We start from the raw sequence: 142,169 nt of genomic DNA, 5'->3' as shown, positions 1-142,169 counted from the left end.
TAAATCAGAGGAGTAAATCTGATGGGCTACAGAAAAGAGGAATAAATCAGAGGAGTAAATCAGAGGTGATACAGGGAAGAGGAGTAAATCAGAGGGGATACAGGGAGGGGAGTAAATCAGAGGGTATACAGGAAAGAGGAGTAAATCAGAGGGAATACAGGTTAGAGGAGTAAATCAGAGGGGATACAGGGGGAGGGGTACATCAGAGAGGATACATGAAAGAGGGGTAAATCAGAGGGTATACAGGAAGGGAGGAAATTAGAGGAGTAATTTAGAGGGGATACAGGGAGGAGGAGTAAATCCGAGAAGTAAATCAGAGGGGATACAGGATGGAAGAGTAAATCAGAGGAGTAAATCTGATGGGATACTGTCACAACCGTCGTCAAGAATGGACCAAGGCGCAGCAGGTATGTGGATACTCATGTTTTTTTATTTAAAAAAAAGGAGTAAAGTATCCACTGGACAAAAACAATAAAGACGACAGCAACAGTCTTGCAGGCACATACAACGCAGTGCAAGGACAACTACCCACAATCCCAAAGAAAAACACACCCTTCTATATAGGACTCCCAATCACAGGCAACTCAACACACCTGCCTTCAATTGGGAGTCCAATCCCCAACACAAACCCTTAACATACAAAAAACCTGCCACATCCTGACCAAAACTGATACAATACCTCCCTGTGCTGGTCAGGACGTGACAGATACAGAAAAGAGTAAATCAGAGGAGTAAATCAGTGGTGATACAGGGAATAGGAGTAAATCAGGGGGGGTACAGGGAAGAGGAGTAAATCAGAGGGGATACAGGGGGAGGGGTACATCAGAGAGGATACATGAACGAGGGGTAAATCAGGGTATACAGGAAGGGAGGAAATTAGAGGAGTAATTTAGAGGGGATACAGGGAAGAGGAGTAAATCAGAGGAGTAAATCATAGGGAATACAGGGAGGAAGAGTAAATCAGAGGAGTAAATCTGATGGGCTACAGAAAAGAGGAGTAAATCAGAGGAGTAAATCCGAGGTTATACAGGGAAGAGGAGTAAATCAGAGGGGAAAGAGGGCGGAGGAATAAATCAGAGGGGATACAGGAAAGAGGAGTTAATCGGAGGGGATACTGGGAGAGGAAGAAATCAGAGGAGTAAAGCAGAGGGTATACAGGGAAGAGGAGTAAATCAGAAGGGATACAGGGAGGAGTAAATCAGAGGAGTAAATCAGAGCGGATATACAGTGCTGATTTTGTACGTTTACCCACTGACAAAGAAATGATCAGTCTATAATTTTAATGGTAGGTTTATTTGAACAGAGAGACAGAATAACAACAAAAAATCCAGAAAAATGCATGTGAAAAATGTTATAAAATGATTTGCATTTTAATGAGGGAAATAAGTATTTGACCCCTCTGAAAAACATGACTTAGTACTTGGTGGCAAAACCCTTGTTGGCAATCACAGAGGTTAGACCTTTCTTGTAGTTGGCCACCAGGTTTGCACACATCTCAGGAGGGATTTTGTCCCACTCCTCTTTGCAGATCTTCTCCAAGTCATTAAAGTTTCGAGGCTGACATTTGGCAACTCGAACCTTCAGCTCCCTCCACAGATTTTCTATGGGATTAAGGTCTGGAGACTGGCTAGGCCACTCCAGGACCTTAATGTTCTTCTTCTTGAGCCACTCCTTTGTTGCCTTGGCCATGTGTTTTGGGTCATTGTCATGCTGGAATACCCATCCACGACCCATTTTCAATGCCCTGGCTGAGGGAAGGAGGTTCTCACCCAAGATTTGACGGTACATGGCCCATTAAAAAAAAACAATTCTTACATGGGTGGACAACATGTCAGTTCATGCTTTGAGCGCTCTGATAGGTTGGAGGATGTCCTTCGGAAGTTGTCATGATTAGTGTGTAAGTCTATGGAAGGGGGTGATAACACAAGCCTCCTAGGTTTGTATTGAAGTCAATGTAGCCACAAGAGGACAGAAACTAGCTGTCCTCCGGCTACACCATTGTGCTACCCTACAGAGTGCTGTTGAGGCTACTGAAGAACTTCATTGCAAAACAGTATGTTCTAATCAATTATTTGGTGACGTGAATATATTTAGTATAGTTCAACAGTTTTCTGAAAAGGGACACAGTTTTTATTTAGTGATATTCCCTGAGGAGGATTGTCCTCTCCTTCCTCCTCTGAGGAGCCTCCACTGTACTCTGTCTTAACGTGTCTGGTCCACAGCCATCTGGATGTGATTTGTTATTGCTGCAATTGAGCTGGCTGCTATTTCTCAAAAGGCAGGCCTGTACAATCTTCCCCTACACACACACACACACACACACACACACACACACACACACACACACACACACACACACACACACACACACACACACACACACACACACACCTTTGTTTTATTACTCAATGTTCTTTCATTAGGACATGTCTTCCAAAACAGGAAGTCTTCTGAAGTACTGCGTCCCAAATGGCACCCTATTCACTATATAGTACACTACTTCTAACCAGGGCCCATAGGGACTATATCGGAAATATGGTACTATTTGGGACTGAGGCTAAATCTCTTTTCCTTCATTACCCAGAGGCTCCGTGTGAGGTTAAACGTCAATATATCATTATTACCCCTAATAGCTCGCTTCACAACATTTACTAAGCACTTCGTTCCAGTGGCTATGTTTCATATTTCTAATTTCATAATGACATCACAGCTTTCATGACAAACAAATCAGTGGGGTCTAAACATGTTTGGGCCGACTGATGGGAGCAGCAGAAGACTAAGAGGACCAGATTTGAGTTGTGATGTGTCACATATAGTGCTATAGCTTTTGGGGGATTTAAGCGAATTTAATCAAAAGCTGAATAGTATTTGAGCTCCAAGCCTCCAGTCTACGAGATAGACTTCGCTGAACAATCTCCCAGTTAAATTCAATACATACGCAACACCCACGACGGCACAGTCCCTCCATATGCTGCTAGCTCTTTCCATAACGGCTCTCTAGCCTAACATTGTCCTGTTGTATTGTAAACCAGTTTTGGCTATTCCAGCATTCCAAAAATGTCAGATATTTGATACCAGGGTTTGCGTTCTAAATTACACCCTAATCTCTATCTGGTGCACTATCTTTGACCAGGGCCCACAAAGAGTAGTGCACTATAAACATTAGGAAATATGGTTCCATTTAGAACACAGACCTAGAGTTATTTATTAGCTTGTCTAGAGCTCATAGGTACATCAACATGCCTCTCTGATCTCTATGGAGGTAGAGGTTATCTTGTGACCCACAGGTACATCACCATGCCTCTCTGATCTCTATGGAGGTAGAGGTTATCTTGTGACCCACAGGTACAACACCACGCCTCTCTGATCTCTATGGAGGTAGAGGTTATCTTGTGACCCACAGGTACATCACCATGCCTCTCTCTGATCTCTATGGAGGTAGAGGTTATCTTGTGACCCACAGGTACAACACCACGCCTCTCTGATCTCTATGGAGGTAGAGGTTATCTTGTGACCCACAGGTACAACACCACGCCTCTCTGATCTCTATGGAGGTAGAGGTTATCTTGTGACCCACAGGTACAACACCGTGCCTCTCTCTGATCTCTATGGAGGTAGAGAGGTATCTTGTGACTCACAGGTACATCACCATGCCTCTCTCTGATCTCTATGGAATGTAGAGAGGTATCTTGTGACTCACAGATACATCACCATGCCTCTCTCTGAACTCTATGGAGGTAGAGGTTATCTTGTGACCCACAGGTACATCACCATGCCTCTATGATCTCTTTGGAGGTAGAGGTTATCTTGTGACTCACAGGTACAACACCACGCCTCTCTGATCTCTATGGAGGTAGAGGTTATCTTGTGACTCACAGGTACATCACCACGCCTCTCTGATCTCTATGGAGGTAGAGGTTATCTTGTGACCCACAGGTACATCACCACGCCTCTCTGATCTCTATGGAGGTAGAGGTTATCTTGTGACTCACAGGTACATCACCATGCCTCTCTCTGATCTCTATGGAGGTAGAGGTTATCTTGTGACATTGGATAGCTGTCTGAATTGAAGAGGTAACACTGTGAAGGAGAATAGTTTAGATAGATCTTATCTCGATCTCTTCTTCTTCAACTCTTAGCGAGGCATTAATGTTGTTAATTTCTATTTAGCAGAGAAGCTCCATACCTCATACATTCATTCCTCTGAGTCATCGGATCCTGTGGGTTGTGTTCCTTAGGCACCAAACAGAATAAAACGGACAGAAACATGGAAGGAATTTCTGGACATGTCATTTAAACAGCTTCTTCCCCTGCGCTGTGGCCCTTACCAACAGGCCAGTTGGTCTGCGATGATCTCCTCATCCAGGGACTATGTATAATATTCATCCAGGACTATGTTTAATATTCATTCAGGACTATGTATAATATTCATCCAGGGACTATGTATAATATTCATCCAGGGACTATGTATAATATTCATCCAGGGACTATGTATAATATTCATCCAGGGACTATGTATAATATTCATCCAGGGACTATGTATAATATTCATCCAGGGACTATGTTTAATATTCATCCAGGGACTATGTTTAATATTCATCCAGGGACTATGTATAATATTCATCCAGGACTATGTATAATATTCATCCAGGGACTATGTATAATATTCATCCAGGACTATGTATAATATTCATCCAGGGACTATGTATAATATTCATCCAGGGACTATGTATAATATTCATCCAGGGACTATGTATAATATTCATCCAGGACTATGTTTAATATTCATCCAGGGACTATGTATAATATTCATCCAGGGACTATGTATAATATTCATCCAGGGACTATGTATAATATTCATCCAGGGGCTATGTATAATATTCATCCAGGACTATGTATAATATTCATCCAGGACTATGTATAATATTCATCCAGGACCATGTTTAATATTCATCCAGGACTATGTATAATATTCATCCAGGGACCATGTTTAATATCATCCAGGACTATGTATAATATTCATCCAGGGACTATGTATAATATTCGTCCAGGGACTATGCATAATATTCATCCAGGGACTATGTATAATATTCATCCAGGGACTATGTATAATATTCATCCAGGACTATGTATAATATTCATCCAGGACTATGTATAATATTCATCCAGGGACTATGTATAATATTCATCCAGGGACTATGTATAATATTCATCCAGGGACTATGTATAATATTCATCCAGGGACTATGTATAATATTCATCCAGGGACTATGTATAATATTCATCCAGGACTATGTATAATATTCATCCAGGGACTATGTTTAATATTCATCCAGGGACTATGTTTAATTATAATATTCATCCAGGACTATGTTTAATATTCATCCAGGACTATGTATAATATTCATCCAGGGACTATGTATAATATTCATCCAGGGACTATGTTTAATATTCATCCAGGGACTATGTATAATATTCATTCAGGACTATGTTTAATATTCATCCAGGACTATGTATAATATTCATCCAGGGACTATGTATAATATTCATCCAGGACTATGTATAATATTCATCCAGGGACTATGTATAATATTCATCCAGGGACTATGTATAATATTCATCCAGGGACTATGTATAATATTCATCCAGGGACTATGTATAATATTCATCCAGGACTATGTATAATATTCATCCAGGGACTATGTATAATATTCATCCAGGGACTATGTATAATATTCATCCAGGGACTATGTATAATATTCATCCAGGGGCTATGTATAATATTCATCCAGGACTATGTATAATATTCATCCAGGACTATGTATAATATTCATCCAGGACTATGTATAATATTCATCCAGGGACCATGTTTAATATTTATCCAGGACTATGTATAATATTCATCCAGGGACTATGTATAATATTCATCCAGGACTATGTTTAATATGCACCCTGCACTTTCATAGAACTGCTCATTGCCCACTTGCACTCTCTGCATATCCTACACCTGCCTTTTGCTCTCTGCCACAGACTGACCCTTACATACAGTGCATTCAGACAGTATTCAGACCTCTTGACTTTTTCCACGTTTTGTTACGTTACAGCCTTATTCTAAAATGTATTAAATCGTTTTTTTCCTCTTCAATCAACACACAATACCCCATAATGACAAAGCAAAAAAAATATGGAAATATTATATTTAAATAAGTATTCAGACCCTTTTCTCTGTACTTTGTTGAAGCACCTTTGGCAGTGATTTAAACCTTCTTGGGTATGACGTTATAAGCTTGACACACCTGCATTTGGGGAGTTTCTCACATTCTTCACTGCAGATCCTCTCAAGCTCTGTCAGGTTGGATGAGGAGCGTTGCTGCACAGTTATTTTCAGGTCTCTCCAGAGATGTTTGATCGGGTTCAAGTCCGGGCTCTGGCTGGGCCACTCAAGGACTTGCTTTGTCTTGGCTGTCTGTTTAGGGTTGTTGTCCTGTTGGAAGGTGAACCTTTGCCCCAGTCTGAGGTCCTGAGCACTCTGGAGCAGGTTTTCATCAAGGTTCTGTCTGTACTTTGCCCTGTTCATCTTTCTCTCGATCCTGACTTTCTCTCCCAGTCCCTGCTGCTGAAAAACATCCCCACAGCATGATGCTGCCACCACCATACTTCACCGTAGGGATGGTGCCAGGTTTCCTCCAGATGTGACGCTTGGTATACTGGCTAATGAGTTCGATCTTGGTTTCATCAGACCAAAGAATCTTGTTGTGAGCCTTTCCAAATCATGTCCAATCAATTGAATTTACCACAAGTGAACTCCAATCAAGTTGTAGAAACATCTCAAAGATGATCAATGGAAACAGGGTGCACCTGAGCTCAATTTCGAGTCTCATAGCAAAGGGTCTGAATACTTATATAAACCATTTCTGTTTTTTATTTTTAATACGTTTGCAAAAATTTCTAAAAACATGTTTTCACTTTGTGATTATGGGGTATTGTGTGTTGATTGATGAGGGAAAAAAGGTATTTAATCCATTTTAGAATAAGGCTGTAATGTAACAAAATGTGGAAAGTCAAAGGGTCTGAATACTTTCCGAATGCACTGTATATATTTCCCCTATTGTAAATTGCTTTATTTATACATGCAGAATTCATAATGTAGCTTATCATGCTTATAATGTAGTCTGCAGTTTTTAGCTTGGTGTTTATAGTGTACATACTGTATGTGGGTTGTGTCAATTCGGTGTTTAAATATCTTAAATATCTTGTTTATGTATTGTCTGTTTGTGTATTCTGTTTATTGTGGCAACACCATTTCACCAAGTGAAATTCCTCTACATGCAAATGTATTTGGCGAATAAAGGTGATTCTAATTGTCCAATAAGAAATACCAATTTTCATTTTCCTTCATACATTCTTTTAAAGACATTTTCTTTTGCGTCCCTAATGAACACAACCCTGGTGTGTTGCAGGTGATGTTATCATGTGAAACTGTCATTGATTCCTGATTCCACTAACCAATGTTCAATTAACACCTCTCCACATTTTCAGGAGGTAAAACATAACATTGTATGAATAACTGTTTATTGTGCGGTGCCCTTGGTCTAGTGGCTCTGTCCTTGGTCCAGAGTGGCTCTGTCCTTGGTCTAGTGTCTCTGTCCTTGGTCTAGTGGCTCTGTCCTTGGTCTAGTGGCTCTGTCCTTGGTCTAGTGGCTCTGTCCTTGGTCCAGTGGCTCTGTCCTTGGTCCAGTGTGGCTCTGTCCTTGGTCCAGTGTGGCTCTGTCCTTGGTCCAGTGGCTCTGTCCTTGGTCCAGTGGCTCTGTCCTTGGTCCAGTGTGGCTCTGTCCTTGGTCCAGTGGCTCTGTCCTTGGTCCAGAGGGGCTCTGTCCTTGGTCCAGAGTGGCTCTGTCCTTGGTCCAGAATGGCTCTGTCCTTGGTCCAGTGGCTCTGTCCTTGGTCCAGTGTGGCTCTGTCCTTGGTCCAGTGGCTCTGTCCTTGGTCCAGTGTGGCTCTGTCCTTGGTCCAGTGTGGCTCTGTCCTTGGTCCAGTGTGGCTCTGTCCTTGGTCCAGTGGTTCTTTCCTTGGTCCAGTGGCTCTATCCTTGGTCCAGTGTGGCTCTGTCCTTGGTCCAGTGTGGCTCTGTCCTTGGTCCAGTGGTTCTGTCCTTGGTCCAGTGGCTCTGTCCTTGGTCCAGTGGCTCTGTCCTTTGTCCAGTGGTTCTGTCCATGGTCCAGTGTGGCTCTGTCCTTGGTCCAGTGGTTCTGTCCTTGGTCCAGTGTGGCTCTGTCCTTGGTCCAGTGTGGCTCTGTCCTTGGTCTAGTGGCTCTGTCCTTGGTCCAGTGGCTCTGTCCTTGGTCCAGTGGCTCTGTCCTTGGTCCAGTGGTTCTGTCCTTGGTCTAGTGTGGCTCCTTTCTTGGTCCAGTGGTTCTGTCCTTGGTCCAGTGTGGCTCTGTCCTTGGTCCAGTGTGGCTCTGTCCTTGGTCCAGTGTGGCTCTGTCCTTGGTCCAGTGGTTCTGTCCTTGGTCTAGTGTGGCTCTGTCCTTGGTCCAGTGTGGCTCTGTCCTTGGTCCAGTGGCTCTGTCCTTGGTCCAGTGTGGCTCTGTCCTTGGTCCAGTGTGGCTCTGTCCTTGGTCTAGTGGCTCTGTCCTTGGTCCAGTGGCTCTGTCCTTGGTCCAGTGTGGCTCTGTCCTTGGTCCAGTGTGGCTCTGTCCTTGGTCTAGTGGCTCTGTCCTTGGTCCAGTGTGGCTCTGTCCTTGGTCCAGTGTGGCTCTGTCCTTAGTCCAGTGTGGCTCTGTCCTTGGTCTAGTGGCTCTGTCCTTGGTCCAGTGGCTCTGTCCTTGGTCCAGTGTGGCTCTGTCCTTGGTCTAGTGGCTCTGTCCTTGGTCCAGTGGTTCTGTCCTTGGTCCAGTGTGGCTCTGTCCTTGGTCCAGTGTGGCTCTGTCCTTGGTCCAGTGTGGCTCTGTCCTTGGTCCAGTGTGGCTCTGTCCTTGGTCCAGTGTGGCTCTGTCCTTGGTCCAGTGGCTCTGTCCTTGGTCTAGTGTGGCTCTGTCCTTGGTCCAGAGTGGCTCTGTCCTTGGTCTAGTGTGGCTTTGTCCTTGGTCCAGTGTGGTTCTGTCCTTGGTCCAGTGGTTCTGTCCTTGGTCCAGTGGTTCTGTCCTTGGTCCAGTGGCTCTGTCCTTGGTCCAGTGTGGCTCTGTCCTTGGTCCAGTGTGGCTCTGTCCTTGGTCCAGTGTGGCTCTGTCCTTGGTCTAGTGGCTCTGTCCTTGGTCTAGTGGCTCTGTCCTTGGTCCAGTGGCTCTGTCCTTGGTCCAGTGTGGCTCTGTCCTTGGTCCAGTGTGGCTCTGTCCTTGGTCCAGTGGCTCTGTCCTTGATCCAGTGGCTCTGTCCTTGGTCCAGTGGCTCTGTCCTTGGTCCAGTGTGGCTCTGTCCTTGGTTCAGTGGCTCTGTCCTTGGTCTAGTGGCTCTGTCCTTGGTCTAGTGTGGCTCTGTCCTTGGTCCAGTGTAGCTCTGTCCTTGGTCTAGTGGCTCTGTCCTTGGTCCAGTGGCTCTGTCCTTGGTCCAGTGTGGCTCTGTCCTTGGTCCAGTGTGGCTCTGTCCTTGGTCCAGTGTGGCTCTGTCCTTGGTCCAGTGTGGCTCTGTCCTTGGTCCAGTGGCTCTGTCCTTGGTCCAGTGGCTCTGTCCTTGGTCCAGTGGCTCTGTCCTTGGTCCAGTGGCTCTGTCCTTGGTCTAGTGGCCCTGTCCTTGGTCTAGTGGCTCTGTCCTTGGTCTAGTGTGGCTCTGTCCTTGGTCCAGTGTGGCTCTGTCCTTGGTCTAGTGGCTCTGTCCTTGGTCCAGTGGCTCTGTCCATCGTCCAGTGGCTCTGTCCTTGGTCCAGTGTGGCTCTGTCCTTGGTCCATTGGCTCTGTCCTTGGTCAAGTGGCTCTGTCCTTGGTCCAGTGGCTCTGTCCTTGGTCCAGTGGCTCTGTCCTTGGTCCAGTGTGGCTCTGTCCTTGGTCCAGTGTGGCTCTGTCCTTGGTCCAGTGGCTCTGTCCTTGGTCTAGTGGCTCTGTCCTTGGTCCAGTGGCTCTGTCCTTGGTCCAGTGGTTCTGTCCTTGGTCCAGTGGTTCTGTCCTTGGTCCAGTGGCTCTGTCCTTGGTCCAGTGTGGCTCTGTCCTTGGTCCTGTGGCTCTGTCCTTGGTCCAGTGTGGCTCTGTCCTTGGTCCAGTGTGGCTCTGTCCTTGGTCCAGTGGCTCTGTCCTTGGTCCAGTGGCTCTGTCCTTGGTCCAGTGTGGCTCTGTCCTTGGTCCAGTGTGGCTCTGTCCTTGGTCCAGTGTGGCTCTGTCCTTGGTCCAGTGTGGCTCTGTCCTTGGTCCAGTGTGGCTCTGGCCTTGGTCTAGTGGCTCTGTCCTTGGTCTAGTGGCTCTGTCCTTGGTCCAGTGGTTCTGTCCTTTGTCCAGTGGCTCTGTCCTTGGTCCAGTGTGGCTCTGTCCTTGGTCTAGTGGCTCTGTCCTTGGTCTAGTGGCTCTGTCCTTGGTCCAGTGGTTCTGTCCTTGGTCCAGTGGCTCTGTCCTTGGTTCAGTGTGGCTCCAGACACTTTTATTCAACCCTACTAGTATATTGCATGTTGTCTGCCCTACTGAATAAGCATGTTTCTGTTTCCATTTCATAAGGGAGATTTAAAACACCTTATAATATGTTTTAACTCTCAAATGAGTGTGAAACCAGACAGATATGACACATTACAGTATATCTGTCATTTAAATTGCTATGAGCTATTGTAATTCTTTAATATGTGGCCAAGTAATTTGCATTACACTTCAGTCAGCAAGTTAATTATGTAATTAATTCAGAGGGGGTTTGACAGTATGTTAATCACAAGATAACTGGTTGGGTAGTTGAAAATATGAAAGAGGTCATAGAAGGTTAAAGGTTTCAAGGTTGGGACATATGGACCGAGACGGAAGAGTAGGAGAGACACCCCACTCCCAATTTTTTTCTGTTTGTATTACAATCAGTCAAAACTAAGCAGACCCAGCTGCTTTTGCATTGGTGTCTATGGGAGAACCACCCCGTTAAGCAGACCATAACTGTATTATTCTTTTTTCAATGATAAACAGCCTGAGTGAACTATCTTAATTGATCCACCATCTTTGATATGGATTGATTGACCCATAGAAATAGAATGAGTAGAAAGGACTTGTTAATTTGACAGGTAATGTCATTGAGACACTCAAAATATCCGCCAGTCCACCCATTATGACATAATTGACCTGAATGGGGAAGTCTGTTCTATACATTCTCCATTGTGGGGAGTTTGTGTTATTTTGTGAAGGTGTGTGTTCAACTGTTGCTTTTGTTATTGTGCAGATTTCCCTGCAACATATGTGACGTGGGAATATGGCTCACGTTTAATAACTACAATTAATTGGAAATGAGCCCAACGGAGAAAAGGTCAGAGTCACTTCTCATAAAGGAAAGTACAGTATTACATACGATAATGTGTGAGTGTATTGTATTACATGTCCCTATAACTCTGTATTACATGCCCCTATAACTCTGTATTACATGTCCCTATAACTCTGTATTACATGTCCCTATAACTCTGTATTACATGCCCCTATAACTCTGTATTACATGTCCCTATAACTCTGTATTACATGTCCCTATAACTCTGTATTGCATGTCCCTATAACTCTGCAGCTCTGGAAGAGATCAACACGTTATGAACTGAATTCAAGCACATCGTAAGAGCTTCTCATATCGTTTTGTATCCCCTTTATGTATGTAATTTCTAGGTTATTGTGATGTGTTGAAGGCATATGCAAATATTTCATATGCTCCAAACGTTTTCCACAGGGTACAGATGTAAGATATAAATCGGATCACCCTGTTGTTGCAGAAAATGTCCTGCACATCAGGAAATTCAAACTTGTTGTGTATTCAAGGAATAAAAAGGCTTCTAAAATGTGTAATTTACACTAACATTTCATTCTAGATTTGCCCTAACAACAAATATATCAACCCCTACAAAAATGTCCATTAGTTATAATCCTCACAATAATTAATATTTCCTTTTGCTGCTTGCTTATTTTCCTGTTGTGAGAAAATTGTCAAATCAAGATCCTACACCTGTAAATGGGGAGAAACGCGTAGAAGGATATGCATAGATAGGACTGTGTAAATCCTCACTAGAAATTGGCAGAGGATGTAAAGGAGTGATATTGATAGTGTGTAATCTTGTGTGGCTGGTAGCTGTATAAAAATAGAGAGTGACAACTCCAGTAGGTGTAAGTAATAAGGTACACACACACACACACACACACACACACACACACACACACACACACACACACACACACACACACACACACACACACACACACACACACACACACACACACACACACACACACACACTGCTCTCTAAATCATCAGGGTACACTGAGTGGGCTGTCAACAGGGTCTGATGTCTCTCCCAAATGATTCACAGCAAGCACGTCGACTGTGACTCCCCTGTCTCCCCTAACCTCAAAATGACTCCCCTGTCTCCCCTAACCTCAAAATGACTCCCCTGTCTCCCCCTAACCTCAAAATGACTCCCCTGTCTCCCCCTAACCTCAAAATGACTCCCCTGTCTCCCCTAACCTCAAAATGACTCCCCTGTCTCCCCTAACCTCAAAATGACTCCCGTCTCCCCTAACCTCAAAATGACTCCCCTGTCTCCCCCTAACCTCAAAATGACTTCCCTGTCTCCCCTAACCTCAAAATGACTCCCGTCTCCCCTAACCTCAAAATGACTCCCCTGTCTCCCCCTAACCTCAAAATGACTCCCCTGTCTCCCCTAACCTCAAAATGACTCCCCTGTCTCCCCTAACCTCAAAATGACTCCCCTGTCTCCCCTAACCTCAAAATGACTCCCTTGTCTCCCCTAACCTTAAAATGACTCCCCTGCCTCCCCCTAACCTCAAAATGACCACCCTGTCTCCCCTAACCTCAAAATGACTCCCACTATTAGGAGTGCTTGGCTACTGAACAAACTACTGAGATGTGAATTTATTAAATGTTTTTCTTTCAGAAGGTAAGACAATATATTAATCCCCAGGAGTGTGACTAACATTTGAGTGTTCATTATGATTGCATGAAGCCATCAGCAAGTTCCACCCCCATATACAGAGGTAGGATCTTAATTTGAGCCAATTTGCTACACCCTTAAAAATAATCCTGCAGCAACAGGAAATGTGGATTATAATTAATGTACATTTTTTGTAGTGGTTGATACATTTTTCGTTAGGGCAAATAAAGTCTGACATTTTAAAATGGAAATTACAAACTTCAGAATCCTTTATAAACCTAGAATGCACTACAAGTTTCCATTTTCTGCTGTGCAGGAACAAAAGAGTTACCAAATGAAGATCCTACATCGGTATGTTAACCCATAAACAAATACAATTTGAGTTGAATTTTAGTCCAGCCAGGTCCAGTCAGGAAACAAGGTGGAAATCTCCTCAATATGCAAAACATTGACTTTATATACATCCAATAACAACTAGGGTCTTGGGTTTTTCCTCATCACGTGACCTGATCAGGAAATAGTCCCAGTCAGGTCATTCAGGCAATACTAAGTTCCCTTAACATGGGACACCAACGCTACTGTAACTGTATGACAACAGAAAATCATGACAGACGGTGTGTGTGTGTGTGTGTGTGTGTTCGTCTATGTGTGTGTGTGTGTGTGCGCGCGTGTTTGTTCGTCTGTGAGTGTGTGTTCGTCCGTTCATCCGTCAGCATGTGAGTGTGTGTTCATCCGTTCGTCCGTCAGCGTGTGTGTGTTCGTCTGTGTGTGTGTCTGTGTGTGGATCAGAATGTCTTGTGTCTCCTCCATGTGTTTCATCCAGGTCAGAGCCCTCCTGTCAGTGGTCCTGTCCTGTGTGCCAGGGACATACGATGGACCTCAGTGTGAAGAGTAGTAGCACACTGTTTGAGGGAGCCCAGAGAACATGAGGCAGGAGGGCAGGGGACTGCTGCCTCCGCCTGTCGGGGGTGGCCTACTACTCAGGCATGAGTGGTTTTCACCCTGTGTAGCTCAGTTGGTATAGCATGGCGCTTGCAATGCCAGGGTTTTAGGGTTCGTTTACCACAGGGAACAGTATGAAAATGAATGCACTCACTACTGTAAGTCGCTCTGGATAAGAGCTATATTACTCAAATATAAAATGTGACCACAAATGTTTTGTGGTAAAAAAGTTGGTAAAGAGAGGGGCAATATAGGATATTAATCTTGTGGAATTCTAATCAAATATACTGAACAAATATATAAACGCAACATGTAAAGAGTTGGTCCCATGTTTCATGAGCTGAAATAAAAGATCCCAGAAATGTTCCATACTCACAAAAAAATATTTTCTAAAATTGTGTTCACAAATTTGTTTACATCCTTGTTAGTGAGCATTTCTCCTTTGCCAAGATAATCCATCCACCTGACAGGTGTGGCATGTCAAGAAGCTGATTAAACAGCATGATCATTACAAAGGTGCACATTATGCTGGGAACAAGAAAAGCCACTAAAATGTGCAGTTTTGTCACAGATGTCTCAAGTTTTGAGGAAGCGTGCAATTAGCATGCTGACTGCAGGAATGTCCACCAGAACTGTTGCCAGATAATTGAATGTTCACTTCTCTACCATAAGTCGCTTCCAACGTCATTTTAGAGAATTTGGCAGTACTTCCAACCGGCCTCACAAACACAAACCTTGTGTAACCACGCCAGCCCAGGACCTCCACATCCGGCTTCTTCACCTGCAGGATCCTTTGACACCAGCCACCCGGGCAGCTGATGAAACTGAGGACTATTTCTGTCTGTAAAAGCCCTTTGTGGGGGAAAACTTATTCTGATTGGCTGGGTCTGGCTCCCCAGTGGGTGGGCCTGGCTCTCAAGTAGATGGGCCTAATTCATTGATTTCAATTGACAGATTTCCTTATATGAATTGTTGTAACTCAGTGAAATTGTTGCATGTTGTGTTTATATTTTTGTTCAGTATATATTGAAATGTATCAATCTTTCTTATGCAGTTGTACGACGTGACCTGCCATTTGTCATCAGCTGTTCTGTTTCCCTCTAATATGATAATTGAAATCCAACATTGTTGAATTACAGTAGCTAAACATGTAGGCCTAATTACAGTTTGACAATATTCCACCTGTTATTTTCAGTGACATTGGTTCTATGTCGCATGGCTGTTAGCCAACAGTTGTTTTATGTTAACATCGATCAGGGAGTCTTAATGTGAGGTGTGTGTGTGTGTGTGTGTGTGTGTGTGTGTGTGTGTGTGTGTGTGTGTGTGTGTGTGTGTGTGTGTGTGTGTGTGTGTGTGTGTGTGTGCGTGTGTGTGTTTTGCATGCAAGTGCTTGTGTGAACCCCCTCCAAACCCTTTCACCACAACAAAATGCTGAATGGATGAATGCATTATTTCACACCATCACAAGTCAGGGCCAATTATGGCAGTTGGTTTCCATGCCGACAGGGAGTCAGTCACTGCTATAAGAAGCTGCCAGTGTATTGCTTTACATAATTCCAGTCACTTTGGATTTTCCAGTCAGATCCTCAGGACCAGGGCCCTGCATTTTTGAAGGCTTCCAACTGGGCAAAAACTGCTTGAATCAACAATGTTTCAACGTTAATTCAACAAAATAAATGTCATGCGATGAAGATGAAATAACTGATTGGATTTGCAAAAAGTCATCGAACTAAGGGCATTGTATCTTTTTTTCACCCAACTTTTAACCTAAGTCCAATGACATGGTGACATTGTTTTTTGATTTCACATTCTAATCACATTAGTTAACAACTCAACCAAACGTTAAAAAAAACTAAAAGTTGCATTTTTTAAATTTTAGATATGAAAATACCCCCAAATACCATATTTGACGTTGGCTACATTGGGTGCCTATGGTGATAAAGGCACCCAACTGGCACCCTACATAGTGCATTACTTTTGACCAGAGCCCTAGGAGTCATTGGGATGTAGCCCAAGTATAGGGCCATTTTGGTAATAATCTTGACACGTCCCTCAAAATGTATTACACACGTGTATACACTAAGTATACAAAACATTAAGAACACCTGCTCTTTCCATTACACAGACCAGGTGAATTCAGGTGAAAGCTATGATCCCTTATTGATGTCACTTATGAAATCCACTACAATCAATGTAAATGAAGGGGAGGGGACAGGTTAAAGAAGGATATTTTTTAAGCCTTGAGACATGGATTGTATATTTGTGTCATTCAGAGGGTGAATGGGCAAGACAAAGGAGCCAGGCACACCGGTTTGTGTCAAGAACTGCAGCGCTGCTGGGTTTTTCAAGCTCAACAGTTTCCCGTGTTTATCAAGAACGGGCCATCACCCAAAGGACATCCAGCCAACTTGACACAACTGTAGGAAGCATTGGAGTCAGCATGGGCCAGCATCCCTGTGGAACGCTTTTGACACCTTGTAGAGTCCATGCTCTGATGAATTGAAGTAGTTTTGAGGGCAAAAGGGGGTGCAACTCAATATTAGGAAGGTGTTCTTAATGTTTGGTATACTCAGCGTATGATTCAAATATCTAGTTGTGGTGTACAGTACTGCACATCATCCCAATACTTAATACACGTTTCTCCTTGTTGTAATTTCATTGATCAGATATGTGCATTTCATCAGCATAGTAAACCGTTGTCATTGACCGGAAAACAAGAAAACAAGTCCTAACTATGTCTGCTCAATGCATATTGAACATACAGGAGCATAATATTTATCCTAGTCAAATGGTAACCGTCTCTCGTGAGCTTCTCTTGGATTCAAGAAAACTGTAGCCAATTTTTTCCCCTCAAGTTTATTTTTACTCAACCTAGTACAGTTCACTTGGACCGGAAACAAGTACTGTAACTCTGTCAATGCATATGAGCATAATATTGATCAAATTCTGTCGTTCCCTCAAATTCCCTCATGGATCGTCAGGTCAAAACATGGCTGTCCAACAGGCTTCTTGTCTACTGGCTAGATAAGAACCATTGTTCTACAGCAGCCCCAGGTTGTGTTATATTGCAGTGTCTATTCATTTACCCTGAATACTTTAATATCCACTGGGCGTTAAACGCAGAGTTACTCAAGCCATCTGTGAAGTGTACAGTAACAAGAATTGTCGGACGAAACGCTTGATGAAAGCCCTCAAGCAGTTAGGCTTCCATTATGAGACGTATTTTATTTCACTTCCAAAACAATCAACGATAGAAGTCTTTGCGTAGCCTCGTTCAGAAAACAGTTACGTTGCTTCTTGCACACGTCGTTTATGTTTCACAACTCAGACAACGCGTTACATATTTATTCATGTATTCCCCTTTACATTTATATTTGTTCTCCTAAAAATGTTATGACTTTGCGAGCAAAACAAGTATACATGGATGTGTTTCTTTATAAAGTGAACTTCAATGCCTTAGCAGACCTTTAATCAGTGTTTAAATAAATAACACAAACTATCATTTCCTTTCCATGCAAAGACTGTCCATCTGCTTCTTAATAATCCGTTTCCCATTAGTGCTGTTTGAAAACCCATCAAGGAGAGTTGTGGGATATGTCCCAATTATCTCTCCTTCCACATAAGTGTACACTTGTTTACACAAGTAAATGACTAGTAGGCCTACAAGAAATATGGTGGAATCTCCCACTAGACCTTGCCTCCACCAATCCAATGCTCTTAGATTTGTGGGAACAGTGTACTTCAGGAGAAAGGATATATTATTTGGACGCAGTCCTGGCGTTTACAAAGGGAGAGAGGGCTTCAAGACGGTCCTCCTTCTCTAGCAGCAGGTGTTTTTCACCACCATAATTACAGATATATACTAATGTAATCACAGCTTGCTCTGTAAAATGGTTGGAAGTTAGAAGCTGTTCTGGATAGTAATAATTTTGTGGTCATTATGTCAATGCTGTTCTATTATAATTGTACAGTAACATCCCAGGTCTTGGTAACTGCCAGGGTATTTTCAGTGGGCTGTATTGACACACAACAACAAGGGTTTCCAAGGCATCAGTCATCCAAGTGGCATGATACAGTGCATATTAAAAGGGATAGATAGACTTGATTTCCTTTTTTTTATATCTTATCACCCACAAAGGTGGAAGCATAAATACATTATTTAGCAGACATACAAAAAAACATTTCTAACAGTTACTGTACAATGAGGTGTTATAGTATTTTCGTTTTTGAGTGGGTGTTTTTTCTCACATTTTGGTGAATACCCATTATTTAATTATTGAATGGAGCCAAATATCCCAAAGCTTCACTCCTGCCACAGATGGCTTTTAATTAACACGCCCCTGGATATACTTTTAACTTCCAGTGGTGAGGGAAATCCCCCGCTTCTTAATGTCATACATTATCTCCACTTCATATTCACATATGTGAAAACGGCAAGTTCTACGCAACAAAAAAGAGATGAAAATGTCCTAAAACAAAAGTACAGGAAATGGAGTAAATAATCTTTCCCATTCTTTCAGGTATTTAGACCATTCTATTGGAAGCAAAACATTATCACGGCATTGCAGTGTTTCAAGCAATGGTGTGAGTATAGGACAGGATGAATAGTCATTTATGACACCCATCATAAATAGTTTTAGAACATCTTATGCCGGAACTATTTCAAACATTTTATGACAGCTTATAGCAAATATTATAATGTGTTATATACACTACAGTTCAAAAGTTTGGGGTCACTTAGAAATGTCCTTGTTTTTTAAAGAAAAGCACATTTGTTGTCCATTAAAATAACATGAAATTGATAAGAAATATAGTGACACATTGTTATTAATGTTGTAAATGACTATTGTAGCTGGAAACAGCTGATATTTTATGGAATATCTACACAGGCTTACAGCGGCCCGTTATCAGCAACCACATCACTCCTGTGTTCCAATGGCACGTTGTGTTAGCTAATCCAAGTTTATCATTTTAAAAGGCTAATTGATCATTAGAAAACCCTTTTGCAATTATGTTAGCATAGCTGTTCTGATTAAAGAAGCAATAAAACTGGCCTTCTTTAGACTAGTTGAGTATCTGGAGCATCAGCATTTGTGGGTTCGATTACAGGCTCAAAATGGCTAGAAACAAAACACTTTCTCCTGAAACTCATCAGTCTTTTCTTGTTCTGAGAAATGAAGGCTATTCAATACGAGAAATTGCGAAGAAACTGAAGATCTCATACAAACGCTGTGTACTACTCCCTTCACAGAACAGCACAAACTGGCTCTAACCAGAATAGAAAGAGGAGTGGGAGGCCCCGGTGCACAACTGAGCAAGAAGACAAGTACATTAGAGTGTCTAGTTTGAGAAACAGACTCCTCACAAGTCCTCAATTGGCAGCTTCATTAAATAGTACCTGCAAAACACCAGTCTCAACGTCAACAGTGAAGAGGCGACTCCGGGATGCTTGCCTTCTCAAATTTTAAATGAACAAAAAATGTGCTTTTCTTTCAAAAACAAGGACATTTCTAAGTGACCCCAAACTTTTGAACAGTAGTGTAGCTGTTATAAAGGTTTTATGAATGCAATCGGACATACAGTAAAGTGTTACCACCATATTCCTGATGAGATCTGTTTTCTTAGATGGCCCTTGCCCTCATTCAATAGTCAGTAATCTTATAAAATGGCAGAATTTTACAGTCCTCCCCATGTTATTCTTCCTTGGCACCTCTCCAAAATTTTACCTCGCAAACTGTGCTAGAGAAGGCTAAGCTGTGTTCATTTGCCCACTATTAGTAATGAGCACAGTGAACTGTCGTGGCACCCTCAATTACAGGGATGTAGGCTGACAAAGAGCATAGCATGTGCTCTGGTAGAACAGGGAAGAGACACACTAAACCATTGACTGATATCAGCCCTCCAACCCTGAAAGATGCATAGAGGTTTAAAGATTAAAGGTGCACAAAGTAACACAGTTCAAAACTAAAAACGTAACTAAGATCTTGAAACAGTAGGACCGTGTCTTAAATTCTGATGTCATTTTCTCTGGCTGTGCTTGTCTGTTAAGAGTAAAAAACAGACGCATACATGCATTCGTGATGTTCTACTCTTATTCTGGTGTGGAATGTGCAGCAATGACATCATAGAAACAATAACAACAGAACAAAAACCCATCTGTAGCTATGTAGACTTGGCAACAACATGGCAACAGCACATAGAATAATATATCTTTGACATATGGAAATACTTCGGTCACACTTTATTTGGATAGTCCCATATAGATGATCTACAGATGGTCATACTGTCAACAAACTGTTGATAAGCAAATGTTTGTTAAGGTTACTGTTAGGGTTAGAAAAAGGCTTAGGATAAGGGTTAAGTTTATGGTTAGTAGATAGTTGAAATGTAATTTACTTGGGACTATCCGAATAGTGTTACCAATACTTTGTTTAATACAACTTTGAATTTGGAAGGATTCCAAGATGGCGTAGCAGTCAGACATCTTTGTCCTCGTCTTGTAGTGTCCCATGTATATATCTTTTTAAAAATATTTTTCTAAACCTCAACTTCAAAATACTCTCCTGCAACCCGCCTCACCCAATGTGGTGTGGATCTGCATTTTTCTAAAGTATTTTTCTTTACTTCTGAACCGGAATCCCCCAACAGAAGCAGCCAGCTAACTAGCTACTAGTTAGTAGTCAGCTAACCACTGCTAGCGGTCATCAGCTAACCTTTAGCTTGGAAAACTCTCGCCAGTATGCACAACGCGATTCAAACCAGAGTATACCGGACCTATTTTCTCTCCATATCCCCGGATTCCTATCGCAAGCTCTGAACCTTTTCACCTGGATCATCGCAGCTAGCTAGCTGCAATCCGAGTGGCTACTCCTGGCTAACATCTCTGTCCCGAAGCCAGCACCAATTAGCCTGGAGCTAGCCCTTGCTAGGCCCATCTCCCGGTTAGCTGAAGAGGTCCATCAGCTACTCCGGGGCTACAATACCTATTTTGCCAATTGGCCCGGACCCCTTTTACTGCCGGTACGGAGCTCCTTCAAGACCAGACTACCGATGTAATCTGTCCATCTGCTTGTTCAACTGGCTCCCCTGAATGCCCATCTGCTAGCCTGCTAACCGCGGCCCGCTAGCTGTCTAGAGCATATCGGACTGTTAGCTGAATAGGTCCATCGGTCAATTTCTTTGGACACTATACATATTTTGCCAATTGGCCGAGACCCCTTTTACTACACGAAGCCCTTCTTATCCATCACGACTGGACTACCGACGTAATCTGCCCGAGGGTTTTTTTCCCCAACAGGCCCCTCCGTCGCGATGTCCCCTGAATGCCCATCTGCTAGCCTGCTAGCCGTGGCCCGCTAGCTGTCTAGAGCATATTGGACTGTTAGCTGAAGAGATCCATCGGCCAATTTCTTGGGCCACTATACCCATTTTGCCAATTGGACTGGACCCCTTTGCTACACGGAACCCTACTAATCCATCACAACTGGTCTATCGATGTAACCGCATGATGAGGCTCCGCACGAGGTGGCTATAACAGACTTCCTCCGTCGCGACGTCCCTCTAAGGCCCTTCTGCTAGCTTGCTAGCCCCAGCCTGCTAGCTGTCTGAATCGCCGTGTCTCCAGCCAGCCTAACTACTCACTGGACCCCAATGATCACTCGGCTACGCATGCCTCTCCCTAATGTCAATATGCCTTGTCAATTGCTGTTCTGGTTAGTGATTATTGTCCTATTTCACTGTAGAGCCTCTAGCCCTGCTCAATATGCCTCAGCCAACCCTTTAGTTCCACCTCCCACACATGCGGTGACATCAGCTGGTTTAAATGTTTCTAGAGACAATATCGCCCTCATCATCACTCAATGCCTAGGTTTACCTCCAATGTATTCACATCTTATCGTACCTTTGTCTGTACATTATGCCTTGAATCTATTCTATCGCGCCCAGAAACCTGCTCCTTTTACTCTCTTTTCCGAACGTACTAGACGACCAGTTCTTATAGCCTTTAGCTGTACCCTTATCCTACTCCTCCTCTGTTCCTCTGGTGATGTAGAGATTAATCCAGGCTCTGCAGTGCCTAGCTCCACTCCTATTCCCCAGATGCTCTCATTTGTTGACTTCCGTAACTGTAAAAGCATTGGTTTCATGCATGTTAACATTAGTAGCCTCCTCCCTAAGTTTGTTTTAGTCATTGCTTTAGCACACTCTGCCAACCCGGATGTACTAGCCGTGTCTGAAACCTGGCTTAGGAAGACCACCAAAAACCCTGAAATTTCCATCCCTAATTATAACATTTTCCGAAAAGATAGAACTGCCAAAGGGGGCGGTGTTGCAATCTACTGCAGAGATAGCCTGCAGAGTTCTGTCTTACTATCCAGGTCTGTACCGAAACAATTCGAGCTTCTACTTTTAAAAATCCATCTTTCCAGAAACAAGTCTCTCACCGTTGCTGCTTGCTATAGACCACCCTCTGCCCCCAGCTGTGCCCTGGACATCATATGTGAATTGATTGCCCCCCCCCCCCCCATGTATCTTCAGAGCTCGTGCTGCTAGGTGGCCTAAACTGGGACATGTTTAACACCCCAGTCATCCTACAATCTAAGCTTGATGCCCTCAATCTCACACAAATGATCAATGAACCTACCAGGTACTACCCCAAATCCGTAAACACGGGCACCCTCAGACATCATCCTAACCAACTTGGCATCCAAATACACGTCTGCTGTTTCAACCAAGATCTCAGCGATCACTGCCTCATTGCCTGCATCCGTAATGGGTCTGCGGTCAAACGACCAACCCTCATCACTGTCAAACTCTCCCTAAAACACTTCAGCGAGCAGGCCTTTCTAATCGACCTGGCCCGGGTATCCTGGAAGGATTTTGACCTCATCCCGTCAGTAGAGGATGCCTGTTTATTCTTTAAAAGTGCCTTCCTCACCATCTTAAATAAGCATGCCCCATTCATTTTTTTTTAACCAGGAACAGATATAGCCCTTGGTTCACTCCAGACCTGACTGCCCTTGACCAGCACAAAAACATCCTGTGGCATATTGCATTAGCATCGAGTAGCCCCCGTGATATGCAACTTTCAGGGAAGTTAGGAACCAATATACACAGGCAGTTAGGAAAGCTTTTTCAAACAGAAATTTGCATCCTGTAGCAAAAACTCCAAAAAGTTCTGGGACACTGTAAAGGCCATGGAGAATAAGAGCTAGGAGGCTAGGAAACACTGTCACCACCGATAAATCCACTATAAGTGAGAATTTCAATAAGCATTTTTCTACGGCTGGCCATGCTTTCCACCTGGTTACCCCTAGCCCGATCAACTGCCCTGCACCACCCACAGCAACTCGCCAAAACCTCCCCCATTTTTCCTTCACCCAAATCCAGATAGCTGATGTTCTGAAAGACCTGCAGAACCTGAACCCCTACAAATCAGCCAGGCTAGACAATCTGGACCCTCTCTTTCTAAAATGATCTGCCAAAATTGTTGCAACCCCTATTACTAGCCTGTTCAACCTCTCTTTCGTATCGTCTGAGATTCCCAAAGATTGGAAAGCTGCCGTGATCATCCCCCTCTTCAAAGGGGAGACATTCTAGACCCAAACTGCTACAGACCTATATCTATCCTACCCTGCCTTTCTAAGGTCTTTGAAAGCCAAGTTAACAAACAGATTACTGACCATTTCGAATCCCACTGTACCTTCTCCGCTATGTGTAAAAGTATAGCTTCCGTCCCTCTCCTCGCCCCTACCTGGGCTCAAACCAGGGACCCTCTGCACACATCGACAACAGCCACCCTCGAAGCATCGTTACCCATCGCGCCACAAAAGCCGCGGCCCTTGCAGAGCAAGGGGAACAACTACTTCAAGGTCTCAGAGCGAGTTACATCACCAATTGAAACGCTATTAGCGCGCACCACTGCTAACTAGCTAGCCTTTTCACATTGGTTACACTCACCCCCCTTTTGACCTCCTCCTTTTCCGCAGCAACCAGTGATCCAGGTCAACAGCATCAATGTAACAGTTTAGCTTCTGTCCCTCTCCTCGCCCCTACCTGGGCTCGAACCAGGGACCCTCTGCACACATCGACAACAGCCACCCTCGAAGCACCGTTACCCATCACTCCACAAAAGCCACGGCCCTTGCAGAGCAAGGGGAACAACTACTTCAAGGTCTCAGAGCGAGTGACATCACCAATTGAAACGCTATTAGCGCGCACCACCGCAAACTAGCTAGCCATTTCACGTCGGTCACATAGGCAATCTGGTTTCAGAGCTGGTCATGGGTGCACCTCAGCCACGCTCAAGGTCCTAAACAATATCATAACCGCCATCGATGAGAGACATTACTGTGCAGCCATCTTCATCGACCTGGCCAAGGCATTCGACTCTGTCAATCACCACATTCTCATCGGCAGACTCAACAGCCTTGGTTTCTCAAATGACTGCCTCGCCTGGTTCACCAACTACTTCTCTGATAGAGTTCAGTGTGTCAAATCAGAGGGCCTGTTGTCCGGACCTCTGGCAGTCTCAGGGTTGCCACAGGGTTCAATTCTCAGGCTGACTCTCTTCTCTTAATACATCAATGATGTCGCTCTTGCTGCTGGTGATTCTCTGATCCACCTCTATGCAGATGATACCATTCTGTATACTTCTGGCCCTTCTTTGGACACTGTGTTAACTAACCTCCAGACAAGCATCAATGCCATACAACTCTCCTTTCGTTGCCTCCAACTGCTCTTAAATGCAAGTAAAACTAAATGCATGCTCTTCAACCGATCGCTGCCCACACCTGCCCGCCCATCCAGCATCACTACTCTGGACGGTTCTGACTTAGGATATGTGGACAACTACAAATACCTAGGTGTCTGGTTAGACTGTAAACTCTCCTTCCAGACTCACATTAAGCATCTCCAATCCAAAATTAAATCTAGAATCGGCTTCCTATTTCGCAACAAAGCATCCTTCACTCATGCTGCCAAACATACCCTCGTAAAACTGACCATCCTACCGATCCTCGACTTCAGCGATGTCATTTACAAAATAGCCTCCAACACTCTACTCAACAAACTGGATGCAGTCTATCACAGTGCCATCCGTTTTGTCACTAAAGTCCCATATACTACCCACCACTGTGATCTGTATGCTCTCGTCGGCTGGCCCTCGCTTCATACTCATCGCCAAACCCACTGGCTCCAGGTCATCTACAAGTCTTTGCTAGGTAAAGCCCCGCCTTATCTCAGCTCACTGGCCACCATAGCAGCACCCACCCGTAGCACGCGCTCCAGCAGGTATATCTCACTGGTCACCCCCAAAGCCAATTCCTCCTTTGGCCGCCTTTCCTTCCAGTTCTCTGCTGCCAATGACTGGAACGAACTGCAAAAATCACTGACGCTGAAGACACATATCTCCCTCACTAGCTTTAATCACCAGCTGTCAGAGCAGCTCACAGATCACTGCACCTGTACATAGCCCATCTGTAAATAGCCCATCCAACCACCTCGTCCCCATACTGTATTTATTTATGTATCTTGCTCCTTTGCACCCCAGTATCTCTACTTGCACATTCATCTTCTGCACATCTATCACTCCAATGTTTAATTGGTATATTGTAATTACTTTGCCACCATGGCCTATTTATTGCCTTACCTCCCTTATCTTACCTCATTTGCACATACTGTATATATACTTTTTCTACTGTATTATTGACTGTATGTTTGTTTATTCCATGTGTACCTCTGTGTTGTTGTATGTGTCAAACTGCTTTGCTTTATCTTGGCCAGGTCGCAGTTGTAAATGAGAACTTGTTCTCAACTATCCTACCTGGTTAAATAAAGGTGAAATATATATATATTTTTTAAAGGATGGATACATGTTAGGCACAGAGAATATACTCTACAACACAGAATGATGTCAGGGGGCGTTGCTTTTGCAGTCTACTCAAGTGAAGGTCAATTGCCAATTGTATTAACTGGGTCTTTAACTGAATTTCCTGTTCGTACAGTGCATTCGGAAAGTATTCAGACCCCTTGACTTTTTCCACATTTTCTTACGTGACAGCATTATTCTAAAATTGATCAACTTGTTTTTTCCCTCATCAATCTACACACAATACCCCATAATGACAAAGCAAAACAGGTTTTTATACATTTTTGCAAATGTATAAAAAACACCCCCCGGAAATATCACATTTACATAAGTATTCAGACCCTTTCCTCAGTATTTTGTTGAAGCACCTTTGGCAGTGATTACAGACTTGAGTCCGCTTGGGTATGATGCTACAAGCTTGGTAGACCTTTATTTGGGGAGTTTCTCCCATTTTTCTCTGCAGACCCTCTCAAGCTTTGTCAGGTTGGATGGGGAGCGTTGCTGCACAGCTATATTCAGGTCTCTCCAGAGATGTTCAATCGGGTTCATGTCCGGACTCTGGCTTGTCCACTCAAAGACATTCAGAGATGTTCCGAAGCCACTCCTGCGTTGTCTTGGCTCTGTGCTTAGGGTCGTTGTCCTGTTGGAAGGTAAACCTTCACACCAGTCTAAAGTCCTGAGCACTCTGGAGCAGGTTTTCATCAAGGATCTGTCTGTACTTTGCTGAAGCTGTTCAGGAGCCTTTTGGTCCCAGACTTGGCACTACAGTACCGCTTGCCGTGTGGTAGCAGAGAGATTTGGGTGGTTGGAGTTTTTCACAATTTTTAGGGCCTTCCTCTGACACCGCCTGTTATAAAGATCCTGGATGGCAGGGAGCTTGGCCCCCGTACTCATTACCCTCTGTAGTGGCTTACGGTAAGATGCCAAGCAGTTGACATACCAGGTGGTGATGCAGTCAGTCAAGATGATCTCAATGATGCAACTATAACTTTTTGAGGATCTGAGGGCCCGTGCCAAATCTTTTCAGCCTCCTGAGTGGGAAGAGGCGTTGTCGAGCCCTCTTCACGACTGTGTTGGTGTGTTTGGACCATGATAGGTCCTTGGTGATGTGGACACCGAGGAATTTGAAGCTCTCAACCGTCTCCACTACAGCCTAGTCAATGTGAATGGGGGAATTTCCTGTGGTCCACGATCAGCTTCTTTGTCTTGCTGACGTTAAGGGAGAGGTTGTTGTCCTGGCACCGCACTACCAGGTCTCTGACCTCCACCCTGTAGGCTGTCTCATCGCAGTTGGTGATCAGGCCTACTCTATCGTGTCATCAGAAAACTTAATGATGGTGTTGGAGTCATGTACAGCCATGCAGTCATGGGTGACCAGGTAATACAGGACGGGGCTAATCACGCACCCCTGAGGGGCTCCCGTGTTGAGGGTCAGTGTGGCGGATGTGTTGTTGCCTACCCTCACTACCTTGGGGCAGCCGTCAAAAAGTCCAGTATCCAATTGGAGGTGTTTAATCCCAGGGTCCTTAGCTTAGTGATTAGCTTGGAGGGCACTATGGTGTTGAGCGCTCAGCTACAGTCAATGACCAGCATTCTCACATTGGTGTTCCTTTTGTCCCGGTGGGGGAGGCAGTGTGGAGCGCAATAGAGATTGCATCATCTGTGGATCTGTTGGGACGGTATGTGAATTGGAGTGGGTCCAGGGTGTCTGGGATGATGGTGTTAATGTGAGACATGACCAGCCTTTCAAAGCATTTCATGGCTACAGATGTGAGTGCTACAGGTCAATAGTCATTTAGACAGGTTATTGGGCACGGGGACTATGGTGGTCTACTTGAAACATGTGGGTATTACAGACTTGGTCAGGGAGAGGTTGATAATGTCAGTGAAGACACTTGCCAGCTGGTCAGTGCATGCTCTGAGTACACATTCTGGTAATCTGACTGGCCCTGCGGCCTTGTGAATGTTGACCTGTTTAAGGGTCTAAAGACTCACGTCGGCTAAGGAGAGCATGATCATACAGTCGTCCGGGAAATTTGGTGCTCTCATGCATGGTCCAGTGTTGCTTGCCTCGATTGTCCGGGTAGCTATTGGTTAACTATTTAATTAACCATTTAGCAGTCTTATGGCTTGGGCGTAGAAGCTATTCAGGGTCCTGTTGGTTCCAGACTTGGTGCATCGGTCCCACATACCTATATATACGAATCTAATGTTGTATGTCAGTTTGTAGTGTATTTCACTGCATTTCAATGAAGCTGTACTCAATAGTTGTCAGGGCTTATGTATGCTTTGGTACATCATTAACCAAGGATTTGGCTTCTGTTGAATTCCAAAGCAAATCTCTCTATTTTCCTATGTATAGTCGGTGTGAATTAATCTGTCACTTGTCTCTTCCTCGAACCATGTGTTTGTCATTGAAGCATGACAAACATGCTCACGTCGTTTACATTTTGCCATAGCAACCATGAGTCTGTCCTCTTGTTGTCCTATAGGTGATGCTGGAGTGTCATGGAGCTGTGACACGCATGCCACCTCATGACTGAACAGAGGATACAACTGAGATACTTCACAATTAGTGTCATGAATTATCCATCTTTTTTCCATCTCCTTATTCACCAGGTATCAATGTCATCTAATGTCAACACACATTACAACCACAAACGAATGATTGAGCATGATAAAGTCAAAACCTCTCCATCACAGTTGTCAACTCCACAGTGTCCTCCTCCCAGAGTGCAAAGAACATGGGCGTGACCCTGGACAACACCCTGTTGTTTTCTGCAAAACATCAAAGCAGTGACTCGCTCCTGCAGGTTCATGCTCTACAACATCCGTAGAGTAGAACCCTACCTCACACAAGAAGCGGCGAAGGTCCTCATCAAGGCACTTACATTTGAAGTCAAAAGTTTACATACACTTACAGTGAGGGAAGAAAGTATTTTATCCCCTGCTGATTTTGTATGTTTGCCCATTGACAAAGAAATGATCAGTCTATAATTTTAATAGTAGGTTTATTTGAACAGTGAGAGACAGAATAACAACAACAAAATCCAGAAAAATGTATGTAAAAAATGTTAGAAATTGATTTGCATTTTAATGAGGGAAATAAGTATTTGACCCCCTCTCAATCAGAAAGATTTCTGGCTCCCAGGTGTCTTTTATTCAGGTAACGAGCTGAGATTAGGAGCACACTCTTAAAGGGAGTGCTCCTAATCTCAGCTTGTTACCTGTATAAAAGACACCTGTCCACAGAAGCAATCAATCAATCAGATTCCAAACTCTCCACCATGGCCAAGACCAAAGAGCTCTCCAAGGATGTCAGGGACAAGATTGTAGACCTACACAAGGCTGGAATGGGCTACAAGACCATCGCCAAGCAGCTTGGTGAGAAGGTGACAACAGTTGGTGCGATTATTCGCAAATGGAAGAAACACAAAAGAACTGTCAATCTCATGCTCGTCTGAAGTTTGCCAATGAACATCTGAATGATTCAGAGGACAACTGGGTGAAAGTGTTATCGTCAGATGAGACCAAAATGGAGCTCTTTGGCATCAACTCAACTCGCCGTGTATGGAGGAGGAGGAATGCTGCCTATGACCCCAAGAACACCATCCCCACCGTCAAACATGGAGGTGGAAACATAATGCTTTGGGGGTGTTTTTCTGCTAAGGGGACAGGACAACTTCACCGCATCAAAGGGACGTTGGACGGGGCCATGTACCGTCAAATCTTGGGTGAGAACCTCCTTCCCTCAGCCAGGGCATTGAAAATGGGTCGTGGATGGGTATTCCAGCATGACAATGACCCAAAACACACGGCCAAGGCAACAAAGGAGTGGCTCAAGAAGAAGCACATTAAGGTCCTGGAGTGGCCTAGCCAGTCTCCAGACCTTAACCCCATAGAAAATCTGTGGAGGGAGCTGAAGGTTCGAGTTGCCAAACGTCAGCCTCGAAACCTTAATGACTTGGAGAAGATCTGCAAAGAGGAGTGGGACAAAATCCCTCCTGAGATGTGTGCAAACCTGGTGGCCAACTACAAGAAACGTCTGACCTCTGTGATTGCCAACAAGGGTTTTGCCACCAAGTACTAAGTCATGTTTTGCAGAGAGGTCAAATACTTATTTCCCTCATTAAAATGCAAATCATTTTATAACATTTTTCACATGCGTTTTTCAGGATTTTTTAGTTGTTATTCTGTCTCTCACTGTTCAAATAAACCTACCATTAAAATTATAGACTGATCATTACTTTGTTAGTGGGCAAACTTGCAAAATCAGCAGGGGATCAAATACTTTTTTCCCTCACTGTACGTTGGCGTCATTAAGGTGTACCTGTGGATGTATTTCAATGCCTACCTTCAAACTCAGTGCCACTTTGCTTGACATCATGGGAATATCCAAAGAAATCAGCCACGACCTCAGAAAAAAAATTGTAGACCTCCACAAGTCTGGTTCATCCTTGCGAGCAATTTCCAAACGCCTGAAGGTACCACGTTCATCTGTACAAACAATAGTACGCAAGTATAAACACCATGGGACCACGCAGCCGTCATTCCGCTCAGGAAGGAGACACGTTCTGTCTCCATGAGATGAACGTACTTTGGTGCGAAAAGTGCAAATCAATCCCAGAACAACAGCAAAGGATCTTGTGAAGATGCTGTAGGAAACAGGTACAAAAGTATCTATATCCACAGTAAAACAAGTCCTATAACGACATAACCTGAAAGGCCGCTCAGCAAGGAAGAAGCCACTGCCCCAAAACCGCCATAAAAAAGCCAGACTACAGTTTGCACATTGTCACGCCCTGACCTGAGAGAGACGGTTTGTTTCTCTATGTGGTTAGGTTAGGGTGTGGGGTGGGCATTCTATGGTGTCTATTTCTTTGTGTTGAGCCGAGTATGGTTCCTAATCAGAGGCAGCTGTCTATCGTTGTCTCTGATTAGGAATCATACTTAGGCAGCCTTTCCCCACCTGTAGTTGTGGGATCTTATTTTTGTACTGCTCGTTGTAGCCTGCAAGACGTGACGGTCGTTTGTCATTGTTTATTCTTTTGTTGAAATGTTCTGAGTTAAAATAAATTCAAGATGAACACGTACCACGTTGCACCTTGGTCTACTCCTTCTGACGATCGTTACACACATGCGGACAAAGATTGTACCTTTTGGAGAAATGTCCTCTGGTCTGATGAAACAGAAATAGAATTGTTTGGCCAAATGGCCATCGTTATGTTTGGAGGAAAAAGGGGGAGGCTTGCAAGCCGAAGAATATCATCCCAACTGTGAAGCAAGGGGGTGGCAGCATCATGTTGTGGGGGTGCTTTGCTGCGGGAGGGACTGGTGCACTTCACAAAATAGATGGCATCATGAGGTAGGAAAATTATGTGGATATATTGAACTAACATCTAAAGACATCAGTCTGGAAGTTAAAGCTTGGTCACAAATGGGTCTTCCAAATGGACAATGACCCCAAGCATACTTCCAAAGTTGTGGCAAAATGGCTTAAGGACAACAAAGTCAAGGTATTGGAGTGGCCATCACAAAGCCCTGACCTCAATCCTATAGAAAATGTGTGGGCAGAACTGAAAAAGCGTGTGCAAGCAAGGAGGCCTACAAACCTGACTCAGTTACACCAGCTCTGTCAGGAGGAATGGGCCAAAATTCACCCAACTTATTGTGGGAAGCTTGTGGAAGGCTACCCGAAACATTTGATCCAATATAAACCATTTAAAGGCAATGCTACCAAATACTAACTGAGTGTTTGTAAACTTCTGAACCACTGGGAATGTGATGAAAGAAATAAAAGCTGAAATAAATCTCTCTACTATTATTGACATTTCACATTCTTAAAATAAAGTGGTGATCCTAACTGACCTAAAACAGGGAATTTTTCCTAGGATTAAATGTCAGGAATTGTGAAAAACTGAGTTTAAATATATTTGGCTAAGGTGTATGCAAACTTCTGACTTCAACTGTATCTTCTGTCTAGACTACTGCAACTCTCTGTAGGCTGGGATCAATGCTTGTGCTATCAATTTATCCAGAATGCTGCTGCCCATCTGGTGTTCAACCTTCTGAAGTTCTCCCATGTCACCCCGCTCCTCTGCACACTCCACTGGCTTCCAGTCGAAGCTCACATCATTTCCAAGACCCTGGTGTTTGCCTACGGAGCAACAAGGGGAACTGCACCTCCTTACCTTCAGGCTATGCTCAAACCCTACATCCCAACCCGAGCACTTTGTTCCACCACCTCTGGTCTCTTGGCCCTTCCACCCCTGCTCCCACTCAGCCAAGTCAAAGCTCTTCTCTGTCCTGGCACCCCAATGGTGGAACAAGCTACCCCCAGCGGAGTCCCTGCCCATCTTTGGAAAATGTCTGAAACGCTACCTCCATCTTAAATAAGTTTTATGGCGCCCCCGACGTAAGTACTTCGTTGAGGGACAATGAACATGCTATAACTGTGATGCGTTGTTGTCTCACCTAGCTATTTTAAGACGAATGCATTAATTAGAAATAGCTGTAAATGTAATTTTTCCTTCAATTACTCTGTCCCTCTGTTGGCTTAGTATTTTTCCACTTGTTTCCACAATCCTCCTACTCATTCAAATTTAGTGTATGCCTAAGGACACACTGCTTTCAGCCTGATGACAATATGGCCAAATGGGAATATATATCCCCTATAATTTGGGATAGGACCTCATGAGAGATGCCAATATCCCTCAGAGCCTCGGGAAGCCTGTGATGTCAGTATTGAGAGACCTATGGGCAAAAACTAATGTATATCTGGGTAGGACTGATAAGAAAATCCAGGAAACCCCATGCAAGCGAAGCCAACCTTAAAATAGCAGGCCATTTAATGAAAATGGGGCCAGACTGGGATTTATTTTCCTAAAAACTAGCAAGGAATCATTTAAACATGGTCCATGTGATGTGATTAAGTGTTCTCATTCCTGTTGGCCATCTTCCCTGACTTATTCCTGTTGGCCATCTTCCCCGTAATTATTTTTATCAGAACCCTAGCCTGCCCATACTTAATCATAGGGTTTATCAGAACCCTAGACTGCGCATACTTAAGCACAGGGTTTATCAGAACCCTAGACTGCCCATACTTAAGCACAGGGTTTATCAGAACCCTAGACTGCCCATACCTAAGCACAGGGTTTATCAGAACCCTAGACTGCCCATACTTAAGCATAAGGTTTATTAGAACCCTAGACTGCCCATACTTAAGCATAAGGTTTATTAGAACCCTAGACATTCCCATACTTAAGCATAGGGTTTATCAGGGTTGCAAAATTCCAGTAACTTTCCCAAAATCCCCAGGTTTTCCAAAAACTCCCCATTGACTTTTAGAATTAAAAATATTTATATATATTAAAATATGTTATTTATTTATTTATTAAGCAAAGCAATACCATAACATTTTTACATGGTCCATATTGGTCAATGGCAGACATGCTTAAAGATGACAGCATCTATGCACTCACCACAAATGCCTTGTTTGCTAAATTCGCCATATTACAGACTGCTCTCTGTCATGGCCATGGGAAGATGTTTTGGGGTGCTGCAATTTTCTGTCGAAATTGCAGCATCTTCAGCACCACTACTTCCCGTGGCTATGCTCTCTGTTACCCTGACCCTAACCATAGCTTCATCTCCACACACTGGCGCAACCCTTAACCTCAACCACAACCCTAACCCTAGCTTCATGTCCACACTCCGGCTCAACCCTAACCCCACAACCACAATCCTAACCCTACTGTACCTTCATGTCCACACTCCGGCTCAACCCTAACCCTAGCCTCAACCACAACCTTAAAACCTGTTTGGGCGCATGAACCGCTAGCGGGACACCTACGACAACATCCGGTGAAATTGCATAGCGCAAAATTCAAAATACAAACATCGTAATATTAAACATTCATGAAAATACAAGCGTCATAGATCATTTAAAAGCTTAACTTCTTATTAATCCAACCGCGTTGTCAGATTTCAAAAAGGCTTTACGGCGAAAGCATACCATGCAATTACCTGAGGACAGTGCCCCACATCAAAATACTTTTTCAACCAGCACAGGCATCACAAAATCACAAATATCGATTAAATAAATCACTTACCTTTGAAGATCTTCCTCTGTTTGCAATCCCAAGGGTCCCAGCTACACAATGAATGGTTGTTTTGTTCGATAAAGTCCTTATTTATATCCAAAAAGGTCAGTTTAGTTGGCGCCAATGATCTCAGTAATCCACTCGTTCAACATGCATACAAACGAATCCAAAAAGTTACCGGTAAAGTTCGTCCAAACAAGTCAAACGATATTTCTAATTAATCCTCAGGTACTCTAATATCTAAATAAACAATAACATTTAAGACGGAGAATAGTATGTTCAATAGGGAAGATAAATAACGAAGAGCGTGCAACTCATTCACGCGCCAACAAGACTACTTTTCTAATGAGAGACACCTTGGAAAAACTACAACTACTAGCTCATTTTTAAAAAAACAAGCCTGTAACCCTTTCTAAAGGCTGTTGACAGCTAGTGGAAGCCATAGGAACTGCAATCTGGGTCCTATCTATTTGTATATCCCATAAGCTAGCATTGAAATGGCCTGTGACCTCAAAAAAAAGAAATTACGGATGGATTGTCCTCGGGTTTTTGCCTGCCATATCAGTTCTGTTACACTCACAGACATTATTTTAAGTTTTAGAAACTTCAGAGGGTTTTCTATCAAATGCTACCAATTATATGCATATCCTTGCTTCTGGGCCTGAGTAACAGGCAGTTTACTTTGGGCACGTCAGTCATCTGAAATTCCGAACAATAACCATTATGCCAAAGAAGTTAACCCTAACCTTACCTCAAACCCCACCTACCTCAAACCCCACCACAACCCTCCCTCTACTTCTAACCCAAGTGATGCTGGAGGTTCTAATCACAGGATGGACCATGCATTACAAAGGACAAAGGACTGTATGATCACCTCAAAACATTCACATCATATGCAATACAACACCGCCTCCTGTTCTAGCCTACAAGTCTTTCAACTCCAGCCTATTTGAGCTCATGAAAATAAGGCACAGCATGTTGTATCCAAGCAACAAGATTGTTGCCAGGTGACAGACACAGAGGTCCTGAGACCAGAGTCATCCTGAGACTAAGACAAGACAGAATTTCTCTCACCTCAAAACTTCCTCAGTATCATCCATATACCAATGTTGATTGGAAATAGCCTATAAAAATAACTCAGGATTGCTATTCTACTACACTCACATATGAATTCAAAAGTACATTTTCAAGTCATTATATTAAGATACAGTATCATTATAGCAAAAGTATGGAAGTGTTCATAGGTGCAGAAAAACAGATCAAATGTATTTTACCTATATTTGTCTAATTGCTGCAGTTATGGAAGCAGAGGCGGCTCATTATAAGAGAAACATCCCACAGCAAATATGGACGCAGCCATTACTGGTGGGAATATCAAACGTTGCTGTCTGACTGAAAGCAGCCACTTTCATGGGTGAGCCATGTACCAAGATAATGATCATTTCCAAGGCGATACAGTGTTGACAAATGCCTTTTATTCTAGTCTGAAGCAGCTGATCTCAACACAAGACTTAAAATACCTTAATTAGATACAATCTTTCAGCAGGGAATGTTACTTTACAAAGAATCATGCTTTCAGTTTTGCTTTAGTAAAACCCTCATTTGAGAGGCAAACGGTACATGAAATGGTGGTTTCACTGTTTGATTTATCTGTATGCAGTGGATAAAATCTCAAAACTGTAACAAGGATCTGTGTTGTCCTGAATTTAATGCCTTGCATATCCTGACTCTGCCAATTTATAGTTAATACATTTTTTTGGTGGTATTTTCATCAACTGATGTCCTTGTTTTGAAATGTAGCCTATTATTGTTATCCAATAAAAAAGAAATTGAGAAAAAGTAGACTAACCTGGGTTATTGCGGATCTGATTGAATCCTAGTCTTATGTCCCCCATGTAGTTCAAGGTAGGCTAAAGTGTGGCCCGCTTTTTCTTGGGTAGGACTAGTCTAATTCAATACTGTTTACAGTTGTTCCTGTTTATTGCTGTAAATCAGAAAATGGGACACATTTGACACACAACTTTGTCCTTTATGTCCATAGTATTACAATTGTCGCATTATTCAATATATCTCCTGTTGGTCAGAAGGGGTTAATATACACACTCAACACAACCTCATGAAGCAATATACACTGCTCAAAAAAATAAAGGGAACACTTAAACAACACAATGTAACTCCAAGTCAATCACACTTCTGTGAAATCAAACTGTCCACTTAGGAAGCAACACTGATTGACAATAAATGTCACATGCTGTTGTGCAAATGGAATAGACAACAGGTGGAAATTATAGGCAATTAGCAAGACACCCCCAATAAAGGAGTGGTTCTGCAGGTGGTGACCACAGACCACTTCTCAGTTCCTATGCTTCCTGGCTGATGTTTTGGTCACTTTTGAATGCTGGCGGTGCTTTCACTCTAGTGGTAGCATGAGACGGAGTCTACAACCCACACAAGTGGCTCAGGTAGTGCAGCTCATCCAGGATGGCACATCAATGCGAGCTGTGGCAAGAAGGTTTGCTGTGTCTGTCAGCGTAGTGTCCAGAGCATGGAGGGGCTACCAGGAGACAGGCCAGTACATCAGGAGATGTGGAGGAGGCCGTAGGAGGGCAACAACCCAGCAGCAGGACCGCTACCTCCGCCTTTGTGCAAGGAGGAGCAGGAGAAGCACTGCCAGAGTCCTGTAAAATGACCTCCAGCAGGCCACAAATGTGCATGTGTCTGCTCAAACGGTCAGAAACAGACTCCATGAGGGTGGTATGAGGGCCCGACGTCCACAGGTGGGGGTTGTGCTTACAGCCCAACACCGTGCAGGACGTTTGGCATTTGCCAGAGAACACCAAGCTTGGCAAATTCGCCACTGGCGCCCTGTGCTCTTCACAGATGAAAGCAGGTTCACACTGAGCACATGTGACAGACGTGACAGAGTCTGGAGACGCCATGGAGAACGTTCTGCTGCCTGCAACATCCTCCAGCATGACCGATTTGGCGGTGGGTCAGTCATGGTGTGGGGTGGCATTTCTTTGGGGGGCCGCACAGCCCTCCATGTGCTCGCCAGAGGTAGCCTGACTGCCATTAGGTACCGAGATGAGATCCTCAGACCCCTTGTGAGACCATATGCTGGTGCGGTTGGCCCTGGGTTCCTCCTAATGCAAGACAATGCTAGACCTCATGTGGCTGGAGTGTGTCAGCAGTTCCTGCAAGAGGAAGGCATTGATGCTATGGACTGGCCCACCCGTTCCCCAGACCTGAATCCAATTGACCACATCTGGGACATCATGTCTCGCTCCATCCACCAACGCCACGTTGCACCACAGACTGTCCAGGAGTTGGCGGATGCTTTAGTCCAGGTCTGGGAGGAGATCCCTCAGGAGACCATCCGCCACCTCATCAGGAGCATGCCCAGGCATTGTAGGGAGGTCATACAGGCACGTGGAGGCCACACACACACTACTGAGCCTCATTTTGACTTGTTTTAAGGACATTACATCAAAGTTGGATCAGCCTGTAGTGTGGTTTTCCACTTTAATTTTGAGTGCGACTCCAAATCCAGACCTCCATGGGTTGATAAATTGGATTTCCATTGATTATTTTTGTGTGATTTTGTTGTCAGCACATTCAACTATGTAAAGAAAAAAGTATTTATTAAGATTATTTCTTTCATTCAGATCTAGGATGTGTTGTTTAAGTGTTCCCTTTATTTTTTTGAGCAGTATATAAGACACAAAAAACTCCATCGTGCTATTACAAATCTGCAAAGGTGCTGGAGTTTGATCAGGCTGCCATCTACTGGACATCAGTAGTAAGTTCAGGATACGCCACAGAAAGGCACTTGGCACGAGCCTGCTCTAAATTCTAGACATAAATGTTTAGAATATGTGCGCTTTTATGCGGGGGTTTGGGTTTCCCAGCTGTTGTATTAGCTTAAAAGTGTGGGCAAATAAACTTTTTTTTTAGGGGTTCATAGCAGCAGGAAACCTAGCAGTTAAGGGTATTGGGCCAATAACCAAAAGGTTGCTGGTTCAAATCCCTGAGCCAACTAGGTGAAAAGTATGTCAATGTGCCCTTGAGCAAGGTACTTAAACCTAGCTGGTCTGAATATATTTATTTTATATATATATATATATTTTTTACCTTTATTTAACTAGGCAATGAGTACAAATTCTTATTTACAATGACAGCCTAGAAACAGTGGGTTAACTGCACCTTGTCAGCTCAGGGATTTGATCCACCAACCTTTTGGTTACTGGCCCAATGCGCTAACCACTAGGCTACCTGCCGCCCTGCACTAGATCCCTGGAGAAGAGCACCTGCTAAATTAGATTTTTTTTTACCTGTGAAGCCTATTGTTATTCTCTAAATTGTGTTATTGTTGACATGGCCAAAAAACTTAAGCATAGATTGGTAACCTTTTTTCTAATTTGGCACACAAAATCTAAAAGCCATTAAGAACCATCCCAAAATATAGACATGATGAGCCATCAATGAACTCGGGTAAAAAGTCTGAGTAAGAATGACTCTCTTAAGGTAGGGGTAAATGTGTGAGTGAGTGTGACTCTCATAAGTAGGGAAGGGATTTTTCTGAGACTTTTTTGAAAAGCTATATAATTCCCTCTTGCTGTACCTCATTGAGTTGAGGCCGCAGGATGGTGCTCTAAGGGTGGGTTATTTAACTAAAACAGAGAAAGCAACACCTCGCGGAACAACTCCTCTCCCCTAATTGACCTAGATAGTTTGTGTTTATGCATTGATATGTAGGCTACATGTGCCTTTTTAAAAACTATATGCAGTTTTGTCCTTGAGCTGTTCTTGTCTATTGATGTTCTCTATTATGTAATTCTGTATTATGTCATGTTTTGCGTGGACCCCAGGAAGAGTAGCTGCTGCTTTTGCAACAGCTAATGGGGATCCTAATAAAATACCAAATACCAAATTGATCAAATCAAATTAAATTGTATTTGTCGAATGTGCCGAATACAACAGCTGTACAGTGAAATGTTTACTTACAAGCCCTTAAGCAACAATGCAGTTTTAAGAAAATACCTAATAAAAGTAATAGATAACAAATAATTAAAGAGCAGCAGTAAATAACAATAGCGGGGCTATATATGGGCGCTACCGGTACAGAGTCAATGTGCGGGGGCACCGGTGTTGAGGTAATTAAGGTTATATGTAGGTAGAGTTATTAAAGTGACTATGCATAGATAATAACAGAGAGTTGCAGCAGTGTAGAAGGGTGGGGGGTGATGCAAATAGTCTGGGTGGCCATTTGATTAGATGTTCAGGAGTCTTATGTTTAGAAGCCTCTTGGACCCAGAATTGACGCTCCGGTACCACTTGCTGTGTGGTAGCAGAGAGAACAGTCTATGACTAGGGTGGCTGGAGTCTGACAATTTTAAGGGCCTTCCTCTGACATCGCTTGGTGTAGAGGGCCTGGATGGCAGGAAGCTTTGCCCCGGTGATGTACTGGGCCGTACTCACTACCCTCTGTAGTGCCTTGCAGTCAGAGGCTGAGCAGTTGCCATACCAGGCAGTGATGCAACCCGTCAGGAAGCTCTCGATGGTGCAGCTGTAAAACCTTTTGAGGATCTGAGGACCCATGCCAAATCTTTTCAGTCTCCTGAGGGGGAATAGGTTTTGTCGTGCCCGCTTCACGACTGTCTTGGTGTGCTTGGACCATGTTAGTTTGTTGGTAATGTGGACACCAAGGAACTTAAAGCTCTCAACCTGCTCCACTACAGCCCTGTCGATGGGAATGGGGGCGTGCTCAGTCCTCCTTTTCCTGTAGTCCACAATCATCTCCTTTGTCTTGATCATGTTGAGGGAGAGGTTGTTGTCCTTTCACCACACGGTCAGGTCTCTGACCTCCTCCCTATAGGCTGTCTCATTGTTGTCGGTGATCAGGCCTACCACTGTTCTGTCATCGGCAAACATAATGATGGTGTTGGAGTCGTGCCTGGCCATGCAGTCATGAGTGAACAGGGAGTACAGGAGGGGACTGAGCACGCACCCCTGAGGGGCCCCCGTGTTGAGGATCAGCGTGGCAGATGTGTTGTTACATACCCTTACCACCTGGGGGGCGGCCAGTCAGGAAGTCCAGGATCCAGTTGCAGAGGGAGATGTTTAGTCCCAGGGTCCTTAGCTTAGTGATGAGCTTTGAGGGCACTATGGTGTTGAACGCTGAGCTGTAGTCAATGAATAGCATTCACACATAGGTGTTCCTATTGTCCATGTGTGAAAGGGCAGTGTGGAGTGCAATAAAGATTGCATCACCTGTGGATCTGTTTGGGCGGTATGCAAATTGGAGTGGGTCTAGGAGTGGGTTTCTGGGATAATGGTGTTGATGTGAGCCATGACTAGCCTTTCAAAGCATTTCATGACTACAGACATGAGCGCTACGGGTCGGTTGTCATTTAGGCAGGTTATCTTAGTGTTCTTGGACACAGGGACTATAGTGGTCTGCTTGAAACATGTTGGTATTACAGACTCAGACAGGGAGAGGTTGAAAATGTCAGTGAAGACACTTGCCAGTTGGTAAGTGCATGCTTGGAGTACACATCCTGGTAATCCGTCTGGCCCTGCGGCCTTGTGAATGTTGATCTGTTTAAAGGTCTTACCCACATCGGCTGTGGAGAGTGTGATCATACAGTCGCCCGGAAAAGCTGGTTCTCTCATGCATGTTTCAGTGTTACTTGCCTCAAAGCAAGCATAGAAGTTATTTAGCTCGTCTGGTAGGCTTGTGTCACTGGGCAGCTCTCAGCTGTGCTTCCCTTTGTAGTCTGTAATAGTTTGCAAGCCCTGCCACATCCAGCGTGCGTCGGAGCCGGTGTAGTACAATTCAGTCTTAGTCCTGTATTGACGCTTTGCCTGTTTGATGGTTTGTTGGAGGGCATAGCGAGATTTCTTATAAGCTTCCGGGTTAGAGTCCCACTCTGTAATCCATGGCTTCTGGTAGGGTATGTATGCACAGTCACTGTGGGGACGACGTCATCGATGCACTTATTGATGAAGCCAGTGACTGATGTGGTGTACTCCTCAATGCCATCGTAAGAATCCTTGAACATATTCCAGTCTGTGCTAGCAAAACAGTCCTGTAGTTTAGCATCTGCTTCATCTGACCACATTTTTTATAGACTGAGTCACTGGTGCTTCATTCTTTAATTTTTAATTGATTGCACATAAAGGAAGATTTCTACATGATAGAGTGCTTGCTTTGTTATCTAACTGATAGTGTGTCCTGACTGTCATCCTGTGAACCCCGTTCATTGCTGCTTGCAGCAATATTATTTGAAATTATTTTTTATGAATCAATTTCAAGCACACAAACTAAATAAACAAAGAGTATATGAAAAATGTTGAACATAACTACCAGTGGAGAGAATAGTAAAACATGATAATAAAGTACATTCAAACCAAAACCTTGGAAAAAGTTACATACATTCACGGTCTTCACAGCTTTTTTATTACTAGAGGAGGAAATGGTTTTCAAGTATTGTACAATTTCATTCTTAAAGATGATTAAAAAAAAATTATATTGATACATTTACAATTATAGCTACATTTGTAAATGTATATTTATGAAAATGACATTTTACTAATCATAATGACATGGCAAATGCTGGTGGGCTGTGTTATATGCTCATTACGGCAGCTCACTAAATAATCGCACTTGCGCAATAGCCACGTCACAAATAATCAACATGGCGACGTCCTTACAGCGCCTTACATCCGCTGGGAGATATATTGTAAAACGGAATTTATTGAAGACTAATGTCTTAACCAGGGTAAGTCTCGATATCAAGAAGGGTGACAATTTTAGCCAGTAAACCTTTGGTAGAATTATCAATAACAGATACTTAGCTAACTATAGAAGCTAAATAAGAGGGATATCCAGGCAGCATTGCCTGTGTTCTGCAGGTCCTGAAGCTTGGATGAAGTAGAATAATTCCTTCTAGTGATTATTGACTCTGCGTGTGAAATGATCATACAACTTACTTCAAACCATTAGCATTACCTAGATATTTTCTTTTCACAGTCTAGACTAGAATAAACTGTAATGCCCAACCAAGTAAAACTTGCAAATGCTATCAACGTTCTCCTGTAGCTAGCTAGTACCGGTAGTCGCTAATAGCACTCACCCTTCTCATTGCAGTCCATAGTTGGATCACACAGACTATTGGCTACACAGGCCGCCAACCAAGTGATGTTAAATGTCCCTGAAACCAAGGTTACCACCTTAGAAAATGGACTACGTGTTGCATCTGAGGATTCCGGTCTTTCGACTTGCACAGTGAGTAACAGAGACCCTCCCACTGTTTAAGTACAATCTGTCTACTAAACAGTAGTGTGCTGAAGTCGGATGTGATCAATTGGTTGGTGCCTTGCAGGTTGGTCTCTGGATAGACGCAGGGAGTCGTTATGAGAATGAGAGGAACAATGGCACTGCTCATTTCTTGGAACACATGGCCTTCAAGGTTCGATGACAAGTGCTACATCTACTGCAAATCGCAACCAATGTTCCATTACCAACTTTGATACCGTTTGACATGTCTGTTCATCTGTGTTGTGCGTCTGGCAGGGTACAAGGAAGCGCTCCCAGCTTGACCTGGAGCTGGAGATTGAAAATATGGGGGCCCATCTGAATGCTTACACCTCGAGGGAGCAGACTGTGTATTACGCCAAAGCATTCACAAAGGACCTTCCCAGAGGTATGACCACTGACTGTATAGAGATTTGCTCCACTGTCTTGTCGCTGAACTGTGTGTGGCCACAGATAGATAGTGGACATTTTTCTATAAGAAATGAAGAATCTTCGGTGTGGCGGAAACTGTTTATAATGCTCCCCCTCCCTTGTCCTCCAGCGGTAGAGATCCTGGCAGACATCATCCAGAACAGCACATTGGGGGGAGCAGAGATCGAGCGAGAGCGAGGGGTCATCCTCCGAGAGATGCAGGAAGTAGAGACCAACCTGCAGGAAGTGGTGTTTGATTACCTCCACGCCACAGCTTATCAAGCCACAGCGCTGGGCAGAACCATCCTGGGCCCTACGGAGAATATCAAGTAGGACTCTGTCTCACCTGCCTCAGCTGGGGCCTGGGTTCATTACGGCACAGAATGGGAAATGTTTTGCAACCAAACACAAAAACATCTACATTCCTTATTGGACCAGGAAGCTTAGTCCCACTCGGATTGTCTGTTTTCTTCCGTTTTGTGCCTAATGAACATAACCCAGCTCACGAGAGAACAATGTTACAGAATGTTAACATAGAAATGTACTGTGCAGGACAGGTATGATTGCCTGTCATACTGAACAGGGCATCTGGTTAACTGTATTCATTACCTTTAAATCTGCAATGTTGTGAATTACTCACTACTGAATAATACACCCCTAGACTTGGTTATTCCTGTCAACTAGTTAACTGTCACCTCAGACCAGTTTGCTTCATAGAAACCACAGGGGATATGCAGTGCCATTTCTGCTGTCTGTGTTTATAGAACAATAAACAGAGGAGACCTTGTTGAATACATCACTACTCACTACAAAGGACCGAGAATAGTGTTGGCTGCTGCTGGAGGTAGGTTCTCTCGTCTTAAAGAGACATTTTAAAAATGTTCCAGCACCATCCCAACATTTGAAAATGGCGTGCTTATGTTTTGTAGTAAAATATAAGTGTTTCCAATGACAACCAATTAGTAGGCAATGCCTACGCAATTGGTCAAAATCACACAATGTACACACTGTCATTGAGAAATAGAATCCATGGAAGATATTTTGTGCTAACATTGTCTTTTGAACAGGGGTTTCACACAATGAATTGATAGATTTGGCCAAGTACCACTTTGGGAATCTTCCTGCCAGATACAAGGGAGAGGCGCCAACTTTCCCACAATGTGACTTTACTGGAAGTGAGGTGAGATTGAAGGCCCTTAATGTTTATCTCCAACAGAGGCAAAGTGCGAACTTGCTCCCCATGGGTAATTCCATGGTAAGTGACTCAGATTTCACTTTAAAATGTATATCAAAGAAACGTTTACAAAAACACATTTACTTGAACAGTGCAGATGCAAAGTTTGGTAACAAAATGACAGCAAATGGCAAACCGTCATTCTCTTACCAAACTTTGCATTTGCACTGTTCAAGTAAGTGTTTTTGTAAAATGTTCAAAGTAGTCCTTGTGCATGAAGTTGTATGGTTTGTTTAACTTTCCAATATTGTTTTTTGTTTGATGTGAAATGAGTCACTTACTGTGGAATTTCCCCTTGTATATTGGCCAATTTGATTACATTGTTAGCATATTGGACAATTGATTTCATTGTTGTTGGTTAGATCCGAGTTCGTGATGACAAGATGCCCCTGGCACACATTGCCATTGCTGTGGAAGCAGTGGGCTGGTCGCACCCCGATACCATTCCCCTTATGGTGGCAAACACACTCATCGGCAACTGGGACCGCTCCTTTGGTGGGGGTGTGGTAAGTTCTCATTCATGTTCCCAGGCACCAGGACTCCTTCCAGGTCGATTCCTCCTCTTACCATCTGTGTATTGACCTTTGCCAGAATCTCTCCAGCAAGCTGGCGCAGATGGCGTGCCAGGGCAACCTGTGCCACAGCTTCCAGTCTTTCAACACCTGTTACACCGACACAGGCCTGTGGGGACTCTACATGGTGTGTGAGCCTGGCACCATCAACGAGATGATGCACTTCGCCCAGCTGGAATGGTGAGCACTGACTGAGCCCAGTTGTCACCTGAGTGGGCAGTCAACCAGGCCAGCTTGGTTTATGCTGGAACAGGGCTGAAAAGGACAATGTGAAAAAAAATCTGGCCCAGCATAGTTTGGGTCAGCACGGTAGTGTGAAAGGGGGTTGCCGCTCAGTTCATGACTTCTGTCCAGTAAATTTGACTGACGTTTACTTTTGTTTACCTCAGGATGTCACTCTGCACTAGTGTTACTGAGAGCCAAGTTGCAAGAGCCAAGAACCTCCTCAAGACAAACATGCTTTTGCATCTTGACGGTAAGGCCACGTGATCAGGGTTTGAATTACCAATGGACTTTTGATATCTGCGGGCACATTGACATTTCAATTCTTATGGAGGTATTTAGCCAGCCCCCCTTTAATTCAAACCCTGCCAATGATCATAATAAATTCCCTTGTGTAAAATCAAATTGACCTTTTTTTCTAGGATCCACCCCCATCTGTGAGGACATCGGCAGACAGATGCTTTGTTACAGCCGTAGGATCCCTCTGCATGAACTGGAGGCCAGAATCGATGTGAGTAAATGAATGTTGATGCCAAATGTAAGCTGTGATTAACATAGCAGAGACACTTGTGGACTGTATTGGGAAATTGCAGTGTCTTTATTTGAAATATTTTATGTCCCTCGAAGGCCATAGATGCAAAGACCATCAAGGACGTGTGTACAAAATACATCTATGACAAATCGCCTGCCATCGCAGCAGTCGGTACGTTGTGATTTCTATTCTTATTGACATCGAGAACAGATTCTAATTCATTCTGTGTACTGCCATTCCCCAGCCCCCTCCAAATTAAGGCCATTAGGGGTCGTCAAACAAAGTTATGCAATTTCAGCTACAAATATACACTTCATTTGTTGCCAAAACAATACATACAATATTGCACTCACTCAAGACCTTACCTAGTCTGCTGTGCTGCTAGGTCAGAAGAGTGGAATTGAACTGTTGAAGGTTGACTACTTACAAAACTGGTGTGGTATAAAGAGCATTCAGTACATTTCCCTCTTGTTTCAGGACCAATTGAGCAGCTCCCAGACTACAACCGAATTCGCAGTGGGATGTACTGGATGAGAACCTGAGAATTGGCGCTCTTTAGATACTTAGGAGAGTTAATAACAGCGAGCAGCCAACTGTACAGTATATAAACATCAACTTTTACAAACAGAGTAAGTTGTGGTTTCTTTTAATTTTATTATAAAATAAAGACCAACACAATAACATTAAGAACATAGGGCTTCTTGTCTTGTCATTTTTTGCTTTTACTGCCAACTTGTTCCTGGGCGGCCTTCTTGGCTTTGACCATCTCCACCAGTTCCTGTAGAGGAGAGAACTAGCTTTAGGCAGGCATTCAATCTGATCAGCGGTAGATCCTTTTTAAAGGTCACTTCCCATTGAGTCGACATGTGCACTATGCAGCGTTTACTGTGAATTCGGGCTCCGCAAACATGGGAACATTGCTTTTAAAAAGGTGGACTAAACGATCAGATTGTATCCCAGCCTTAGAATGCTGCCATCTAAATTGTACATACAAACAGAAGGATCAACGATAAGGCCCAGCTTACCTTATATCTCTTCATACAGTCCTTCTTGGTACGTCCGGGCACAGCTGCAGCGATCTTCTCCCACCTCTCTGGGGTGCTGACGGGGTAAGTCTTCAAGGCCTGCTCTAGCAGCTTCTGCTCCTCAGTGGTCCAGGATGCAGTGTTGGCTTCAGCACCTGAAGCAGTGAGAATTAAAGAGGACAGTGAATGGCTAAGACTAGGAAACATCCAGAAAGAACCCGTAGTCACTACTAAACCCCCCCATATTGCTTAATCAGATCCTCAAGTGTAGAAAGTATGAGGTCAGTGAAAGTACTTTCAGTCATAGGTATAAATCCAATGGGCTTTTGTGCAAGTAAAAATTAACTAAATGACCACTCACCGTCAAATCTCTCAGAGGGCACTGCGTTGTCCACTGTCTGGGGCACGGCTGCATGCTCTTTGTTAAACTTCTCAAAGGCCTTCTTGTTAATCTCATCTTTCTGCCCGGGTTCTGAAAAAGTGGCACTAAAGTCTCAAAGTGTTTTACAGAGAATCACACTGACAAAGACTCCAACAACTGGTGACATGACAGTTGCTCACCAAGCTTTTGTAAGTTCTTGGCTTTGTTGATGACATCTTTGGCTGTCCTTTTGATGCCACTGGTGGAGTGCAAGTTCATGTAGTTGGCAATGACTTCCCATCTACAGGATAGAAACAACAAATGACGAATCACTTAAGTAAAAGCATGAAATCTGCAAGGCCATCTACACCAGCAGTGGAATGTTCAGCTTCATGAACATAAAACAGCCAAGTTCATTAGGCAAAAATTGCAGATAAATGTCATGAATATTGAACTTATACCATTTATAGCCTCACTGTACCATTGTTCAAATGAAAAAGTGTCTGTTTCCCATGAATAGAGTGGATTCCTTTTTCTACATGTGAGAGGAAAGTTTGTTATATGTATTTTTAGCCTTGTTTGTTCTACTTCAACAAAGTGCCCTGTTGAACGCAGCCCTGGGAGGGTACCTGGCGTTGGTTCCAGCAGGGAACAGGTTGACTGCTTTGATGAGCAGCGGGAGCTCTTCCTCATTCCAGCCCTTTCCTCCGCCTCCGCCTCCTCCGCTGGCCTGTACGGCAGTGCGGACAGCTTGCCTTGCCTGCACCTCCGCATCCTTCTCCTTTTGCAGCTGGGCATTCACCTCCTGCACCTGTACATACACACAAAACAATGTCAGTGGTACAGATGGAAGCTGTGTACCATATTTACACCCAGTCATCATGCCAATGTGTTGTGGTCTCTCTACCTGCTTCTCCACCGCTACCTTGCCCTCCTCCTTTGAACCCGATGCCAATCCTTCATTCAGGGATTGCAGACTGGAGATAATACAGTGGGAATCACTTTCTGAGTTCAACTCCAGATTTGAATAAAGTATTACCAATAAGGCAATTTCAATTAATATCCTTTACCTCACAAGCTCCAAACGGTCACAAAGTTTCTCCACATCTTCCATCATTTTCACACTATCAGATTCATTGTCACCAAAGTAATTCCAGTTCTTCAGGGGAAAACAAAAGAGGACAGGAAAATACTAAGATGAGTTGGGTACCTTAAACAGCATTACAATCTTGCCCACTAATCAGCAAATGTTAATTCATTCCCTGGAGAGAGGCCATCCCATTCAAGCAGCACCTTGCAAGTTGTCCTCAGTTTCTGCCTCTCTTTCTTGATGGCCTTCTTTTGGATCTCCTTCTCCTTCTTGGCCTGCTGGGCAACCAGTTTGGCCTCCTCGTCCTCCTTCTCTTTGGCCAGCCGTGCAGCATCCAGCTCTGCCTGCCGAGCCTGATACCAACAGTCAGAAATGCATTGAAGTCTATGCAGAAACAATCTGGACACAAGGGAGGCAAGATTAAAACAAAATGGATGTTCTAATGTGTCGGACTGACCCGCTCCTTCTCCTCCTGCTCTTTCCTCTTGGCGTCTGCTTTGGCCTTCTTCTCATTCTCCTTTCTGGTCTTCTCATCATCTTTGAATTTCTTTATCCTGGGATCAAGGCTGTAGGCCGTGTCTTTCAACAGAAACGCACCCAAACAGTGTCATTCCATGAACCCATCTGCCAGGTATTTCAGTTTGGAGTTAGTCATTTTCTATTGTTCATGTAAGAACACGTATACATGACTAGTGGGCCTTACCAACAAGTGTCCGTAGTCTATTCATCTCTTCCTTCTTCCTGGTGGCTCTGGCTGCACGATTCTGCTTTTCAATCCATCTCCTCTCATCACGACTGAATTCAACAGATGAAAGCACACAAATAAAACACTACTGAGAATGGAAGACACAGACAGCCTAGCGGTTAGAGGTCTGGGCCAGTAACCGAAAGGTCCCTGGTTCAAATCGCTGAGCTGACTATGTGAAAAACATATATATATATATATTTTTTTTAATAGGTTGATGTGCACTTGAGCAAGGCACTTAACCCTAATTTTCTCCAGAGGGGCACCGTACTATGCTAACCCTGTAAAGCAACACATTCTACTGTACCTGGTGACAAAACATCTACAATACATAAATATAAGACAGTGCATTCCACATGGATTGTTTTGATATTACCCACCATGTTCTGATATTACTTACCATTCTGCCTTGTCCTTTTCCTCTTCATCCAAATAAGAAAACTCTCTCCATGAGTCAAAGTTGTACCTTGATTGAGATTATGAATGGGAAACAAATTCACAATTCAAATAAATGAACAAGAAATATGAAATCATTGTGAGAAGTTACTATACACCTCATGTCTAAAATAAGTTCCAAATTCTGAATTTGTTCGACTGAAAGGATGGATGAGAAGGGCAGTAGTTCAAAGTTTAAACTTAAAGGCATTTTCCGCACAATGGCCAATGCTGATGGCCAGTGACGGTCTTACTTACCAAACAGAATAAAAATTATCCACATCCTCAAAAGAGGAATCCATAGTGCCAAGTTTGGGCACGTGTTTTTTGGAAGACCACCGGGCATTTCTCTCAAAAACGGGAGCATACGCCTCAAAGAAGTTATCTTTGCCTTCGCCCTTTGAGGGCACAGCGTTGTCAAAGGTAGGATCTACACTGTCAAATGCTCTTCGCTTCACAGGATCTGACAGAATTTCTATAGCTGGTATGAGATAAAAACAAAATATTATTGTTAATAGGAGCTGAAACAGAATGTTTAGCCTCATATGATAAGAGATAACATCTACTTTATTAGTCCACCAGATAGACATCCGTCTTCTGCTTTTATCCAACACCACCCCTCCCGATATACACACACAAACACACATTTGGTTACAGCAGAGGGCAGCTGCAGTGCCCAATGAGCAGTTTAGGGGGTTAAGTTTGTTGCTCAAAGGAACATTGGTAGTAGGTGGCACCTAAGATATTGATGCCAGCAACCCTCTGGTAAAACAATACTATATTTCATATTATAATCATTGTATTTGTATACAGAGGGCATACTGTGAGGTATAACACCTATATAAGACAATTATCCAAAGGGACTTCCTTTTTTAGGATGTGCATGTGATCCCTGCGAGATTTGAACAAACCATGACCGTGGCATTGCTGACAAAGTTTTTCAATGTCCTTACCTTTAGTTATGCAGGTGAAGTAGTCACCGTCTCCTTCTACAATCTGCTCTCCCGCAGCTTTCCTTTTGTCAGGGTGATGCTTCAACACCATTGCCTTGTCTGTTGAAAAACATTAGACTTAATATACTGCAGTAAAACAAGCTGCTATTCTAATGAACTCTGGAAGAAATGCCAGAGAAACCTTATGGTCAACAAATATGTGGTTCAGAAGACAACAGCACAAATGGAAATACTCACGGGCAGCTTTGATTTGTTTCTGTGTCGCCTTGTACCTCATATGAGCCAGTCCAAGGACAGCATAGTGATCTTGATTCTGAAAAGAGAAATGCCAAGGGGGAAGACATCCTTTACTACGTACTCCCTAAGGTGGAATTCAATACAGTGTTCCTAACGGTTCTGAAGTGAGGTCCCACTGATATAACATCTAACTCAGTGGCAGTCGGTGCCGTTTAAGATGAGGACGATTTCTATTACAGCATATTGGATGAGTGCCATTCATATTCCATTCACCCAGCTCAATATAACGTCAATAGCTTTAGGCCACTAGACGATACAACAATTTCCCCCATACCCATCATGAGGTCGCTACAACAGGTCAAGAGAAAAATTTGAGTAATGCAGAGTGACACATTTAATACCGCCTTGCACACTTCTTGCATGCATCTAACTGATCTAGGCTGTAATCATTAGTCCAACAGTTGCAAACGAGTGTTTCGATTGGACAAATTCAGATATGTTTATCCCTGTTTCGTTTGTCTCCGATTAAGAAATGATTTTCAATAGAATAGGTGGAATGAATACACCTGACTACCTTCCAGTCTTTGGGGTCCAGTGTTCTCAGCAAGGGGAAATCCTCCAGCTGCAGCTCTTCATCCTCAGACTCCTCAGAAAGCTCCTCCTCTTCCTCAAGCTCCTGGAAGGAGGCCGATACATTCCTGTTCCTCCTCTTCAGAAAGGCCTCAAACCACCGACCAACAGGTTCCACCTCGATCTGCACTGAGGCTGAGGGAGAGAGCAGGGCAACCATTATCCCCTCCATTATCCCCCTCTGGCTGCATTCTCTAAACGGAGAATAACATTCTGCAACCTATCAAACAACTTCAATTCCCTTAACAAAACATACATTTTGTATGAGTAAGTGTGAGCTACAACTGTCAAATATCCTTTAATAAGTTCAATGTTGTCCTATTTTTTTTTTTTTTACAAATGATCACTAAATGTCCACAAATTAACAAAAAAAAATGACCATGTTAAGTGTTGTAGCTAGCTATGTGGGGCTACAGTATATTAACAAATCTGTGCAGCAGGTGCCTTTATTCAAAACTAAGATTCAGCAACAGCAAACACATGTACAACATCAATGCTGTCTCGCTCCTTAGTAATTTAGCTAGTTAGCGTAACGATTTTCATAGACAGTAACGTTAGCTAGCTAGTAAGCTACAATGATTATATTAACAATATGAATTAAATAACACTCCATACTAGTATGCGATAACTAGCTAACGTTAGTTGTTATCTGATATACCGGTAGTTAACTAGCATAGTTGCTTGCTAGCTAGCTACATGATAGCGAATTGTGTCAGTATCAGCAGTATTTTCACTCTCACTCAATGCTTACCAGCAATGGCATTACAGTAGACGACCGTAACATCCCCTTCTAATGCTTCTATCAGCATACTGGAAAGGTCTGCTATAACATTCAGCTGTGAAATGTATTCAGTTAAATGTTTTCTAAAGTGCTAGTATGTCGCCCGGTTTTTCAGTGCACCACATGGGCCTGCTTTTACAAGTGCCTTACTGGGTAGACCTGGCTTACACTCTTATAATTCCGATATACACATAAGATACCTTATGTTTAGTTCCTAAATAATAGTTTTACATTTCACAGACGATCTTCTCACAAACGACTGTTATACTAGTTTTAAGTATATCGCTTAAAAATGTAAAGAACATTCATAAATTTGAACAGATATTGGTTGTATAAAATACATTTAAAAAACTTTGGAACATTATGACAATGGGTCGTCAAATAAAGGTCCGACCCCCATTTCCGGTCAATTGTGCATAGCGGAAGTAACAAACCTGCTGTGTAATCCTTGTTGTGCTGAAGCACAAAATCTTCTAGTAAAACTTTATACACAGAATAACATTAGCAATGCCAGATTATTTGGGAGGCGATCAAAGGAAAATCAAAGATGTCAAAGAAGAGGAGGATAAACCTATCAGATGTATGTGATGGTATTTTTGAGAACCACAGTTTATTAGCTAACGTTAGCTAGCTTGGTCAGTACGACAGTTAGCTATGATGGCAAATTTAAGTCATGCAATACATTGTCATGCACTGTGAATAGTTTAACAAAGATAGCTAGTTAATAGCAATATGAGCTCGATAGGTACTTAACAAAAATCAAACAAGGCACGGTGTTACGTGATCTTTACTAGTATTGCTTGATATCATTAGTTAGTTAGCTAGCTAGTTAGCTAGCCAGGGCTAATGTTAGCTAGCCCTGGCTAATGAACACTGCCATTTTTGTTTTGGACATCTATGTCACAGTGGGTTCTTTAAATTATCAATTATGCCTGGATGTAAAGACAAGCTATTACAATAATGATATGTGCCTATTTAATAGCTATGAATTGGTTGTTCGTGAATGTTATGTAAATTGTCATGTGTTTTTGCCCTCCAGCTTTGGATGAAGGAGACATTGCCTTATTGAAAACTTATGTGAGTATGAGCTAGTCTATACCTGTACATTAATTGATTGCTATTTTACATCTTGTAGGCCTAGCTACAATCATAATGACCCCTGTGATGTCTAATGGTATAGGGCAGACCAATTCATTTTCCAGTTATTACCTATTGATTAAAGGTTGATTATCACTGATTGAAATGATCATTATCTGCTACAATAACTACATAGCCTACATTCCTTGAAAAACATGCAATTCTTTGACTGACATCTTTGTATTGCTGGTTGTGTACAGGGCCAGAGCACCTACTCCAGACAGATTAAGCAAGTGGAAGATGACATCCAAAACCTGCTCAAGAAGATCAATGAACTAACCGGTAGGCAGCAATGTGATTATACGTAACATCCATGTGCATTATCACTCATTAAACATGTAGTGTATATTGAATAGGGATTACCTTGAGTATTCTACCCTCCCATGATGCTTGAAAATATTTAATGTGGCTTGCTTTTTCTTAGTGATAGCAGAACATTTGTTATTTGTTGCTTTCAAGTCTGACAGATAGCGTACGTGCACTAACCTCAGCTATCTAACAATGCAGGCATTAAGGAATCGGACACTGGCCTGGCTCCCCCTGCTCTATGGGATCTGGCTGCAGACAAACAGACTCTGCAGAGCGAGCAGCCTCTGCAGGTGGCAAGGTATGGCACTCTTAACAATTTACTGTATCTCACCAGCATCATTTAATAGATTGAACTGTCTTTAAAAACAATGGATATTTTTTATTAGGTTTTGTTTTCTAGTTTGAGCTAAACACCCACATGCTTGTTGTATTTTGTTGTGGCAGATGCACAAAGATCATCAACGCTGACTCTGAAGACCCAAAGTACATCATCAATGTGAAGCAGTTTGCCAAGTTTGTGGTGGACCTGAGTGACCAGGTGGCCCCCACTGACATAGAGGAGGGTATGAGAGTCGGGTAAGGATGAACGGTGATATCTCTTGCTCCAATAAGAATCACGTGTGCCGATGTCCAATATTGCATTGGTACAGTATTATTGTTAGATACTTAAGTCTCCTGTGTTCATCTTTTAGTGTGGATAGAAACAAGTACCAGATCCACATTCCTCTGCCTCCCAAGATTGACCCCACAGTAACTATGATGCAGGTAAGACGTGACACAACCGCTTGATCTCAATTCAAGATCTGTTTCCTCACCTTCATCTGCACCGATTGGGAAAAGTACTTGACGGGTGAAAACAATATGGTGGAAACTCATCCTTAGGTTGGCTTTCACCTGGTCAGCGCTTTCAGATCAGTGAAAAGAAGGCCAACATCCGTTTTGAGAAAGGGGTTTTATTCATTAGGGCAGACAGTAGCAAAACTTTTTGCAACAGAAAAAAAGAAATGTTTCTTGTTCAAGTTCTGGGGTGTAATCATTAGCCCAAAATGTTTTTGCGACTGAAACTGTTTACTGCAAACGGAAAATTTGCAACAGAGTTTCTATTGGACAAATTCAGGTAGTTCCCTCCCCCTTTGGTTCAGTTTGGTTCCTAGTGAATACACCTCAAGTAGTGCCTCCCTGTTTGTCAGTTTTTTCTGCTTGGTGCCTAATGTTTACGACCATGGCCTGAAATAAGGATACTTGTCAACGTAATGTTGACAACCTGAACTAACAGCAACGTCTCCCCCTGTCTCTGTTACTGTCCACTAGGTGGAAGAGAAGCCTGATGTGACCTACAGTGACGTGGGTGGATGTAAAGAGCAGATTGAGAAGCTCAGGGAGGTGGTGGAGACTCCACTGCTCCATGTAAGTGTTCCTATAGTCTCAATTTGTCATTTATAATCACTCTACCGAATATCACAATATGTATAAACTATACATTCGTGGCATTTAAATGAGAAGGTATCAATAAATAAGGCAATAAAAACATGGGTGAGTGCCCTCAGATTTCCTGCATTTGTGGCAGGGTTATTAGACATCTCGTACACTTAAAACATATTGGATCCTTTGTACCTCTGCTGATGTCTCCTCTCGTTGTCCGTTCTGCTTTCAGCCCGAGAGGTTTGTCAACCTGGGTATTGAGCCCCCGAAGGGGGTTCTGCTGTTCGGCCCACCCGGTACAGGTAAAACCCTGTGTGCCAGAGCCGTGGCCAACCGCACCGATGCCTGCTTCATCAGGGTCATCGGCTCAGAGCTGGTCCAGAAATACGTGGGAGAGGTGAGTCACAATGCTGGAGGGTGAAGTTGCCCCCAGACACTGATCTTGGGTCAGTTTAGAATTTCCCCCAGTAATGGTTAATGTTAGGATTGGAGGATGGGAAGCTGATCCTAGATCTGTATATAGGGGAAACTTCAACCCTGAGCGAGTCACAATCAAGTTGTATTGAATTGATTTGAGAACTCAGGATAATGGAGAATTAACTCAAGAATGTGGTCCTGAATCAGTGTGAGCTTACCTTGTTCTCTGTGCTTGTTTCTCTTCCTCAGGGTGCCAGAATGGTGCGGGAGCTTTTCGAGATGGCCAGAACCAAGAAGGCATGCCTCATCTTCTTCGACGAAATTGACGCTATTGGAGGTCAGCACTTTAAAAAAATAAAAAAAACTTGTGTACTGATTTAAATGCAAGACAGCTCTGTAAAAGAACACATTTATGCATTTCACAAGAAGTGGTAGTAAGTAGCCTTATCTGAGCCAGAACAGCCCATAGGGCAGGAGGCAGCTTGACGTGCACAGGGTGCTCGTCTTGTCACCAGAAATAGTAGCCCTGTCTGTTGTGCCTCGACTTACATGTGGGTTGTGTCTTGTCTTGTAGGGGCCCGTTTTGACGACGGAGCCGGTGGGGACAATGAGGTCCAGAGGACCATGCTGGAGCTCATCAACCAGCTGGACGGCTTTGACCCCAGGGGGAACATCAAGGTTCTGATGGCCACCAACCGGCCCGACACCCTGGACCCGGCCCTCATGAGGCCCGGGCGACTGGACCGGAAGATTGAGTTTAGCCTGCCAGACCTGGAGGTGAATACCACGTCTGATTAGAACGGGAGTAACTCTGACCTCTGACTCCAGTCCCTAATGGCACCCTATTCCCTTTGGATCCTGGTCTAAAGTAGTGCACTATATTAGGGAATATTGTGCCATTTGGCTGGTCAAAAGTAGTGCACTATATTAGGGAACAGGGTGCCATTTGGCTGGTCAAAAGTAGTGCACTATATGAGGGAACAGAGTGCCATTTAGAACGTAGCCTCTGACTCCACCCTGACTTGGTGAATATGCAGAGGAATAGATTACATCATTAAAGGTGGTAATAAAAAATGCATGAAGATGAATGAGAAGTGAATGAAGTTAGCTGCCAACAATTATTCCTACTGGATGAATAGTGAAGATGTGATTGGGTTGAGATTTACTCCTCAGTTTGAATGCAGAGTGGCGCTGGCAGTGTGGTAAAGAATGTCTTGTTTCAGGGTCGTACTCACATCTTCAAGATCCATGCCCGCTCCATGAGCGTGGAGAGAGACATTCGCTTCGAGCTGCTGGCTCGTCTCTGTCCCAACAGCACAGGTAAGACGACCCGACACCAAGTTGTCCCGGTGATGCAACACAAGGGGGCTCCACTATTTTTAGTAATTGACATGTAAAAAGGTTGCGTTGGAATTCTCTACCCTGCACTCTCTACTGCAGCCCAATGACGGGCTCCAACCATGTAAAGCCATATTTGGGATGCAAGGTAGTCAAGCTGAAACAATCACACCGTTTGTTTTGTCCTATCAGGTGCCGAGATTCGCAGCGTGTGCACGGAGGCGGGTATGTTTGCCATCCGCGCCCGCCGGAAGATCGCCACTGAGAAGGACTTCCTGGAGGCGGTCAACAAGGTCATCAAGTCCTACGCCAAGTTCAGCGCCACCCCGAGATACATGACCTACAACTAAACATCACCGTCTGCATCTGGGCTTGTTTCCCAAGAGGCTGGGAGTCCATGCTCATTTACTGTCCTTCAACATTACCTACACAATTAAAGTTTATTCCAGTTTGGACGTTTTATAGTTTTCATTCAATCACACATTGACCTGTACTATAAAACTGCATTGTTTATTGATGTAAAAGTCAAGCTGTAAGAGATGTACATTTAAACCATCTATTTGAATGGTATATTGCTATCACAAAAATATTTAACTTCAAATGTACAAATTCATAGCTTTGTACCAACACAACATACAGCACTAGATGAGTGACTTGGATCGGACCAAACGCAGTGTTCAGCTGCTGTAGTGACTGGTTATTCATATAGTAAATTCAACTGCATATCACTGATTGAAAGACACTTGACAAAACAGCAGATTATTTGAAAGAATAGTATTAGTAACAGCTGTGAAGTGGCCATCCTACCTGATTAGTTTGTTGTAGATTTGTACAATGACGAACTGTAAAGATGCATTTCTTAGATATTCAGCAGGAAAGGGGTAACAAGAGGCCAGTCTTTGAGAAAAACATTACAGTAAAAGTAACATGTATTCAACATGCCAGAGCTACAGTGGTGTGCCTATTCAGTGTTGCTCTCCTGGATCTCAAATGGAACCACTAATGGGGATGCTCTGAAAAGACCCTCGGCACTCAACAAAATGTGACCTAAAAACCTGAGTGTTGCTATTTCTCTTCTACACAGAGACCATGCTGTGAAGAACACAAGTGCTTGAAACCATTTCCAAGACAAAGTAAATTCATAAATGGCTTGCTCTTACCATAAAACGCCAAGAGTGCTGCACGCAGCAGCCCGTAGGAATGTTAACAATAAAACCAAACCCATCTTTATTAAAAATATTTATCTCTGCTTAAAACAAAAAGTTGCACTTGGAGATGGGCGTTCGGACTGTCTCCAGCCCCAACTCCCCTGGGTCACCTAAGCCTTCTACACACTGCAGGCCTTAATGCTCAAATCAGTTTTTTTTAAATCCATTTTGGAATACTGACTGTCCAAACATCAAGTTACAAGTCACCAAATCAGATTAGTTTGTTCAGACAGCAGTCATTTGCTGACATGGCTATGCTAGTTGTCATAGTAACAACAGGTGTGTGTGCAGTGGCATAGGCTGATTGGTGGTGTGGTGCTCGTGCTTCCTAGCACTCAGAAGTTATGTAGCAGGCTAAGGTGACGACTCCTGCCATGGACGTTTCCCAGTTGCTTTGAATGTTCAAAATCAAAGTAATTTTAAACAATTAACAAGCTAGTTAGCTACCACGTTCTTGTCAGAGTAGCTAGCAAGCATCAAGAGATGCCAAATAAGTCTAAAAACAACTTCAGGGCAAATAAATCAGATTTCACCGTTCAAACACGTCAGATGGCCAGGAATCAGATTTGTATCTGACTTCAAACCACCTATGAAGATGGTTTGAAATGTGGCTAGAAATATCCTAATCCATTTGCTGTTCAGACTGCAGGAAAAAAAGAACAGATTTGATATATATATATATATATATATTACGAAAATAAAGGATTTGAGTCACTTCAAACTGCCAATGTGAACACAGCTTTAGAGCAGCCTTAGATGCATGTGGCCCTGTGTCCCCTCCCCCTTGATGTCCCCCGTCGGACAATGTCATTGGATGGCAGGGATGGTGGGCGGGGCAGTCCGGCGCCGACAGTGCAATACGGCGTCATGGATGGTGGGGAAGACCATTTCTGGGGTCGCGACCCCGGTGAAAAACTGCAGGGTGCGGAGTTCAGCCAGCAGAGTTCCTGTTAGGAAACAACACACAGCTGGCAGGTAGGTCTGTATCTGACTGACTAGTGTGATGGTTGCTCAGGCTAGTGTCTTAAACAACCTCTAGTTCAGCTACCCTCAGGTTATTTAATAGTAATCTAGACCAGTATGTTATAACTCACTGCTGCAGCCGGCGATGAAGACACACACATCCACAGCTGCATACTCCTTGATCACCTGCAGAGAGAAAAACTCATGAGAACATCACAAAATGAGGAAGTTGGAAACTTAAGAGGCGATCAGCAGTAACACCAGAGTCCTGTTCAGAAGGGCCCAACATTACGATAGAAATGTCATGAACAAAGCTGACATTACACCCAATTCTACATGACAGAAAGGCATATCTGTTCTGTAATGTTACACTTCTGAACAGACCCCAGTGCTCTGCGAGTGGAGATAAGGTCTCTTACCAACTTGATTGCTTTGGCTCCCACAGAATCGATGAAGTTTACGGGGGTCCAGTCCAGAATGAGGGTGTGGACAGGACAGAGGGGCTCTAGGAACCGGGTCTCCTCAGAGTCTGACTCTGTGTGGGTCTCGGCCACCTGCCCGTTCCCCTGCACATCCAAGTGGTTCTGGGAGCCGCCCCCTGCCACCACTTCGTGAGTGACGCCCAGCTCCACATCCTGGCCCAATCACAAGACGACCGAAATTGTATCAGCCAATCATAAAGGAGAATGAAGGAAACCAATATCGTGTCTACCAATCACACAGTAGAATGAACGAGACCAATAGTGTTAGCCAATCACACTGTAGAATGAAGGAGACCAAAATTGTACCAGGCAATCACACCTCTTTTGGCTTCAAACCAACCACAACAACGCTAACAGCAAAAGCCTCTTAGAAAATGACTACATGAAGGCCTTCAATTCTGCCCGTCTGTCTGGCGTTCTGGTTACAGTGTCAATATGTGGCGTGTTTCAACAAGAAGCAGGGGAAGTAAACCAAAGTGATATTGTGAGTGACAGAGTAGAAAAATCCCATATTGAATGGGCTCACCAGCTTGACGACAGCACTCATTTTTTGTGAAGACTTGTGGTTTTGGCTCTCCCTCTCTGCGCTCTCCTTCTTGAGTTGTCTTTTTCGGGCTTTCCGTATAGCCTGGAGATGTACGGGGTCCACTCCTGTCTGTACACATGTTTAAATATGACGAGACAGGATGGGCCAAGCTGCTTTTTTCCAATGCAAGGATCCCTCACTGAACTGTAGTGTAGCTGCAGTCTAGATGGACTAGTTTGCTAGGCCTAAAGTGCTTTACCCGTAACATAGTCGGACAAAAATTACACACAGAAACACACACGGCAGCTGAGATTACCTTCTCTTTGAGGGCGTTCAAATAAAGGTCACTGTTTGCAAAGTAGATTGAAGAGTTTGAGTGGAAAATCTTAATCCCTGTGCATTCAGCTGCCTGGAACAGAGGCAGAATCACAGGTCTCACTCCTCGTCCAACACCATGTACTTTCTCATTCTATCCAAGGGTAGTTACAGGCACTAAATAGTTCATTTATAAAAACCTTGTCCACCATTACAATTTTGTTGTGACAAACTAACGCTAGGCAATTGTTCAATACTTTAAATGAGACCTAACTTTTTAGTGCCTGCAACTAAGACCATATAGAGAGTTGCTCATTATCACAAAATGACATAATATTACTTTTTCATATTCATCCACGTCACAGTACAGGCCTGTGTCCAGGACCTGTCCCAGGATCACACTCTTTGGGCTGTGGAGAAGAAGGGAGCGAGAGATATTGAAACGTTTTATGACCGTTATTTCATACATTTCCATTGAACAGATTAAAACTGAAATGACTCAACCCAAAAATCTAACTTTTTTCCAAATGAAGCTGGTGATATGAAATGGTTACCAGTGATCGTGAAGGGGATATTAAATACTAAACTTGAATATATTTCAGAAGTAGTAGGATGGTTTAGTACCTCTGTGTTCTGTAGATGACACTCAGGATGGCAAATCCTAAGGCCACCAGAAGTCCAAGATCAAGGCCCAACAGCACAGAGGCCACAAAGGCTACCAGCCAGATAGCCTGGAAGACATACAGACCAAAGCAACAATGGTTACAGATCCATAGTATAGGCCTCGTCCCAGATCTCTTGGTGCTGTGTATCCAACTCCTACAGTCACTGTCATGCAATGACCATATGATCCATAGCAAACTGATCTGGGACCAGGCTACCATAGCAAACTGATCTGGGACCAGGCTACCATAGCAAACTGATCTGGGACCAGGCTACCATAGCAAACTGATCTGGGACCAGGCTACCATAGCAAACTGATCTGGGACCAGGCTACCATAGCATGACATGACATGTACTGGAGGAATCTGTCCGATTCTGGTGCGGTCAGATCATTGTTTACATTTTAGTCAATTCAGAAAGTAAACCAAATTCCAAGTTTTCTACATCGAAAAGCATTTAAGATAATTGGAATTTCAGTGTACTTCCTGAAATGACCCTGGGTCAGATGTAATCAGAAGGAGTTGTGTTGCGGTCCAGACTCACCAACTCAATCTTACTGGTCCTCCACAGGGCAGGGATGTCCCTGAATTGTTTAAACATCCCCAGCAGGTTAACCATGATGATGGCAGCCAGCGCAGTCTGAAAGGACAGGGGGGGTAAACCAGGGTTGAGTTGGGGTGAATTACCATTCAAAACAATAAGATTGGACATTTCAATACAAATATTTATTATATAGGCTACTGTAATAGCGATTCAAATTCCAACATCAATGTGACTTTTTAATTGGTTGACATTTTGCAAGGGATATATTAAATAAAGCTAGTGCCTCTGACAGGACTGTTTCCCTTCCTCGTTCTTCCTTAGCCGTCTCATAGAACACCTGCTGTGGGTGGAGTTGGTCGGTAACAGTGACACCCACCTGTGGCAGAGGCTGGAAGACAAAACCAATGGCCACCACCACCAGCAACACCACCATGGACGCCAACAGACCCGCAATCTGCAAAGACACACACAGAGAGATAAGGTACGTTAACACACCTATCATTTAGCCTTCCTTGCGTCTGCACAGAAGCGTCTGGTTGATCTAATCTTTATGGCTTCACAGCGCCAATTTAGCTCCCGTTATGAGGTGACACATGTAATGAAAGGACAACTGTGTCATGTTAATGGCCATACACTCAGTGTGGGCCCAGCAAACAGGATGGGTGTGTGTGTGTGTGTCACTGTATCAAATCTAATTTTATTTGTCACATGTGCCGAATACAGTAGGTGTAGACTTTACAGAGAAATGCTTACTTACAAGCCCTTAAAAGTAACAATTAAAGAGCAGCAGTAAAATAACAATAGCGAGGCTATATACAAGGGGGTAACGGTACAGAGTCAATGTGCGGGGGCACCGGTTAGTCAAGGTAATATGTACATGTAGGTAGAGTTATTAAAGTGACTATGCATCTATGTATGTGTGTGTTACCTGCGTATTGCCCCCAGTGCTCTCCTGCACCAGACTGCGGGACATGGAACAGGTGATGGCAAAGGTGTGGAAGAAGGAGCTGACAAAGTTACACAGACCCAGGGCAATCAGCTCCTACAGGGCAACACAGAGCCAACGGGTTACACTCTGGGGTAAAGTATCCCATAGGTACAGATCTAGGATCAGCTCCTACAGGGCAACACAGAGCCAACGGGTTAGACTCTGGGGTAAAGTATCCCATAGGTACAGATCTAGGATCAGCTCCTACAGGGCAACACAGAGCCAACGGGTTACACTCTGGGGTAAAGTATCCCATAGGTACAGATCTAGGATCAGCTCCTACAGGGCAACACAGAGCCAACGGGTTACACTCTGGGGTAAAGTATCCCATAGGTACAGATCTAGGATCAGCTCCTACAGGGCAACACAGAGCCAACGGGTTACACTCTGGGGTAAAGTATCCCATAGGTACAGATCTAGGATCAGCTCCTACAGGGCAACACAGAGCCAACGGGTTAGACTCTGGGGTAAAGTATCCCATAGGTACAGATCTGGGATCAGCTCCCCCCCCCCCAATCCTAACCATTAGTGGGGGAAATGCTATGACGTTCTTTGACATCTCCACTCTCCAAGGCTATAATGGCTACAGTACTGTGGAGAAACTGACCTGGTTACCATCCACACTGTAGCCGTGTTTCAGAGCAAAGATCTTGGCCAGAGAGATTCCCATGGAGAAGCCCACCACCGCTATGGCGATAGAATCCGTTACCAAGTTGGGCAACAGAGAGAAGTCTGGGATTGCAGGTGGAAGCAGCCTGGAAACAAATAAATATTGTCTGAAAAGTTGACTGAATAATAACTACTGTTTGTACAGTACATGTCTTCTGATGCTGTTACTTGTGCATTTTGACTCACTAAACACTTTTTGGACCATAATATGCCACCGATACCTTTTCCCACTATAGAGCTGACCTGAACCGTACTGGCTTGGATATTGGGTTCTCACAATGTGCTTTTCAGGTTCTAGTAACCATGTAGGATGCATACAGTAACCCGTTTGGTTTGGCTGGGCCGAAGGCCAGTTCAGTACAGCTTGGTTTGGATCGGCCCAGTAGTGTGAAAAGTCCTTCTCTTACCCGGATGGAATTGTCCTGACCACGTCCACTTGGTAGTTCTCTGACAGACTGAGACCATAGGAGATCCCCGTTGAGACCATGACCACAATGATCTCTCCAGGGATGGGCACAGGCAGCTTCTTCTTGAAGCGCTCGTTGAGGTCCTTCACGCAGTAGAGGACCACCATGCAGACCACGCCCACAATCAACGTGGTCACGTTGGTGCTGGTGATGTCACTGAACACGGCTGTAACACTCTGGGAGGAGAGAGGGGGGTGAGAGAGACCTGGGAGTGTGCCCGAGAGCATTGCATAAAACTCACAGTCTATATTTATCAAGAATTAATAATTTGTCGATTTCTAACTAAATCATGCAGGCTTGTAAAGTAGGCCTAATACCCATTTATTACAGCAGAGTACATCCACAGACTCCTATAATGTGGATGACTTTCCTGTCTGCTGCCATTTAAAAGTTAACTACTCCATTCCTCATGCTGGGGCCCCCATCCAGCGGCAGAGGCCCCGTCAGTGACTCACATTAAGAGCGGACAGGGGCCCACTGAAGCGCGGGGTCTGGATGCCCAGCAGGTATTTAAGCTGAGAGATGAAGACGTGGACGGCCGCGGCCGTGGTGAATCCGCGTACCAGGGGCTCCGTGAGGTAGATGGCCACAAAGCCAAACCGCAACAACCCCAGGACCAGCTGGGGGGAAAGGAGGGAAAGAGAGAAAGAGAGAAAAAGAGAGAGAGAGAGAGAGAGCGACAGAGAAAGACAAACAAGGGGAGAGTAGATGATGTCGATTTACTTGCATAATAAATGTCAACATAGATAAAGTATGTTGACATTAGGTCAACTAAGTTGCGTTCCTGTGGATCCCACTATGCCTGAGTAAACAGTGAGCGCTGAGCAACCTGTTGAAACCAAAAACCCCCAAGGTTATGGGATGATCCTTATCTTCAGCATGAAAACTTTGACCTCTTATTGAGAGTGACTAGTGGTGGGGAAGCTAGTGGCAACATGGAATAATCAGTGGTCTCATTCACTTACTGTCCAGCAGAGAGGATGCTGGGTTATTTGAGGGGAGGTGGAAGAGGGGAGTGTAACCCACCTGTATGACTCCCACCAGGGTGGTGAGGACTACGGCTACATGGACCCTCCTGGCATCACGGGCCTCTGTGTCAATGAAGACGGTGGTGTTGGTGGAGGTACCATTCAGGGCCTGGATGGTGAACATGGAGTCAGGGGCCTCCCTCACCACCACTCCTCCAATCATCAGGCTGATCACCGCAAACGTGCCTGCAGAGAGCACAGCCTTAAAATTAGGAGTGTCAAACTCAACTCCTGGAGGGCTGAATGTTAGCTGTTTTTGCTATTTCCTTTCAATTTGAGATAGCAGGCTGCCTAATGGTGAAGAGCGTTATGACACTAACCGAAATGTCGCAGGTACAAAATCACAGAGCCGACTAGGTGAAAAGTCTGTCAATGTGCCCTTGAGCAAGGTACTTAACCCTAATTGCTCCTGTAAGTAGCTCTGGATAAGCGCGTCTGCTAAATGACTCAAATGTAAATGCAAAATGTGCCCAATTAAGACCTAGACAGCCAGGGAGTTCCTTACTAATTAGTGACCTTAACTGACCAATGAAGAACAGGAGAGGAGCGAAAAGCAACCGACACTCGGCCCTCCAGGAATTGACTTCCGACACCCCTGGGGGTTAATGGTTTAGGGGTATGGGCTTTTAAGGGACAGGGTTTAGGAGTTATAGGGTTCAGGGACACAGACAAAGGGCTTAACACCTGGCAGCTTATTATTGATACTGAATATGATGACATCATCACTCTGAAATAAAACAGAATAATAGAAGTATAAATGAATTGAATGAAATGAACTATGATCTACTCTCTCTTCAGCGGGTTGAGTCTGACTGACCATTGCCTCATGCTGTATGGCTCAATTGGTAGAGCATGCACCGCCAAAATTGTGGGTTCGATTCCCGGGGCCACACACACACACACACGACTGTAAGTCGCGTTGGATAAATGGCATATATTATTATTTCATGACATTGACTCATACAACAGTTTGACTTGGTAGCTTTGGCACTCCCCCTAGGTCAAATAATTATCACAGCACTCCCCATTCCCCTCGAGGTTATCAGTCAGTCTCCAAGGTGCCAGGTTCTTTATCAGTAATGGTTTAATAGAGAGGGGAGACATCAGTGCCACACCAGTGCAAACAGCTGTGAACCCAGTCCAGGCGCCTCTGCCGGGGCAAGTCTCTGTGTCTGGTAAAAGAGGTATGAAGCCATGTAAAAACTAATGTTAAAAAGGTGTTCTCATTTCCAGGTCAGGTTTGCTTGTGTTAGCTCGTTACGTTTGCAACTAGAGATGTTGACACGGGCTTTTGCCCAAGACTTGAACGGTGCCAAAATATTCCTTCATCCCTGCCTCAGAGTGAGAGAAGGCAGTCGCAAGTTACTACAGCAACTGCCCTCCTTAAGGCCACAATTTGGGCGGAGGACATTTTGTTACAACTGCTGCCACTAACTATTTCCAAGACGGTTTTAGTTCTTCTTTTCTTGTTGAAGTGTTTTATGTGATTCACTGACTCACCAAGTAGTCAAAAGGAGACAAACGTGACGGCTGAAATTGGAGACAAGGCGAATGAATGCCTTGAATGTTCCCATAAATCTAGCCTGTCTATGTGCAACACATGGAGTCACTATATGCCAAGAGACCTGACCTCACCCAAACTTAACAAGGACACCGATCAATTCCCAAAGTAAACCATTTCAAAACTTGGCTCATTTCCTGAAGTGTCATGAAAAAATAGTTTAGCTATTATTCTGGCCACTTTATCTGTTACTCTTGAACAGATCAATCTCTCAGAGGTAACCCAGACTCTTGACTGACTGGGCTCCCTGGGTGGATGAGAAGGCTGAGTCCCATATAGCACCATATTACCTTCATAGTGCACTACTGTTGACCCGGGCCCCATAGGGCTCTGACCAACAGTAGAGCACTAAATAGGAAATAGGGTGCTATTTGGAATTCACCTGTTGTTGACGTGGTTTGGAATGGTCAGTCTGTACTTGGCACAGCCACTGGAATACAAAACTCTGGCCAAGAAGTGAAAAGGTCACGGCTGTCCAGGGGTAGAGACCTACAGGAAAACTATGTGAATACAACCAGGACTACTTCATTGGAAATCCCAGTAGGAGTAACATCCATCACCACAGGGAAGCTGCAGGGGTAGTGTTCAGTAGGGCACAAAGTAACAAACCGGTTTGCAAGGGAAAACAAAAACCAATGTTCTTATTAGACGTTCGGGTAGTATCTGTACCTCCACGTTTCAAAACATTTACTTAAGCAATAAGGCCCGAGGGGGTGTGGTATATGGTCAATATACCGCGGGTAAAGGGCTGTTCTTAGGCACGACGCAACGCGGAGTATACAGCCTGTATACAGCCCGTAGCCCTGGTATATTGGCCATATATCACAAACCCCCAGAGGTGCCTCATTGCTATTATAAACTGGTTACAAACGTAATTAGAGCAGTAAAAATAAATGTTTCGTCAAACCTGTGGTATACGGTCTGATATACCACGACTGTCAGCCAATCAGCATTCAGGGCTCGAACCACCCAGTTTATAACACTGAACCCGACTCCGCTCCTGGTTAGCCACATTATACAGCTCAAGAGTGTAAATGACTTCCTCTGCACTAGTTGGAGCTCCGTCGTCAGGATTGCTCACCTATCGATATGTGTCTAGAGGTCCCAAAGAAGGTGTAGAGCAGGACGGGGTAGAAGGAGGAGTACAGGCCATACACAGGAGGCACGGCAGCCAGCATGGCATAGGCAAGACCTGGGGAGAGAGGACAGGGGGAAGAGATGGAATCATGTTCTACTACCCAGTGCATACACACATTGATACGTCAGTAGCTAAGATGGGGAGAAGTCTGTCCATAATAAAGCGCTGCTCTACCTTCTTAACAGCAACGCAGGTCCTACAGGTTCTAGTTTTGTCGCACCTGGACTACTGTACAGTCGTGGTCAGATGCCACAAAGAGGGACTTGTTGTGAAATGTTTTTAAATTGTACAACTTCCTTATTTGTGATGGACCCCAGGAAGAGTAGTTGCTGCCTTGGCAGGAACTAATGGGGATCCATAATAACTACAGTACCAGTCAAAAGTTAGGACACACTTATTCATTCCAGGATTTTGCTTTATTTTTACTATTTTCTACATTGTAGAATAGTGAAGACACACTCTTGGCATCCAGGTGAAGCTGGTTGAGAGAATGCCAAGAGTGTGCAACGCTGTCATCAAGGCAAAGGGTGGCTAGTTTGAAGGATCTCAAATATAAAATATATTTGGATTTGTTTAACACTTTTTTGGTTACGACATGATTCTATGTGTTATTTCATAGTTTTGATGTCTTCACTATTATTCTACAATAGTAAAAATAAAGAAAAACCCTAGAATGAGTAGGTGTGTCCAAACTTGACTGGTACTGTATATGCTGAACGAAAATATAAAACGCAACATGCAACAATTTCAAAGATGTTGCTGAGTTACAGTTCATGTATAAAGAAATCAGTCAATTGAAATAAATATATTAGGCCCTAATCTATGGATTTCATTTGACTGGGCAGGGGCGCAGTCCACCCACTGGGGAGCCAGGCCCAGTCAATCAGAATGACTTTTTCCCCACAAAAGGTGTTTGTTCCAGACAGAAATACTCCTCAGAAGAATCCGGATGTGAAGGTCCTGGGCTGGTCTGCGGTTGTGAGGCCGGTTGGACTTATTGCCAAATTCTCTAAAATGACGTTGAAAGTGGGTTATGGTAAAAATAATAACATTAAATGATCTGGCAACAGCTCGTGGACATTCCCGCAGTCAGCATGCCAATTGCACGCTCCCTCAAAACTTGAGGTATCTGTGGCATTGTGTTGTGTGACAAAACTGCACATTTTATAGTGGCCTTTTGTCCCCAGCACAAGGTACATCTGTGTAATGATCATGCTGTTTGATCAGCTTCTTAATATGCCTCACCTGTCAGTTGGATGGATTATCTAGGCAAATGAGAAATGCTCACTAACTGGGATGTAAACAAATTTGTGCATAACATTTAAGAGAAATAAGTTTTTTGTGTGTATGGAAAATTGTTAGGATCTTTTATTTCAGCTCATGGAACCAACACTTTACATGTCGTGTTTATATTTTTGTTTAGTATAAAACAATCTTGTCAGAAAGGCAGCATCTGGCATTACCACTTCAACAGTCGTCCCTTATCTCCAAGCAGAAGATGGTGGCCTAGCAGCCTTGTTGTTGGCTCAGCTCATGGCTGGTCTCACCAGTGGTGTGGAGATTTTCTTTATAGGTTTGTACTGACAGATGTATCATTGAATAAAATCCTTTTAGAATATGAAGAAAATACATCCTCCAAATGCAACATATGTGTATACCTACACGTTGGCTCAAATATATGTATTTTTTTTATTACCCTCAAGCACTAAATTAGACCCTCCTAACGTCAAAATTGTCAATGATGGTGATAGCCTATCGTGAATGACAATTTGTCATGTTTTACAGGTGACATTCCAAGCTGCATCTGCCAAACCAGACATTTGATCTCTGCGTTGTTAATTTCATTTCCATTTCCATTTCATGAGAATATGGAGTCTTCTTGAATAACTACTGTTTCGTGAGTGAATTTTAAAGCACATGTTAACAACAAGTCATACCTGTATTTGATTTCAATCAAAGCACAAACTGGTAGGCTATTTATTGGCACGTGTTGTTGAGCTTTAGTCGCTTTAAAAAGGGAAAAAAACACAAACATTGAGCAAAATCAACGTTGATTCAGCTTCGATATAACTTTATTAAAACGAGCACCATTCTGAGAAGTGCCGCCCCTGACTCTAAACCCATTCTGAGAAGTGCAGCAGTATACCCCTGACTCCAACCCCACTGACCTTGAGGTAGCTGCATGACCCCCGTGCTGAGGCCTGAGACCAGGTCCCCAAACAGGTACTCCTTGACAGGGTAGGACGGCAGCCATGTTAAAATGGGCAGGAAGCTCAGAGCAATGGCTTTGGCCCTTTCTGATGAGCAGCTGGGAAGAGAGAGAGTGAGTGAGTAGGTGTGTTTGTATGTATGTGTGTGTGCTTAATCAGCTTATCTATTAGTGAAGCTTCCTAGCAGCAAGTAAATGGGTGTGTACTTCTATTAGTGTAATACTAGACAAACATTGTCAGATAAATAAATAATAATCATCATAACTTCACATAAGCTTTTAGTCGCAACAAATTTCCTGAAACAAGGTATTGCATAATTCCACATCCCAGTCACACACTCAGCAATGTTCTTCAATCCCGGTCATCAAAACACTGATAGGTATGTCTACTGGGCTGGAACAACACTGTGGGGCCCAATGACCAGGATTGAAGAACACAACACTCCAGTCTGTTCAGATCTGTAACAGGGTCGTGTTCTTTAGGCGCCTAACGGCAGAAAACAGACTGAAACAGGGTGGGACTACCTGGACCTGTCCAATAAGAACCACAAATGTTTTCCATTTTCTGTTGCAAAACGTTTTGCTACAGTGTGTACTATTAAACACAACCCAGGTCTGTGGACACTAACTCGATGTAGATGCTTACTGGAGCTGCTGTGCCAGTCTCTGCCTGATGGTCTTGGGGCTCCTCTCTCTCGGGTGCAGGAGCTGTGTGTGGAGGTAGGCCTCATCGAACACAGGCCGTTCCACACGGTACATCAGCGGTGGGGGCGCATCCTCGCAGGGCGTTACATGTTGTTCCATAACACAGACAGGACACTGGGCATGTCAGAGAAAGGGGGCGGCTCCTAGCTTAAGTAGGCTCTTTCTCTCTCTGTGTGGTTCGCTGTCTCCTTTTCCACACGTCCTGCTTCCTCCCGCTGCTCTGCTGAGGGAGGAAGACAAAACAGTCAGTAACTGTTTAGACCAAATGTTTTTGAAGCAAAGCGTTGTTTTGACCAAACTCCAGCAGGGTTGAGCACCATGCGGCTGGTAGTTTTCATTAATACAGTAGCCCTATTTATGGAGATTACAATGCGTTTCTGATTATTTTTTTTTGGGGGGGGGTAGTGTTTTCAAACATATGGGCTATCTTTTCAAGCAAATATTTTTGAACTGATATCGCAAAATTGTGACCTAATATTAACTTTCTGCTCCATGTGGAAAAAGAAAAACAGGGGTTTATTCACTAGGAACCGAAGGGGAAGAAACAGGAAGTGAACTCCTGAACTTGTCCATTAAGAAACTTGTTTTCGTGGCAAAACGTTCTGTTGCAAATAGTTGTACTACAGTTGGCACTAATGAATACACCCCATGTGTGTTCTACATAAGAAAGTTTCCACTCCAAAATCAATGCAGAGAAAGGTGCCTATTCTTTGGGCTAAACAGTCCAAACTACACTTCAGGCTGACTGTAGTAGCCTGGCCTACACAACATGGCAAACCAGAGGATATTGACCTTTCAGGTTGGAAGCTACTTAGAGGAAAGGTCTCCAGCAGCCTTACTAAAAATAGACATCCATATTCTTATCATATACACTTTATAGACTTCTGCGGCAATGGTAAACATGATCACATTACTCTTAAATCAGAACAATGTCTAAAGCAGGGCTCTCCAACCGTTGTTCCTGGAGAGCTACCCTCCTGTATAGGCATTGACGTAAAGGTATAGGCTATGACTGACTACTTACTGTAAAATCAGAATATTTAAACAAAAATTAAACATGAGATTAAATATGTTAAACTGAACTTCTGGAACCCTGACAACAAAGACGTGAAGTTATCACACCATGTGTATAGGAACTGGTTGTTCCTCTTGATTTTGTTAGCCGCCTAGCGACTTGTGTCATCACTGACAAAACACAACCACATCCTCAAAATAAAAGGTAGCTAACTAACGTTAGCCACATGTTTTAACCTGAATTGCAGGTTACAGAGGAATGTGTTGCGGAAAAGTGATGGCTATCTACAGAATGAAAAGCGCACATGACAGATGCGAATGAAGGACCATTTCTTACCTTCCCGACCTCACACTCTGACGCGATTGACCGAATTCAATTTTAGAAACTGACCGCGCATCTAGGCTCCGGTTACAGCTTAACACCGGGAATGCAGTTTAACAACTGTCTACACTCGACCGGAGGAAGATCACTTGATGGAGTGGGACGCACGTAAACTCTGACGTCACTAAACCAGTGATCATGGGACTTGTATTTTCTTTCCAACAGCAGTTGGATGATGATAGAAATGTATTCCCCTTTCCTTATTATCGTTATTGGTGCTATCTATATACGTATAATAGTTCTTTGGTTGGTGTTTTTCCGAAGTATATGCATCTACATTTCCAAAATACTCACCTAAATTAGAAAGAAAAATAATACATTGGTTTTGTTTCAGTTTATCATACTACATAATTCCGTGAATGTTATCAACACTGACAATTGCCTTGCAGATACATTTACAAAAAGACAGAAGATCGCTCTCATTCTCCCATGTTATGGTAGTCTGGTCGGCCTGGCCCTATTGATGGTCATTACTATCCAGTGTCCTTAGGACGTTCCTACCCTAAACCCTAACAACCCAGTCTAACAACCCAGTCTCACAACCCAGTCTCACAGATTGTGAAATAGACACGAATTGCCTATTGGAAATGTGTGACAGACACACGAACAAGTACATGTTTTCGTGTGCAGTAGACGATTTTGTATACAGTGCATTTCAATCACTGATAAAGACAGTAGGTTACTTAATACAGAAACGAAAGGCAGGGGCGTATAACGCGAAACTCTAGCAAACCAAAGGTTGTGTGTTCGAATCTCTTCATGGATAACTTTTGCATTTTCGCTACTTTGCAACTACTTTGCATGTTAGTTAACCCTTCCCCTAACCTTAACCCAACTCCAAAACCTAACCCTTTAACTACTTAGCTAGCATATTAACCACCACCTTAACCCCTAACCGTGCTAACGTTAGCCACGGCAAATAGGAATTCTTGAAATGTACACGAATGCGTCAAGAAAACAGTGTAATAGACAGGAAATGCGTTGTGATGAAAATCGTGCCTGTCACGAATTTCGAATAAGTCATTTGTGTCTATTTCACAATAAGCTGTGACAGTGTGTTGAACCTTAACCCTTACCTTAACCATTTTAAATGTCAACTTCAACGGGCTACGGACCCCATACAGATACAAAGGCGCTCTCGAGTGGCCTTCTTGTGTAAAATAAATGTATTCATGAAATATTATTAACGTGCTCAAATAATATTCCGACAGATGGGGCCATTGTATGCTTTTTACAAGCTCGTGTCTCGGTTCTGCTTGTTTTTGAGCGGTCACTAATCACTAGATGTCTCAGTTCTGCTTTTTGACATATTGCTGGCATTAAATTATAGATACTTGGTCAAAGGCTTAGGTCACCTATACTGCCTAAGTACTGTACTTTATAAAGTGGCAGGTGGGCCCTGCATTCAAACATATGGTTAGGAAATGGTCATGGATCTAAATGTTGGCTGTGAGTAAACTTGACAACTTCAACCCTTCAAAGTCAATCTTAAATGGCCAATTGGGTGTACCAATTTCACCACCACTACTATATCCACCACTAATTTCATTACTACTACTACTACTTATCAGGCAAAAAATAACAAGTTAGGTTGGCTACATTCATGTATTTTCTCCACTCTACTCTATAGGCTAGGAGCATGGCGTACTGAACAGAGGACCCTTTAATCCATAGCCTCTTTGCAGAAATAAGACGACCAGACCCAACTTGTCTGGTGCTAGCAGGCAGCCAGCTGGCACTAAAGGGCGACCCCAGAGGAGGGCTACCTGGAAGGCAGCCAGTGACTAAGAGAGTCCCAGGCCTCAAAAGCCTCCTGGACAGGGTCTGTGTAGTGTAATATCCTGGCATAACAGCATTCATTACAGGCCATAAGGTTAAATTATTTGGTCCTTTTTATTTTATTTTGTAACATTTTTTTTTTTAAGAATGGTGATCTCAGATGAATGGTAATCTGAATTTCCTCACAATTCAAGGCATAAATACTATTCACTGTTCTCTTTTTGTGCATCTGTTTTACTTTGTAATCATATGAGAACATCAATCTCAAAGGAACTGCCTGTCTCAATTCTGCATGTCCGGACAAAGCCATGACCTAAGCAATACTGTCATGTTGAGTCACTCACACTTTGTCAGATTATTTAAAGGCCCATTGCAGTCAAAGTTCAGTTTTCCTATGTTTTGTAGCACTTGTACAACAGCTGATTAACTAACACTGTAAAAGCGTTGAAAAAATCCTGATAGTTGCTGCTTGAAAATCCAATCTACATAGGACCTTCTAATCAGCAGGTTTGCATGGGCAGGAGTTTCGGCTTGCCAAGTGACGTCCCCAGGCGGTAATTTGGTTAATACACCAATAACAAAGATTTCCAAACATAGAGATCCTATTAAATTACTAGAGGGGGTCTATGTTATAAACCCTCAAAGTTCCAGAATGGAGTGAAAATGGCAGCCAAATTGGTCAGGGACAAATCCAAACTAGTCTATGAATGGCCGTTAAGGCATAATCCAGATTGTATTTATGCAGAAAAATACATGTAAGGCATGTGATATACCCGAAATTGTGCATTAAAATATTGTCAGATAATTATAAATACCGTTTTTTTTTACAGGTTTTATACACATTTTCTGTACAAATAGCCTCTAAAATACATGATCCTAAATGTCTAAATGTTATTTTTTTTGGAAAGCTGTGAGTGCTACATTTTAAATTCTTAAAATGTATTATTTTACACAATATCTGATCGAAATAACTGACCTTTAGACCATCATAAGAAGTGTCAAGTCTAGTCTAGTATTCTAATTCCTAATTCTGCCAATAACAGCTAGTTTTCAGTTTTCACCTCCCAACTCAGACCACTCACAGAAAGTCCTAGCAAAATTCTTGCTTGAGAAATAGTTTTTTGCCATTTTTTATGGAAATCTATTACATTAATGTACTTAGCTAACTGTTACCCATAAATTATTTGATATTGATATAAAAAGTGCTAATTGGGCCTTTAATGCCAAACTGACAAACCCTTTACATTAAAGATATTTGACACTGTGTTAGGCTAAATCATGTAAAATTGAGCAAGTGTGTATTTATTGTGTAGTTTGTGTACCAGTTTGATCTTCTGTAGTCAAATGCACCTATAGCCTCAAACAGAAAATTGGTTTGTTAATCATGTTTTAATTCATTAAAGCAAATTAATAGTTTTTATTTTGTATTGTTTTGTAATAGATTACATTGCAGATACCAAACAAATTCAAAGTTACGCATTCGGCTACATCCGTCAATCATTAATCACAGTAGCAACTAGCAACTTTGAAACAGGTGACCCACTTCGCACAATACTGAGAAAGACGCCCTCTTTACAAACCCACGGTTGCGCTGCGGCTGTAGGCTTTTGCTCGTGTCTCTGTTGTGTATGTAGCCTATTTTCTCTAGACTTGTCTGAATAAGGAAATGTAATAGGAATCCAGCACCACCGAGTGTGAGTAGTGACTCGCCCTACAACTTAGGCTACTGTACTTTACTCCGTAAATAAAAACCGTAAATAAAAAGTAGATATAAACGCACGTATGAATGCGTTGATATACTTGGACTATTGCGGAAAGTGATAGCCTACATTTACGCTCGGATTGGGAATTCTGATTTTTAACCATGGGGAAAAGAGCTGCGCTGGCGACTTACGATAAAGAGTTCAGCTTTGTCAGCCCAGTTGTCAAATATCTACTTTTCCTTTTTAACTTAATATTTTGGGGTAAGTATTTAATATGTTTAGATTTCTGCTGGTTTTGTCTGCTGATTTTGCGTAATCTGTGCACCTCACTAATTTAAATTTACGCACACATTTTCATTGTACAAATTGTAAATATCCATTTGCTGTTAGGCTATAGCTTTCATTGGACGTGAGCAAGTTCCAGTAATTTAGGCTACATTGCTGTGAGGACTGGTTAATCATTGATTTAGGCTGTTAGTTTATTATTGTGTGAATGCATGAGAACCCCCCCCCCCCCCCCCAATGACCATTCACTGGGCTGGTTTTTCTAACCATTGGCCTTCGGCAAATATTCAATAGGATGAAACGTTTAGCAATGTTATTATGCCTTTGCTTCTATGCTACAAAACAATCATAATCAATCCTTAACCGTGGAAAATAACCAATATTGCCTATTCAAAGGAGTACATGATCGAGAAGTAGAGGTTGTATTCTGCTTCATGTTTGACACCAATGACTCCTACTAGTGTCATACTGAAGCAGTGCTTATTTGCTGATGAACATGTTTAAACAGCAGCTACAACATCACAGCTGTGATAGTGGTGAGGAATGGAGCTACAGGCAAGCTAAGGAATGCCTGCACATACCTTGCAGCTCTCTCATTGGTCAAAGTGTCACCTTGTTTTGGAACTGTCATTTGTGTTTGAATAACCAATTTCACTCCATTAATAATGGACCTAGTCTTGATAGACGTTGGCTGCTAGAATACGTTTAGACCTAAAATAATAGTCTTTATATAGAGGGGATCCAGACTCTCATTTCAATAATAATGTGAAAACCAATAGGAGCAGTAAACAAAACTCCATTATACACTGCTCTGTATATGCCAGTCCACTGTCACAACTCCTTTTTTAACCAAGCTGTTGCCAAGCAACGCAAAGTTTCATTTATTCATATGCTGATGGTGCAACATGGGGTTCTGTGAAAAGGGGGCCCATGCACTCTCCTCTCCAAATCTGTTTAGCAGTCAAATGAGCGTATCAAATATGCCTCTTAGATACTTCAATCACATCCTAGAAAGCTGTTGAAATAGTTATCTGTGAGAGGGCTGTTTGCTCTTTTCTTTTTTGTTGTTGCTAGACCTCATCAAATGCTTGTTACAGTTGCATTTGGCATGTTTGACTATCAGAAACTGATCTTGGCCCCATTTTTTTCCTTTTGAATGTGCTTTCCTTGTCACAGTTTATCAAAATATGTGAGAAGGACCCCATCCCCCCCCCCCCCTCCCAATCACTGTGTCACCAAGCACTGATGTGCCTTTGATGGTGATGGTAGTGTCGGCGCTGTTCTGAGCGACCTATGACACATTAGGAGATACGAGCTCTTTGAAATATCCAGGCTTGGTGTTCTGTATTGAGTTCATACCTTTGATATGGGCCCTGCTTTAACATCACACAGCATAGGCAATCATCCCAGTGTAGGCACACATGTCTATAGTGTCGGCAAAGGCTAGAATCTGGCCTAGTGCCCTTTGACACAACCACTCTCTCTCTCTCTCCCCACTGCCATCATCTCTCATGATCTGTTCAATAGAAAAACATCTGGGGGAAAATGTGCCACTGAATGCTCCTGATCTCATGACATCTGCTTTGTTTATGATTGTCAGCATGCCAACTGATTTAGCTACTTCCCCAAACGTTGTCCTTGAGTACAGAATATCTATAACAACTATAAAAAGGCAACCAGCTGTTAAACATGAACAACTCTGGAAGCAGAAGTTTGCAAAATACGCAAATTGATAGTACAGATTTGTCAGCCTACTGTCAGGTGCTTGGGGGAACCGTAACTTTCACTCACTGTTCAACACTAAGGGGATTTCAGACTAAGACGCAAGAACAAGCAGCCTTGTTATTGCAGACTGGGATTTCCAGTGTTGGGTTTTAGTCCGTACTGCTTTGCAGTGTTAATAGGTTTTGATGTGGATTTATGTCCAGTTCTGCTGTGTTTACATTCCATAACTAGCGGAAACCTAGCATAAACGTTAGCCTACCTTAGCTCTGCTCCAGGGTGTTAGTACGTATTCCTCTACTAACGCCTTAGCTCTGGTCCAGGGTGTTAGTACATATTCCTCTACTAACACCTTAGCTCTGGTCCAGGGTGTTAGTACGTATTCCTCTACTAACGCCTTAGCTCTGGTCCAGGGTGTTAGTACGTATTCCTCTACTAACGCCTTAGCTCTGGTCCAGGGTGTTAGTACACATTCCTTTACTAACACCTTAGCTCTGCTCCAGGGTGTTAGTACACATTCCTTTACTAACACCTTAGCTCTGCTCCAGGGTGTTAGTACACATTCCTTTACTAACACCTTAGCTCTGCTCCAGGGTGTTTAGTAGGTGTTCCTCTACTAACACCTTAGCTCTGGTCCAGGTTGTTTAGTAGGCGTTCCTCTACTAACGCCTTAGCTCTGGTCCAGGTTGTTTAGTAGGCGTTCCTCTACTAACGCCTTAGCTCTGGTCCAGATTGTTTAGTAGGTTCTTCCTCTACCAACAGAGAGAAGTTAATTAACTATCAGAGGCAACTCTTTCTGGTTGTGCAACGAGACCAGAGCTAGTCCTTCCTATGCATAGCAGATAAAGGCAGATTCATAGACAGGAAATGACAGGCTTGAGGTTAGCTATGTGCAAAACAACATGTAGGCTACAGTGTCAGTGTGTCCACACCTGGATGTGTCCTCAAAATACTTTCAGGTTTGATTCTTCATTATGTACAATAATGGTATCATTACATATGCTAAATTTACCACATGGGTCACCTGCAGAAGTGGACATGGAAAAAGAGTAACTCAGGAACACACTAATGTAAACTAATTTCATTCACCATAAACTATTTTTTACATAGTTTTCACTCCCAGAACGTGGACGGAACCAGGTCCCCCCCCCCATCTTCACCCCTGGCCACTTCTACATTGATTTACAAGTTGGAACATGGACGTCCTAAAAACAAACTCCTGATTGTTACAGTCCAGTCCCTCACAGCGTACCACAAGCACAAGTCAAAGAGCTACTCTTTGGCCTTGTGCAAGCAGGATAAGATCTTGTAAAAACTTGCATCTCTGGCTGTGAGGAATGCATTTTTTACGTAGTTTTTCACCCCCTCTGGCTAGCTGGAGAATGTGTTTGGAAGGACACATCTAACACTGTTAAAAGCGAGGGAGTCATCAGTATTGCTACAAATGTGAACTATGGTGTGGGAGGCTATCTGAACAAACCACCAAGGAAGATATCTATCTCTAGTGACCACATGGCAATTCCATTTGAGGTACAGAGCTGTAGGAAGGCCGCTCATTTTCTGTTTCCATTTTCCCTAAATAACTTAGAGGGCAGAATTTACACCACAACCAATGAATCGCTCAACTCAAACTAATGACTGGATAGATGGCGCAATAGTTTATTCTCTATCTTTGCACACATGACAACAGCGTTTTTTGTAAACTATCCATTTAGCTTCCTTTGTGCAGAGGAAGACTAGTCCTTTCTCGGAGGACAGACTAGGCTTTTCCCTCCAATGTGCAAGGTGTGGTAACTGGATACTGGAGTGGGAGAGGGGTTGCTGTGTGCTCCCTGTTGTGTTGGTGAAGCTGCAGGTTGGAGAAAAAAGTGAAAGGGCCATTATCGCTGATCGCTGCCAAGTTGTTTATTTAGTCAAACGAGAATGAACTCTATAGAACAGAACATATCCCAACTCACTAGTTCTGAACATTGACCCGTCAGCCTATTATGGATAAAGTCACTAGTTGAATGTTGTTCGTCGGTTCCGTTATATGATTCTCAGTGTGCTAAACTGTATATTTGAGAATCTATTTAGTTTTACATTGTATGCCACATTTACTCACTGACTAAAACTAGTGTAAATACTACAGCACACCCACTTTCCAATGGTTCTGTTCTGTTCTGACATGCACTGAATTTTTGTTTAAGTTTTAAGTTACGTACACATTGCTAGTGTTGTAGTCAAGTGACTAAACCTCAAGTCCCACTAGAGTCCCAAGGCCTATCGTTGAAGTTGAGTCACAAGTCCCTTGCTTATGCTAAAACTTGTGCTCTGACAATCTTTCAAGCTACAGTTCACAGCATAAAGAAAAATAGCTAGCTTAGGATACTGAACAAAAATATAAACTGGGCCTTAGGATCTCTTCAAGGTAACTCTGTGCATTCAAATTGTCATTGATACAATGAAATTGTTCTCATTGTCCATAGCTTATGCCTGCCCATGCCATAACCCCACCGCCACCATGGGGCACTTTGTTCATAACATTGACATTAGCAAACCGCTCGCCCACACTACGCCATACACGTGGTCTACGGTTGTGAGGCAGGTTGGATGTACTGCCAAATTCTCTAAAACAACAGAGGCGGCTTATGGTAGAGAAATTAACATTAAATTCTCTGTTAACAGCTCTGGTGGACTTTCCTGTAGTCGGCATACCAATTGCATGCTCCCTGTGTGACACAACTGCACATTATTGTCCCCAACACAAGGTTATTTCAGCTCATAAAACATGGGACCAACACTTTACATGTTGGGTTTTATATTTTTGTTCAGTGTATATTAGTGAGGCTTGTTAGGTAATAAAAGAGGTGTAGATAGCATGTTGAATTATGCAAAGGAGAGAAACTTTAATGAACAACTAAAGCCTGGTTCACATTGGCAGTTTGAAGTGACTCAAATCCTTTTTTGTTGTTGCATATCCCATTGTAATCTGTTATTTTTCCTTCAGTCTGAACATCCAAAAAGCACATGGAATAGGATATTTCAAGCCACATTTCAAACCACATTCATAGGTGGTTTGAAGTCTGATATGTCACATGGCCAGGAATCAGATTTATGTCTGAACGGTCAAATCTGAATTATCAAGTGGTTTTTAGACTGTTATTTGGCATCTCTTGTTGCTTGCTAGCTACTCTTTTGACAGTTTGACAAGATCATGTGGTAGCCAATTAGCTAGTTAATTGTTTACATACCAATTAGTGAATGCTAGAAAGCTACCCAGCTAGCTAGTTGACTGCAGTGGCCAAAAAGGACTCCTTTTGAAAGTTGGATCATCTTATCCTTTTGAGGCTTTAAAAGTGTCCTTGCACTATGATTTTGAACATTCAAAGCAACTGGGAAACGTCCATGGCAGGAGTCGTCACCTTAGCCTGCTACATAACGTCTGCGTGCTAGGAAGCACAAGCACCACACCACCAATCAGCCTACACCACTGCACACACCCATCGTTACTATAACAACTAGCATAGCCTTGCCAGCAAATGACTGCAGTCTTAACACACACACATCTGATTTGGTCACTTGTAGCTGTTTTGACAGTCAGTATTCCTAAATGGATTTGGAAAATAAAACTGATTTGAGCATTTAAGGCCTGCAATGTGAAGAAGGCTGAGTTCAAGTCACCACAATGGTTAAGAATCATGAAAAGTTCAGGACTCATAGGCCTACAGCACCTCTGCAGGTTGTTAACTGATAATCAATGTTTTCCCATTTCATTGTCAATCTGGGTGATTGACAGGAGAGATGACCAATGGGGCTGAGTTGTCACCACCATAACAACCAGGGTTGAAGTTTAGATATAGTTTCTAAGTGAAGGTGTTGCCAATGAAAGAGAAGATATGAAACTTGTTCTCCACATCATAAAAGGAGACCCTCCTCAAAATCCACAAACACCCCCACTCTCCTGAGCTTCTTCTTAAGACAGACTGGGGTGCAACCAATAGGACAGACCCAATCACCTAGAAGTCGTGCATTCCAGAATCCATTTTCAGGGTACTGTAACAGGAGGGCTCTGTTTGTGGACTCTTTAATTGCTCCCAAAACCTAGTCGTTTTTCCCTCAACCTGCACCTCGTAGTAGAATCTTCCTGAGGAGAAGCCCTCCTTTCCCATGACACTGGGAATATTCCAATGCCTTTCTAGGTCATATTAGAGAGTATGTTGCCTGTATCCATCTCTCACTTTTTTTCCCGTCCTCAGACAGAACAAGATATCGATGTCTTGTATCAGGGTCTAGAGTCACATCCACTGCCCATTGCTGGACCCTCTTCATCTCAGCATCACACAACTTCTCCATCTCCTTGGTTACGGTATCCTCCAGCTGAGACACAGCTCTCCTTAAGTTCCCCACACACAGATCACAGAAAAACACTGATCTTAGTCCAGTCCCTGGTGTTCATGGGGTGCACAGGGATGGGAAGCTCTGGACTAGATGTAGGTGGTCCTCAGTGTGTGAAATCTGCTCTAGCTCAGTGCCTCTCCTCTTTAACTCAGTGATTTCCTGCTCCAGCTCTTCAATGAGCCCTTCAGCCCGCCTCTCTGCTGCTTTCTGCTTCTTCTCAATCACCCCAATGAACTCAGCCTGGCTTCTTTCAATTAACTCCACAAGAGCAGTGAAGAACTGCACATCTGCTATTTCTCGATTTGCGTCTTTCTTGCTGACCTCCACTGAGCGTTTTGATATCATTGATCTTCTGCAGTCGCTCCCGGATCATTTGCTGCACTTGTGACTCCGTCTTCCCCAGCTGAGCCTTCCTCTCCCCAAACTCTTCCTCGAGAGGGACGGTGTGATCAGTCTCTGTGCAGAACTGACACACACACACACGTCTGGTCAGTCCTACAGAACAGCTCCATGAGTGTGTTGTGCTTCTTACACATCATGTCTTCCAGGTTCTCCACAGGGTTGAGCAGTTTGTCTCTTCAGTGCTGATGAATCTGATGAGGCTGTAGGTGAGTCTCACAGTAGGAGGTTAGACACTCAAAGCAGGACTTCAGTGCCTTGAGCTTTTTCCCAGTGCAGACGTCACCGGACACTTCTCCAGGCTCAGCAGGCTGCTGGCCTGGGCTGCTGGGAACTTTCCCTTGAACAGACTTTCTAAACTGAACAGCCATCTCAGCGATGAAAGTATTGACGCAAAGCTCTGGTCTGGTGTAAAACTTCTGCTTACACATTGGACACTGGCACAGGTCAGTGGTATTCCAGTATCCACTGGTATAGGCCATGCAGAAGGTGTGTCCACATGAAGTGGTGACAGGGTCAGTGAACACATCCAGACAGGAACACAGGAACTGCTCTTCAGACAGCGGACTACTGGGGGACACCATTTCTGGAACACAAAATATAGCCATGAACTGACTCCAGGATGAGTCAAGGAAGATAAGAGCTAATCTTAATTTGAAAAAGTCAGTTCTTCATTCTAAAGCCATCATACTTTTACTGAATTTCACTGTAGAGCTACTTATCAGGGCTTATTTTAACCATTTTTAATGTACAGTCGTGGCCAAAAGTTTTGAGTGTGTGTGTGTGTATCTGCTCCGTAGAGTTATAACTATGGTCTGCTCTTAAAGGAGAAGAGTTCCATTTTCAGAGTGAGCTGTTTCTTACATACCTCCTGTGTTTTATATACATTTCCACACTGAGGTTGGAATAATATTGTGAATATGAGAATGCCCTTTTACTGTAAGACCTGTTTGAAAATGTACTTTTGGCCTGCCTGGTGACATCACCAGGTAGTACATTTGCTAATAGGCCAAAAAAAAAGAATTCCAAACCTCTCTGCCAATAACAGCTAGTTTTCAGTTTTCCCCTCCCCACTCAGACCACTCCCAGACAATCCTAGAAACATTTTTGATTGAGAAATTGCTCTTTGCCAAGAAGGTATTTTTGCTTTCAATTAAAATGGTCAAAAACAAACAATCACAGTAAGGTAATTAATTATTTGATATTGAGATAAAAACATCTGCATTGGACAGTTTAAATCCCTTCTGTTCTCCTCCTTTGAGACTTAATGTCTTTCTCCTGTGTCATACTTTCACAAAGACACTATGTCCAGGTTCATATTCAGTCTACTCTCATATTGTTCTACTCCATATGCCTATTTACAACAAGAAAAATAACATTGACTTTTTTTCTTTTCATTTTATCAGATGATCTCATTGGTGTTGATGTCTATTGGCATTTACGCGAGGATGATGAAACATGCCGGTAAGTGATCCTCCATTGACTCAATCGATGCATACATTCAGTGAGCTGTTTGTATGGCATTCTAGTGGTGCTTTCATACTGAGTTCAATAGGCCTAGGTCATGCACCATACTGTAGCTAAACGTTTTTAAATGGAAAACGAAAATGTGAGTTTCTTATTGGATCAGGTAGTCTCATCCCATCCTGTTTCACTCCATTTCTCCTGTTTTGTGCCTTTATGAACACGACCCTGGTCGCAACACCAAGGCAGAAATGCCAAGGCAGTACAGGACGTTTATAGAGTATGTCATTTTGTTTATGTGGCTCCAAAGGTCCCTCTGTTGGGAAGAATGTCAAAAATGCAAACGGCTCACAACTTCTAAGGTTTGATGAATATCCCCACTATGTTTGTAATTCCTTCTCAGATAAGAACCAACTTCAGTCATTGTAAACAAATCAAGCGCTCTCTCTCACTCTTTGGCGCCACATATACACTCTCTCTCTCTCTCTCTCTCTCTCTCTCTCTCTTTGGCGCCACGTATACTCTCTCTTTCCACTCTCTCCGGTACATGATTATTTCACTTGCTCTCTGTCCCTTCTCTCCCTCTTTGTCCCTCTCCCAGAGGCAGCCATGGCCTATCTAGCGGTGGACCCTGCCCTCCTGCTGCTGATCGTGGGGGTGCTCATGTTCTTCATCACCTTCTGTGGCTGTGTGGGCTCCCTCAGAGAGAACATCTGCCTCCTACAGACAGTCAGTGGTCTAGCCCACTTCTAACTCTTTTTAAAAGAGCATCCTCAAATCAAAATCAAATGTTATTGGTCCCATTCACAGAATACAACAGGTGTAGACTTCACCGTGAAATGCTTACTTACGAACCTATTCCCCACAATGCAGACTTGTAATTATTTGATAAATAAAACCTTCATGCCTACCTACCTACCTTCCTTGAAGAAATCAGTGATCTGTTAAGGATTGGTGGGTGAAAGCAATAAGATAGAAATGGTGCTTTCTCATAGCCAAACGTATGAATCCATGATCTCTACCTCAAGGAAGGCAGGCTGGAAGGATGCATTCTAAAATACTGCCAATTATCAGCTGTGTTGTGCTCTATCATTTGAATAGCCTAGTATGAGATACTTTAGTCCTCCTCAGGTTATCTGCTGATGGGGGGTTTTGACCCCTGAAAGATTACCAGGCTAATACATTCTTATCCATGAGGCTTGAGTGACATGCCCTCAGACTGAACAAATGATTAACTCTTCCTCTCTCTCTTTCTTTTTTTCTCACTCTCTCTTTTTCCTTTCTTTCTTTCTTTCTTTCCTTCCTTTCTGCCTTCCTTCCTTCCTTCCTTCCTTCCTTCTTTCCTCCAGTTCTGCATCTTCCTGACTATCATCTTTCTGCTGCAGCTAGCTGCAGGTGTCCTGGGCTTCGTCTTCTCAGATAAGGTACTGTATCTCCACTAGAAAAGGACAGAATTATGGGGGTATCATTACGAGGGTATCACTGGGAATTATGGGGGTATCACTGAGAATTATGGGGTTATCATTATGGGGGTATCACTGAGAATTATGGGGGTATCATTACGAGGGTATCACTGGGAATTATGGGGGTATCATTACGAGGGTATCACTGGGAATTATGGGGGTATCATTACGAGGGTATCACTGAGAATTATGGGGGTATCATTACGAGGGTATCATTGGGAATTATGGGGGTATCTTTACGGGGGTATCATTGAGAATTCTGGGGGTATCTTTACGGGGGTATCACTAGGAATTATGGGGGTATCACTATGGGAATTATTTCTATTGGTTGTATCATGCAGCATTTTATTACCCATAATAAACTGGACACGTCGGTTCCCCCTAAGTATTGACTCTGGGAACTCCCACGTGTCCCGTCTCCTCCACCCCGGCCTCTAGCTAGGTCATAATACCTTGACCAGGTCCTAATATTCTGGCCTTTTCCAGTTCTTGTTAAAGAAGTGCAACATCTCTCTTTGAGGTCAATTCAATAGATTGTTACTGTCCCCAAAGGGCAGTTCTTGTGCAGAATAAAATCTGCGTAATTGAAACGTACACACAGCATATACAACAAGAGGAAACTAGAAATCATTAAAGGAGAAAGATTTGCTGTGAATTCACAATATTTACAAGAGCAGCCAACGAAAGCCATGCTTTTGGATTAGACTTTCATACATTGTGAGTGTTGAATATGGTAGGCTTTCTAATGTTCTATCGGTTCAGTTAGTGCTCATATCAGTTCATTTAAGTAATTACCGTAAGATAAGGGTCATAAATATGATAATGACGACAAAAATGCTAATGTATATTTAGAAGAGGAAGTCATTTTTTAGGCTGTTTGTCAGTGACTTGTGGCCAGAGAGCCCTCTGCTGCTAGTTGCCTTCAACTGCACTTCACCAGTCGATTTAATTCACCCAGCAACAGGCTGTTGCTTTTCAGAGGAATGTACCATGTGTAAACTTTGAGTGTGCGCGTGCCACTGTGCGTGCTTGCTTGCGTGTGTGTGCATGTGTGTAAAGACATAGAACGCAGTTTAAAGAAAGGCAGGTCTGTTTTCTAACTATGGGGGTATTATATTACCAGGATTGACTCAGGATAAATAATTGTGTGTAATTCAATGGCCCCTGCTTGTGGGAACAATCTTGTCTTGCTCAGGGTACAATTGAGTGTATTAGTTGATTGACTAAACAAATTATTTAAAGCAAATGTCATCTTTTTTTCTGTATTTTCTAAAGGCACGGAATAAAGTGAGTGAGATTATCAACAATGCCATCGTTCATTATAGGGATGATATTGACCTACAGAACCTCATTGATTTTGGTCAGAAAGAGGTGAGTGGAACACGTATAACTGGAAAACAACACTTTCTCACTGTAATACTTGTTGTTCCCAAATAATACACGTTGAACTCAAGAGGTACTGTACAGCGACGGTAGTTTCACTACTGTTTATTCAGTATTGAAGGGTCTCTGTCCGATTTGGCCAAGGTTTTGAGATGACCCTTTTTGGTTCCTCTATCGTCCTCAACTGAAAACAACAGTTCAGTTCATTGTATAGGTCTTAATCAGAAATGTGTCTCACAAGCTCTTGAGTTAAGACATCTACACACCACACTGACAACAAGTTTCACACAGATACAGACTGACAGCTGTTGACTACACAGGCTATACAATCCATTACCAATGACTTGTTTGTCCTCGTCTCCTCAGTTCAGCTGTTGTGGAGGTATCACCTACACCGACTGGTCTCAGAACATGTACTTCAACTGCACCACAGACAACCGCAGCCGAGAGCGCTGCTCTGTTCCCTTCTCCTACTGCCTGCTGTCTAAAGATGAGGTCAGGGGTTAAAGATCGGGGCCTTGGGGTATTACAATCATCTTGCCAGCAACTTGTTACAATGGTTAAATCATGACATGCTACAGTTAAGTGTGCTATTTTTATGTTCCACTTTATTGTCAAGTGTGGTTTAGTTTCAACAGAGCACAATGTGCATGCACGTGCTTGTGCATTCTTGTGCACGTGCATTGTAATTCAAATCTGCCCCTCTCTCTGTCTGTCTCTGTGTCTGTGTCGTCTGTGTCTGTGTGCAGGCGGTCATTAACACAATGTGTGGTCAGGGGATGCAGGGGCTGCCATTCCTGCAGGCTGGTGCCTTCATCCACACCAATGGCTGCATCGACAAGCTGGTCAACTGGATCCACAGCAACTTGTTCATGCTAGGGGGCATCGCCCTGGGTCTGGCCATCCCACAGGTACACATCACACACACTTGTATAGTCTATTTCAGGGTTGGGGTCCATTCGAATTGATGTCACTCAATTCCTTCAAATCAAACATTAGAAATACATATCTTCTCCTTTTCAGGTTATTAAGAAGTCATTGGAAGTAGATTTTGTTATTTCAATTGTTAAATTGGAATTTCAGTTTACTTCTTGAATTGACTGACTTCAATTTAATTTGACCCAGCCCTGGTCTATTTAGATTCACATTGTAACTCTATGGGCACATCATCTAGAAGTGTAGAGAAGGTCAGGAACCACGTTAAGTTACTTCTCTGCTCACCCAGCCTCTATTGTTTTCCTGTGTTCTCTTTCTTTCTCTCTCTCTCTCTCTCTCTCTCTCTCTCTCTCTCTCTCTCTCTCTCTCTCTCTCTCTCTCTCTCTCTCTCTCTCTCTCTCTCTCTCTCTCTCTCTCTCTCCCTCTCTCCCTCTCTGCCGTTAGCTGGTGGGGATCCTCTTGTCTCAGATTCTGATCAACCAGATAAAGGACCAGATTGAGCTTCAGAACTACAACCTGCAGCACCGTACGGACCCTTGGCAGTAACCTGGTCATGATCAGGTCCTACCCGATCAGACTGGACCAGGACTAAGTCCTCAACTCTGGGGTCACCCAGGGGGTGTGGGAGTCTGGAATTCTACCCCCTTCTGCTGGATGGGGCTCAAGCTTTCATGTAGATGGTGTTCATTTTCAAGGCTGCTTGATCATTTCAATGGTGCAAGGACTGGCTTTGAGGCCAAAGATTCTGGTTGGATGATCCACCATTTGACAAGAGTCGAGATGTCGAAGTGGTCTGCTTTCTTTCTGCGTTCTTGATTCTCTTGCGTGTCTATTTTTGTTCAATATATATTCTAACCAACTGAGCTACCAGAACCAATGGTTTATTTCCTGAATGGGTTGATGTAGCTGAGGGACCAGACCCATGTGAAATGGCTGAGAAATCATGGTTCCGAAAAGTTTGTTTGAGCTCACCCAGTACCCCGGATGGGTAGAGTTTTCACTTTATGACCAATGGAATGGTCAATGTTGAAACTCTGCCCACCCTGTGCCACAGGGGAGCTAAAAGGAACGCATCTAATCAGGAAGTACTCCAGCCAGACAGCCAATGGAGAACTCCTCCATTCACACCTATTTGTCATTTGACTCATCTCAAATATGGCACGATCTGTAATTTATTGAAAATGGAGAGAACCCAGCAAACGGAGTCCAAACCCTACAAAAATAATGTAGACTCTGTCCAGTTACTTTTTTGTCAATGCGGTTTACGACATTGATCTGTTATTGATATCCATCCAGTTATCCCCTAATACTCTCATAAGGGTTAAGGAGAACAAGAGAATTCTGTCGACCCTTCTCAAATATTGAAGAGCAAACCCAAGTAATGTAATAAAGCTCATTAGCTAATGGTGTGTATGTTAAAGCTCCCGACTGTAGTTTGCCATGCATGCTATTACGAGTTTTATAAACTGGGTCGTTTGACCCCTGAATGCTGATTGGCTGAGAGCTGTGGTATATCAGACCGTATACCACGTGTATGACAAAACCTTTCTTTTAATGCGCCAAGTATGTTGGTAACCAGTTTGTAATAGCAATAAGGCACCTCGGGGGTTTGTGGTATGTGGCCAATATACCACGGCTAAGGGCTGTGTCCAGGCACTCCGCGTTGCATCTTGCCTAAGAACAGCCCTTAGCTGTGGTATATTGGCCATATACCACACCCCCTCGGGCCTTATTGCTTAAATAAATCATTGTACCTACAGCCTTTACTGTAAAGTGTTACCCAGTTTCTACACATTTTAAGGGATATTCCAATTTAGTTTTACATCAAATCCTTTCACACAGTGTAAATTGTTGTCCCCCCTTTGCCTCCAGAACAGCCTTAATTCTTCAGTGCATGGATTCTACAACGTGTGGCGTTCAAACGTTGGTCAATTGGTATCAAGGGACTTAACGTGTGCCAGGAAAACATAACCCACACCATTACACCACCGCCACCAGCATGTATCGTTGACACTAGGCAAGGTGGGGCCATGGACTCATGCTGTTTACGCCAAATCCTGACTCGTTGGACCAGCGATGTTTTTCCGCTCCTCAATTGTCCAGTGTTTGTGATCACGTGCCCACTGGAGCCGCTTCTTCTTGTTTTTAGCTGATAGGAGTGGAACCCGGTGTGGTCGTCTGCTGCAACAGCCCATCCGTGACAAGGACCGACGAGTTGTACGTTTCCAGAGCGTGCCTGTTAGCTTGCACGATTTTTGTTTGTCGCACCATTCTCCGTAAACCCTAGACAAGCCCAGGAGACCGTCCGTTTCTGAGATACTGGAACCGGCGCACCTGGCATCGACGATCATACCACGCTCAAAGTCACTCAGGTGACTCGTTTTGCCCATTCTAACTTTCAATCGACAATGCCCGATGCCTATCTGCATGCTTTATATAGCAAGCCATTGACAAGTAACTCACTGTCTGTAGGAGCGACCCATTTCCGTGAACGGAGTGGTTTACTTAATAATCTGGCCACTGAGTGTAGATTTCAAGCTAAATGGACTGTAAATACATTCCTTTCAATAAAGCATATCTTTTTGATATGAAGCATTGTGGGTGTCCATACAGACCAATAATGTAATTGGTTTATTACTCACTGAGCTACTAGGGATTTCCCCATTTGAAAGCACAACAGAAAGGCCTGATTTTATAATAAAGTCGTATTTTCCGTAACGCCTTTTACACAAGCACTGGTGTTTAGATTGGCAAGCGCTGCAACACTGGAGTTTACACTAATGCTGTTACTCTCCGTAACATAACCTTGTTATGCCGTCGGCTAGCCCTGTTGGCGTTTCCCCTCACCGGGGTTGTGTTCATTAGAGCACGCAACGGAAAATGAATTTGAGCGCTTCTTATGGGAATAAGTCCTGTTTTAGTCCGTTTTGTTCCTAATGAACACGACCCAGCTAGGTCCACTGGGAATACCAGTTTTTTTCTGAAAATGTGGGTCAGCATACTGTTACTGTTCAAGACTACTGGTTAGCACTTTATTTTACGGTACAGACGGGTGTAGAATTCATTCTAGAAACTGTCCAGTGGCAGTTCTAGACCATTTCAACTGGGGGGACCAAGCTGGGGCCTGTTGTACTGTTAGAGGGGCCAGTGACATTAGACATTGTTATCATATCGTTTTCTTCACTGGATTGCAGGCATTAGCAGGCAAAAGACCATGTTCATAATCATCATCGTTGCCGCTGTCTAATAACGGATGTAAAAAAACAATGATAGCAAAAATTAGTTATGTAAAAATGATTTCATACTCCACATTGAGGGGGGCGACAAGGGGGTTCAAAATTGTAGTGGAACCGCTAGTGGAACTGACCCATGTAAAATCCTAAGAATTAACATTAAAAAACAGAGTATTTACTTTGAATGTAAGTGGTAAAATGGTAATTACTCTCTTATGTAAAGACAATAGCTTATGAATTATTTATTTGTTTCTTTGGGAATCATCACAACAAGCACTCCAATCCATGTATCAGCTAGTTGGTTACCAATTGTGTTGAATTCATGTAATTAAGTGCCATAAACTACCCAATGACACCGTTTCTAATTGTCCTAATAAACACCAGGTAAATACCAGTGGAAACGGTGGTCTAAAATGAAGTGTTACTGTTTATTTAAGAGTCTCATGACATTCTTTCCCTGTATTGTACTCCCAGATGGCTTGTTGTGACCTGTCAGTGGGTGGGTGATGAGGACATAGGGGTTGAGGTAGCGTGAGAGAAAATGACACAAATGGTTATAGGCATAAATGGCTACTGAACTCCAACCTCTCCAAATGTGTCTATAAGCTCCAATATGACCACTGTGACAACAGGTTACACAGCTCCATGTTCTATTACTGCAGAAAGTAGTATCAAGTGAAAGCATGGCTGTGTACGCTATCCACAAAGACTAAATGTGTGTTCTATAGTCAATCAGTTTAACAAATGTATTTTGTTTTGTCTATTCTGCAGTTTCACAGATTGTACCAGCCAGTGTTGCAATACTTAACAAAATTGTAGTATGGTCTTGCTACTGCCCACAATACAACATGTTGAAATAGAATTGCAGGGGAAATTATAAGAGAGTTGAGTGTATTTTTATTTTAAAATGTTCATGATTTGGTTGCAAACACTCAAGTTCATTCCAGGCTAGTTGGGGCTGAAAGTCTAATATAGCTGTGAACAGTCAGACGTAAAACATTAAAATGGTTCCTCTCCACCCCGTTTGGCGAATGAAAACCTGAGCTTAGATGCATTCCTGGCCTGAAATCTGATGTGCCTGGTCTTGGGAGCACACACAATCCTGCATGTGAAGCACTTCTTCTCCATACACCTTTGTGCACATGGCCCTGCAGTTGTTTTAACTAATTGCATGAACTTGAACATTATAGGCCTACAGGCCAGGTGTTCATAATGTCAGTGTTATGGGGAAAGTTATTCAGAGGCAGGCGTTGAGACATCAGCGACAGTGTGTTCTGTAGGAAGTCTCAGGTTCATTAACACACAGGACTTAGGCACAGTCCCTACTACTAATATGTATTCCAGGGGACATTCTGTTACACAGACCATTATGAAATGACAAGTCACATTGGCACTTTTCTCTCTGGTGTAATAACTGACCTGTAGATGAGTCTGTCTCTCTCTTCTGGTGTGTGCGTGTGTGCGCAGAGAAAGCGAGACAGATTTGGCCGGCGCTCCAGTGAGGGGCCCACGTGCTCTGTGTGTGGTCCTGGTCTCTCCCAGACTCATTCTCAGACAGCCATGTTGCTGTGGGTTTTAAGGAGGCCCAATGCTTCACTCGGAGAGAACGATGGGGGAACATGGAGCTCCCCTCATTCATACAGCACAGGCCAAAAACAAAACATCCATTGTCATTTCAACCAGCAGGAGGTAGGCTGTTGAAGCATTACATCTAATGCACTGCCCTATAATGGTCAGGTTAGAGAGAGGCTGTGATCACATCACAAGCATGAAGAGGATTGCTTGAGACTATGGTGTTCTATGTGAATGATGAAACATTGTGTGTGGCTGTCCCATTGGTTGATAAAGACAGCAACGTAAATCTGACCAATGTCAGTCACTTATGGCTTCATTTACAGTTAACTTATAATCAATCTCTGAAACCTTTCTCGGTCAGTTTGAGGTCTCATTCGGGTGAAGAGCAGTGCTACCTTAACTGGGAGAGAGAATCCACATTTTCCATTATGAGGGTCTCCTAGGAAACGGATTTAATATGGACTGGAAGGAAATAAACAAGACAAACTTTTTTTACACATCCAAAATGCCATGAAGTTATTCATTTTTTATAATTCCACCAGGCCATCCCATTCCCCAACCAACACCCATACAGTAGGCTGCATTCTCATTTAGAAACTGTGCAATTTAAGCAGAGAAAATGACAATCTTGTCTGATCTTTTAGAATTAAAGTAGCCTAAGGAGTGGATCATTTACTTGTTTATGTCCACGACAACAAGCTTTCCCTGAGTGGCTACTGGCATGCCACTGGCATGCTACTGGCATGCTACTGGCATGCCACTGGCGGATAAACTCGCAGTCACCATTTTTGTGGTGGTGAATGAACAGTGTTTGGAGTGGGCTGACAAAGAAATAGAGCCTACCGTGCTCGCATAATCACTAACATTTAGATTGTATGGCAAAGTGAGGCTGTAGTTTATTCACAGATTTGAAGTACTATTGAAGAGACTAATGAAATGCTTGTTCACACTAACATAACTGATCAGTCTATGATTGCAAATCTATTCATTGTTAATAGCAACAAGTGCAAATGTAGGAGGTACAGTCAGATGTAAGTAGTGGAGGACAATATGGGTCTTTGGAGATCTTTCAAATACTTGTTTTTGGAAATGAGCATCATACTGGTACTCCAGTTATATAGCCATGCTATCATTGCTCATTATGTATTTATTCCTTGTGTTACTATATTTTAAATGTTATTGTTATTATTATTTGTTTTGTTTATTTATTTATTGTATTGTGTATTGTTGGTAAGGGCCCATAAGTAAGCGTTTCACTGTTAGTCTACACCTGTTTACGAAGCAGGTGACAATAACATTTGATTGTGATTGATTTGATGTGTTATGTCAGAAATAAAGGCTCTAAATGAACGGACGATTAAACAAACAAGCAGACGAAATACAGGTACACAGATGGCTTTTCTACTGCCGTCTGTCCTAGCAGGAGAGAGATTGTTTTGGTATTCCTATAAGGCATAGTCTTACCCATGGAGAGGGGGATGGGATGAGAGGGGTTTGTTACTTTGGCTCTCCCCCACCATGTGCATACCAGAGGCAGAACAAAATAGCAGACACGACTGCAAGCGAGAAAAACAAAGACCAAACTCTACCAGACACATCAGAATTCTATAGGAATCCCCCAAAGCTGCCATTTTTTGGGATAGTCTACATAGATGAAATTAAAATATTTTTTTCAGCAAAAGAGGGGAAAGTGGGAGCGCGAGTGGGATGGACCGCGTAGACTAGAGATCATGTTACAGTTTCAGACTTTTCATGGCAAGTTGTGGGGGAGGGTGAATCTGTTACTTTGATTTCTTTTTAATAGGCATATCCAACAAAAACAGCGGAAGGAATAGTTCCACTTGATTTTAATTGAATATCATGCATGCTTCTTTTCGTTTTTTGGTGGCGATCGGATTGTGTGTAGGGAATTCCAGTGATAAATCAAGGATTATACGACAAATGCTAAATGAAAAAGTTCGGGACTGCGTGAAAACTGGGAAAACGTTTCGTTTCATTGTATCATAATGTTACATTCGGCATCAAATGAACAAGAGCTCTTCGTGCTATTTTTATTAACGGTTACTTTTTAGATTACTGGAATACAAAGTATCATTTTTTCCCCTGGAAACAAAGTTGCACCGTTAAATCTCCAAGATGTCTTCCTATGGCTGGAGTTCCATTGTTGGTGGGTTCGGGATGCTTTGCGTTTGGGCTGCCTCCTTTCTGGTTACTCATGCGGTAACGGTCCAGAGAAACGAAACCATTTTCAATGATTTCTGCAAGAAAACTACAACATGTGAAGTGCTTAAATATAATACATGTCTTGGGTCACCACTACCGTACACGCACACGTCTCTTGTCTTAGCTGAAGACTCAAGTACCCAAGACGAAGCATTTGAGAAGTTGGCCATGTGGTCTGGTAAGCCTGTATTTGGTTAATAAGCATAGGTACAAAGGGGTCATGTTGTTCATTTACTGTAATTGAAATTAAATAAATTGACAAACGTATTATACATTTGTGTTGTGTTATTAAGAGCAGACCCCACTCCCTCTATTAGCATCAGATGCAATCTAGATGGTCATATTGTCATTTGCAAAAGGAAACGTAAAATAAAATCAATGTATTTTATACGTTGAATTTTCACTAGTGATTATTCATTGAACTTTCGCTTGTGATTATTTAGTCTTAGCCTTGCCATTTGACATAAACAGAATATTGTATTATAAGTAAAAACAGTATCACTATATAATATTTATGTAATAAGATGTATTACATTGTGCTATTAAACATTAAGGTAGATTTGGTTATAGTCACGTGCGAGGTCAGTAGGTTAATTGGTATAGTATAGCCTGTTAACTAGGTCATGAAATGTTGAGGGCCCCTCCAAATGGATCGTTTTTGTAATTACCAAATACATGGGAATAGGACTTGTACAGGAAATTGGGGTTAAGAGCAAATAAAGAAAGTAAAATGATATTCCTGCACATGCATAAACAGTCATTAGCGAGCCATCAACCTGCGTTTCCTTCCACTAATCCTCAGCTGATCAGTAGAGTGGTTCCCGTCCCCACTCCCCACCCCCACCATGGGAAAAACAACAGACCACACAACTAGTGACCTTCCAAGTGCATGATATTGTAACGCTGGCTGCCTCATCAAGAGGTTTGGAGCTCTTGGCATAACAGCTGAGGTGTTGAGTTGACAGGCACTGGACCCAGCTACCAATCCCAGTCAGGTTTAACATCCAGGTCCTAATTATCTTCTGGCCCTAGTGACCATCAACATCCAGGTCCTATTTATCTCCTGACCCTAGTGATCACCATCATCAACATCCAGGTCCTATTTATCTCCTGACCCTAGTGATCACCATCATCAACATCCAGGTCCTATTTATCTCCTGACCCTAGTGATCACCATCATCAACATCCAGGTCCTATTTATCTCCTGACCCTAGTGATCACCATCATCAACATCCAGGTCCTATTTATCTCCTGGCCCTAGTAATCACCATCATCAACATCCAGGTCCTATTTATCTCCTGACCCTAGTGATCATCAACATCCAGGTCCTATTTATCTCCTGACCCTAGTGATCACCATCATCAACATCCAGGTCCTATTTATCTCCTGACCCTAGTGATCACCATCATCAACATCCAGGTCCTATTTATCTCCTGACCCTAGTGATCACCATCATCATCCTCACCACACTGAAGTGATGAATGTGCATTATTTAATATCGAGACTGGTCTCATACTCTATATGCTGTAGCCAACACTACTACAGTTGTCATATCATACCATACTTAGATATTTGGTATGACAATGAACAAACAAACCCAGAGAGGAGTTTGATAAGGCACAAACAGGCTGGAGCACCAGGTTCGTGTTCATTAGGGCACACCGTAGCAAAACGTTTCACAACAGAAAAACAAAAATGAGCATTTCTTATCGTACCTACCTGCCAATTTCTCTGTTTTGGAGCATTCTCATCCGTTTGGTGTCTACTGAAGTCAACCCAAGCTACATTATTGTCCCTCACCTCCCTTCTCGCCCATGCAGGTCTGAGGAACGCCCCTCGCTGCTGGGCGGTCATCCAGCCCCTGCTGTGTGCCGTCTACATGCCCAAGTGTGACAACGGGCAGGTGGAGCTTCCCAGCCAGCACCTGTGCCAGGCTACACGTCGCCCCTGCAGCATTGTGGACCAGGAGAGGGGCTGGCCCAACTTCCTCAAGTGTGAGGAGACGGACAAGTACCCCATGGGCTGCACGGTATGGTAGATGCTCTCACTATGCATGTGTCCAGATGGGGTGCTAGGCCAATTATTGAGGGGGCTTCAGCACTGTCAACCCACTGGGCGCACACTGGTTGAATCAACGTTGTTTCCACGTCATTTCAATGGAATGACATTGAACCAACGTGGAGTAGACGTTGGATTGAAGTCTGTGCCCAGTGGGTGGCCCCTCCATGGAGCCACCCATCTAGTCAACAGGCTAGTGTCATTGTTTTTCAGTCTAAAATGGCTGTCGATATTATACTATATAATATATTATATACAGTGCATTCAGAAAATATTCTGACCTCTTGACTTTTTCCACATTTTGTTACCCCTGAGGTGCCTTATTGTTATTATAAACTGATTACCCAACGTAATTAGAGCAGTTAAAATAAATGTTTTGTCATACGCGTGGTATACGGTCTGATATACCACAGCTGTCAGCCAATCAGCATTCAGGGCTCGAACCACCCAGTTTATAAAATACTATATAATATTGAGGCGTATGCTGCATATGAAAAATAGACCAAACAGAGTGACATTATGAGCTCACTGTGCCTTCCGTCCATGGTGAGACAGAACGAGGTGCAGAAGCTGAAGTTCAACACGTCGGGACAGTGCGAAGCCCCCCTGGTGAAGACAGACGTTCAGGCCAGCTGGTACAAAGATGTGGAGGGCTGCGGCATCCAGTGCAACAACCCTCTGTTCACCGACGAGGAGCACTCGGACATGCACGCCTACATCGCTGTGTTCGGCACCGTCACCCTGCTCTGCACCTTTTTCACTCTGGTGAGCTTCACACAGCAGTGTTGTGGACAACATTACCCATAATTCCAAGCAACAGCTTTTTTGACTTGACTTTTATCTTTTAAGTTTGAGGTTACAAATAGAATGAAGATACTGGTATTGTAACACACATACCATTCTTGTTCAGATAATGGGTTCATACTGCTTTTCACAGAAGTTGTCAAAACAATGCTTTTTATTATCTGATATTGTTAGTAATTTGTGGAGTACTATGTGTTTCAGTGAGTTGGCCTTTTTAAGGACAGCAAAAAGTGTTTTCCATTTCTATTCATATTTTCTCTCTCTTTCCCTCTCTCCTTTCACAGGCCACCTTTCTGGCGGACTGGAAGAATTCAAACCGTTACCCCGCCGTCATCCTCTTCTACATCAATACCTGTTTCTTCATGGGCAGTATCGGCTGGCTGGCTCAGTTCATGGATGGAGCTCGCAAAGAGATCGTGTGTAAGAGTGACAACACCATGCGTTTAGGGGAGCCCTCGTAAGTGAAGAAGAAGAACACTTCATATTTTATTGTCAATCAATTGTGGTTTTTGCTTATGACCCAACCCCCTGAGACACACACATTGAAGGGGTTGAAAGAAAGTGGGAGTATTATGAGATAAGATGTGAAAATACAATTTGAAGGAGTATTTCTAGAATCTTCTGGTGAGGTTTGTAGGTCTTGTATTTAGCTAGTACAGGAGTCAGGAGGTTCGTTTTCACAAGTTCGCTTTGTTTCTCAAACTTGATTGGTTGATTGGTTGGCTGATTGATTGACATTTTCAGACAATTAATAACACACATACAGTCAATGCAATGGCAGTGTACACTTAAAAATAATTGAGTCATTAACTTCCTTCTCTCTCTCTCTCTCTCTCTCTCTCTCTCTCCATCCAGGTCTACCGAGACTCTGTCGTGTGTCATCATCTTCAGCCTCGTCTACTACTCCCTGATGTCTGGGGTGATCTGGTTCGTCATGCTGACCTACGCCTGGCACACGTCCTTCAAGGCCCTGGGCACCACCCACCAGCCCCTGTCGGGCAAGACCTCATACTTCCACATGGTCACATGGTCCGTCCCCTTCATCCTCACTGTGGCTATTCTAGCCACCGCTGAGGTATGGAACACCTACCATTTGTTTTAGCCATTGAAAATAGTCATTTCTGTTATTTGCGATTTATAATACTTATGATAATAACACATTATACATGCTTATGACAAGTCTCACAATGCGCTGTAACTGAATCTTAATTCTTTATACCAGCAGGCTTTAAGTTAAGTGTTACTGGGTTATTTTGCAATAGGGTAATCCCAAACAGTGTCTACAGTTTAGAGACAAGTTTATTTATTCCCTTTTCATGATGGAAAGACAATGACTCAGAATTTCTTGTTTTCTAAATTATTTGTCTTTTATGCCATTATGCCATTCAAACACATGTATGCGTTTCTGGTCTCTGTTGTTTGACATAGGTGGACGGAGACTCTGTCAGTGGGATCTGTTTCGTGGGCTATAAGAACTACCACTACCGTGCTGGCTTTGTGTTGGCTCCCATTGGAGTTGTGCTTGTCATTGGTGGCTATTTCCTCATACGAGGTGAGTTCTCTCAAACCCAAAAACGAGATATTTTCATATTTCAGAATTTAAACGCTACCAAATAAACAGACGTTCCCAAAGTGATTTCCTCTGTTTGTGTCTGCAGGAGTCATGACGTTGTTCTCCATCAAGAGTAACCACCCGGGTCTTCTGAGTGAGAAGGCAGCGAGCAAAATCAACGAAACAATGCTAAGACTTGGTATGACCCCTTAGCTGTAAATCACCAGATATCCAGAGCCAAACCCCTGGCATAACAGTGTAACAAACCTAGTTAGTGTTGAAAAGACAGATAACCGCTTCCACAAGGGAGCTAGCTTTCTTGGAGCAGTGGTTAGATCCACTGCCTTTGCTAGGTCTAACTAGGATCGCCTGACCCACTGCCCCCCCCCACCCGAAATGCTACAGTAGCATGCTAGAATAAACCTTTGATAAAGCCACTTAAATTGCCTCATCATAGATTGACTGTAGATTCTGTTGCACGATATATGTTATATAACACTTTGGTTTTTATCTTCATATAAAGTATATTGTCTCCTGACTCCGGAGGTTTCTGGAATTTTAAATATCCCTAATCATTTGTGTAATTCCTCTTCATCAGGTATATTTGGGTTCCTGGCGTTTGGCTTTGTCTTAATCACGTTTGGCTGCCACTTCTACGACTTCTTCAACCAGGCTGAGTGGGAGAAGAGCTTCAGAGAATATGTGTTGTGAGTTCCTTTTCTCCTCATGTAGCCTACAGTAACCCGGAACTATATTCAACACTGCAACTTCAAAACAGGTGTTGAGGACCTAAGGACTTCTGGGCCCTTTTGGAATACTAAAAAAAAAATCCTTATTTTCTCAGAACATGGGAGTAATCACCAATATAGGACATAACATAATTGGGAAAAGCTTTGCCTTGGGAAGTTTCCTTACATCAATCCAATATGACAGACGAGGGATTACTTCAAGGAAGGGAGGAAAGAAATATGCATTTAAGAGTATTGGAACATGGCCCCAGTTGTATGATGTAGTAGGAGATTTAATAGTATTGGTACATGGCCCCAGTTGTATGGTGTAGTGGGAAATTGAATAGTATTGGTACATGGCCCCAGTTGTATGGTGTAGTGGGAGATTTAAGAGTATTGGAACATGGCCCCAGTTGTATGGTGTTGTGGGAGATTTAAGAGTATTGGAACATGGCCCCAGTTGTATGGTGTAGTGGCAGATTTAAGAGTATTGGAACATGGCCCCAGTTGTATGGTGTAGTGGGAGATTTAAGAGTATTGGAACATGGCCCCAGTTGTATGGTGTAGTGGGAGATTTAAGAGTATTGGAACATGGCCCCAGTTGTATGGTGTAGTGGCAGATTTAAGAGTATTGGAACATGGCCCCAGTTGTATGGTGTAGTGGGAGATTCCCAGCAGATGATGCTGTTGAGACTGGTGTTAACCACAGCCCTACCGGTTTGTTGTGCTGTGAATGCAGCCGTATTTCTCCACTCTGTTGACTTTGAGTGGACTGGTATGAATTTCACCTCAAATGTACATTTTTTATTCTTGTCTCAACAAGTAAACAACTGGTTCATGTCAACAGCTCAGTATGTGAATATGCCCCATTTACATGGCTTTACAGTGGGTATGTCGAGTATTTTTTCACAGCAAATGCAACTGCCTGTGTAAAAAGAGCTCTGAGGATTGATTGATGAACGCTGCGCTGGTTTTGAACAGGTGTGAGGCCAATGTGACGATCGCTCATCAGACCAACAAGCCGATCCCAGAATGTACTATCAAGAACCGTCCCAGTCTACTGGTGGAAAAGATTAATCTGTTCTCCATGTTCGGCACGGGCATCGCCATGAGCACCTGGGTGTGGACCAAGGCCACTATCCTCATCTGGAAACGCACCTGGTGCAAGTAAGCAGCCATTTCCTTTAAAACACACACAGAAAATTAGACTGGGCGGCAGTCCCTTTGTAGCAAAAAGTTGTTGTCTTGTAGATAAAAGGTAAGAAAATAGGCTACAAGAAAATAGTACATGAACTTTAACAACAATATTCCAAGTATGGAGTTACACATTGTATTATCTCTCTGAGGCATTCACACAGCATTATCTGTATATTAAAATTTAAATCCGCATAAGGTGAAAGAGCGCCACTGTTCGCCCCCGGCGCATTTGTTATTATTTTTGTTTTGTTGATGAAACGGAGGAGAGGAGTACCAGCATCACAGACATTTTGTTTTCTTCAGTACATACTATGCTGTTCTATCGCACCTGCAATGATGTCGGAGCGAAAAAATACACTGTTCGTTGTTTGATGCAACTTCTTGGTTGTTGTAGTATCTCAAACGGACGTGGTAGTTTCACCAAGTACGGATTTCAGCTATTGCCACGTCAAGGGATAAGTCAACATTGTCTGTCACATTGTCATTTATCTACCTGGTGTTCCTGTCATAGGGTTATCGGCCGTAGCGACGATGAGCCCAAGAGGATAAAGAAGAGCAAGATGATAGCCAAGGCCTTCTCCAAGCGCAAGGAGCTCCACAAAGACCCGGAGAAGGAGCTGTCCTTCAGCATGCACACTGTCTCCCATGATGGGCCAGTAGGTAAATCCCCAAAGACCCGGAGAAGGAGCAGTCCTTCAGCATGCACACTGTCTCCCATGATGGGCCAGTAGGTAAGTCCCCAAAGACCTGGAGAAGGAGCTGTCCTTCAGCATGCACACTGTCTCCCATGATGGGCCAGTAGGTAAGTCCCCAAAGACCTGGAGAAGGAGCTGTCCTTCAGCATGCACACTGTCTCCCATGATGGGCCAGTAGGTAAGTCCCCAAAGACCTGGAGAGGGAGCTGTCCTTCAGCATGCACACTGTCTCCCATGATGGGCCAGTAGGTAAGTCCCCAAAGACCCGGAGAAGGAGCTGTCCAAAAGACTGAATTGGATGCCTTTCAGTGAAATGGCACATTTTCGTGCTGAACTGAAAATTCAAACATTCAAAATATATTTTCTGGCTGATATTAATGGAGATTCCACTACGCTTCAATGTTACAACTAGAAGTGAATGTTATTGAGAAGTCTGTCTGACACTAGCAGTGAATGTCATTGAGAAGTCTGTCTGACACTAGCAGTGAATGTCATTGAGAAGTCTGTCTGACACTAGCAGTGAATGTCATTGAGAAGTCTGTCTGACACTAGCAGTGAATGTTATTGAGAAGTCTGTCTGACACTAGCAGTGAATGTCATTGAGAAGTCTGTCTGACACTAGCAGTGAATGTCATTGAGAAGTCTGTCTGACACTAGCAGTGAATGTCATTGAGAAGTCTGTCTGACACTAGCAGTGAATGTCATTGAGAAGTCTGTCTGACACTAGCAGTGAATGTCATTGAGAAGTCTGTCTGACACTAGCAGTGAATGTCATTGAGAAGTCTGTCTGACACTAGCAGTGAATGTCATTGAGAAGTCTGTCTGACACTAGCAGTGAATGTCATTGAGAAGTCTGTCTGACACTGGAAGTGAATGACTGAGTCATCAGATAATGTAAGCACTGAGGCGGCTGTGGCCAGCATGCTTGCTTATGTTGGAGGGACTGTATGAACTGTTAGTTATTGGAACACTGCAGGGGACTCCAGGGAGCCTTCTACTATATAAATAACCTCTTTGGGGGTTTTACTGAATGGATAGTAATGGTTGAGCTCTTCTACTGTATAATGGATAGTAATGGTTGAGCTTGTCTACTGTATAATGGATAGTAATGGTTGAGCTCTTCTACTGTATAATGGATAGTAATGGTTGAGCTCTTCTACTGTATAATGAATAGTAATGGTTGAGCTCTTCTACTATATAATGGATAGTAATGGTTGAGCTCTTCTACTGTATAATGGATAGTAATGGTTGAGCTCTTCTACTGTATAATGGATAGTAATGGTTGAGCTCTTCTACTGTATAATGAATAGTAATGGTTGAGCTCGTCTACTGTATAATGGATAGTAATGGTTGAGCTCTTCTACTGTATAATGAATAGTAATGGTTGAGCTCTTCTACTGTATAATAGATTTTAATGGTTGAGCTGTTCTACTATATAATGGATAGTAATGGTTGAGCGCTTCTACTGTATAATGGATAGTAATGGTTGAGCTCTTCTACTGTATAATGGATAGTAATGGTTGAGCTCTTCTACTGTATAATGGATAGTAATGGTTGAGCACTTCTACTGTATAATGGATAGTAATGGTTGAGCTCTTCTACTGTATAATGGATAGTAATGGTTGAGCTCTTCTACTGTATAATGGATAGTAATGGTTGAGCTCTTCTACTGTATAATGAATAGTAATGGTTGAGCTCTTCTACTGTATAATGGATAGTAATGGTTGAGCTCTTCTACTATATAATGGATAGTAATGGTTGAGCTCTTCTACTGTATAATGGATAGTAATGGTTGAGCTCTTCTACTGTATAATGGATAGTAATGGTTGAGCTCTTCCACTATATAATGGATAGTAATGGTTGAGCTCTTCTACTGTATAATGGATAGTAATGGTTGAGCTCTTCTACTATATAATGGATAGTAATGGTTGAGCTCTTCTACTATATAATAGATTTTAATGGTTGAGCTCTTCCACTATATAATGGATAGTAATGGTTGAGCTCTTCTACTGTATAATGGATAGTAATGGTTGAACTCTTCTACTGTATAATGGATAGTAATGGTTGAGCTCTTCTACTGTATAATGGATAGTAATGGTTGAGCTCTTCTACTGTATAATGGATAGTAATGGTTGAGCTCTTCTACTGTATAATGGATAGTAATGGTTGAGCTCTTCTACTGTATAATGGATAGTAATGGTTGAGCTCTTCTACTGTATAATGAATAGTAATGGTTGAGCTGTGGTGTCTTCTTTCTCATTGGTAGCTGGCATCAACTTTGACCTGAACGGGGAGCCATCCAACGAGATGTCTTCAGCCTGGGCCCAGCATGTGACCAAGATGGTGGCCAGGAGGGGTGCCATTCTGCCACAGGACATCTCTGTCACCCCTACAGGGACACCTGGTGAGAGCTGCCACCTGCTTATTGATATTGTCTGACATCTGCACTCTTCCTTGAGTTCATTGCATTCTTTCTTAAAACGATAACAGATCGTAGACAGTTGAATTGGTTAAAGCAATGGGATAAGGCCTTTGCTTTCACTTATCCAGTCATGTACAGATTCAAACAGGGCCTATGTTACTAGCCTGCTTAAGCCAGACTGAATGCTGCACTCACAATGGCAGTATTCAGTATTATATAACCAGGCTACAGAATTGTCAGTTCAGCCACCAGTCTGATTTAATCTTGCTTCCATGTTTCCACTATGAGTCTGAATCTCACCCTGCTCTTTCACCCAGTTCCACCCCCAGAAGAGAGGAACAAGCTGTGGATGGTGGAGGCGGAGATCTCCCCTGAGATGATGATGAAGAGGAAGAAGAAGAGGAAGAAGAGGAAGAAGGAGGCGCGTCCTCTGGAGGAGCTGGCTAAACACCAGGGCTACCGTCGGCGAGAGTTTGGCACCAGCTCGGTGCCACGGCTACCCAAGCTGCCCGGCCACAGGAGCCTGGTGGCCAATCTGAGGCAGCACCAGGAGGAGGCTGAGGACGTCCTTCCAGGCTCTTACCCTGAGTTTAGGCCCTCTCATCCCCTGCCCAACCAAGAGAGGTACGGAGGAGCCCTGGGGGCCTCCTCTAGCCAGAGGAGCAGGTACCCTGACCTCAACCCCCTCTCCCTCAGCGACCTGCCAGAGGACCTCGGCCTGGGGCCTCGCTGCCGCCCCCAACAACCACCCCCCTCCTTCTGGCAGCCCAATGGAGCGTTCCACTACTCCGGGGAGGTGGCGCCTATGACAGGGGTGTCTGGGAGGACAGACCACGTGGGGAGGTCGCAGGGGGGTCAAAGGAGGGCGGAGTGGGGGCAGATCCACTCTAGAACCAACCTGATGGAGGCGGAGCTTATGGATGCTGACTCTGACTTCTGAGAGCGACCATGTGTGGCTGTGGGGTTTTCTGTTTTTTTTACAGACTGTGAGAGAAAAGTGCTGGATACTTACACTTATGGGGCTCCCTTGTCACTGCCCAACAGTCAAGATGAAACAGGACTCAAGTCAAGTTAATTGGTCAGATCTGTCTCATTTAAAGGGAAGGGCTAAAGGAGAACTGATCAGGCCAAGGGTGAGTTTCATGAAAGCTTCTTGGCTTATGTCCCACTGGGCACGAACTGGTTGAATCAACATTGTTTCCATGTCATTTCAACCCCCCAAAATCTATGTGATGACGTTGAATCAATGTGGAAAACTGATTGTATTTGAAAAAAGTAATCAACGTAAGGGCATTTCGTATTTTTTTCACCCAACCTTTAAGCTAAATCCAATGAAATGGTGACATTTGTTGTTGATTTCACATTGAATTCACGTTAGTTAACAACTCAACCTAATGTAAATCAAAACTAGACGTTGAACTGACTTCTCTGCCCAGTGGGGTGGCTCTGAATTTCTCTTAACAAATCACAGTAGCTACAGTTTCATAAAAATGTGTTTAAAAATCTATACCTGCGTTTAGACAGGCAGCCTAATTCTGATATTTTTACCACTAATTGGTCTTTTGACCAATCACATCAAATCTTTTCACATCACATCTTTTTCAGAGCTGATCTGATTGGTAAAAAGAGCGATTAGTGAAAAAAAGATCAGAATTGGCCTGCCTGTCTAAATAAGCAAAGTTAATTGAATAAAGCACTTTTCTGTTCTACAAGTGGTCTGGGTCTACAGTTGTGGAGAGAAATAAAGTACCTCGTTAGCTACAAAGCTTTTGGGAAACGCATCCCAGACTAGTCAATGCTGTGTGATTTACCGAAAATAATTCCACTTGTGGCATTGGTCAGAAAACAGACATGACCAGCCATCTTGCAACAACTAACTTCTGTTGTCAGAAACATTTCATTGAATGATGGCAGCAGAAGAGGCAGCTCAACTCTGAAGGATGAGGGTCACCATCACTGACATGATCCCGGGTCACTTTGTCTTGGATCAGATTATCACTCTTGTTGATTTCAGTCTCATAGCCATCCATTCATTATATGACTTCCAAGACTCTTCCAGGGATCTTGTCGTTCACTGAGTCAGTTCATGCATCATAGGGTTCATGTAAGTAGTGGAAAGTGGCTTCCTTTCCTTGTCTCTTTTCTACGTCGTCGCTGACTTTAGAAAACTGGACCGGTGAAAACGAATTCCATGTCGGCGTTCTCCATATTGCTTTCAACTAGCCTGTGTTAATTACAGAATATTACTAGATCTGTAACGATGGAGAGGAAGCCACTTCAGATGATTGACATGCAGCCTCATCTGATGCAGAAACCATCAGGCTCTGGAAGTTCCATGTCTTTCTATATCTTCGTCAACTTGTAGTCTGTACTTTTGTCACAAAAATATAGAACCGTTTTTATATTGCCTGGTGCAATCACACAAAAGTGAGCTTTTTTCACCTGAGGAGAAAGATAATTGATTAGGTTTTTACATCAGTGGAAATTAAATACACAACTGAGTGGGAATCAATCATTTCATTTCTTGAAAGTGTTCTTGCACATGTTAGCTACATCAGTTAAATTGTTACGTTTTTTTCCCTGTACAATTGTATTAAAAAGGGTTATTTTTTTACTGTAGTATATAGTATTTCCACATGATTTTTTACTCTATTGTACAGCAGTGCTTGACTTGGACTGAAATACAGTAGGTGCCGGTACTCATTTTACATGCTGGTACTGTTTATATTTAGGTGCAGGAGCTCCACAATACTTTTCAGCTAATATTCTAGAAGAAGAACAGGAGCACAAGCAGTAGAACATGTGAGTTGCCGGTTCTCAGCTCCGGTGAGCTCCTGCCCAAGTTAAGCATACGTATAGACAACCTTGGCTATACTTTGTTGAGTTTTGTGTTTTTATTGTATAGGACAGTGCTATATATTGCGTCATGTTGTCCTAGAGTTGAGCAAAACACCCTTTATTCTCTTTGCTTGTAATTATCTGCTACAATTTGTAAATGCACACGTCCTGTGCTTCTCTCTATGTGTAGTGCACCTGTTCATTTATTGGGACCGAGGATGCAGTGGAGGCTGCTGAGGGGAGGACGGCTCATAATAATGGCTGGAACGGAGCAAATGAAATGGCATCAAACACATTTAATACCGTTCCACTAATTCCGCTCCAGCCATTACCACAAGCCTGTCCTTCCCAATTAAGGTGCCACCAACCTCCTGTGCAAGGATGCAGCATACTTGTACAACTCTTAAGTTGTTATACTGTATGGTTGGTTGGTTATCTGTGCTGAGGTACATTACAGATTTGCTCAACAAAAGGGAAAAGTCACTGAAGCTCGTGATGTAGTTGTACCGATGCTGTAACCAAAGTATTTTAGTATTAGGGTCTTTGCGTCACACTCACAACAGAATAAAGATGGTGCCGAACAACAGATGTAGAATCTTAGTTTGACCAACCTGTATCAGGAGAAATTTTAAACTTGTACTGCATGAGGTTTAAAACGGTTTCTGAAGTTTGTAATTTCCACTTTGACTTGATTTTCGCTTACGAAAAATGGATCAACCGCTACAAAAATGGTCATTAATTATAATCCACATAATAACTCACATTTCCTGTTGCTGCAGGATTATGTTTCTGCTGTAGCAAACTGGCTCAAATTAAGATCCTACATCTGTAGTGTCAATGTTATGATAGTCCTATTAGCTAATGTGCATCAGAGATTATTTATAAAATGTCCATGTCTGGAAGATAAATTAAGCAAGCTGTAAAGCGCTGCAATGAAAATAACACTGTAACATTTGTTTAATACATTTGGACATTTCTTGCACCATCAGTGCAAACGAATGTAATTTCTGTTAAAAAATATATTTTGTGAAAAGACATAAGGAATCTATCAAGTGTATATGACATCAACTGTAATATTTCTCATGTTGGATACTGACCAGCCAGTTTATTCCAGGGGAAGGTAACCCTGCTATACTTTGAGGTATTGTGAGCGTTCTCAGAGTTTTCTTTTGCTGTCAAAGATAGTTAAATACAGTCCATCTCTTTGTGTGTTCTTTATATTGGCTAAATCCATTTCCCTATTGTCTATGTAGCTTACTGCTGTTTCTCTCCACACTCATATCTTGAACACACAATTGTATTACTTTGATCATGAATCTGTATTTTTGTATAATTATGTAAATAAAAGGAAACCTAGAATTCTGGTGTTGTTGTTTTTTATTTTATTTATTGAGATTTGTGAATAAAACATATTTCTAGTGCTGATGGTCCTTAGTTCTGTTGTCCTACACTTGTTGGAATAATGTTTCCTTTCACATATAGTTTTTAGGTCTCCACTCAGTATGAAATGTTATTATCCTTGGTAAAGTAAATAGGCCAGGGATAAGCAACTGGCCACTTTTCAAAGTCCTCGATCAATTTCCCCCCAAAAATACAATAAAAAAAAACTCGCTCGGGGTCTCAATTTACTGCTGCAAGTTAGAATAGTAAAATACAAAAGGTGCAATTTCGAAATTTGGTTGGGCATCAACAGTTTTTCTCTTGTTAGCACAGTCACGGATAGTCAGTCAATTAGCCCACCATGTCAGCTAACATTTTTTAGATTTCGAAATGAGTTTAGCGTCCAGCTGACCCAACTTGGTTCATGGTCAAATTACCAACAGGGGCCCCATTGATTGTGTTAGTCAGTCTCACTCAGACATGATATTAAAAACTTGGCCATCCCTGAAATAGGTCTACACAGCATGACAGAAAACACATATTATCCAATAGAACATATTTCATCATAAACAGCGTAAGTTATGAATTGGATTTTCAAACAAAGTTGTTTTATATTTAGAATGGGCACAGGACATGACACAGTCACTACACATCCCAGAATGCAGTCGATGGAGAAGGACAAGATATGAGGATGATCTACAATTCCCACGGGTTGTTTGGAGACATGCATGCATGTCATCAATGGTTATGAAGCGCACAGAGAACCGCTGAGGAAGGGCATAGACTTGATTAAACCGGCGTGGTATTAGCTCTATGGGAATTATAATCAATAATAATGTCCCACATTAAAGCGCCTATTGTTGATACGGAGAGGCGTAGGCGGAGGTCTACGGCTGAAAGTTCAGGTAAGAACAAATCGTAAACGTTCCTTCTATCAATCTCCGCGGTTTGTTTAGCACGCGATAATCGTGCGTTTGCAACAAATGTTGTGTCGTACATAGACACGGCTCTCAAGGTAAACTTTGGCATTTGTTTTGTAAATTTCATAGAAGGTTCGACATTTTGAAAAGCCTATATTTGTGCCTTGTCAGTTAGTGTTCAATAGTTAACTTTGATTAAACTCACCTGTGTTGTGTGGGTAGGCTGCTTTCCTTCTATTTCCACAATATTTAATTTGTGCGGAGGAGCCCCTAAATAATGTTTTACACTTAATGTAGCTAGGATAACCAGGCCTCACAAAACTGTTTACTAATAGGTGAGAAACTATTCAGTTCCTGTGACGTACTGAAAACTGCTTGATCATTTGCTCAGACCCCCAATATGTATTTCTGTTCACAGATATTGGAACCAGATTCTGAAAATAGTTTATGGACTCTTATTACCAGAGAGATTGTAGGCTACACTGGACTATTACCTAAGTCAGGGTTTCCCAAACTCGGTCCTGGGGGCCCCCTGGGTGCACGTTTTGGTGTTTGCCCTACACTACACTGCTGATTCAAATATCCAACTCATCATCAAGCTTTGATCATTTGAATCAGCTGTGTAGTGCTACAGTAGGGCACAACCAAAACGTGCACCCAGGGGGGCCCCAGGACCGAGTTTGGGAAACCCTGACTTATGCTACAGTAGTGGTAAGATTCCAACAACATGAGGAAAGCTCAATTTAAGACATGTCAACATGAGGACGAATGCTTTCACTAAATTTGTATTTAATTGAAAATATTATCAATCTGCTTTCTCTCAGATTATGAGAACTGTGAGTCTATTGATTGACTGGCCCGTCTCATAATTGAAGTTGCATGAAGACAATGTCACATGTTGATAAAGAATCCCTTCCCTTTGTTCAGTTAGGAGTCTTGGGACAGTGATGCTCATCTTAAATCCTGTGGAGAGTAAGTTTAGGGAATGTCAGGTCAGGAGAGAGCGTTGGATTTACAAGTATTTGTTGCTCTCTGGATTTTCCATGTATGACCATTTCAAGTTCTCTGAATTGATCTTAGAAAACGCTGCTCGTCCTTTTTAAAAGACATGAAGTTGTAAAGTTATCTTGTTCTCTTGTCAAAGTGGTAAACCTCCACAGAGGCACTGAAGAGGGAACATTTCTGTGCATCGTTGTAGTGCTTGTTAAATCCACGAACATTTGAAATCCATAGATAGTCATCAGTCTCACCAGGATCCCTGCACTGAAGAATTGGGTGTCGCTGCATGTGACTGTCAGGAGCTTCCGTTAGTCACGCACTGACTTGACGGGTTTAGTGCATTGGTCCACACAGGTCTCACATGACCTAACCAACTGGGATCCAGAGTTGTTCCTGATGAGGAGAAACTCCTGGCCCTAGTTATGCCATATGGATTCTGTTTGTCTAACAATGTTGAGTTTAGTTCTCTGGGGGATACCTACTAATAAATGTCATTTTATTCTGAACGTTTTATGCAAGTTTACCTGCATCTTCTCAGATGTAATTTGTTACCCTACACAAGTTATGTTGATGAATAAACACTTCTAATAATGGAGACGTTGAAGGGTAGGTTATGTTTCATATCAATGTTTGTTTGTCCCCCAGATGCCCAATGGGACCATGACCCCAGGGTCTACCGCCGTACATCCCAGTGTGACAGACTGTGTGTGGACATTGGCAGCCATGTGGCCGAGACCCCCTCCCCAGATGTCTCCCACCAATACACCCCCAAATTCTTGTCTGCACACAAAGGTGAGGCTACAGCCTGTCCTGGCAGCACATACAGTCACAACCAACACTGACTGTTTGCTAAAGTACCCATGATGCTCTGTACAACCGATAGCATTGGTGTAATTTAGTTTTTTGGGCTGGCTAAGCTCTACACCTTTGGGAGAAACAAGATTCATGAAATTCTGCTATATCAAATCATTTTTAAATGTCCATATGTTAGTGTGTGATACTTCATGGAAGACCTCTCATCCATTTTTCTTGTCTTGTTTTTTCCTCGTCTTGGCCGGACCATTTCATCCATTTGTTTGGTAACTTGGTGTCTGTTCCCTCAGGAGGCACTACTCCTTGTCACTATGGGGAAGAGGTTTGGCAGGATGGCTCGAGCTTGAGGACCACCATCCGAGCGGAGAATGAAGTAGAGGCAAACAAACTGGCCAACAACTACAGGGTGGGTGGTGTGTTGGACACATCGGAGAGAAAAAAGCCTGGCAGTTTTTGTTTAATATGAATGATGTACAAAATATACCTTTAACTTGGAAGTGATGGTGTGTCTGGTTGTGTGTGTGCACATGTTCAGTTTGGCTTCAGAAAGTGGAAGAGTCACGTGACTGAGAGGCCCATAGAGGACAGGTCGGACATTGTGAGGGAGCTCTACTCGGAGCTAAACTTTGTCAGACCCCAAGGTTAGTGTCTGTCCTCCTGCTCCTAATTCACTTTCCCCCTGCGGAACCTCTAATATGACGATCATTAGAAAAGGTGCGGGTTGTGTTCAGTAGTCACCAAATGGAGATAGTACCTCCCTGTTTCGGGGGCAGTTATCTGAACATGTCCAATAAGAAATGTTGGTTTTTGTTTTCCGTGGGAACGTTTTTTAAACATTTAGCTACCATGTGCCCTAATGAACACGACCATGGCTTGATGTGAATCATTTTTTACATGTTTGAGGGAAAAATACTCAAGATTGTAGTGTTCTATAGCTATAGAGTAGACACTATATGTTGATGAATAGAATACGCTATGTCATTTTATCTCTTTGATTTCAGGTTCATTGATCACTTGTGGAAACATGGCATACTTGATTTTATTTGGATGGTGGATCTCTTTAGCCTACCTCTTGATCTGTGTCCTAATGTTTCTGACCATCATTGGAGTTCCTTATGGTAGGAACCCCTTTCATGTAATACACTATTTTAATGTTCTTTAAAATAAAATCTGTATTACTTTACATCGGGATGACATAAATCTGAATTTCAATTCTAATATTTTGGGGTCTCGAATCTTATTTCAGGGAAGCTGTGTTGGAAGTTATCATGCTACTTTCTGTGGCCATTTGGGAAGTCCATACTAAAGGTAACAGTTATGACAGTGGTTGATTATGCAATTGTCTTGGCTCGTTCTCCATTGATTATTGCCTGGTCAGGGTGACGTTTAGCCTGGAGGAACCAGCTTGATCGCTGTGTTCATCATTCTCCTTGCTCCTCATATACCGTTACAACAACTAGGTCCAACAACTCGACAAATATAACTAAAGACTTGAACACCCAGCTATATTCATGGTCTGGTTAGAAGTGTGTGCAATTGTCACCTCAATACTGTCACTCTCTGGGCCCCATTTTAATGGTGTTGTAGTCAAACTGATGGTCCTGATACTATTTCTTAGTGTTGGTTGGAGTTTATCAATAAGGTTTAATAATGTATTATTAAGGCTCTTATTGACGTTAGGTCTAATCAGACAATACAGATGTTGTTTTTACTTCCATCGCTCTCTTGCTCTCACACATTCTCTCCTTCGCTCCGTCACCCGTCCCGCTCTCTCCTTCGCTCCGTCACCCGTCCCGCTCTCTCCTTCGCTCCGTCACCCGTCCCGCTCTCTCCTTCGCTCCGTCACCCGTCCCGCTCTCTCCTTCGCTCCGTCACCCGTCCCGCTCTCTCCTTCGCTCCGTCACCCGTCCCGCTCTCTCCTTCGCTCCGTCACCCGTCCCGCTCTCTCCTTCGCTCCGTCACCCGTCCCGCTCTCTCCTTCGCTCCGTCACCCGTCCCGCTCTCTCCTTCGCTCCGTCACCCGTCCCGCTCTCTCCTTCGCTCCGTCACCCGTCCCGCTCTCTCCTTCGCTCCGTCACCCGTCCCGCTCTCTCCTTCGCTCCGTCACCCGTCCCGCTCTCTCCTTCGCTCCGTCACCCGTCCCGCTCTCTCCTTCGCTCCGTCACCCGTCCCGCTCTCCTTCGCTCCGTCACCCGTCCCGCTCTCTCCTTCGCTCCGTCACCCGTCCCGCTCTCTCCTTCGCCCCGTCACCCGTCCCCGCTCTCTCCTTCGCCCCCTCACCCGTCCCGCTCTCTCCTTCGCCCCCTCACCCGTCCCGCTCTCTCCTTCGCCCCGTCACCCGTCCCGCTCTCTCCTTCGCCCCCTCACCCGTCCCGCTCTCTCCTTCGCCCCCTCACCCGTCCCGCTCTCTCCTTCGCCCCCTCACCCGTCCCGCTCTCTCCTTCGCCCCCTCACCCGTCCCGCTCTCTCCTTCTTTCACCTGGATGTTTAGCCCAGAAGCCTGGTCAGACGATGCTGTGTGAAGTTCCCTCACTGCGAGGCCATCCCAGAGGAATCTGACTCAAAGGAGGTGAAGGAGTCTACACCCCTGCTCATGCCCCTTTCTGTCCCCATCGAGGTCCCCCCACAACGGATGCGTTACTGGGTGAGTCTTGTCCCCTCGCCTACTGCCTCAACCCCTGTGTGGGCTAATATCTTGTCAAATAATATTTGTCAAAAGTTATATCCTCATAAGCGTATGTTGTTTTCCTTATGTGGATTGCGATGGAATGTGTTTGATGACTTGTTAGTCTGAACAAACTAAACCAATCTCTAAACTCAATCGGAGTGCCTGATTGGCTGCTCTGTTTTCAAGCTTTTGCCAAGACCATTTCATAATCAGTACTTTTTCAAATCTTTCCCCGCTATGTGTGTGCACGTGCTTTTGTTTGCATGCGTGTCTGTGCCTGCTTGCTTGCCTGCCTGGTCTCCTGTGCTGTGCCCTGCTGGGTGCAGTGTCGTGTCAGTACCTATGTGTGGTTGTTGCTAGGCTACCCTCTCCTGGGGCTGATCCACGGCCTGGCCTGCTTCCTCTCCTGGATCCTGGTCTTCACTATCCCCGTGGCCAAGATGAACGCCCGCACCCTGGCCATCATCCTCCTCATGCCCCCCGAGGACGTCCACATCCACCGGCTTAAAAAGGTGGACGCGCTCATCAAGATCTTCCCCTTCCATGTCGTGTTGACATTATCACAGCCTCTGAACTAGTTACCACTTTAATCCAACCCATTAACTTGGCCCTGTGGATTTCAAATAATGCCACCGTGTTTTTTAGAGGAATCCTTTTCCTAGATTTGGAGATGTATAATTTGACGATTGCTTTGCTATGTTTTTCTGTCTCTTTTGCAGCCGCAAGGGTGTGAGAGCGAAGTGCTTCTCTGTTGCTACCACGCCTTCAACTGGTACTACTATAAATACACCTTGGACGGAATCAATGTGTTCGCTGTCAGTATCCTTTAACAGACCATTATGGTTGTGATTATCTATCACCTGACTTATGTCAGTGAACTGGTGGTGGCGTTCCAGGTCGTCTTTATGCAGTCACACGGCTTAGATGATCAGACCTGGAGAAGTGTTTCGTGTCCTAGGAACCACATTCATTTGCTATAGAGATATTATGAGTTGGGCAGCGTGACAACAAAAAAGATGACCTGGAACACCACCAAGGACCTAATGGAATGTCCTGCAAGTTGCACCTTTTACCCTGTCCACCAGGGGTCAGCATTTCTGCTTAGCGGTTCTTTACAGTGCATCACCAGTTTGTTTAAAGCAGACAATCATCAGGTTTGAGGGAATCAGTTTAAGCAAAAAGAGGTATAAAATCGTTAATTTGGTTCACACAATAAGTAGTTAGTTAGGATGCAAAGTTATTTATAGATCTGTGATTCTGCAATGTAGTTGATATCCAACACAGCACTGTAGACTTTCCATTCCAGTTGACCCACTGGTGATCCTTAAAGCAATGTGCCCACCCAGACCTGCTGCCCCTGGTCATCACAACCCTGGTGGTCGGCTACGTGGACACAGAGAACCAGTTTGTCAGCTCGGAGGCCAAGTTCGCCGCTGCCGTCAGCTCCATCATCCCACTGTCCTATTACATTGGCATGGGCATCGCCAGGTAAGACACCCCCCCCAGTCTGCTCTGCCAACATGGACAAAATACCAGAACCACAGTAAGAGGCTAGCTTGGAGTCAAATTGTTTTGAACAGATGTTAAATCCACATATGGCGGTTAAGTCCACATGTAGAGTTTATATGATTCACTTTTTTGTCCGGTTGTATAATGATGGTGAACCAAAAGTGACAGTGGTTGATGAGTCGGAATGTTTGTGGATGTAATGACGTGCTTGTGCTCCGACAAGGCCCTCTGAATAGAATCACCCCTGAGGCTGGTTGATAGTTGTTAAATTTGGTGGTGGTAAAATTCGGTATTAGTAGTTAAAATGGTGCATCTCGCTGCAGTATCTCAGCCCAGAGTAACACGCTGTCTGTCTCTCTGCAATATCTCAGCCCAGAGTAACACGCTGTCTGTCTCTCTGCAGTATCTCAGCCCAGAGTAACACGCTGTCTGTCTCTCTGCAGTATCTCAGCCCAGAGTAACACGCTGTCTGTCTCTCTGCAGTATCTCAGCCCAGAGTAACACGCTGTCTGTCTCTCTGCAGTATCTCAGCCCAGAGTAACTTTGCGGTGGGAGCAGTGGTGAACGCCACGTTTGGCTCCATCACAGAGATGACCTTCTACATCACTGCCCTGCTGAGGGGTCACAAGGCCGGCACCAAGTGCTATGAGGAGATCGTCAAGGCCGCTCTCACTGGAACCCTGCTGGGCTGTATTCTCTTTATCCCAGTGAGTGGCACCTAGACACACACAGGCATCTCACTAATATACACAAAAACATTACCCTCGAAGACTGACACACAACCACCAGTGTTTACTTCCTCAACAATAATAGTGACTAAAATATTACTCAAACACCTACTTTTCAGTGGCAATTGATGAGACTATAACTGACTAAATAGACCCAGAAAACTAGAACTAAGGAAAATGTTCTATTCTACAGTGGAACAGATGCGCCACCACAGCCTAGCCTACATCCAACTGGTGAGCTGCGGGGGAGCAAGCGATGTGTGTGGCCAGATAGGCGCAGCTCCGCCTCCACTTATACACATCACGCAGGCGACTCTCTTTCTTCCCCGTAGCCTTCTAATTACATAGATACCCTTTGCCTGGTTAAAAAACACAAGATGCTTCATTTGTTTAGGCTACACCTTGTTCAGTCATGTTACCTCATTAGCTAGCTATAGCCAACCACCTGGGGCACGTTCAGCAGGATGCAACGTTTTAAAACGTTCAGGTAGAAATATGCTATGTAGAACAAACATGCCTCTTTGACATAAGGCATAACGTCGGCTCTATTCATGGTATTTTTTTATCTGCAATGTTTTCAACTGAATGTGGCCCTGGTAACATTACCAGTAGCCTATATGCAAACATTTGGTGGCACAGAAAGGAAAACGGATGGCAAACAATTTGAGTAAATCCCTCTTGCCGCTACACTATATCTGACTGGTTAAATAACTTTATTTTGACTTAATGTGGACCCAGCACTTGGACCAGAACTCAAACACGGGGACTGGGATTTCAGCCATAAGAGACTGAATTTCACTTGGCCTTGAGCACAGGGGACTTGTGACTGGAGGTTTAGTGACTGGACTACATCATGTCTCCTGTCTACCCAGGGTATCAGCATGATCATCGGGGGCTTTAAACACAGGGAGCAGAGGTTCAACAGCCGCTCTGCAGGGGTCAGCTCAGCCCTGCTCTTCATATCAGTAGGAGGTAAGAGCGTGAGCACGCATGCACAGATGCGTAAGCACACACAAAAAAACGTGTGTGTGTGTGCGCACAGGCAAGTCTCTCGATATACTGTCTGACTCTGTAAAGCCAGTTGGGTTCTCAGTACATCGCGGCGAGATGTACTCTCTGGGTGGAGGTATATGTTTTATGATTAACGACTTATGGTGTAACTGACTTATGGTGTAACATACAGGAACTTAAGTCCTTCTGTTCACCCAACCTAGAATATCTCACAATCAAATGCTATCTCCCAAAAGAGTTTTCATCAATAATAGCCACAGCGGTCTATATCCTCCCTCAAGCCGATACCAAAACGGCCCTCAAAGAACTTCACTGGACTTTATGCAAACTGGAAACCACATATCCTGAGGCTGAATTTATTGTAGCTGTGGATTTTAATAAAGCAAATTTGAGGAAAATGCTCCCGAAATTCGATCAACATATTGATTGTTGTACTTGCGCTGCTAAAACTCTCAACCATTGTTGTACTACCTTCCAGAATGCATATAAGGCCCTCCATTCGGCAAATCAGACCACGATTCCATCTTGCTCCTCCCCTCCTATAAGCAGAAACTCAAACGGGGAGCACCCGTGGTAACGACTATTCAATGCTGGTCTGACCAATCGAAATCCACGCTTCAAGATTGTTTTGATTGGGATATGTTCACAGTAGCTTCAGAAAAGAATATCGACACATATACCGATACGGTGAACAAGTTTATCAGGAAGTGCATAGGAGATGTTGTACCCACTGTGACTATTAAAACCTACCCCAACCAGAAACCGTGGATAGAGATCACTCTGTCATGCTGATTGAGTTCGAATAACAGACTGGAAGCTTCAAAAGGAGGGTGGTGCTTGGAATCATTGTTCTTCCTTTTTCAAACATGGTTACCTGCAAGGACACACGTGCCGTCATCATTGCTTTGCACAAAAAGGGCTTCACAGGCAAGGATATTGCTGCTAGTAAAATTGCACCTAAATCAACCATTAATCGGATCATCAAGAACTTCAAGGAGAGCGGTTTAATTGTTGTGAAGAAGGCTTCAGGGCGCCCAAGAAAGTCCAGCAAGCGCCAGGACCGTTTCCTAAAGTTGATTCAGCTGCGGGATCGGGGCACCACCAGTACAGAGCTTGCTCAGGAATGGCAGCAGGCAGGTGTGAGTGCATCTGCACGCACAGTGAGGCAAAGACTTTTGGAGGATGGGCTGGTGTCAAGAAGGGCAGCAAAGAAGCCGCTTCTCTCCAGGAAAAACATCAGGGACAGACTGATACTCCGCAGAAGGTACAGGGATTGGACTGCTGAGGACTGGGGTAAAGTAATTTTCTCTGAATCCCCTTTCCGATTGTTTGGGGCATCCGGAAAAAAAGCTTGTCCGGAGAAGACCAGGTGAGCGCTACCATCGGTCCTGTGTCAACACTGCAAATATTGACTCTTGTAATTATACTTCAGTATTCCATAGTAACATCTGACAAAAATATCTGAACACACTGAAGCAGCGAACTTTGTGGAAATTAATATTTGTGTTATTCTCAACTTTTGGCCACAACTGTATCAACTGCGCTCCACACTATTCTACGGTATCTTAGTCACTTTTAAATTGTGTTTACATATTGCATCACCCATCTCATGAATATACTGTATTGTATTCTATACTACACAACTGGCTGTTAAACAGCCATCTCCAGCACATCAGAGGCTGTTGCCTATAGATTAGGAATCACTGGCCACTTTAAGGAAATGAAACACTAGCCACTTTAATAATGTCTGTGTCTTGCATTACTCATCTCATATGTGTAAACTGTACTCTATACTATTCTACGGTATCTTAATCACTTTAATTGTGTGTAAATATTGCATCACCCATCTCATATTAATATACTGTATTCTATACTATGCCACTGTATCTTAGTCCAATGCCGCTCTGACAAATATGTATACATTCTTAATCCATTCCTTACTTAGATTTATGTGTATTTTAGGTAAATGTTGTGAAACTGTTAGATATCACTGCACTGTCGGAGCTAGAAGCACAAGCATTTCGCTACACCCGCAATAACATCTGCTAAACACGTGTATGTGACCAATAAAATTTGATTTGAAGTCTTAACACACACGCACATCTACAAACAAGTTCACACACTTTCTGTCCCGCAGGTGTATTTGCCCCAACGCTGTTCTCCAAGGCCTACGGTAGCCTGGTGTGTGCGGGCTGCTCCAGCTCTCCAGCCAACACCAGCGGGCCCTTTACCTGTATGGACTGCCACTATGACATGGTTAGTGCCTACATCTCCTGTTCACCTGCTGCATCATCATTATGAACTATTACATTGACTGTGCTGCTGTGACGCGTCTCAGGTTCAAATAATACTTGATCTGCACTTGATTGAGCTTACCTGGAGCAATGGAACCAACGACCCAGTGGCCAAAAGGGTTAACCCTAACCCATCCATCTGGTATTCCAGACAGGCTTCATTCAAGTATTTGATTGAAAACAAGTATGATTTGAAGCCATGTCTGTAGTGTAGTGACTACTGCGGAAGTGTGTTATGAGGATGTTGTGAGGGGTGTTTGTGGGTAGCCTCAAATGCTTAAGCATGTATTAAACTAAAGCCATATTATGTTTCTCAACAGAGTGGAAGTTACGAACCCTTATATCTCAGACACATTGAGTAAGTTCCAATAAAATACCCATTCTGTCCCATGGTTTGTTGGTGTTACCAGTCAGTAGGCCTGCTACTCTGTAGTTACTTGCTGTATGGCTTGTTTTCCAGTCAGTAGGCCTGCTACTCTGTAGTTACTTGCTGTATGGCTTGTTTTCCAGTCAGTAGGCCTGCTACACTGTAGTTACTTGCTGTATGGCTTGTTTTCCAGTCAGTAGGCCTGCTACACTGTAGTTACTTGCTGTATGGCTTGTTTTCCAGTCAGTAGGCCTGCTACTCTGTAGTTACTTGCTGTATGGCTTGTTTTCCAGTCAGTAGGCCTGCTACGCTGTAGTTACTTGCTGTATGGCTTGTTTTCCAGTCAGTAGGCCTGCTACGCTGTAGTTACTTGCTGTATGGCTTGTTTTCCAGTCAGTAGGCCTGCTACGCTGTAGTTACTTGCTGTATGGCTTGTTTTCCAGTCAGTAGGCCTGCTACGCTGTAGTTACTTGCTGTATGGCTTGTTTTCCAGTCAGTAGGCCTGCTACGCTGTAGTTACTTGCTGTATGGCTTGTTTTCCAGTCAGTAGGCCTGCTACGCTGTAGTTACTTGCTGTATGGCTTGTTTTCCAGGCCTCTGGTATACACCATCTCCGTGTTGCTGCCCTCCGCCTACCTGATCGGCCTCATCTTCACCCTGAAGACCCACTCCCACATCTACGACATCCAAGTCAGTGACGGGCACGACCACCAGCAGGGTCAGTGCCCACCGGAGGGCGCCAGCGGTGAGCCCACCAACCACAAACACTTTATTATTTCAAGCTTTTCCCATAAGTTCTAAACTTTTGTGGTGTTGTGGTTATATAGTAGACAGGAACTGGAATGTGTGATACTTCATTGTATTGGTTTCTATTGTTTGTTTGTGTGTGTAGGTGGTCACGGCACGGTCGTCCACTGGTCCAGGTTGAGGGCTCTGTCTGTGCTGATCATGGCCACGCTGTTAATGGCTGCCTGTGCCGACCTCACCACGGAGCACATCAAACCCATCCTCGACCACTCCGCCATCTCCCAGGTACGCCCACACCTGAGCCATGTTCATTAGGCCACAGCGTAGAAAAATGTTGTGCAACAGAAAATAAACACTTGCGTTTCTTATTGGATAGGTTCAGATGGTACGTCCCCGTTTCACTCCATTCTGAACCTCTTCCTTCCTTTTCATGCCCATTGACCAACCGAGACCATACCCAGGGGAATATGATATGATTCGTGTAATTGGGTAGAAAATGTCTCTGGAAAGCTCATTATTTAAAGCTCCTGTCATTTTATAAAACAGAATTTTTTACACGCATAATGCGACCAGCTGTTCAGGATAAGCATAAGGATAGCCAAACAACTTTTAAAATGTGTTCTGTCCTGACTATGTAAAGGCTAGTGCAATGTGTCACTGTCTGTCATTCATTTCTGCAGTATTTCATCGGTGTGACCGTGTTGGCGATGGTGCCAGAAATTCCTGAGATCTTCAACGGAATCCAGTTTGCCCTGCAGAATAACATCAGTCTCAGGTAAGTCACTATCAAGCTCTGATACTGCGTTTTCACTCTCCTGATGGATCTTGTCTCGTCATGCATAACCTAGTATCTCTAGACAGACCGGTTGCCTCCCACAATGTACCAATGTTCAAGCATACACTGTACATAGGGGCAGCAGGTGGTTAGAGCATTGGGCCAGTAATCGAAAGGTTGCTAGATCGAATCGCCGAGCTGACAAGGTAAAAATCCGTTGTTCTGCTCCTGAACAAGGCAGAGGCCGTCATTATAAATAAGAATTTGTTCTTAACTGACTTGCCTAGTTAAATAAAACATAAACCAACGTCAGTTTGGCAGAGATGAAAGGGTGGAGTTGAGCACTGGGAAATCCATCCAGAACCCTGCCGTAAACATTTCTGGTAGCTAGCTTGATGGAGCTTGCGAAAGATATTTTACACTCCCAAGCTTACAACAACCACTGACTGGCTGTGGCTAAAATTAGCCTAGCTGTCCGCGTCCGCGTTGTGTGTCCGCCTCTGTCATGTTTCCGAGGGGATTGTTTTTAAGCCCCACCTACCCAAACTCATTGTTTGTTGAGAGAGTTGTCTGTCTGAAGATCACCCTTATCGAATTGGCCATGAAAATCTGACATGATTCCCAGAGCAAGTGCTGTTGCCCGCCTAGGCCCGGGGTTTCCGAGAACTGTAACCTGACTTTGATTTGTCTGCAGCTTGGAGGTGGGAAACTGCATAGCAGTGCAAGTCTGCATGATTCAAATTCCCTTACTCATCTTGTTCAACACTTTTTATGTAAGTCGTTTTAAATCTTTATCTGCATTGTGATTAATTGCATCAGATGTGCACTTTATCAATATAATTGTCAGTATCTCACTTGTTTCTGTACATAAAGCCTCCGGTTTTGATCATAGACTGTAGTGGTCAGTGAGAAGATCCCATCAAACAGGACTCCATCTCTTTTCCAGGATGTGGGATTTGTGCTCCTGTTCAGTGACTTGCATCTTTGGGCCAGCATCTTTAGTGTGATTGTGGTCAACTACATTTTCATGGATGGCAAGTCTGACTACTTTCAGGGTAAGTTGTTGTGCTTGGTTTGCATTGCTATGCCGGATATCACGGATTAGACTGAATTCCAAACCTCTGTTTCCTTTTCAGGGACTGCTTTGGTGGTGGTTTACCTCATTCTACTGGCGTTGTACTTTTTCGCCCCATCACCCCGCGCCTGTTGAGCTGCTCCGCAAAGAACAAACTTCAACTCCTAGAGTCCTTTCCGTCACCATTTACAGGAGCTGCCTTGTTTGTGTTAACTATTTTGATGCCATGTCGAGTTATAGTCTGTCTTTCAGTCGTATTCATAAGGGCTTGCAGCGGGAAGTCCAGGTAGTCCCTCCCTGTTGCAATCTGTTTCCTTCCATTTGTGCCTAATGAACATGACCCAGTTCTGGGCATCAATGGCCCTTTACCTTTGGAATTATTTGCATTATGATTTCTAAATGAACATTCCTTCTATTTAAGCACTGCACATCCTGGCGTGTATGTAAACTATATGTAGAAGACATGTTTTCAGTAGGATTTTGGTAGATTAAAATGCATATGTTAAAGCAGGGTATGTTTAATATTGAATTTATAAAGTCGTCACAATTGTGCTTCACATTCATTTGGGTTTGGGTATTAAGCTGGGTTCATATGGACCAAGAAATCTACACATGGTGTAATGCTAGGATTTGTATGGGGAAAAAGTACAAATTTACTGCCACTTTCTTGACATTTCTGTTTTTCTATTCTTGTGATTTTCTTTGTCGCAAAGTAATGCATTGGATAAGGTGCAGTCAGGTCTATTTCAACACAAGGTCTTGCACCTGAGCAGGCAGGTTAACAAACTTCCACACAGCTCTTTGTAAAGGAATGGTATCTAGTCATAAGCAAGGGCATGCCAATTGCAATGTGCTTGTTCCATAGAGGATGTTATGGTGGTTAAATAAATCTTGACTATTAGGCAAACCTAGATAGTACTTGGTAAAGTGTGCACTACGAGGGTTCATGCAAGGATGACGGCTCTAAAAGGGGTCATTCCATGCCAGTTACCATTACTGCTGAAGCAGGCAAACCATTCCCAGATCGGTTTGTGCTGTCTTGCTTCAACTCATGACAATGACCATCGGCGTTGGCAAAACCGCACAAACAGATCTGTGACCAGGCTAAGCAAACGAAGGTGATACAAAACTATTTACAGTACATGTTTATTGACTCGTCAACAATCGAAACATTCACAAATACAATTTATCAATTCAGCGATCGCCTTAAAACCATTTGCTGCACAGCAAGGATTCAAGTCCAGGGGAGATGACTTTTCCAACTTAAAAGGTGACTAATGACATCATGCAGAGAAGAGGTTTAATAGAATGAGGACAGGCACAGATTTAGACATTTCCTTGATGGGGAGCAGGGAATCATGGGTATTCATTGACATTTTAAACTACCCCCTTGGCAATGATCAATAAATACTATTTTGTTCCACAAGGCAGATTTTAATGGCATTGAATTCAAGGTGCCATAATATTTGGCGTTAAACCACGTCCCCAGCACAGCATATAATCTGAACTGTGTTGATTATCTGACCCTGGCACTCTGTCTGCACACATTGAGACTTAACAGCAGAATACTGTTCAGATTCAGCCCCCAAGTACAACATGCATGAACTCATCCATAAATACAGCAGCATAAATACATATTCACATTATTGCTGCTTTAACTAATTGTCCAATGTGTTTGGAAAGGGCACAGAATTAAAAGATTCATCAATGCATTGTTGACTGATCTGACAAGTGGTGCATATGTTATCTTTAATGTGAGGGGAAACGATCCCAAATGGTCAGTATGTTTGGCTCAAGCTAAACCATTACTCGTGTTTCCTTCTCCTTTCTAGGTTGTAGTACTTCAATATCATTGAAACTTTGGGAAAGGCACTGAATGAATCAGATCAATGTTAGTATTCTAAAATAGATCCCCAAAAATCTGTTTATATTTGTTCGATTAGCAAAGATGGAGTAAAAGTTGGAACAGATTGAATATTTTATTTAAATAAAAACATTTTAAAGTCATTTAAGGAGCACCATGTTCACAGTGATGGGATGATTTAGTTTACAAATGGACTACCACAAGCATACTGAAGAACTAAAGTGACTGATACAGTTCAGAATGAATGGAGACCAGGTGTTTTGACTCTTACCCATCTTCCATTGATATTATGTTTCTACTATGGTGGATATAAGGGCTAAGTCCCTTGGTCAAAAGTAGTGCACTATATAGAGAATAGGGTGCAATTTGGGATACAGATAACTACCAGAGATAATTGTTTCAAATACCTGTGTGTATATCCGAGATACCTGAATGCATGTTAAATGGGTATGAGGAGTGGTGTGATATTAGGTGAAAGGGAAGTGGTCTATTAGAGACCTAACTACAGTAGCATCAGTCTGCTCTTCACACATATACTATTAAAATCAGACACTATCTCTTAATAATAAGCCTTGAATAGGGAAAAGTACTGATGACAACCTGCGTCTAAGTCTGGCATGAGGGTGATACCAATACTACCTTCCCCTTGTAACACAAAAACATGCCAACTGTCTGGTGTAACTTTTCATCTGAGTCCGAGTCTAACTTTCCTAATTGCACATAGAGAGAAAATAATGTGAGAAATGCCCCTATTCCTCTGAAATGGCATTCTTATTAAAGTCATCAAGGCCTATATAAAATGAGAAAGTAGTGAGGGTTGTCGTGAATCTGAAAGCTGTGGAGCAAATTATTTCTGGGTCTGTAAGCAGGCAGATTGAGAGGCTAGAGGTGTGTGTGTGAGGGGGGCAGCGACCTTGCTTAACACAAAGGCAAGACGGGGGAATGGGGCAGGGTCAAGAAACATTCCACTTGGATTCCTTTTAAAATCATCAGACGTCCAAATGCAAAAAGAAAAAAGGCATCCCATTGTTTTTGGTTTTAAGGCGGGGCTACGTAGGCAGAGGGACCATCAACTCCTTCAAGGCGACCCCCTTAAAAATAAATCCTGTTCTCTGTCCGACATCTCCCATCCGTCCATCCGTCCATCTATCATTCCATCCATCCTTCCTCCTTTATTTCAAGCGCTCGATGAGTTCCTGTGTGAGGCCCAGGTGCAGAAGCTGCATGGTGGGCAACTGAGCCAGCTGGGGGTGGGCCTTGAGCAGACGCTCCCAGCACAGCTCCAGCAGGCTGGGCACCACCAGCCAGATCTTAAACAGGGAGCCAGTCCGCTTGTTCTCGTGGATGTTCACCACACCACCGTGGATGTACATGCAGCCAGCCTGACCGGAGAGAAGATCACAATCAGAAACCTTTATCGCCATGCAACAGGCAGTCGCACAGAGAGAGAGAGTGAAATATGAGTGGGATATTGAATTGTGGTTATTGATTTAGGATGATCCTGTGGTCTTGTTTTGACAGTAAGAATATACTGACTAATCGTGCCAATAAAGCTAGTTGGATTGGAAACAGAAATGGGCTTAGGCCAGAGCGATGAAGAGACTTACAAATGAGTTCTGAAATGAGGTAGAAGAGAGGGGGAAGGAGACAGCACCTTAAAGGAACATCATCATGTGACACTTTGCTTCTTGAAAGTCCAATATCTTTGAAGTTTGACTGCTAACATGCAAAACATTTTGGGACTGTATCAACATTGGTCGTTTTTGAGTGGCGTTTCCGTTTAAGTCTACTATGCTAGATCTTGGAACCAGCGAAATGCGTATAAACTGTGAATGCGACACTAACAGTTGTACATCAACTACTACATAATAAACAGCTGAGGTTTCCTCTAGTGTAGTGCCCTACTGACCGGGGTCACCGCAGCACAGTGGAAATAGGCTGGCTCAGGCATCACTGCTGGGAGCTTGGTCCACTGGAAGGTCTGCAGGTTGATCTTCCACAGATCAGCCACTATAACTTCACCGTTGTAACCTCCACATAGAAACACATCTGAGACACACAGCATCATGGGTTAGACTGAGACCAGTTAGAATATATTGATGGGATGACAACAACAAAATGTCAAACCCTCTTTGGGACTTGGTTGAATGAGATGCGGAGACAGACAGAAGCAGACTAATGAAGACTTGTGAAAGTGGCTGTGATAAAACCACCCCCGTTAAGGGATAAGTGGTCTGGAGTGGGCAATGATACCACTACACCTCGTGTACAAACATTGTAATACTTCTGCTATAGAATGAATAAATGATAAGAATCTCACCGTTCCGTATCTGCACACAGCTGTGACATCTCCTGGGAGCAGGGTACCCTGTCAAAACCCAAAGCAATTGGATGAGTAGTAATATGTGAATAAAAAGACCCATAGACAGCACATTGGTTTTCTATTAAAACATCATACACAAACCTATTTTATCATGAGGCTTGGTTGAGATCTCCTCCCAGGAATTTGTCTCCAGGTTGTACGCATGTATCTGGTAGGGGAAAAAAAGGAAATTAGTTCACCACAAACATAACCCGGCCTCATAACCCGGCCTCATAACCCGGCCACATAACCCGGCCTCATAACCCGGCCTCATAACCCGGCCTCATAACCCGGCCTCATAACCTGGCCTCATAACCTGGCCTCATAACCCGGCCACATAACCTGGCCTCATAACCCGGCCACATAACCTGGCCTCATAACCCGGCCACATAACCTGGCCACATAACCCGGCCACATAACCTGGCCTCATAACCCGGCCACACTTAGTGACAGAAGTCGCCGCTTCCTCAATCTTTATGGCTTTACTATCACTAAAAATAGCCTGAAAACCACCAAGTGACCAAATGACCCAGATTAGCTGTCTGTTTGCCTAGTCAGACTCACTACCATCACAGGTTTACGATCATTCTTCTGACCTTCCTAGAAGTTATCACAGATCTGAATTGGATGGATAGGTGAAAGTGATTGGAACAGGGCCACAAACAACCACAGGTTTATGTTGTTGACAGGTTGGTGTACTACCTTGTCCAGAGGATAGGAGGTCCAGGAGGTCCCTCCTCCCAGGATGTATATCCTCTGACGGTCGTGTGCTATTTCATGTCTGTACCTGTGACACAAACAGACATGACTCATTACTTATGAGGCCCTCTGCTCCTCTAAGAGCTGAAAGGAATAAGTCAGGTCATCACTCATGCTACCCAGTGACTGGGGTGTATTCACTAGACACCAAACAGAAGAAATTGGACTGAAACAGGGAGGGACAATGACATGATCCAGTGGGACCGATTAAGGCGTGATGCTCACCGTTCCTCAGGCAGGTCGTCTGGTGGGTTGTTGGGTTTGAGGTGGATCCACTCTCTGGTGTTCAGGTCCAGTCTGTGCAGGTCTGTGCTGTAGATGTAGCCCGTCGTTCCCCCAAACACATACAGGAAGCTGTTAATGATGGCCATCGCCTTGGGGGAGAGAGAAACAAAATGGCTACCAAATCAAACTTCAATGGAAATCAACAACAATAAATATTTTTATTTGCAAGGATTGCCTATATCTACTTTTGCTATATAATATGCTCCCCTGGAATCATTTAATGGCTCTTACCTATCCCTTTGGACATTTGTCTACCATGAATTCTAGTTAAGTCAATCAGATTTTATTCAAATTTTACAAATGCATGTCAAAGCGCTTAAGAGATTTCTAATCTAATGTTCATTACCTCCAACTCAATACCAGTGTCTACAAGTGAAAACAGTGCATTTCTAAATTTTGTAGAACTAAATATGACGTAAAGAAATTCTATCCAATGACATCATCAAAAGTTAAAACATTTTGAAAAACTGTGATTTTCAAACACTATGAGATTCACGGTGACGTGGGCAGCAAGAAAATACCCCCCCTCTGGCTAGAAACGCGTTGCAGGCTTTGAAAATCCCTTTTTTTCACTTTTAATCCTACCCTGTGATGTCACAGAGAAGCATTTTTGAACTTTTCCACATTTTGTTATGTTACAGCCTTATTATAAAATGTATTAAATAAAACAATTTCCTCAGCAATCTACACACAATACCCCATAATGACAAAGTGAAAACAGGTTTTTAGACATTTTTGCTCATTTATTAAAAACAGAAATACCTTATTTACATAAGTATTCAGACCCTTTGGTATTAGACTCCAAATTGAGCTCAGGTGTATCCTGTTTCCATTGATCATCCTTGAGATGTTTATACAACTTGATTGGAGTCCACCTGGGGTCAATTCAATTGATTGGACATGATTTGGAAAGGCACACACCTGTCTATATAAGGTCCAACAGTTGACCGTGCATGTCAGAGCAAATACCAAGCCATGAGGTCGAAGGAATTGTCCGTAGAGCTCCGAGACAGGATTGTGTTAAAACACAGATCTGGGAAAGGGTACCAAAACATTTCTCCAGCATTCAAGGTCCCCAAGAACACAGTGGCCTCCATCATTCTTTAATGGAAGAAGTTTGGAACCACCAAGACTCTTCCTAGAGCTGGCCGCCCAGCCAAACTGAGCAATTGGGGGAGAAGGTTCTTGGTCACTCTGACAGAGCTCTAGAGTTCCTCTGTGGAGATGGGAGAAACTTCCAGAAGGCCAACCATCTCTGCAGCACTCCACCAATTAGGCCTTTATGGTAAAGTGGCCAGACGGAAGCCACTCCTCAGTACAAAGGCACATGACAGCCGCTTGGAGTTTGCCAAAAGGCACCCAAAGACTCTCTGACCATGAGAAACAAGATTCCCTGGTCTGATGAAACCAAGACTGAACTGTTTGGCCTGAATGCCAAGCGTCACGTCTAGAGGACACCTGGCACCATCCCTACGGTGAAGCATGGTGGTGGCAGAATCATGCTGTGAAGATGTTTTTCAGCGGCAGGGACTAGTCAGGATGGAGGCAAAGATGAACGGAGCAAAGTAGAGAGAGATCCTTGATGAAAACCTGCACCAGAGCGCTCAGGACCTCAGACTGGGGCAAAAATTCACCTTCCAACAGGACAACAACCCTAAGCACACAGCCAAAACAATGCGGGAGTGGCTTCAGGACAAGTCTCTGAATGTCCTTGAGTGGCCCAGCCAGAGCTCGGACTTGAACCCGATCGAACATCTCTGGAGACCTGAAAATAGCTGTGCAGCGACACTCCCCATCTAACCTGACCGAGTTTGAGAGGATCTACAGAGAAGAATGGCAGAAACTCCCCAAATACAGGTTTGCCAAGCTTGTAGCGTCATAACCAAGAAGACTCGAGGCTATAATCGCTACCAAAGGTGCTTCAACAAAGTACTGAGTAAAGGGTCTGAATACTTACGTAAATGTGTTATTTAAAAAAAAAAATTGCAAACTTTTTTTTTTTAAGTTTCTGCTTTGTCATTATTGGGTATTGTGTGTAGATTGATGAGGGTAAAATATTTTTTAAATCAATTTTAGAATAAGGCTGTAACCTAACAAAATGTGGAAAAAGTCAAGGTGTCTGAATACTTTCCGAAGGCACTGTATGTATACACTGATATGGTACTGGAGATAATGAATGAGGTTGAAAAGTGGCGGAAGTGCCCTTTAACAGGAAACGGAATGTAGGCCTAAACCTCAGAAGAGTCCAGAGCAAGCCAAGGAGGCAGTGGCAGACAGAACCAGTAGAGAAGATAATCAGAGATGAGCCAGTAATGCCAGATTGATTGGCCTACCTGTCCGTAGATTCGGTTGGGCTTCTTCCCTCGGCAGTTGAGCAGCGACCACCGCTTGTACTTGACGTTGCAGACGTGGACGTCATTTCCGTTGTTTTCCCCAAAGGGAATCCCAGTGCCACCAAACACCAACAGATTGTTTCCATGTAAAACAGCTGAGGGACACAATACTGAGGGTTTAAGCTGGGTCGTGTTCATTAGGGCACACAGTAGCAAAACCTTAAGACATTTTGCAACGGAAAACAAAGTGTTTCTTATTGGACTTATTTTACAAGCATTTTGCTACACCCAAAATAACATTAGCTAAATATGTGTTTTCAACCAATAAAATTTGATTTGAAGTCCCTCCCATTGTCATGCCTACTGGACACTATGCCCAGCCGTCTGACAGCAGGTGGGATTGTCCATGTGGAGGCTTTTCACCAAATCACTAAACTTGATAATCCATTGTCTTCCGAGGTCGTAATATCATGGGATGACGAGGTAAATCCGAAAAATTATCCACAGACCAATTATTTATCAAACAGTCCATTTGATGTTAATGAGGTGTAGAAATGCTCTTTCGTGATTTAATACATCAATGAGTTAGCTAAATCATATTTTACTAACCAAAACTCATCACAAGTGACTGGGTTCTAAATCAGTTTGACCCCCACCAGCATCTATATGGCAGTGCTTGTTCATTCAAGCATTCTTTCATACAATCACGATTGGCTTGATTTAATTAAGCATTTTAGATGTGGAGAATTCTAGGATATTTTATTTTACCCTCTTGATAAGAAGTGACCATACTGTATTAAGTTGTTATTGATGGATTACATGCATTGGAAATGAAAAAGTAAATAAGTAACTACTGCAACCTGAGTTTTCCATTTATAAATGTCCAGGGTAAATTACTACAGTAGATGGGCCCTGGTATTTCAGTTGTACTGAATGACTGTCAAATCTGTGCTTCGTCTGCTCAATGAGCTACATTTATACTGCAGATCAGTGCTGATTTTAGCATGTAAATCTTGGTGGGACAAATAAATAAATAAATAAATAAAAGTTTTTAGATGCATGCCAGCAAAGCCACTACACAACACCAACTGAGCCACAGGGGACTCCTGAACATAATACCCTTCAGTACCCCTGAACATAATACCCTTCAGTACTCCTGAACATAATAACCTTCAGTACCCCCGAACATAATAACCTTCAGTACTCCTGAACATAATAACCTTCAGTACCCCTGAACATAATACCCTTCGTTACCTGAAGATAATACATCAAGGGACATCATAGGCTAAAAGATCATTTTCACTGTTGTGTCCCTTTAAATTCCATACCTGAAAAAACCAATCCTACTGGTTCCCTTACCTGACATGGAGGCCAGCTCGGTGGGCATGTAGCCCTCTGTACGGATCTGCTGCCAGGTGCCCGTGGCAAAGTGGTACCTCCACAGCTCCCTGAACAGCGGGTAGTCCTCGTTCTCCTGGCCGCCCGACTCATCATAGTCCGGGTTGTACCCCCCGAACACGTACAGGTTGGTGTTGTCTGCCACGCAGCGATGCCCGCTCCGAGCTGGGGGCATATGGAGACCTGTGGGGTGGTACAGAGTGGTAGAGGTATTAGGAGGAGGATGACAGTAAGGGTCAAGGCGGAGAGAGATGTTAAGCTACAGCGGGCTACAACTACAGGAATCACACATAACCTAGTTGGCCATCCTTCATCAGTCCTGGGTTAACATCTTCATGGGTCCACATCATGCTGCCATGATAATAAAAGTTGATAAAAAAAAAAGAAACTCTTCTAACTAGAAGATGTAAACAGGACCGGTTGACTAGTTGATAGAGCTGCAAGATTCCAGTAAACTTACCAAAAAATATTAGTTGGAAGACTACCGGAATCAGAATGGAAGAAGCAGGATATCTGGAGTTCTCAAACCAGGATTTCTGGAATTTTGAAAACCCACTAGTTGAGGACTAGCCTATGCTGTCTGAGCAAAGTCCTTCCATGTTGCAATCTGGGATTCCGGAGGTTTCTATTGTGTAAGCACTAAGCTAGTGAAGTTGTGTGGAACATTTGTGATAAAGAAGCACAGCAACTACAGTATCATATACCTGGTCAAACTAATAAAGCAAGTTGGTGTGTCTTGCTGGCATCATGGTACTGTTTTAAATCACAGGGTGAGGGTGGTACACACAGCAAAGCAGACTGATATAATGGAGTGTGTGTATTACTATCCTCGTGGTAGCGCAAGTCCCCACAACGATAGAAAAACAAGGAAAATCTTCCCTTGTGGGGACATTTCCCAGGTTCCCAATAAGGCAAAGGCTATTTTAGGCTTAGCTTAAGGGTTAGAATTAGGGTTAGGAAATTAGTATTTTTGATGGGAATAAATGTTTGGTCCCGACAGGGATAGAAAAACAAAGTGTGTGTGTGTAGATTAACTGAAAACAAAATGGTTCAGACTTAGGAACACAACTTTCAAAAGGTCCCACCGATGGGGCGCTCTTGTCCACAGTGACTGTCCACCAAGAGAGATCACAAGAGCCCTGCCACCTTCACCTTTCAGCTGCATGACTTTCCTCTCCGCAGTAAACACACAGAGCTCACCACCAATAGCCTAATTCCTAGGCTGGGCATTTGGTCCATAACCTGCAACACTGCAGCTGATACCAGTGTGTTCCCAAAAATCTAAAGTAGCCAACATAATGAAAAAAGTTACATTCTCATTTGGATGCATCAATTAAGTAGCCAGCCACATAAGGATTAGGATGAGTAGTCAGCTATTAGACTTGCAGCTGGCACATAGAGAACACGCTGATTCTTACATTCTAATAATTTACCAGACGCTCTTATCTAGAGACATTTACAGTAGTGAGTGGATACATTTTCCTATATTTCTAAGTTCTGGTCCCCCGTGGGAATCAAACCCACAACCCTGGCGTTGCAAGATCCATGCTCTACTGACTGAGCTGACAGTCAGAGAGAATCAACAAAATGGGTGGGTGCTGCAAGGTGACAAAAAGACACTAACATAAGGCGAGTTTGTTTTTCATGGCCCGGTGACCCGGGTGGGTGGAGAGTTCACTTAATGATCAATGAAATGGTCTAAAATGGAAGGACCAATGGTCTGGTCTGCCCATCCGGGGCACCGGGCCATGCAAAACAAACTCGCCCAGACACACTCACACCCAACCTAGAGGCCCTACTAATTTTCTTAGGGCCTGTCACCACAATCAGAGTCGTCAGTCGGTCAGTAACACACATCAACCACTGGTTTCTTAAACATCAGCAGCAGAGCGAGAAAGGGTTCAAAATGGCCTCTTCTAACATAGCACCATGATGATGTTGTGATTAGATGCAAATCCTAGGATAGGCTTACAGAACCCAGGAAATTGTTTACAGGGTAGTCATTTTTCAGAAACCGTGGGTTGCAGTGTGAACTACAGAGGGCAAGCTATCCAAAACATGTTTCCCATGTCCAACAGCATAGCGAGAGTCCGTGCTAAACAGAATAACCCATTTCTGCAGCATACTGTGTACAAGAAAAAGAAACGCTCATTCCAGAGACCTAGAATGTTACTGGTTTGTTTATAACAGGGTGTTGGGCCACCACAACAGCTTCAATGAGCTTTAGCATAGATCCTACAAGTGTCTGGAACTCTATTGGAGGGATGCGACACCATTCTTCCACAAGAAATTCCCTAATTTTGTGTTTTGTTGATGGTGGTGGAAAATGCCATCTTAAGCACCGCTCCAGAATCTCCCATAAGTGTTCAATTGGGTTGAGATCTGACAGACACACACACCACCCTTTAAACCCCCCTATGCTCCTTTGAGACCCCTCTTTCAAAGTTACTGAGATCTCTTCTAGCCACGCATGGTAGCCAAAATAATGGGAATTTCTATACATGACCCTATGCATGATGGGATGTTAATTCCTTAATTAACTCTGGAACCCCACCTGTGTGGAATCACCTGCTTTCAATATACTTCATATCCCTCATTGACTCAAGTGTTTGGTTTATTATTTTTTCAGGTACCCGTCCATTCACACCATATGTGAAACACTGATACTCTCAGCGCCAGGCTTGAGACTGAGATAAAGCTTTACCACGCCAAAACGACACTCAACAAGCTAAAAGACGAGATAAGAAATGGGTTGAGCAGAGGTCATTCTTCATCTTCAGTCTCAATGTAGGGCAGGTATAATCAAATCCACTAGAAGCCAAAAATGCTATACTTTAATGAAGTACAGGACCTAGGCTACCTTAGGTCAAGGGAAAGGGGATACCTAGACAGTTACACAACTGAATGCATTCAACCGAAATGTGTCTTCCGCATTTAAACCAACACATCTATTCTAGGTTTGAGAAAATTCCACCCTTCAATGCCACTTTCACATAGCACGAACCGAGTGGGGATGGTGATGCCGTTGTATAATGCAGTATAACGGACCAGGCATGTGTTTTGTCCATCAGCAGACAGACAGTGCCAAGCTCAAGAGGCTGGCTCACACCCAAGCTCTGCTACCAAATCTCACTCTCACTGTCCATTAGCCCAGTTCCTGTCACACTGTTGTTCTCCCAGGCCCTAAACATCCCCATGCATTCTGTTCTCCAAAGCCCTAAACATCCCCATGCATTCTGTTCTCCCAGGCCCTAAACATCCCCATGTATTATGTTCTCCCAGGCCCTAAACATCCCCATGCATTCTGTTCTCCCAGGCCCTAAACATCCCCATGCATTCTGTTCTCCCAGGCCCTAAACATCCCCATGCATTCTGTTCTCCAAAGCCCTAAACATCCCCATGCATTCTGTTCTCCCAGGCCCTAAACATCCCCATGCATTCTGTTCTCCCAGGCCCTAAACATCCCCATGCATTCTGTTCTCCCAGGCCCTAAACATCCCCATGCATTCTGTTCTCCCAGGCCCTAAACATCCCGTTGCATTCTGTTCTCCCAGGCCCTAAACATCCCGTTGCATTCTGTTCTCCCAGGCCCTAAACATCCCCATGCATTCTGTTCTCCCAGGCCCTAAACATCCCCATGCATTCTGTTCTCCCAGGCCCTAAACATCCCCATGCATTCTGTTCTCCCAGGCCTTAAACATCCCCATGCATTCTGTTCTCCCAGGCCCTAAACATCCCCATGCATTATGTTCTCCCAGGCCCTAAACATCCCCATGCATTCTGTTCTCCCAGGCCCTAAACATCCCAACGCATTCTGTTCTCCCAGGCCCTAAACATCCCCATGCATTCTGTTCTCCCAGGACCTAAACATCCCGATGCATTCTGTTCTCCCATGACCTAAACATCCTGATGCATTCAACTTTTTGAGCTGGTCTGACAGCCTGGCTTTATATTGCCCAGGCACTCATGTCCCCTAGCCTCTTTCCACAGCATGTAGCCCAGCCTCTTTCCACAGCATGTAGCCTAGCCTCTTTCCACAGCATGTAGCCTAGCCTCTTTCCACAGCATGTAGCCTAGCCTCTTTCCACAGCATGTAGCCTATCCTCTTTCCACAGCATGTAGCCTATCCTCTTTCCACAGCATGTAGCCTAGCCTCTTTCCACAGCATGTAGCCTATCCTCTTTCCACAGCATGTAGCCTATCCTCTTTCCACAGCATGTAGCCTATCCTCTTTCCACAGCATGTAGCCTATCCTCTTTCCACAGCATGTAGCCTATCCTCTTTCCACAGCATGTAGCCTATCCTCTTTCCGCAGCATGTAGCCTATCCTCTTTCCGCAGCATGTAGCCTATCCTCTTTCCACAGCATGTAGCCTATCCTCTTTCCACAGCATGTAGCCTATCCTCTTTCCACAGCATGTAGCCAATCCTCTTTCTACAGCATGTAGCCTATCCTCTTTCCACAGCATGCATTCTCATTAGCACATGTCCTTCGTGCACACACTCAACATAATTTTAGAAGAAGCAAGGCATTGCCTAGATATTGCACAGCAGCTAAATAGTAGGCCACACACAACTATACCTACAGAGAGCAATAGTAATGGCGTCTTTTTGTAGGCACTAACTCCGCCATGGCTCATTGGCCAAAGCCTTTGGGGAATTTATATTGATAAACACAGAAAATAAGGTCTGTGGTAAACATAGGCTTAGGAGATCTTATACGTTTTGTGATAATCTTCATTAGCTAATGTCACTTTAAGCATTTATTTCATCAAAACAAGCACATAGTCTTCATAATTCATAAAGGTCCTGTTAATTGACTGATATTATCGCATAGAAGAAAAAAAACATAAGATCTCCTAAGCCTGTGTTAACTATTTTCAGTGTTTATTCCAAAACCTCATTCTTTCCCACCATAGGAATTGCTGAACGAACCAGATGTAACTGATTTCCGGTATTTAGGACTACAAGGTGGCGAGCTCTATGTTACTATGAACAAGGTCTGCTGCCAGCTGGCTAACAACTGTTGGGACTATGGACCACCGTACCTGGGGCTCCGGATGCAGTCCTTGATGTAACAAACACAAATCCATCTGGCATCAGTATATATGTGATTATTAAACAGCATTAGATTATATTCCTGTGTATTGCCAACAATAGAAGGCCTAATGCCTGAGGACCAAAATAATGTGATGATGTGTATAATGAAATATGATCCATTTCTCATCTTGGTGGTTTGGAGTCAGTGTCGAGGTCATTTGCATACTGTAAATCAATCAATACCGTGGTCAATAGCTTAAGTTAAATGTATGAATCAGGTTCTACTAAGCAGATTTTTTTTGCAAGGATGGAGGATCCCCTAGAGTTGAGCATTTCTGCAGATGAGTCGACCACCAACCATTTTTCCATAATCAGAATGATGTCAGTCTTGCGAACGTTATGCATCAAACAATTGTATAGCCAACAACTGAACCAGGACCTGGCCTTATTAATGAACGTCTCCTGTAAAGCCTGATTCTGGTTCAGCCAACAACATGAAGCGCAAATAACTGACTGTGAAATAACGTTAGATAGAATTAACGTTAGTCAGCTAAAACATTTGCAATCCAGCTAATAACGTTAGTAGAGTAGGCTAATATGAGATTGTTTACTTTCATATTTTATTCTTAAACGGTGTTTCCATGGTTTATTGCTCTCTGAGCAAACCAAAATAAACATAGATAGCTAATTACCTACCCAGGTAACGTTAGCTAGTTAGTGGTTCAGACAGAGGCTAACTAGTTAGCTACCTAGGTCGCCGCTATTGTTACATTTGATTAAACATCTTGCCTTTCAATGTCAATAGCATAAAAACCCAGTTAACCTCTGCAATCAAGATTAGCGGACTTTGTCAATAATATTCATTGAATTGGTTTCATAACAGTAACGTTACCAGCGGACAGGTCTCTAGTAATATGGCTAACGTTAGCTAGCTGGATATGCTACAGTAGTATGTTGTTTTTGACCGACCTGCTACTCTGACTGGAGGCCTCACTGTCAGTTTCTCGAATTTATTCAGTTGTTCCGAACTGCGATCGCCTTCTGCGGCCGACATCGTTTTCCAGATCCAAGACGATCAACAAAATGTTACTCAAAATTGCGACAAAATGCTTTAAGGTGCTGATAATACATTACAACAAATAAAACATTACATTATTCCCAAGGAAAGCCATTTACAAATGCATCGTTCATGTGTCCCTGACCAATCAGAGAGCCTGTTATTGATGTGCGTCGCGCAGGAAAGTTATTGGGTTTCCACTAGTTACCACAGCCATCGTAAATATTAATGAAAACAAACATTTGCTTTTTGGTCTTAATTTAAGGCTAAGGTTAGACATAAGGTTGGCAGTGTGGTTAAGGTTAGAGTTAGGGTTAAAATCATATTTTGAGAAGATACATTTAAGTAATGGGCGGGGTTTATGACTTTGTGGCTGTGATAACTAGTGACAACCAAATTATGGGCGGGGCGAGGTACATACTATGTTGAAAATAATTTATTTTCAAGCCAGGGTGCGTAATTGAGCGCTTTGCATAGTTCATAGATCGTCCTATTTTTATAATTGTCCATAAATTACTTGGATTTAATGCAAAATGTTTGGCATATGTTGCATAATGATGGATTAAGCATGAATTACCAATTACTAATACTGTGTCACTGTGACTTGGTTAATAGAAAAAGGCTTAAAGTCAAATGAAAATGTATTTATTCATACCTAGGCCACATGAAATTGTTGAGGAGGTTGAAAATATTCATCAGGAACGAAAACACTTTATTGACACCATGAATTCATGAAGCAAAAGCACATCACTGACAGCAGTCATAAAATCCTAGAAGAAGAGTTGGACTTCCCTCTTGGATTTCCGGACGACATTGAGCTGAAAATAACCAAGAGGGAAATGCATTTTATTTATTGAAAGAAGCATTTACGTTTTAAACATTGTCCTGTTGATCATTTAAATTCCACAATATGAAATTATATGAAGACAAAATGCATCTGTCAGTTCACTTTCTCAGGGTAACTGAACTGATTGGATGGCAATGACTTCCTTACCCTCCCTGTCCTGGATGGCTGTGCTTATTGCCAGAGTTACAGCCACAACCAGTTGTGGTTCTAGCTTATATGGCTCCCTGAGGGGAACCCCCCCTTCAACAATATGTCTGTGAAACTATATATTCACAGAATTCTGAATGAATTGTGGTTTATTTGGTAACATTTCGTAGTGTGACTGATTTTACTAATTTAATTAATACTGTACAAAGTTAGAGGTGCACTATTTAATAGATTCCACTGCTCCCCTTACCTTGGGCTTCCAGTGGGGAGACCTGAGGTCAACCTACCCCCGCCCCCTCCCCATCTCGTACTTCTGAGTGGGAGACCTTCCCAGGCAGTAGCCTGCCAAGCTCACAAACTTGAATCAGGGCGCCCACTCCGACAAGGTTAATTGACCCACAGTCCCACACGGTGACATGATATCATTGACGTAACGTCCAAATGAGCAATAGAAAACCGATTGTGTAAATGTCACCAATCCAAATTTTTGCGCCTCCCCGTGCCGCCCCCAACAAGATGCCGCCTTGGGCGGCTGCCCATGTCGCCTATACCTAAATCCGCAACTTGCCACAACAGACTGCAAACAGAGAAGACAGTACTCATATTGTACATATAACTCACCAGCCAGCATTCTACAACATACCCCAATGGTCCTTGGGGCTGGTGTTATGTCTTATTTTCTCTGTATCCTTTCTCTCTGTCATGATGTCAGCTGAAAGTGTGTGTCTTCGAACAGTGAGGTGGAAGATGGATCCTGATGAGGCCACTGTTGTAGATAACCTGCTTATGTCCATCAGATGGTACCAGACAAACTTTGAATTGAACTCCAGCTCTTGTCAAAATAGTTTGTTTTTCTGCACACAACTGAACTGCTTCCAATTGTCTCATTCGTCCCCCTTCCTCTCCCCTGTAACTATTCTCCAGGTTGTTGCTGTAGATTAGAATGTGTTTTCAGTCAGCTTAACTGGTAAAATAAGGGTTAAAAAAACTGTGATCTCAAATTCTTTAGTGCAAGGGAAATGTATGGGTTCATTCTCTGCTAAAGTTTCTCCACAAATCTATGGATGGACGATGCCAGAGATATCCCTGGTCACAATTTTGGTCCTGGCAGACATAGAAGGGAAGACTTCAATATGGAACCATTGCTCTCATCCAGGCTGTTGATGGTCACTGTGTAAGTGACCTTGACTTCAAGAAAGAGCTGGAGTTCAATTCAAAGGGTAGGTAACAACACATCTGTCACGCTGATCCTCAACCATGGGGGCCCCTCAGGGGTGCGTGCTCAGTCCCCTCCTGTACTCCCTGTTCACCCATGACTGCATGGCCAGGTATGACTCCAACACCATCATTAAGTTTGCAGACGACACAGCAGTGGTAGGCCTGATCACTGACAACGATGACACAGTCTATAGGGAGGAGGTCAGAGACCTGGGCGAGTGGTGCCAGGATAACAACCTCTCCCTCAACATGATCAAGACAAAGGAAAGGACCGAGCACGCCCCCATTCCCATCTACGGGGCTGTAGTGCAGCAGGCTGAGAGCTTCAAGTTCCTTGGTGTCCACATCACCAACAAACTATCATGGTCCAAGCACACCAAGACAGTCGTGAAGAGGGCACGACAAAGCCCACTCCCCCTCAGGAGAATGAACAGATTTGTCATGGGTCCTCAGATCCTCAAAAAGTTCTACAGCTGTACCATCGAGAGCATCCTGACTGGTGGCATCACTGCCTGGTGTGGCAACTGCTCAGCCTCCGACCGCAAAGCACTACAGAGGGTAGTGCGTACGGCCCAGTACATCACTGAGCCCAAGCTTCCTTCCATCCACAACCTCAGTACCAGGCGGTGTCAGAGGAAGGCCCTAAATATTGTCAAAGACTCCAGCCACCCTAGTCATAGATTGTTCTCTCTGCTACTGCATGGCAAGCGGGTACTGAAGCGCTAAGTCTAGGTCCAAAAGGCTTCTTAACAGCTTCTACCCCCAAACCATAAGACTCCTGAATAGCTAATCAAATGGCTACCCGAACTATTTGCATTTGACTTATCTATTTTTTACTTAACACTTATTTTTCTTAAAACTGCATTGAAGTTTAAGGGCTTGTAAGTAAGCATTTCACTGTAAGGTCTACGCCTGTTGTATTCGGCTCATGTGACAAATAAAAGTTGATTTGATTTGATTTGGTCCTTCTTTACTTCTTAATGGTATATTTCACCCCTGCTGCAGTGCAAAGAGCCTGGTTGATCATGTCAACCACTGGCCTCTGGTACCCATGTGTGGGTAAGAATCCCGGCACCTACTGGCCCGTACTTTGATCTCCTTTCTCTCTGTGTCCCCTTCATTTCACTCTGTTTCTGTCAATAAACAATCAAATCTGTAAGGAGAATGGCCAGTGGTGCAGCCTTGTCACAGGTTGTAACATCTGATGTGTGGTGATGATGACAAAACTCTATGTGCTGTGCACAACCAGTTGATTCCACTAGCCTTGATTTGGCTAGCTGACCCTGAAACAAGGTTAAAGTGACATTATAACCTGGGTGGTTCGAGCCCTGAATGCTGATTGGCTGACACCCGTGGTATATCAGACTGTATACCACGTGTATGACAAAACATGTATTTTTACTGCTCTAATTATGTTGGTAACCAGTTTATAATAGCAATAAGGCACCTCAGAGGTTTGTGGTATATGGCCAATATAGCCAATATACCACGGCTTTGGGCTGTATCCAGGCAATCCGCGTTGCGTCGTGCATAAGAACATACCTTAACCGTCGTATATTGGCGATATACCACACCCCCTCGTGCCTTATTGCTTAAATATGTAACCTGACAAAATTCACATATAAATATGAGTTATAGATCTATCATTCTACTTGAAAGCAAGTATAAGAAGCGGTAGATCTGTTCTATGTGCGCTTTTAATCTACGTCCCGTTTTTAAGTTTTGTTTTTGCATAATTTTACTATTGGTTTTGTACACCAGCTTCAAACAGCTGAAAATACAATATATTTGGTTATGGAAAATATATGTCACAGTGGTATAGATGGTACAATGATTCTCTACACTATACTAGATTATTTTCTCACAGAAACTGAAATTATGCGAACTATTCGAGTTTTAACAACCAGGAAACGATTTCATTGCTAGCAATATTAGTCTATGAGTGCAAAGCCCTCCTCAGGGAGTGTGCCCGGGGGCCTAGCTGATCCTTCTAATGATGCATTTTGCATCATGTTGTTGTGGCCGGTGACACTTTGCTTCCCGAAAGTCTGTCATGGATATTCACCACTAAGGACTCAAACTCAATGTAAATGAATCAATCTTCATTATAACGGCAGGAGAGGTTCACAAAATCAATCCAAGCTTGATGAAATCTCTGAAGAGGGCATTCCCTTTCAGTACTCTTATACTGCTACACAAACAAGTCAAATAAACATGATTGACATTATTCATTATTCATCATTAAAACGTTGGTTCCTGCACGTGACTGACTGACACCTCACAAGGCTTCATCTCCCAAAGCTGGGACCTTGAAACTGAGATACTACTTTTGGTTCCCAGAACAATGTTGTGGGCATACTGCCAATTGGTCTGAGGAAGAGGTCACAGTCAACTGCATGAACCAAGATAGGGGAGAGGAGATGCTGTGTACAATTCAATGCTATCTCTTCAGACAACAACACTTTCCCTCACTTTCCCTCCTTTTAACACTGTGATAATTATCGTTCAATTTTAAGCTATCAAAGGAGGTTCTATTCTTCTATTAAAGTAAGCGAAATCAACACATTAAACCAAACACTTCATACCTTCAAACCCTTCACTCTGGGTTGTACAATCTAAAAAACACACACATGCAAAAGGGATCTGTAGACTCAGATTGTTTCCAAGCTCTTACCACAATTGGGTTGCATTGACCTGTTCTGTATGAATTTCCTGTGACATCAACTAGTCAAAATATAAAACCTGTTTTATATATAAAACCTGTTTAGAAAATCTGCTAGGTCCTTCAAAAAGTTGGTGCTGACTTATCAGCTCAGTATTCGGTACTAAAACATTTACTTGGATCTACTCCAATTCTGGACAGTGTTCCACATCATGGAAACAGATGATTGTTTTAGATGACATTACCTTCTTACTTAAATCACTGGTATATTCAAACTATCGAATTGAGTAATAATAATAGAATAGTGTCAAAAACGTATCTTATTCAATTATTCATACCTCTGTCCCAAATTTTCCCACTGTGTCCCTTACAGCCTGTTTTCAGTGAGTACCGTTCACTATCTATTGGTCCACAGGAAGCTTATCTTTAAACAAAACACCAGATGGCAGCCTCTAATATTATATTAGTTCCAAGGCTCAATCCCTCTGTTCGTCATGTGACCTTGTATTGCAAAATTACTAAGATATTGCCTTATTGCCTTATTGCCGCAATATGCAACTGTTCAGGAAAGTCAGATAATCGAAAATTGGCCATGCCTTCCTCCTGGCTACTCCAACCCCGGCCAACAGCTCCGCCCCCCCCCCCCCCCCCCCGCAGCTACTCGCCCAAGCCTCCCTAGCTTCTCCTTCACCCAAATCCAGATAGCAGATGTACAAATCAGCTGGGCTAGACAATCTGGACCCTCTCTTTCTAAAACTATCCGCCACCATTGTTGCAACCCCTATTACCAGCCTGTTCAACCTCTCTTTTGTATAATCCGAGATCCCTAAAGATTGGAAAGCTGCCGCGGTCATCCCCCTTTTCAAAGGGGGTGACACCCTAGACCCAAACTGTTACAGACCTATTTCCATCCTGCCCTGCCAATCTAAAGTCTTCGAAAGCCAAGTTAATAAACAGATCACTGACCATTTAGAATCCCACCGTGCCTTCTCCGCTGTGCAATCCGGTTTCCGAGCCGGTCACGGGTGCACCTCAGCCACGCTCAAGGTACTAAACGATATCATAACCGCCATCGATAAAAGACAGTAATGTGCA

The 142,169-nt window shown here is 43.4% G+C and overlaps 8 protein-coding genes across 11 annotated transcripts; 5 read left to right on the top strand and 3 right to left on the bottom strand.

The window, feature by feature from the left end:
• The first annotated feature begins 41,638 nt into the window (after nt 1-41,638).
• Nucleotides 41,639-45,924, top strand: LOC115199144 (mitochondrial-processing peptidase subunit beta). The gene is made up of 13 exons (XM_029761748.1): nt 41,639-41,730; nt 42,099-42,236; nt 42,334-42,420; nt 42,525-42,654; nt 42,808-43,006; nt 43,442-43,521; nt 43,745-43,857; nt 44,274-44,417; nt 44,503-44,663; nt 44,873-44,958; nt 45,128-45,216; nt 45,333-45,408; nt 45,715-45,924. The coding sequence occupies exons 1-13, from the start codon at nt 41,647-41,649 to the stop codon at nt 45,777-45,779; spliced, it is 1,452 nt and encodes a 483-aa protein (XP_029617608.1). The 5' UTR covers nt 41,639-41,646; the 3' UTR covers nt 45,780-45,924.
• Nucleotides 45,868-51,647, bottom strand: LOC115199143 (dnaJ homolog subfamily C member 2-like). Its single transcript, XM_029761747.1, has 16 exons — nt 51,465-51,647; nt 50,658-50,848; nt 50,084-50,159; nt 49,847-49,945; nt 49,152-49,374; nt 48,859-48,924; nt 48,417-48,508; nt 48,171-48,292; nt 47,917-48,066; nt 47,694-47,782; nt 47,531-47,600; nt 47,253-47,434; nt 46,824-46,924; nt 46,624-46,734; nt 46,263-46,417; nt 45,868-46,015 (listed from the first exon to the last, which is right to left on the bottom strand). Exons 1-16 carry the CDS (start codon nt 51,520-51,522, stop codon nt 45,947-45,949), a joined length of 1,854 nt encoding a protein of 617 aa, XP_029617607.1. The 5' UTR covers nt 51,523-51,647; the 3' UTR covers nt 45,868-45,946.
• Nucleotides 51,648-51,883: 236 nt separating this feature from the next.
• LOC115199145 (26S proteasome regulatory subunit 7) lies at nt 51,884-56,568 on the top strand. Its single transcript, XM_029761749.1, has 12 exons — nt 51,884-52,074; nt 52,534-52,571; nt 52,832-52,913; nt 53,139-53,238; nt 53,385-53,516; nt 53,633-53,705; nt 54,252-54,347; nt 54,595-54,759; nt 55,029-55,116; nt 55,354-55,556; nt 56,003-56,099; nt 56,310-56,568. The coding sequence occupies exons 1-12, from the start codon at nt 52,002-52,004 to the stop codon at nt 56,465-56,467; spliced, it is 1,305 nt and encodes a 434-aa protein (XP_029617609.1). The 5' UTR covers nt 51,884-52,001; the 3' UTR covers nt 56,468-56,568.
• Nucleotides 56,569-56,613: 45 nt separating this feature from the next.
• Nucleotides 56,614-71,081, bottom strand: LOC115199142 (prestin-like). 2 transcript variants are annotated; one of them, XM_029761744.1, is made up of 18 exons: nt 70,934-71,081; nt 69,524-69,805; nt 68,837-68,976; nt 66,612-66,722; nt 63,968-64,155; nt 63,397-63,561; nt 62,882-63,117; nt 62,413-62,560; nt 61,746-61,859; nt 61,194-61,271; nt 60,818-60,913; nt 60,236-60,342; nt 59,952-60,021; nt 59,613-59,705; nt 59,297-59,425; nt 58,708-58,923; nt 58,420-58,474; nt 56,614-58,272 (listed from the first exon to the last, which is right to left on the bottom strand). In XM_029761744.1, exons 2-18 carry the CDS (start codon nt 69,679-69,681, stop codon nt 58,133-58,135), a joined length of 2,244 nt encoding a protein of 747 aa, XP_029617604.1. In that variant the 5' UTR covers nt 69,682-69,805; nt 70,934-71,081; the 3' UTR covers nt 56,614-58,132. The 2 variants fall into 2 exon arrangements, with proteins under 2 accessions (XP_029617604.1, XP_029617605.1); XM_029761745.1 differs by having other exon boundaries at nt 69,524-69,802; nt 70,934-71,056.
• Nucleotides 71,082-74,312: 3,231 nt separating this feature from the next.
• On the top strand, nt 74,313-87,983 carry LOC115199141 (tetraspanin-33). Its single transcript, XM_029761743.1, has 8 exons — nt 74,313-74,720; nt 82,653-82,710; nt 83,312-83,439; nt 84,060-84,134; nt 85,449-85,544; nt 85,923-86,051; nt 86,306-86,467; nt 86,937-87,983. The coding sequence occupies exons 1-8, from the start codon at nt 74,622-74,624 to the stop codon at nt 87,036-87,038; spliced, it is 849 nt and encodes a 282-aa protein (XP_029617603.1). The 5' UTR covers nt 74,313-74,621; the 3' UTR covers nt 87,039-87,983.
• Nucleotides 87,984-89,176: 1,193 nt separating this feature from the next.
• Nucleotides 89,177-104,203, top strand: LOC115199140 (smoothened homolog). Its single transcript, XM_029761742.1, has 12 exons — nt 89,177-93,701; nt 95,344-95,552; nt 96,137-96,346; nt 96,670-96,842; nt 97,241-97,460; nt 97,814-97,937; nt 98,044-98,136; nt 98,536-98,644; nt 99,647-99,832; nt 100,374-100,522; nt 102,824-102,961; nt 103,297-104,203. Exons 1-12 carry the CDS (start codon nt 93,437-93,439, stop codon nt 103,917-103,919), a joined length of 2,499 nt encoding a protein of 832 aa, XP_029617602.1. The 5' UTR covers nt 89,177-93,436; the 3' UTR covers nt 103,920-104,203.
• Nucleotides 104,204-107,785: 3,582 nt separating this feature from the next.
• Nucleotides 107,786-122,010, top strand: LOC115199138 (low affinity vacuolar monovalent cation/H(+) antiporter-like). 2 transcript variants are annotated; one of them, XM_029761739.1, is made up of 20 exons: nt 107,786-108,102; nt 109,762-109,908; nt 110,223-110,335; nt 110,465-110,570; nt 110,931-111,047; nt 111,176-111,237; nt 112,421-112,573; nt 112,924-113,109; nt 113,317-113,416; nt 113,944-114,085; nt 114,630-114,813; nt 115,707-115,806; nt 117,983-118,101; nt 118,460-118,497; nt 119,100-119,251; nt 119,399-119,538; nt 119,934-120,028; nt 120,723-120,801; nt 120,975-121,083; nt 121,165-122,010. In XM_029761739.1, the coding sequence occupies exons 1-20, from the start codon at nt 108,033-108,035 to the stop codon at nt 121,236-121,238; spliced, it is 2,286 nt and encodes a 761-aa protein (XP_029617599.1). In that variant the 5' UTR covers nt 107,786-108,032; the 3' UTR covers nt 121,239-122,010. The 2 variants fall into 2 exon arrangements, with proteins under 2 accessions (XP_029617599.1, XP_029617598.1); XM_029761738.1 differs by having other exon boundaries at nt 107,788-108,102; nt 110,220-110,335.
• A 225-nt stretch (nt 122,011-122,235) lies between these two features.
• Nucleotides 122,236-136,393, bottom strand: LOC115199139 (kelch domain-containing protein 10). Of its 2 annotated transcripts, none has more exons than XM_029761740.1 (9): nt 136,113-136,393; nt 130,066-130,287; nt 128,707-128,861; nt 126,314-126,462; nt 126,032-126,116; nt 125,432-125,498; nt 125,288-125,335; nt 124,877-125,016; nt 122,236-124,349 (listed from the first exon to the last, which is right to left on the bottom strand). In XM_029761740.1, the coding sequence occupies exons 1-9, from the start codon at nt 136,195-136,197 to the stop codon at nt 124,140-124,142; spliced, it is 1,161 nt and encodes a 386-aa protein (XP_029617600.1). In that variant the 5' UTR covers nt 136,198-136,393; the 3' UTR covers nt 122,236-124,139. The 2 variants fall into 2 exon arrangements, with proteins under 2 accessions (XP_029617600.1, XP_029617601.1); XM_029761741.1 differs by lacking the exon at nt 136,113-136,393 and adding an exon at nt 130,565-130,709.
• Between the last annotated feature and the right edge of the window lie 5,776 nt (nt 136,394-142,169).

This window comes from Salmo trutta, chromosome 8 (genome assembly GCF_901001165.1).
Source record: "Salmo trutta chromosome 8, fSalTru1.1, whole genome shotgun sequence".
Lineage (NCBI taxonomy): Eukaryota > Metazoa > Chordata > Actinopteri > Salmoniformes > Salmonidae > Salmo > Salmo trutta.
This window is presented reverse-complemented; position numbering and strand designations above follow the sequence as displayed.

Excerpts from the sequence above, each read along its gene's own strand:
- LOC115199144 (XM_029761748.1), top strand. The coding sequence starts at position 41,647 with ATGGCGACGTCCTTACAGCGCCTTACATCCGCTGGGAGATATATTGTA. Across the intron at positions 44,664-44,872 it reads CACTTCGCCCAGCTGGAATG|GATGTCACTCTGCACTAGTG; the intron begins GTGAGCACTGAC and ends TGTTTACCTCAG. Across the intron at positions 44,959-45,127 it reads CATGCTTTTGCATCTTGACG|GATCCACCCCCATCTGTGAG; the intron begins GTAAGGCCACGT and ends CTTTTTTTCTAG.
- LOC115199143 (XM_029761747.1), bottom strand. The coding sequence starts at position 51,522 with ATGCTGATAGAAGCATTAGAAGGGGATGTTACGGTCGTCTACTGTAAT. Across the intron at positions 49,375-49,846 it reads CTTCACCTGCATAACTAAAG|CTATAGAAATTCTGTCAGAT; the intron begins GTAAGGACATTG and ends ATCTCATACCAG. Across the intron at positions 46,925-47,252 it reads CCTGCTGGAACCAACGCCAG|ATGGGAAGTCATTGCCAACT; the intron begins GTACCCTCCCAG and ends TCTATCCTGTAG.
- LOC115199145 (XM_029761749.1), top strand. The coding sequence starts at position 52,002 with ATGCCAGATTATTTGGGAGGCGATCAAAGGAAAATCAAAGATGTCAAA. Across the intron at positions 52,075-52,533 it reads GGAGGATAAACCTATCAGAT|CTTTGGATGAAGGAGACATT; the intron begins GTATGTGATGGT and ends TTTGCCCTCCAG. Across the intron at positions 55,117-55,353 it reads CGAAATTGACGCTATTGGAG|GGGCCCGTTTTGACGACGGA; the intron begins GTCAGCACTTTA and ends CTTGTCTTGTAG.
- LOC115199142 (XM_029761744.1), bottom strand. The coding sequence starts at position 69,681 with ATGGAACAACATGTAACGCCCTGCGAGGATGCGCCCCCACCGCTGATG. Across the intron at positions 60,022-60,235 it reads GTCATCTACAGAACACAGAG|CCCAAAGAGTGTGATCCTGG; the intron begins GTACTAAACCAT and ends TCTTCTCCACAG. Across the intron at positions 58,475-58,707 it reads GAGCCAAAGCAATCAAGTTG|GTGATCAAGGAGTATGCAGC; the intron begins GTAAGAGACCTT and ends TTCTCTCTGCAG.
- LOC115199141 (XM_029761743.1), top strand. The coding sequence starts at position 74,622 with ATGGGGAAAAGAGCTGCGCTGGCGACTTACGATAAAGAGTTCAGCTTT. Across the intron at positions 85,545-85,922 it reads TTGATTTTGGTCAGAAAGAG|TTCAGCTGTTGTGGAGGTAT; the intron begins GTGAGTGGAACA and ends TCGTCTCCTCAG. Across the intron at positions 86,468-86,936 it reads TGGGTCTGGCCATCCCACAG|CTGGTGGGGATCCTCTTGTC; the intron begins GTACACATCACA and ends CTCTGCCGTTAG.
- LOC115199140 (XM_029761742.1), top strand. The coding sequence starts at position 93,437 with ATGTCTTCCTATGGCTGGAGTTCCATTGTTGGTGGGTTCGGGATGCTT. Across the intron at positions 95,553-96,136 it reads AGTACCCCATGGGCTGCACG|AACGAGGTGCAGAAGCTGAA; the intron begins GTATGGTAGATG and ends ATGGTGAGACAG. Across the intron at positions 98,645-99,646 it reads AGCTTCAGAGAATATGTGTT|GTGTGAGGCCAATGTGACGA; the intron begins GTGAGTTCCTTT and ends GGTTTTGAACAG.
- LOC115199138 (XM_029761738.1), top strand. The coding sequence starts at position 108,033 with ATGTCCCACATTAAAGCGCCTATTGTTGATACGGAGAGGCGTAGGCGG. Across the intron at positions 109,909-110,219 it reads ATTCTTGTCTGCACACAAAG|GAGGCACTACTCCTTGTCAC; the intron begins GTGAGGCTACAG and ends CTGTTCCCTCAG. Across the intron at positions 113,417-113,943 it reads AATCAATGTGTTCGCTGTCA|ACCTGCTGCCCCTGGTCATC; the intron begins GTATCCTTTAAC and ends GTGCCCACCCAG.
- LOC115199139 (XM_029761740.1), bottom strand. The coding sequence starts at position 136,197 with ATGTCGGCCGCAGAAGGCGATCGCAGTTCGGAACAACTGAATAAATTC. Across the intron at positions 130,288-136,112 it reads GCCTCCAGTCAGAGTAGCAG|GTCTCCATATGCCCCCAGCT; the intron begins GTCGGTCAAAAA and ends ACCACCCCACAG. Across the intron at positions 126,117-126,313 it reads GACGACCTGCCTGAGGAACG|GTACAGACATGAAATAGCAC; the intron begins GTGAGCATCACG and ends TTTGTGTCACAG.